The sequence below is a fragment of the Podarcis filfolensis genome, assembly GCF_964270895.1.
Source record: "Podarcis filfolensis genome assembly, chromosome: 11".
Lineage (NCBI taxonomy): Eukaryota > Metazoa > Chordata > Lepidosauria > Squamata > Lacertidae > Podarcis > Podarcis filfolensis.
In genome coordinates, this window is record NC_139613.1 from 56,827,423 (window position 1) to 56,971,601 (window position 144,179).

General features: G+C 42.7%; 1 long non-coding RNA gene across 1 annotated transcript; it reads left to right on the forward strand.

Moving 5' to 3' along the window:
- The first annotated feature begins 29,865 nt into the window (after nucleotides 1-29,865).
- On the forward strand, nucleotides 29,866-101,803 carry LOC310745108. The gene is made up of 8 exons (XR_014539941.1): nucleotides 29,866-29,917; nucleotides 30,319-30,360; nucleotides 34,814-34,894; nucleotides 35,478-35,707; nucleotides 56,382-56,482; nucleotides 69,077-69,199; nucleotides 87,479-87,568; nucleotides 101,696-101,803. It is a non-coding gene; the product is annotated as an uncharacterized lncRNA (long non-coding RNA).
- Nucleotides 101,804-144,179: the final 42,376 nt, after the last annotated feature.

A 144,179-nucleotide genomic window follows, 5' to 3' on the forward strand; every position in this document is an offset into this window, starting at 1 on the left:
CATGTCTTGTCAGTCAGCACTCTATGCCTGCTAAGCATACACAACCTTTTTGGGATTTGCTCCCTCCCAAGAGCTCTTCCCTCAAGATGTTTTGTACGTCTCCCAACTTTGGGGTCCCTCTGAGTATGCTGATAGCTCCCTCTTGTGCTTGGCTGTTGCCATTTTGCCATTCAGGAAACATGGGGCCTACATCAAAATGTTGCCTTGTAGGGATGCTGCTGTTGAGGGTTCAAACTGCTGCATTCCTTTGCCCCTGTCCCTGGTTTTCCTTCTCTCTGCCCCCCACCCCAACAATCCATTATTATTCCATGGCCAATGAACCCTGAGGGTTTTCCCAAATATATTTTGTACTGCCACAAATTCTGAGGTCCCCCTGAATCTGCTGCTACCTCCATTTTGTCTGTGGATGGTCCTGCTTTGGGTACCTAAGGACTGGCAGTCAGAGAATCGAGATTACTATTAGTATATATGATGATGGTGAAAACAGCTGCTTTATCTTTTCTACATCTCTGTATCCCTCCCTGCCCCAAGTCATATTTCCGGGGGAGGAATTTTTTTAAAGGAATCTTACAAGGAAAGGGGCTTTGACGGAGATCCTCAATTTATACTTCACAATCCTTTCTTTTAGTTACTCTGATGCAGTAGAAATAAAGCACTTAAAAGTGTTTTATTCATGCTCAGTCTACATTTCCCCCCTCTCCTCTTTGATTTCCTTGATGCTCAAGGAAAAGAAATCACTTAAAAGTCTTCTTTTGATGCTCACTCAACTCGCTCCCTTCCCCCTTGGCTCTTCTCTAAGTCTCTTTGACACTCTGTTCTTGGCTTCAATACAAACGAGAGAGATGTACACACAAATCCTATTCAGAATGAGATTATGATGCATCGATTGCATTCTGAAAGCTACATTGTACTTTCAGCTCACTTTGGCTTGCTCCAGTGCTTCAAGCAGTCGGGAGATGTGGCCCTCTAAGCAGCATGACTTTCAATGGATTTTTTCCCCCTGGGTCTTTATCAACAGTCTTTCAAGCGGACCTTTTACTCCCTCCCCCACCCCCGATGTTAATGAACAGCAAGCCTGAGAGGTGAACTTCACATACTTGTGAGACTGGGCAGAGGGGGAGTTTTGCTTCCTGCCGTCTCTCCATTGTGCTAGCAGTCTTTCTATTACCACCTCCAACCATGGAGAATTTGCTTGCTATTAACCTTCTTTTAAGTAACGGTGAAATGGAGCTTCTATTAATCTCTTTTAGCCTGTCCCCTGCTGTAGGAAGGGAACCTTGGTGGATACAGGCCTCCTGGTGATCTGGAACACAAATTGTTCAGGGTTCTAGATTGCATGGGTGCCTGCCCATGAGAAGGATCCTGCCCTCCAAGGCTTTGTACATGCGGTTGCCACAGCAAGGGCACGCTTCCTTCTCATATGCTTTGTTTAACCAAGATTAGAATGCCTGAGTCGGAGCTGTGTATATGTGTTTATCTTGAATCAATTGGGTGTGTGGAGACCTAAATGGTAACATTCTCAGAAATTTCTCTTCTGATAATTTTTAGCTCAAACACATAGCCATTAAAACCAGGGGGGGGGGACACATTAAAACACCCCACCCGCTCTAAAATGCTCTGGATAGTATTATTATTATTCACCCCAAATCCAAAATGCAGGCTGGGGTCACATTTTTTCCAAGCTCCTTCACATTTAATAACACATGTAAAAAACTATCATTCTAGGGAGATGGCATTGTTGTCACTCTTATCCTTGACAAAGTATTTATGTTTTTATACAGGAGAAGCTTTCATTTGCATTCTTAAGGTGCTGGGTCCCAGGGGTGATGCATCACATCCTCTCATAGTAGATTAGTCCTAAGATACTTCCAGAAACCTACCTCCACCGGTAAGTGGGTCATCTCTTTCTACAGTAGCTAAAACCTCTAAATGGGATTCAAGGTTAGCTTCATGAAGAGTGCAAGACCTCATCCTCTGCCTTTCAAAAAGCAGCTACTACAGGGTTTAAATTATGGCATATAAATCCATTGTTGGCTTATTTAAAGCTTTTTAAACTTGTTCTTCAGCTGTAATTTTCTAGTGGAATATTAGAATTGTGTCCCCAATGGAAGATAGCATAGCCTAAAAACAGGTTAATGGATTGTGGAACTGTTGCCCTTGAACTCCTTTCAAAGTCAAAATCCTTCCTGTGTTTAAGGGGTGAATCATCAGTTCAAGTGCACAGAAAGTCAGCAAAATTCTTGGCAGGATAAAGGGATCTGCACTTTTTCTAAGCAAAGAAATAAATATAGTTTAAAACTACACTATTGCAATGCATTCTACATTTGAAAATGGTTTGGAAGTTGTGGATGGTGAAGAATGCAGCAGCCAAGTTCTTGCTGGGGGCAGCTGCAAGAAGACATATGTAATACCTGTTTTGAACCAGCTGCGCTGGTTGTCTGAAGCAGCTGCACCCCTCATGAGCCCGGTTTAAGGTGTTCACAATAGTTTTTAAAGCCCTAAATGACTTGCATGTCTTGATCCATCCCAAGGTAGATGCATCAGAAGCCTCTATACCAGGGACGTCCAACTCCCAATAGACTGTGATCTACTCACAAGATAAGAAAACTGGCAGTGATCTGCCCATTGTCGTTGGATGGGGCAAAGTTGTTGAGCTTTTCTTTAGGAAGTCAGAGTTGCTGAGCTTCTTTTATAAATGCCACAGTTGGTTGGAAGGAGATCACAGAGGGGCCAGAGATCTATCAGGATCTACCAGGAACACCCCGTGATCTACCAGTAGATCTACCTGACAGGCTACTCATGAAGAAATAACAAGCTGAAGTTAACCGTCTTGGACTCTTGATTGTGTAAACAGGCTGTCTGTAAAGACGTAAATCTTTCTCGGCATCAGTGCTAAGAATATAGGTCCATTGACCAAGAAAAGCAGTGGACCCATCAGTATGCCATACCTCTTCCATTCCTTGAATATTTTACTTAATATATTTTGGGTGATATCAGTTATGCACACAGAAGTCTAGATGATAGCTGAAGAGAGAATCTTGGCCTACTAGCTCCTAGTCTTATATTTCTTCCAGTACAGCAGATCTACGTCTTTCAGTGAACAAAGTATCACTTTAAAAAGGGCATTTATATGCCTAAAGCCTCTCTGAGCACTTGAACACGGGGACTGCACATTATCTATTGGTGCTCATGTCTGAAAATTAGTCTCTCAATCACTTTTTCATTCATTACATGACTCAAGCTTGTTTTCTCCCCACAAAGGAGAGATGGATGAATGCAGGTAGAGTATCTATCGTCTCCCGAGGATGATAATTCTGGGACTGATATTACAGTATCAGCAAGTCAGCTTTAGTTTATTATCATGCAGAGACATCAGTCCCAAAAGCACAGGTTTTGACGAGCTGCTAAGTCTTCATTGTGACATAATTCAGTTCTGGAGCACATGACCATTCGTAGAAAGAGTAGAGATTTAAAATAGTTATCCTATTCAAGAGCCTCTCTGCTTCACCAGAAATTGAAAAAAAGAAAAGAAAGAGGTAAAGCTTTGTGCTGGGTCTTCACAAAAGCTGACAACGGCAAACACCAATGCCTACGCTTTGCCTGTGCTGAATTGTGTGCATTGGGGTGGGGCTGGTGAGTTTGTGAGTGCAGCCTGCATTGCTGATCAGTACAACCCCCCGGTTCTTGAGAGCCACCATGGGCAGCAAATCAGGCAACTGGCTACAACAGCAGCAGCAGTGGTGCTGGTGATGACAACTGTGGTCTTGCCTCCTTTCCCCAGCTAGTCCCAGTGATGTGCAGCTACCACTGCTGCCAAAAAACAACAAACGAGCTAGTTCCTCTCTGAAACAAAAGTAGGCAGGCTAAGAGAAACCTCAGCTGCTTGTAGGTGCAGCAGGCTAGATGAGATAAGGTTGAAGGCCAAATCTGGCCTACAAGCCAAGGGTTCTCCACCCATGCCTTACAGGGTGGCTTATATTGTCCTTGAATTTAAAGTGGCAATCCTACAAGATGTTTAGGGGGGTATTGAAAAAACTGTAAAAACAACTACAACCCACAGAATTTTTAATAAGAGTAAATTACTAGCTATAGGATGGTGTCTCCTGCTTTTGCTGTTGGATACATTCTTGAATTCATGTCAGATGCTATGGTTGAACATTCCAAGTCACACTTTAAATGTCAACAGGCAACTCAGATCTAGTTTACGCAGGCCTGGAAGTAATCCATCGTAACCATTTTATAACATCAACAGCACTAGCAGGAATAAGTTGCATAAAGAATGACTAATATCAGCCTGGTATTAAAATTCCCTCTCAAATGAATGATTCCTAAATAGTATGACACTGGCAAATATTCCCTTAAAAAGCAGTGTGCATTCTGGCCTTTATGTTGTTCATAGCCTTCTTAAAAAGCTAACACAAAAGTGTTACCAACCTGCTGTATCGCAGCAACAATGCATCTAGGCCAATATTCTAAAAACTGATGTTAAACCACAGCTTAGCATTACAAGAATAAGATGCATCAGCACTGAACTTGTGTGCTACCCCTTCAGTATTGCTGAAAGAATTTTAGAAGCTTTCATGTTCTGTTTTTGATTCACTACATCTTGCCAGATCGTAACTAAGATTGGTCAAAGTAAGCAAACTTCAATCCATAGTTTATGGAGCTGGTTTCTTTTTACTAACTAAACTTTAAAGTAAACTGTGATCAGGGGCGAACTTCGGTCTTTCAAATTTCAGCGGTGCCCTGTGCAAGGCCAAAATTTGGCGCTCCCACCTCTCAATTCACTATGTCATAGTTGCAGCGCCCCCCAGGCTTGACACCCAGTGTAGTGGAACCAGTCACACTGCCCTAAATCTGCCTCTACTGTGATTGAGGATTTGGACAGCATGCTACACTGTGGTTGATCTAAAATGGAAGTGGACATCATCTGTTTCTTGCATCCCTGACAGAGGATGAAAGGAAAGAGGGAGCATGCAAGTCCAGGGAGAGGCTAGGTTTGTTGTAATAATGCTAAACCATACTTCAGTGTTACGTTTTGACTACGGTACATGTGGCAACATACAGTCATTTCCTTTAAGCAGCCAACCAGGTGGAAGCTTGCAAGTAGGAGGTTAACACACAACCTGTGGCATCTAAATGCAGGTACCAATACTTATACTATCTGTCATGTCTATTATGACTCAGATCTATTGGTAGATCTATCCTTTAGCTAACAGTGACAAACTTGTGGCCCTCCAAACTATTAGAAGTCGGTTCCTATCAACCTCAGCTATCCAATATGATAGGGGCCGTAGTCCAACAAACTCTAGAGGGTCACAAGTTCCTTACCTCTGCTTTAAGCCCTTTTAAAGCCATCTCAGCAGCTGGTTATCACCACAGTTTGTGCTAGCAACTTCCATAAGTTAATGATGCATTGTGTGAAGAGTTTCTTTTTGCTCACTTGAACTGCCAGTCAATCAGACCTGCGAGGGGACCTAAAGTTCTAGAATTATTGAAGAGAAGAACATCCTCCCTCCTCTATACTCCTTGAAACTCTTTGGATTTCAAGAAGGCAGCCTGTTCAATGTCATCTTCTACCTTGTGGATGTATTGATTTAGAATGGACAAAAGCTGAAATGTCATGCTTACCATATTGTTATATCAACTAATGGAACTTCTTATATTTACTGGTAAGGGAGCTGGAATACAAAATAAACAGATAAGCAACGTTATTAAAAGGAAAGGTTACACAACCCTTGTGGACAGTCCTCCCTTTGTTTTGGTTGTTCAAAGAGAGCAAAAAGAGATATTGGCTACGGGATTAAATTGTCTAAGCTTTCGATAGTTTCTTGTTGTGTGTTTATGAGTTACAGCTCCTTGTATTTGACAGTGGATGGCGCAGCTTAGTATGATGGCTCCACCATTAAATTCTACTTTAAAGGAAGCTCCATTGTGAGAGTCTAGCACAAACTGATGACTAAGGTTGTGTACACTCCTGCAAGACAAGCATTCCATAAAAGAACAAGTCTGTCCAGAGATGAATGATGCGGCACTGACAAAAGAAAGGCATTGACCATGACAGAACCGTGATTGTGGTGATCTGCAGTGCAGATCACATAGTTAGGTGGGGGATTGGCTGTGCAACTGGTGAATCACAAACCAAAGATTTTAGGCTTCGGTTGTGCATCTAATGTGAAACTTGCCTCTGAATTTATGCAAGTGCAGTATGTGATTCCCCATACCCTTTGCAGAACAAATCTAAAGATAAGCCACATGTGCTGTATAAGTTAAATAGGGAACTCACAAGCAAGCTTTCAGAAAAATTACTACCTTTACTAAATTGTGTCATATCAATGAAAAATGGTAAATAAAAAAAAGATGCTATATAACAAGAGTTAGGGATGGGGGAATAGCTATTGTAAATCTTAAGCCACCATTGACAGTGTAGAGATTAAACCAGATACTTTAAATCTTCAACTGCTGTTGTCAACAAAGCAAACAACAGAGTACAATTCTGAACAACATAAAAAACAAAAATTAATGGCATTACATTGGGTAGAAAAGGTATTTTTTCCTGGTAATAAGTGCCATAAGTAATGTTTATGTTACACCATGGTGGAATTGCTCTTGCATAAATAGTTTCAAAATTGGAGCATGGATTCATATATTATAATTCCCAACATACACAAAGCACTCATTAATGTTTAACAGACTCTGGAGACTATGGAGTCTACTGACTGTTTAACAAAGACTTACGCAGTGAATGATCGATGCTGCAACACTATGTAGCATCCGCCGGCCCCACAGATCGCCAGCCTGGCAATGCTTTATGCATAAGGGCCCAATGCAGTACCATTGCTTGTACCTAGTTTATTGACATATTGATTCACTAGCTCGTTTTATGTGATCTGTCATGGAAAATAGAGTGATAAGCTGTCTATGTCTCCTTCTCTATCTTCACATTGACTGTGAGCTCCCTGCTTCCTGACTGCATTGTGTGAAAGTTAATGCCATCTACGAGACAAAGGACAATCTTGTCCGGCATCCTGTTTCCCACAGTGGCAAATCATAGACTTCTTGGAATCCCACAAGTGGGTCACTGATGCAATAGCCTTCTCCTCTTGGGGCTCCCCAGCAGAAGATATCCAATAGTGTCCTGTCACTGATCCTGAAGGTTCTAAATGCACCCAGGGCTCTTTTTTCAGCCGGAATTCACCGGAACCCAGTTCCGGCACCTCTCAGGTGGGTGCCACTGCCATTCTTAAAGAATGAGGGAGGTGTTCATTGTAAGTTCCGACACCTATTTTTCTAGAAAAATAGCAGTGGTAGCACCCATTGATAGACAGGAAGAGAAGTCCAAACTCTGTTCAGGGAGCAGTGCAGTGATGAATCTACCACTGCATCCAAAGCCTTGCCAACTGGCTTGGCAACAACCAGGGCTGAAGGTGCAAGGAGAGTTTTTATCTCTGTATTTTCCTCCTCCAGCTCTAGGCATGCCCCCGTCTTGGTGGTGTGGTCCCATCTTCCAGGATACGGCAGGGGCTTCTACCATAGTGAAGTTGTCTCTGCCGACAGAGGCCAACAGAGCCTGGTGGAGCTCTACCTAATCCTAATTCTAAGTCTCTCCAGAGACACAGATGAGGAGTTACAATTGCACCCCCTTTAAAGTAACCAATGCACCACCCTTTGTACCACCTTTTAAAGTAACCAATGTCCACTCCTACTATACAGCATCTTAAAAGAGACATTATCTTGCCGACAAAGGTCTGTATAATTAAAGCTATAGTTTTCTCAGTAGTGATGTATGGAAGTGAGAGCTGGACCATAAAGAAGGCTGATCACCGAAGAATTGATGCTTTTGACCAGCCAGATGGGCGGGGTATAAATAATATATTATTATTATTATTATTATTATTATTATTATTATTATTATTATTCTGGAGGAGACTCTTGAGAGTCCCATGGACTGCAAGAAGATCAAACCTCTCCATTCTGAAGGAAATCAGCCCTGAGTGCTCACTGGAAGGACAGATCGTGAAGCTGAGGCTCCAATACTTTGGCCACCTCATGAGAAGAGAAGACTCCCTGGAAAAGACCCTGATGTTGGGAAAGATGAAGGGCACAAGGAGAAGGGGGCGACAGAGGATGAGATGGTTGGACAGTGTTCTTGAAGCTACGGACATGAGTTTGACCAAACTGCGGGAAGCAGTGGAAGACAGGAGTGCCTGGCGTGCTCTGGTCCATGGGGTCACGAAGAGTTGGACACAACTAAACGACTAAAGAACAATAAGAAGTGTCCACTCCTAATCCATTTTCTGTTCTGGCGTGCTTCATTGTTGTTATTATTAAACACACACACACACACACACACACACACACACACTTAAAGCTGATGTGCAAAAGCATCAGTTCGTTTCATGTTGTTGTTGTTGATCTTTCCCAAAATCAGGTTCTTTTCCAGGGAGTCTTCTCTTCTCATGAGGTGGCCAAAGTATTGGAGTCTCAGCTTCAGGATCTGTCCTTCCAGTGAGCACTCAGAGCTGATTTCCTTAAGAATGGATAGGTTTGATCTTCTTGCAGTCCACGGGACTCTCAAGAGTCTCCTCCAGCACCATAATTCAAAAGCATCAATTCTTCGGCGAACAGCCTTCTTTATGGTCCAATTCGTTTCATATATCATCTGTATTATGCAAAGCAAACACACATAAGCATTATTGGCATACATATGTACGTATGCAAGCACCTGCAAATTCAGCTACATTTTCGGAGTGGGTGATCCCAGCTTTACAAATTGTAGAGGAGAAAGCACATAGTTCATGGGAACTCTGTAATAGCACAAAGCAGAAGAACATCTATGCTGCAGTCCTAAGCTCACTTACTTGGGAGTAAGTCCCATTTAATGAAATGTTTTGTTTTGAGTAGACATATATAGGATTGCTCTGGTAAATGAATTAAAACATGACACAGAGCACTGGTGCATACACAGTATTTGTGGTTAGGGACAGAGGGACAGGGGCAGCCTTCAAGACAGATAAATATGTTTTGGTTGGTTCCCCTGTTGAAAGGTTTGGAAAGGGATGTCCTGTCACACAAAATGTTTGCATCCTCAGATTTCCTTTTCTTACAGTAGCTTTAACTGTGCTCAGAGTAGAAATCTAACAAGCCCTGGTTATTTTCATAACTGTGCATGGTTCATTTATTAGGCCAGGACTCTTTGATGGTTCAGTGGTATAGCAAAGGGCACATAGATTTTCAAGGACAGATCTTAAATCAGAGTTATGTTGTTAAAGCTTCAAGATAAAAAAAAAAGGCTCAACAACGCACAGCCTCTAAATTTACACCTCTCTTTGACCCAAGTAATGAATCATGCAGCGTATATCAAGATTTTCTGATGAAGTGATGCACACATGGTCTGTTCGATACTCTGCCTAGCTATTTATTTTGGATGCTGTCACCTAATGCATCCTTGAAAGCCTGACAGAATAAGCCCTTTACAGAAGATACTGAATGCAAGGTGGTATTTTGCTTTCATCAGTTTCAGCAGAATTGTAAGCTTCCTTTTTACTCTAAACTGTGCTGCGTTTTTACATTAGTCTCCTTCCTTGGAGGTTTTTAAGCAGAGGTTGGATGGTCATCTGTCATGTATGATCAAGCTGAGGTTCTTGCATTGCAAGGGGTTGAACTTGAAGATTCTGGGGCTCCTTCCAATAATTCTATTATCCAAGGCCATTAAAAAACAACAGTTATGAAACAAACCCTCAGTGCTATTTCAGTTATTTCAATAATTAATAAACAGGTCCCCGCCTTCAGTGATTTTTGATTATGAAGAATTAGGCTGCATGCACTTGTTCCAGTATGAAGCCACAGATCCTGATATAAGGAAGCAGAGAGGAGGAGTTTGCAAAATCATGATGGATCAGTAGGAATATTTTCTTAGTGCTGCAGGCCCTAGTCACAAAATGGCTGCCATGGAAGGTTGGGGCATGGCATAACACCAGGGCTGGCCCAGAACATTTGAACACCTGAGGCAGACCCAAAAATGGCTCCTCACACCCTGCCAGGGAAGAAGGGGTGAAGGAGGATGCACATCAGGAATGGAGGACAGAGGGAGAAACATTGACATTGGGGGTCCGTGGCCATTGTTGCTTCTCCCCCTCCAGTCCCAAACAATCTCACACTTACCATGTGGAGTCAAGTGTTTCTGCTGTTGGAGGAACAGCTGTTCAAGGCACAGGAGTCTGGGGTCAAATTCCATGTTGCGCTATTCTATTTTTTTTTTAATAAATGTTTATTAGAATTTTACAACACATAAAAATCAAACAAAAACATATCAACACAAAAAACAAAAAATACACACTTAGTAAAAAACAAGAAAAAGAAAAAGAATCCACTTTTAAATTTCAAGGTTCTATATCCCTCTTTCCTGACCTCCTCACATCTCCCTTTTTTGTGTTCCTCTTTATTCCGTCAAATTCAGCAAATTCTAACCCTCTTTCACATCTCATTTATAATTGTGTACTCCCACTTGTTATATCTATAATTTCCCCTCTTTTTTAGATCCTTTTTTTTCCATACCTCTTTTAACCATATCCCAAATGCCGTGTTACCTTTACATCCCACATCATTTTAACATTCAAACAATTTACTATATTTCTGTAGATAATCCTTGAACTTTTTCCAGTCCTCTTCCATCAACTCTTCTCCCAGGTCTCGAATTCTGCCAGTCATTTCTGCCATCTCCATATAGTCTATCACTTGCATCTCATGTTGCGCTATTCTATACACTCCGAGCCAATTTGGGGGTGCATGGGAGAAGGGGAGAGGATTGAAGCCCTGTTGCAGAAGACAGTGATGTACACTATCACTCTTGATACTGGCTTCCAAACTCTCACTTTCAACATTCCCACTGCACTTTATGCACACACTCACACTCGCCCCTCTGCCCCCCAAGGAGTTTATTCAGTAGAGGTTCCTTCTTGCTGCTTTAGGAAGCTTTGATGGCATGAACAGGAAGTATGGAGATTCTTCAGATGTCAACAAGAAAGCAGTGAGCTGTGAATTCACTGAGCTGTTGCCACCTGCTGGACATCTGTGGACAATTGGAGTTGAGGGCACCAGGAACTTCAGGAGATGCTGTCATTGGATGGAGAACCTCACGAATGGCATCTCCATCACTTCAGTGAACTTTTTAAAGGCTCTGCATCTGGCATGGTCTCCCTTGACCAGTTCCTGAAGTTGATCTTACTGCATTGGATATTGTTGCACAAGCGCTCTTTCCGTTGCTGAGCTCCACAGGCAACACATATCTCCCCATTCCCTTTGCATAGTGGACTATTGACTGTCCACCTGCCCACCCACAGTGACAGAAGAGCAATCTGATACTCTGGGATGCAATTAGTGCCTCTGGGAACCTATCAAGTTAACTACTCTGTGGTGATGTGCTAAATTTTCATTTGAATTATGTGCATGAAATCTCTTTGGGAAGTTTTCCAAACTCAATTTTTTCTCCTCCCTTATGTTACTGCAAAAGAAAGACCAAGATCTAATCTCTGTCACAATAGACTGCAAATGGGGAAGAACCAGAGGCTTTAGAATCCAGACCTTGTTGTGCCACCACAGCAGCTGACGGAAAATGTTATATACTCAGAGGTCAGCAAGATGGTCTAATTGAAGATCTGCTGAACTCTTTACCTCATGGTTATCATTTATTTAGAGAGAACACCAGAGTAAGTGGCTAAGGAATGAAATGGGAAACAATAAAAAAGCCAGCAGCCATCGCCACAACTATTTCCCAAACCCACTTATGAAAAAATAGAGATGAATGCAGGTGGATCTTTTCTATCTCTGCCTTGGCCCTGGCAATATATGATTACTTCTCAACAATATAAGGCACATAAGTGCCTTTTCATCGTCTGAAGAAAGCATGCCCACTGGCAAATGAATCATATTATAAAAATTGATTGCATCCCAAAAGGGAAAAATGTTATTGAAGATCCAATGGCCTGGGATGATACACCATTGATCATTGTAAGAAATACTTCCAGAAACTGTTTTTAATCTTTCCGCCAGAGCATTAGCAATTATTCTTTAGCCCATGGTGAGTAATGACTCGAGTTTCCCAGTTTCTCAATCGATAAAACATTTACCCTACCGCTACAAATGTGCTCTTCGCTTAGACAAGCAGAATTTTTCTTCCAATTATTCTTTTTTTTAGTGTGACCTCATAAAATATTTTTGAACATATTTCAAGGCTTTTTAAAGAAAGGGAACAATACTTTTTCTTTCGCGCACCTTTCCTCTGCTCTGTCTTGAGAAAGGAGTCATTAAGATTTCACAGGACTCAGGACAGCTCATCTTGGAAGGCACAGGTTTTGCTAAGTAGGACCTTTTGGGACATGGTGCTCCATGCGCAGGCATTGCGCCAACCAAATCTAGGGGTTCTAAGGGCATATAGGAAGCTGCCTTAGATTCCTCATTGTACGTTAGGGATGGAGAACCTCAGGCCCTAGAATCTGAAGGCCTCATTTCCTCCTCTCTTCTGTGGACTACATGCCAGTGGTAGGCCAGAGGCAAAAGCGGGTGGAGCAAAAAATGCAAATTTTACTTTTGTGCAGGCACAACCTTTCTGTCATCTTTCCAGACAACTAACAGGTACAATTAGAGTTCAAAGACATGTTCTAGCCAAGCAGAAACACTCTAGGAGGATGTGAAGCAGGGCCAGTGATGGTTGCGGCCAGAGAAGAGGATGTGTGGCTGGGGAGCAGGTGCAATCTCAGGAGAATCCCAAGGGCAGATATGCATGGAGGGCTGCTTTTGTCCCTGTGGCCTGAGGTTCCCCACCCCAATAGACACTAAGAAATATAAGTGCAGCTTCACTTCCATGACCATGGAAACCTTAGGCTTGGTATGTGCTGTGTGTTCACATCCAATGTCATGCCTACAAAGTTATTTGGCTCCTGAGGTTCCCCACCCCTGTTGTAAACCATCCAGAGGACTTCAGTGATTGATTTGCAAGTGTAGTAAATAGTAACAGTAATAATAAACAGGAGATGCTGGGCGTTGAACCTGGAATCATTGATATGGGAAACGTACAATGAACCATTGAGCTGTCAGCCACCCTCACTTCAGTGCTTGAATTACAGGAGAGGCCAAAACCATCTCACTTTTGCTTGTGGCTTCCTTAGCTACTGCTTTTAGAAGTTTAAGGGCAGGGGCATGATTTGGTTAAACTGGAGGGATTTATTCATTAGGGAAGCTTCACACCTTTTTTGTCCCATAATCTGACTACGGCCCTGCTTTCCATTTTATTTTGGTCAATGGCAATATGTTCATTTCCAACCATTTGGGGAGTTAATTATATTTGTACAGACTTATTTTTTAAATGCTTGAATACTATACCTTTTTAAAAGAAATCTCAAATCAAAAGACAAAGAAGTGAATCAATAACTGTGCATCAGATTCAGAAATGCTGGGTTATAAAGGTTGCTGCTCAGAAATGCCCTTTGATTATTGGAAAGTTGGTATTCAGTGAATACTTCTGTTCCCTAGAGGGTATATATTATATCTTTCAAGGAAGCACACATGTCTAATATAAAATGTTTGCAACTCTCCTTCAACATTCCTCCTAGAAGGAGCAAGGTACATTATAAGATTTTTATTTCACACATAAATGCAGGAGCTTGTGGTTGTGTTTTTTTCTTTTAAAGCAATGGTATTGGTGGGCTTTTGTAGATTAGCAGGGTGGAATAAAAGCTAGAGCAGAAACTTTCATCATGAAAGCTAAAGAGAATTCAGACTCTTCAATATAAAATCCAAATGGATATTTAATATTGCTGCGCATCAAATTCAGATGGTGTCCAAACCAAATTGGGGCTATTTCAGGGGGATCCAGACATCACTGGAGTCAGATTGAGATAGCTCTTGATCAACATGGGTCAAGTGTCCAGAACCATCCAGGGTTGTCAGGCAAGAAGGAGAGGATGGCAGTGGGAAGTGAAAATGAGAAAATGGCAAAGAGGCAGAGAGACCTACCTAACCAGCTTTATCTTCCTGGGAGAAGGTAGGAGTTGGGCGGGGGATGGATGTCTCTAGATGTAAGTTGTGGGTTTGCCTACCTGAATTATCCTCCTGCCTGAAGCCCCTGGCCCTGAAACAGAAGATTTCATCCAGTGAGGTCCAGGTTGCTGCTCATTCATGAAGGACTTCCCTGCAAGGAATGCCCCCCACTGATGCTAAACCTTGGGGGAAGCCCACACAACACCCTACATTTCAGAAGCTGTTCCTCTGACTCATGGATGGCAGTAGGGCTGAAATGAATGTCCAATCTAGGCAAAGATTGCTTCAAAGGGTAGCAAGGAAGAGTGGACACTCTGTTCCACCCCAATTTCCATCCACAGTAGATTAAGGCCATATGTAGCATGACTAAACCATTGCATACAGTCTTTACCATTTCTTTACATTAGACTATACCCAGAAGCAACTTTAGGGACTGCTACTGGTTCACCCCCACTGGGTGCTTAGGTGAGAGGGGGCTGCAGGGGGGGCTGCATCAATGTGTGGGTATTTGTCGAATTTTGCCACTAAAAATTTAAAGCCCTAAGTCAGGCGCAGGCAAACTCCAGCCCTCCAGATGTTTGGGACTACAATTCCCATCATCCCTGACTACTGGTCCTGTTAGCTAGTGATGATGGGAATTATAGTTCCAAACATCTGGAGGGCTGGAGTTTGCCTATGCCTGCCCTAAGTCCACCACTGCTGCATCAGCTGAGAAGCTAGAGTGCTGTAGCAGAATGTTTCTGGTCTTGCTATTGCATAGTTTCCACAAATTCTACATGTCTACTGTGTGAATAAATTAAAAAGTGATTAAGAAGGAGCTTCTTGTGGCTTCCTGCACAGTTGGCATCTGATGGGAAGAAGACACTGAAAGAAGACAGTCAGGATTTCATCAGCCTTTTCACCACGGAGACAATCCAAAGGGAAGAGACAAATCTGGAGATCTCTTATGAGCGCATGTTGTTGTGAGCGAGCACGAAAGTGGGTGGCAAGTAGCACAGGCTTAATCATACAAATTAGTTTTCCGATGGAAGCACTCAAGGATTCTTGGGAGACTGGATGTGAGCACTTTGGATTAAATGCTTGTGGGGAAAGTGCTGTACCACATGACCCACCCACTTGCCGAGTGATGTGATTGCGTGGAGATTTACGGAGACCTAAGCAACTACATCCTGCACAATGTCATTTCACATTCACTTAAAAGAATCTCAAGCTAGTTTTGATTAGACGCATTCCCAGGAGGACAAATGTTCACACATTAGCAAAACAGGGGTGTGTCACTGTTGGTGAACACATCCCAATCTACACACACACACACACACACACCTCCCTTCTCAGAGGGACGGGGAGTTATTGCTTCCTCTCTGCTCATCAAATCATCAATCTGATTAAGAAAGAGGAGGCAATCTGCATCTGGGACCCAGCCACCACAGCTCTGTGTCTATTCCAAAATCAGTGGAATCAAAGGGACAGAAAAAATTGCTCCCTCAGACTGGGAGTTAGGACTGTGTAGCGTCATTTGTGCCTCTCCTTTTTCTATACTGATGTAAACATTTCAACAAGCTTTCGCTTCCGTGTATAGTGGCTAATGTTTTTTCTTGGTGTTTTTTCTGCAGAGCTTGGGACATGAATGAGACTCTTTTAGTAACTCTTTTGGTGCCCCATAAAGCCTTATAATTCTAAGGGTGTTTTTTCTTTCTTTTGGTCTTGCTGCAATTTATTCCTAGAGAGAGCTGCTGTACCATTTGTACTAGATTCTGCTCCAGCTGCAATGCAAAATAAGACCATTTGCCCACATGGGAATTCAAGACCTTTCCAATACTGTGGTTATGAATTCTCAGATTTCTGTGAAATGTAATTGCTCACTTTCTGTTTGGGGCTATAAAAATCAATTTAATGTGCCCCACACACTTTTAAACTGTAGCTTTCCCCAGAAAATAAACAGTAGTGATGGCAGGCATAAGAACACACACCATTTCCATATATTTTGCTTCTAAAAATGGCAAAGTACATGCATTCTCAATGGAAACAATGTATTTTATACTGGAAAAAAAAACCTATGTAAGCCCTTAGGACATTTTAGTAACCATTTCCATTTAGTGATGTATATACTATGTTTATATTTTGAAATGGTATAATAAAAACCTCATATTGGCCTACATCATCTGGGCCTATTTTGCATAAACACTTGAGGAAATGTAATGTTACAACAATTCAGGATACAAATAATAATATCCTTCCTCTTTCTCTCTCTCCTGAGTAATTCCAGCTCACACGTAGTTAAGCTTTGGCTCATTAAGTCGCCAACCTGATGTAGATGATTTAGGAAATGCACATTGTGGAAGTGGTTAGTTTCTTGCAACCAGGCATGACTTCTGCTTTCCCTTAACTCTTCCTTCATTTTCATCCCGTCCAAAAACCACATACCAAGGAAAAGGAATGGATTAAAAATAAAGAATGACAATGAGCCATCACTTATGCTTTTATTTCTAAAGGCGTTTTCTCTCTTTTGATTCTTGTTCTATGATTTCCTAACATATCCTTGAATGAACCACATAGTGCTTTGTTGAAAAAAAGACATATGTGAGAAATAGAGTGGGATTTACCATTTTTTAAAGCAGTTACCCCAAATGTTTGTGGTTACATTTTATGGTATTGTTGAACAGAGCAGTCCTGAGCACCCCGCTCCCTGGAGCTGCTGGTTGGTGCCACTACCAAGAAGACCCTCTGCCTGGTTCCCTGCAACCTTGCTTCTTGCAGTGAGGGAACCACCAGAAGGCCCTCAGAGCTGGACCTCAGTGTCCATGAACAATGGGGGTGGAGACACTCCATCGGGTATACTGGGCCAAGGCCACTTAGGGCTTTAAAGGTTAGGACCAACACTTTGAATTGTGCTTGGAAACGTACTGGGAGCCAGTGTAGGTATTTCAGACTGGTGTTATGTGGTCCCAGCGGCCACTCCCAGTCACCAGTCTAGCTGCCGCATTCTGGATTAGTTGTAGTTTCCAGGTCACCTTCAAAGGAAGCCCCATGTAGAGCGCATGGCAGGTAAGTTGAATCTGCCCTGTTGTGACCTAATTTACAAGCCTGCTGTTGGGAATACTGTGATAATGTTATGTGAAGCCCTTTGGACACTCTAAGACTGGAGTAAACTCATTCTCTCATGCTTCAAATAACAGGATGAGAACCAACAGGTGGAATTTGCAGGAAGCAGATTAAAAAACATGGTGGGTCCAGCACCAGATTTGGTGTCGTGCTGTGGTCCCCCCAGCCCCCACAGGGCCCTGACTGAGAGGGTGCATAATTACACATCTTCTGTTTTTGTAATAATGTGAAGTTTCAGTGGGCCTGTTGAAAAGATCCATTAAAAAGCAACTGTACCAAAAGGAATTATTGTGAAAATAAGAAATATTTAGGGTGGGTCACCAAATTTTGTCCTTGCTCGAGGCGCTATATTACTAAAGTGCAGGATCAAGCCAGATGGCCCATCTAGTACAAAATCCTTTTCTCACAGTGGCCAACCAGATGTCTGTGGGAAAACTGCAAGTCAGACCTGAGCATGAGAAGACTTTCCCTTCCTGTGGTTTCTAACAGCTAGTATTCATAAACATTACTGCCTCTGACCATGGAGGCAGAGTATAGCTGTCATGGCTGGCAGCAATTGATAGCCTTATCCTCCATGAATTTGTTCAATCCTTTTTTTAAAGCCATCTGAGATTCCAGATAAATACCGTATTTTTCGCACCATAGGGCGCACCAGACCATAGGGCGCACCTAGTTTTGGGAGGCGGAAAACAAGAAAAAATTATTCTGAACCCCAGAAGCCAGAACAGCAAGAGGGATCTGGCTTCTGGGATACCGTGTGGCTGTTCTGGCTTCTGCGGTAACCGCGCCAAGCCTCTTCAGGGCAGCGGGATGAAGGCTCCCCCTGCCCAAAGAGGCTGCGCAGGGCTAAAGCAGAAGCCAGGACAGACGCGTCGCTGAAGGGGCACTGTGCCTTCTCTCTCTCTGCGCAGCGCCCCTCCTTCACAGGAGAGGTGCTGCGCAGAGAGGGAGAAGGCGCAGCGCCCTTCAGCGAAGCTGGAGAAGGAACAGAAGGAGACCCTTCTGTTCCTCCTCGGGCTTCGCTGGACAGGCGCGTCGCTGCGAAGCAGGAGGAGGAACAGGAGACCCTTCTGTTCCTCCTCGGGCTTCGCTGGACAGGCGCGTTGCTCAAGGGGCGCTGCGCCTTCTCTCTCTCTCTGCGCAGCGCCTCTCCTTCACAGGAGAGGTGCTGCGCAGAGAGGGAGAAGGTGCAGTGCCCTTCAGCGAAGCTGGAGAAGGAACAGAAGGAGACCCTTCTGTTCCTCCTCCGGCTTCCAGGACAGGCGCGTCGCCGCGAAGCCAAGGAGCCTGCATTCGCTCCATAGGACGCACACACATTTCCCCTTCATTTTTGGAGGGGAAAAAGTGCATCCTATAGAGCAAAAAATACGGTATTAGGAGAAACAGTCTAGCAGCCAGCATTCTTCAACTGTGGGGCAGACTTCCTCTGTGGCATCTTCTTTGCAGGAGGTATTGAAGCAGAAGATGTTTGGTCTTTGGCCAGGGTGCTCAATGGATTCCTGGATCAAGTCAGCCTAGTTGACCTCCAAATTCTTTCCTACCCTTGATGTTTGATTCTGTTATCCTACGTATGCAGCACATTTTTCATATCTTGAGTCCACATGGGTCATATTTTGCTTGCTCTAGACACAGCCCTGGTTTCTAGCGTTCTTTGGAGAAACGTTGGAGGCTGGGAGCCAGCATGGTGTAGTGGTTAGGAGTGGTGGACTCTTAATCTGGTGAACCAGGTTCACATCCCTGCTCCTCCACATGCAGCTGCTGGGTGACCTTGGGCTAGTCACACTTCTCTGAAGTCTCTCAGCCTCACTCACCTTACAGAGTGTTTGTTGTGGGAGAGGAAGGGAAAGGAGATTGTTAGCCGCTTTGAGACTCCTTAAGGGGAGTGAAAGGCAGGATATCAAGTCCAAACTTCTTCTTCTTCTTTTTCTTCTCCTTCTTCTTCTTCTTTCACTGGAATTGAGCTGTTGATAAGTCAGGCCTGTTTTAAAGCAGCTTAACAAGAGATACCTGTCTAGTTGAGTACTTGATAGTCAATGAATTCATTTTTGTCTAGGATGTCTCCTGCAAACCTGTCACTGAGATGAACATGATTGTGTGGGAGTCTCCCCCACTCTCAATTTGTGCAAAGTGAGAAGGACACTTGCTTCTTTTGCAGACAGGATTAGCTATGTTTCAGGCTCCAACTGGATCTTCAGCTCTGAGAGTACGAGGAGGTCCAGTGAATCTGACAAAAGCCTGGAGTCCATGTTGTTAGAAAGAACACAAATGTTGGCCTTTAGATGGCAGTGTGTACCTGTTGAATCTGACTTCATACCACCAGAAGAGAAATTTCTGGAGCAGAATAATATTTTTTTAAAAAATCAAGATTATCCTATTGGGTTATCATAAGAATCTCATCATGAGATTTCCTTTACCCAGTCCCAGGGTCTTATTGCTGATATTAGGTGATTTAAACAACAGCAACAATAAATACTGTAAACTTCTGTCACCAACCAATGAAAGCATTTTAAGGTTTGCACAGAACCTACTGAAGAGCAGAGCTAAGACGAAATCTGAAAAGCTTACCCCTCCAAATGTAGGAAACAATCAGTTTTACTTACTCACTTACTTAATATACTGCCTTTCCTAACCTGGTGCCTTCCAAATTTTGTGGAACTACAACTTCCATTAACCCAGTCCACCATAGCTTATGGTCAGGGATGATGGGAGTGGGTCTAAAACATCTGGGGGGCACCAGTTTGGGGAAGGCTGCTATATAGGCAGGAAACTTTATCACTGGACCCTGCATTACTAATCCAGTCATGGATGTGAGAGCACTGCATACCAAAGTTTTTTTACAAAGATAGACCACAGGGCTGATGATGTCACATTGCATTTATCTGATAAACTTTGCCCTCACCTACATTTGTTTAATATAAAGGTAGCTTATATATTTAGCTCAACAGCACATGCATGGCTTCCATGACTGATTTGCTTCTCTGGTCCACTTGATGTATACAGATGGCATCCTCACCATCTGGAATGCCAGGAAATCCCACTCAGAATTCCTGATTTCCATCTCATATAAGGTCTAGTTCCCAGGCTCCAATCTTGTATTGCAGGGTTGGGGAACCCATGGCCAGGGGGCTAGTTGGGTCTCTCTGGTCCTCTCTCTGTCTCACTCAGGAATTCCCTCAGGCCACATCATCTCCTCGGGACACAACCCTCACCAGATATGCTCTGCCTCCTCCTTGAGTCCTTTTGCTTGGCTGGAATGTGTCCTTGAATTGTGGTTATGCCTCTTGGAATGCCGGGATGGAGAAAAATTCTCGTGTGTGTGTGTGTGTGTGTGTGTGTGTGTGTGTGTAATAAATACACAATAAAAATTCATTCCTGCTGACTGGCTTATGTCTGCTGGCAAAAGCAGACCCAAACAGTAAGACCTTACGATGCTTCTGAAAGATGCTCAAGCCCACATTTTGACAAGTCCCCGGTGGAAAGGATTTGGCTAATTCCTTCATTCCTCCTGGTGTGAGGAAGGCATTTATTGATTAGAACCTTGTTTTCCACCAATTTAAATGACATTCTTCCAGTACAAAACACTTAGTGAATGCGCCTCCACTGCCATGTCAAAGGGATCATAAACTGTTCTGTCATTAAATAAAATTGAGTTGTCTGCTGAAACAGACTCTCTGTAAAAAATGGTCAAAGAGAGGCTTTAAAATATTGTGGGAAATGGGAAGGCAAGGGGAAGGCCAAGTTTGTGTGTGTGTGTTTAAGGATTATCCCTATAAAAATGTGTGGGCTTCCCCCCCCCCATGACACTTTTATGGTATTTACACAAGAACTATTCAGGTACATGACTTTTCAAAGAAGTTTCAATTTCCTGTCAGATATTTGTGCAAATCCTTTCAAACAGCCGTGGACAGAAAGCCCGGCTACTTCTGCCATGAATGACCTTCAGTGTTTGGAACGTGGAGAGTCAACAAACATTTACTCCACCATGAAGCCATGCGGAGCATTGCAGACCCCACGACGGTTTATTAGAAACAAATCGCTTGCCTCAACAACAAGGATGAGTTCTTGAAGGCTAAGGAATTTTTTAATTATGAAATCAATCCCTCGTTGCCCTCGAAATAGAAAATGCTAAACACTAGCAGGCTAAATCAACAATGTCATTCACGTCAGGTTTAGTGTGAGGCAGACAAGGCCGTCCCCTCCTCCCCCAGGTATGTTTGTGTTGCCTTTTTTTTCCCTTTTTGAAATGTTTGTTTTACCTTTCAGGTCACTAGTTTCCATACATTCCTGATGTCTTAGAGGTGCAGAGAAGATTTTCCAAACACTGCTCTTAAAAGAGAGTGTATGTTAAATATTTGTTCAGCTGATTAAAACAATTTTACATTTATTTAAGGTTTGAAATGTAAGCAGCATGTTGGGAAATGACCCCCGACTTCCCCCCTCCTAAATAAACAGCTACTCTCAGCCCTCATTAAAAGACCCACTATTAACAGCAGGGCTGAGGAGCCTCCATGCTGGGCATCCAATTCCCATCAGCCCCAGCCAGCAAAGCCAAGGATCAGGGATGATGGGAGCTGTAGTTCAGCAACCACTGGAGGGCCAGACGCTCCCATTCCTGGTTTAACAGTTCTCGCTAAGTTTGTGTATGCAGTTTAGACAAATAATTTCTCCTAATAAAATGCATTTTTCTGTGCTCCAGAGTGCATGTGGTTGACCTGACCCATCCACACACCTTGTCTGCATCCTCAGACTTTACCAACTGAAACTCATCCAACACAACAGAACTAGGCTGTGCTCTGGAAACCCTTTGAGATGCCAATGGATGCAAGTGATTTTATCATCAAAATGCTTTGCAAACAAGTCACAGGGAGCTGCTGTCGGTTCTGCCACCTCCTGTAACAAGCCCCGTACTACCCAGAAAATCTCTGCTGGATGGCACAATGAGGAATTGTATGCCTTCTTTGCTGCCTCCACTGCCACTAGGTAGGCTCAATGATGAGCCCTTGCCTGTGTTGGGTTGCATTCAGTCAGATCTTTCCTCCACCTGTGTTCAAGCTGTCTCCCAGCCTGTTTGCTCACCCTAAGCTCTGGAGTATAACAGGGAGCCAAACAGGCTCCATAAAGTCAGAGAGGGTGCTCAGGAGCTATCGTGTCAATGGCCTGAGCTATTCAGTTGTTCCAGAGATCAGTCAGGGCTTTGACAGGAGTGCCAGTTATATCAGCCGGAAAATCCCCCAGAGCTGCCTGGAAGCCTACTGCATCCATCAGTCTCCATCTTAATATAACCCCTGCCTCTACAGAGGGGGAAAGGTGCTGAAGCCTAAATCTCAACAGGAAGTAATCTGACCAGGACAAGGGCCTGATGTCAATATTCCCCACTTCTGGTTCACCCTCTTCCTGCCCAGTTGAGAATACACGGTCCAGAGTGTGGCCTGCTACATGTGTTGGGCCGGTGACATGTTGGAACAGCCTTTCTTGGCAGCCATGAACTCTGCATGGGTGTTGAAGCCCCTTCAGGCACTTGGTACACCAGTCACAGCTGGCAAAGGCACTCTTGACCACAGCTGATCCTGAAAACTCAGGAGCAAAGCTGGTTCCAGGAGCCCCTGGATCATAGGAGTGCAGTCCTGCCCAAAACATTGTATTCTCATTGACAGATCACCATTGCTGACTAAAAATACTTTGGTCTTGTCTAAGCTTCTTTTTACTTGACCACATCAAACCAATTATGAAACCCTATTCATTCAATATTCTCAGTGCTTTTTTCTGGGGGGACGCAGGGGGACGCATACCCCTAAACTTTCCTGTTTCCCGGGGACAATCCCCAGATTTACAAATCAGTCCCCATACAAAATCCATTGAAGTTGAAAAGTGTCCCTGGATTCATTGAAAAAAATCTGGTAACCTTACCCTAAACATTTTGTGAATCTAAGTTTGGCCTCATTGAGGGGCAGTATTTCAAAATGAGTAGGAAAATGAGAGTACCCCTAAACATTTTTTAAGAAAAAAAGCACTGGGTGTAAGATTGTATTTCAGAACAGGGGCACCAAAGCAGTCCTTTCTGTGGAAAATAAGAAACCAACCCAGACCATAATCTGAGCCCAGCATAGTCGATTTTGACTGGCAGCAGTTCTCCAGGGTCTCAGGCTTTCCCATTAGCTGCTGCCTGACCCTTTTCAGATGGAGATGCCAGGGACTGAATCTGGAAGCTTTGCAAAGAAGTGACATGCTATACCACTGACCCATAGGCTTTCTCCATCTAGTGACTCCAAGGATCATTGATGACTTCGATCCATCGTTGGAAACATGCTACCTGGAACATCTTACAAGAAATGATGGCATGCAGCAACTTCTTCAGAAGCTTTCAACAATACAACAATTATGTAATGAGGAAACTTCAAAACTTCTACATAGGAAACATGACAAGCCCTGCTGGGTGCTCCTGCAAACACCCACAGAGCTCTGACAGAGTTCATTTGTTCAGTATTATGCATTAGTTAGTTAACTTAAAAACATGTTTCAAGAACAATTATTTCAAAACCTTGTGAATGGTTGCAAATGTTCTAGTCATGACATTTGCCAGAAGAAAATTAAATACAGGACTGTGTGTGTGTGTGTTTTCATGCACAAAAATTCATTCCAAGTGGGGGGAGGGGTTGGCGGTTGCATGTCTGAACAGGGAACAGGAAGGGCACCTGACATTGATCCATTTATTTATTGTCTTGAATATCTCCAGTGATGTTTTTTTTTTTTTTTGCATTTTTGCATTTTGATTTCATTTCATTGACATGGGTGCACACAAATCTTGGGTGTATTTGGCATTCTGTTGCACTCCTCTAATGTGCAAGCAGTTCATTGATGTAATTTAGGCTGCAATTTGGTACCCAGTTAACCTGGCTATAGGGCTTGCTTCTGAATGGGGCTTATTTCTAAACAGACATGCCCGGGACTGCATGGCACACTCTTCTGCAAACCTTTAAACGTTACCTTCTAATAATGCGTTTGTTGTGCTGCTCATAAGAACAACTCTGTTGCTGTTGAAAAGTAAAATTGATCATTCAGCTTGGCAAAAGTAGAAAGTGGAAGCAGGATTGGTTCCTACCTTGCCAGGGCTGTGGCAGGCTTCCACCCTGCCTTTTCCCAGCCTAGGGCCCAGGGTAAGCCAATGTTTGCTGCAATTTCCTATCATAATAGCGAGCAAATTTAGCAGTAATGGATAACTAGGGAGAAAATTAAGCCGTTTGCTGAGATACAGAAGTGAAGCCAGAAAATATTTGGCCTCATGTAAGGCTTCAAATTCATTGTCAATTCATTAGTATAATTTAGTCCTTGCATAAGCCTTTTGAGTGATAAATTCTTCTAAGACATTTGAAATGCCAGCTGCAAGAATAACATACTTTGAGTGGTGAGTAAAATTTAGAAGATGAGAGTAGAATAAATCCTTCCTTTTCATCTGGTAGCAGGAAGATTTATTGGGGCCTTTGCAAAGAAGAGTCCATCTGCTTACAGTAAATTGACAATATTAAGAAGGAAAATGAAAGACTAAGCCTGCTTTTGTGAAATGTGTATTATTTAGTATGAATATGAACCTGCTCCTCACTCCAAATCACGGTGAAGCTCACTTTTGCCTGACTTGGGCGGCTTTATTGGCCTATAGAGTAGTATGTCACAAGTCAGACCGGATGAATTCCCTTCCCTCCTAGGGCTAGTAGGTGGTGTAACAGTAATATTTGTGAACTAAGGAGACAGTGGTCACTCTCTTTGAGTGGTGGGGATAGCGGGAACGCCCCCTCCATCACACCCACATGCCTGACCATGGGTGTAACCAGGATTTATGGGGGTTGCAGGCATTATGTTAGGGAGGGGCAGAGCCGAGTTATCTATGACACAACTGATCAATTAGTTAAGTATTTTTATGGATTTACCTGATTTAGGGGGGCAGTTGTACACAACTTGGAAAGCTCTCTGGTTAAGTGGTTTATAAATAAATTGGAGGGGTGGGTGTCCTGATTTTTAGCAGAGATTGAGAGTGAAACGCAGTGTGCAGGTGATCCTGAGGGCAGTGGTAACTCTGTCAACTCTTGGCCCTGGTTGGGGAAGTAGCTCCCAGAATTGGACCAGTTTGTCTATGTCAGGCTGCAGAACACAAAGGGATTTAAAATCTTCATTTCCTTTTTTACTTAAAAAAAATGAAATGGCATATGGTTAGCTGCTTAAAATAAACATTATTGTTAGGCTCCAGACCAAGCTCTGTTCAGCTTCATGCTGTAACACTGTTAATTGCATTTCAGTCTGCTATATGGATTCCTCACAACAGGCTGCGGTGCAGTGTAGAGTTCAGAGTGTGAATGGAAGTGGACATATAATTGGAAACATGCAATTATATTCAAAATTAGTAGATACAAAACAATGACTTTCATGGTTAACAGACCATAATATTTTAATACATTTTCTTTGCAAAAGCCAAGGAAATTCAATGATCAAAAAACCCGTTGGTTTAAGATAAGAATTAAGGCTCTGGTACTGGAATAGTCTCACATCTCCCACTCCTTAAGCTGTTTTGCCAGCTACTGATGTAAGCAGCAAACATGAATGGGCCAAAGCACAGGTGGATTCCTTTAGTAATACAGAAAGGCTCAGCAGCTTCATGGGGCAATACAGGCCCAAGACAATGTAAGCTATGTTTGCTGGTCCCAGGTACTCCATCATCTCCATCTGCAGTTGGGCCTGAAAGACCAAGGAAAGTCTGGGAGCATGGAGGGTACATTGTAAGCAAGCACAGTTTGTGACATTGCGCAACATCACTGCTGATGGCAGGTAAGGGTGGAGGAGATACTCAGTTCATTTCAAGGCAAAACCTACCTAATTCATGCCCCCAAACAATACATGAACTGGAAAAAAGCCACTTTTCAAAATTCACACTTCTCTAACTTTTGCAGTACTGTTTGTCAGCCAAGTGGTGTGTACAAAAATGCAAATACTAGGGTAAAGTGTGCAGAAAAAAAACAAATATTTATGAAGATAACATACAAAAATTGCATTATAGGAGGGAAAATGTATTGCGAAAAACATGCCTATTGGGCTAAAATTGCATAAAAGTGTATATATTAGGAGATATTTGCACTAATGTGGAGAATTGAATTTAGGATTGAAAAACTGAGAAATGGGGAAACAGAAATGGAGAGATCCACCCATCCCTAATTGCAAGGCACATTTCCTAAAGCACCAGCCTTAGTCTCTACTCTTCCGCCTTTACGGAGCGTGAGCTGGCATAATATATCCTTGTGATCTCAAACCAGCAGATATTTTTTTTAAAAAAAAAATTAGATTATTATTATTTATTACATTTCCTAGTTGGCCTATGAAAAAGTTTCTCTGAGCAATCGTGTGGAGACGAGGGTGGGGAAAGTTTGACTCAAAGTGGCTTTGTGTGGCCACATTCAAAAGAAGGCTGCATCGTGAGGAAATAGCAGAGAAAAGTTGCAACGTGGTGTTAATTCCCTATCAAAAATTAATGTATTGCCTTCACACTTATGACTGAGATGCTGCATGTGTCTATGCAAACACAGCAACAGTGCCTCCCCCCCCCGCAACCCCCCAGAGTGTTGGCAACTAGCCATCAGCATCATAAAGCACTGAAGGGCTCCTTGCCTCGCTCCCAGTTACACACCTATTCCTTCTTCTGTTTCCCTCCTGCAGCATTCAGGTGAGATTTGTGCTTTGCTGGCTCTCCCACCCTGCCCCCGAGGCCTACCTTTTCTCTCTTCTTCCTGGCCCACCTCTTCTTCACAGTGCGAAACTGGCACACCACCCGGTCCCATCTCCTCCCTGACCCGCTGGCAGAACTACAAAACGTGTGCTATTTTAGGGTTTCCCCTGCCCGCCTGCCTCGGCTTGTTGCTCATACGCTTTTTTACCACCTTCACCTGGCTTGCATTCCGAAACTGGTGGAAACTAAGTATAGGCTTTCTGGATTTATTGCTTGATAAAACTCTCGGCAGCCAAGAGGCAGAGAAGATAAAGGTTCACAGTAGACAAGGGTCAAAAACATTAAAGGATCACATAAGCAAGACATTCTGTGGGCTGTTTGAACATTGTCCAAAGTTTATGTCTGTAAAAACTCAGCTGGAATTTTTTCAATATCTTTCTTTTCATGGGGTTTTGAAACACCCCTTTCTAGTGCCAGATGACAAGAAATATTTTTTTTGAGAGGGAGCGAGAGAGAGAGAGAGAGAGAGAGAGAGAGAGAGAGAGGGAAAGCTTACTATATCACAAAAGAGAGTCTTAATTGGACATTGTTGCTATCAGATATAGGAGAATGATTGGTTGCAAAAAAATATTTCTTAGAATGGAGTTATTTCCAGTGTCTGCTTGCGATTTACTATTGGTGTTCTTAGACCACATTGTCCTATAAATCTGCAATGCTGTTCATGAGGAAAGTTATTTGTGTACTTTGGATAGTTCTTCATTTCTTGCTACCTTTGCCTATTTGATTGGCGGCAAAGCAGAAAAGGGCAACCGTAGCACACCTTTTGCAGGAAGCATGGCTCAAATGCTTATTGAGTGATGAAATTCTAAGAGTCTGCAAAACAGGTGTTGGTTTTTTAAAAAGATTTTTAAAAGATCCCTATATTTAATCTCTAATGTATATTAAAATATTGTATTTTGAGTTTTCCTTTAAGAAAGTCATCTAAAGTGTGAAAAGAAAGCATTTGTGAAAGGACATGGTATTGCATCGGGTACCTAAAGTTTTCTATGGCCGAGCAATTCACAAAGGCACTGAACCCAAGGCAGAGAGGACTCAGGAGGTCAAACCTACAAGTCCAAAGCTGAGCTAACACTCCTGTACAGATTTCACTACTGGATATCTATCCATCACTGTTGATTTTCATTGGAAAGTTGCTGAAACCTTAAGCCATATTTGTTGTGGGCTGGAAAAGGGAAAGCCCTGGCCACAAAAATAGAAGATGAAGCAGGAGAAAGACACACCATGCCACTAGCTACCACTAGAGACAGCTGTGTGCCCAAGCTCATCTTCTTAAACTTATCCCATAATTTTATACCTATAAAGGTATACAGGTATCTTATTTAGATAAGAGAAATCCAGAGAGCGCTAATTGAATCTCACTTCAAAACTGCTGGTGGGAAAGTAACCTCCGCCATGCCTGAGGACAGCGGGCTTACATAAATGGCACATAGCAGGCTGTGAAGCACATATAGCTCTGTTCTCCAGCACTTCACCCCCCCTCATTTTGCCTAAGAGTAGGGCCAGACTAGACAAGCTGACCCTTCACACAATGGCTAGTTGAGCAAATAGCTTTTAAAGGGTAAATGGCAGTTTTGGGGGAGCAATTCAGATCAGGAACCTAGCATAGAAGTAACACAGCTCCCATGCGCCCCATGTCACCAATGGTCATGCATGATGGGAGAAGTTAGACAACTTCTCTGTTGGCATTATATCATGGTTGACACATATAATGTGCTAAGCATACTTTGTTCAATCTGCAGGTCACAACATTGACTCTCCTGATGTATTGTAATTCAGTAGTTTCAAGTTGCATTCCTGTAGTTGCTTCTTCCCAATGAATTTTATGAGGAAAGATTCTGTTTTGGAAATGGCTGTTAGAACACCTCTAAATACTGACAATTTTGGTACTCATGCCGAAATTCAGAAGTGTGAATTCATAAATGAAATACGCCAATGTTCTCCTTCATCTGGAAGCTTATCTTCTTGATATTTACACAATGTCTGTATGCTTGGAAATTTTTAAAACCACATTGGCATCAATCCATCTTTCTGCAACCACATCCATTTAGATAAGATCGGGTATGACCATTGTTTTAAATTCTACTTATAATGGGTGAATTTTTAGCCATTTCTAATTTCCTTCTGCAGTCAGTGTCCCCTGAAAATCTACACCAGAGGGTTAAAAGATTCCTGGGTCAGACTTAATTGCCCTGGAAAAGAATGGCTACTCTTTTGCAGGTCCTCCTTATCGATTTCCTGTATGTTATTATTTTGCTCTCTGTTGAAATCAACCCCTTCTCCCATCCGGCTATGTTCAAAAAGCAGTTATTTTCTTTATGAATCACTTGGATCATCCATATTCTGAACCACTTGTTGCATATGATGGAAACTTAACAAGATGATTTTATATGAGCGGGGCCTTCCAACTATTGCATCGCTTGAAATTTAAGGCCAAAGTGTGCGTACGGACTTAAAAGCAAGCAATACCAATGGCAATCCTGTCTAGGGTTGCCATATTGTGAAAAGCAAAAAAGAGGACACATTTGCCGACTTTTACTTTTAACTATCAATCGCCACGATGGCTCTACCCATGAAAAAGAGGACGTGTCCTGGAAAAAGAGGACATATGGCAACCCTACTAGAGTAATATAGCATCAGGTTGACTTTATCATAGAAGGAACTATTACACATCAACCCAGGCTCCAAGCGGTGTGAAATTATACAACCTGTGGAGGGGTTCAAAGCAGGTTTCCTCTCTCTCATGGCTACAATGTTGGATCAAATATTGCCGGGCCCCATGGTGTTCTGACTCTGCTTCCCTGCAGCTTGTAAACTGCTTGCAAAAACACAACTCTTTCTCTCTCGCTTGCATCAGCCCACTGCAATTCTGAAACTGCTCCCTCCCAACTCTGCATTGTCTTTTGCTAACTATCCAGAGCCCAGGGCAAAGCTCCACCCATCTGTGTCCGGCAGAGAAACTTTGCCAGACCATCACTCCGTCTTTTGAGCTCTTTTACTGGTGCGTCTCTTCAGGTAATTACTTCATCAGGAAGCAAGCCTGGCTTTTTTAAAAAAACATGGCTTATATTTTAACATGCTAAATTCAATGCCTGGCACCCCAGAATTAGAAGGGGGGTCCAGGCACCCCACAATCTTTTAACAGAACTATAGGTAGGAGCAGAAGGCGATTCACTTAAGTTTCTATCTCTTCCTGGTGTGTGTAAGTTTGCAACAGTCAATAGCTTTCCCCAGATACAACCATATGCCGTAAATGGCTCAACAACGCCGGTTGTTTTTGCAGGCTGGCCTCTGCTTGTTACGCTGGCATACAAGATAATGTATTTGTTCAGTAGGTCCAGTCATCGTGCTAAATAAAATCGTTCACTTTGGTTAGCAAATATTGACTCAAGCTGTTACGCTTTTATGTATTTCAGAGACTCACAATGTTTGAGAGCTCAGCAAGCAAACAAGAACAGGTACAGGAAGTTATTGTGATGTTTTGGACCAATGTTTGCTTTTCTGCTGCTGATGTATGTTCTCCATTGTGTGGGGCTTGTTACTAATGACCTTGTTATATACTACGCTGCAGTTGATAAGGCCAAAGGCTTCAGCAGAATACATTTTACATTCCCACTTGAAGAGTTTATGTTTATTGTGTTTTGAAGGGCGCTGTGCCCACAGGCTTCTCCTTCCCTATGACATACCTTCTTGAAATAAAATCCTTCAAAGGATGGACTCCCTTCTTGGATGAGAAGTAAAGGGGCAATTTTCTGTCTCAGCACAAGGAGCGGGTACCCATCTATCATTGTATGAGAAGATCATCAAATGGTGAATGGCAAGAACAGTGAATTACTACTATTTCTGATAATTTTTAGTTCCTTTCGAAGGTTGGGATGATGTATTCCACACTGGGGGGAAAAGATTCAGTGTGGAAAGAAGGTATTCTGGGTGAAAAATGAGAGGGGGGACTTGGCCTGTGCCAGGCATTTGGGCATGGTTGATCTGGATCGGGTTTCCTTATGCCAGAAAGCATAGTAAGCACATTCAGTCAAACATGTATAGTCCTTTAGACTTCCTCACTCAACACTGGAAGGTCAGGAGCACAGGTAGCCTCCATCACTCCAAACATACAAATTAAGAATGCCTGGAGAGGGTTGTATTTTTAAGGGAGCATGCACAGAAAATGGTTACCTGTCTTTAGAAACCAGAATTCCCATAGTATTATTGATTATTATTTACTGAATTCATATTCTGCCCTTTCTCCCAAAGAAGCCCAGGGTGGTAACATTCATGCTTCCCTTGTGTATCTGTGAAACTATGCACTCAAAATCCAATAATAATAATAATAATAATAATAATAATAATAATAATAATAATAATAATAATTTATTTATACCCCACCCATCTGGCTGAGTTTCCCCAGCCACTCTGGGCGGCTTCCAATCAAGTGTTAAAAACAATACAGCAATACAAACAATAATGTTTATTAGACCATTCCTGAATAATCACATGCACTTTTGTCTTATGACTAGAGGAGTTATAAAGCTAAGTTGTTCAGTTTGCTATCATGAGCATTGCAGAGCATAATTGCTGAGAGTCGTGGTATTTGTCCTCCTGTTCAAATCTATTCCGTAATACAGGGGACTTGCTTCAGAGCCTTACATATTTCCTTTCCTTTTGAGGCTCTTCAAAATAGTCGGAAGCATGCTGCGCTGTAGGGCTGTAACAGGAAGCTGCTTATTTAGAAAAGGCATAATAGGGAACGTTTGTTGAAACAAAATGAAATAATTCTGTGACTCTCTAAAAACAACAGCAGTCAGCATGCCAGGAAGAGCATGGGTTGGAGGAACTGCTCTTGGAGAACAGCCACAAATATATATATATTTATTTGAAGGTCATAGATAACCCATATTCATATATGTTAGACCTATCTGTGGGGAATGAGCTTGTACTCAAGAGTTTTATGAATGCTGGGGAAATGTTGTGCATGTGTTTTGCAGTCAGTCATATTTCGGATATGGAAGGAACGCCACTTCTGCAGCGGATGGGCTTTTCTGGGAACTGGGAAGGTGGGCTGTTTTGGATGAGGTAGCACTTCCCCAACAGAACAGGTACATAGTAATTGACTCACAGTTTACACTAGAGCCCCAGGTGGCTTTGGTGTCAACAATTGCCTATTTCTAGCTACAGCTCTTCTTAGGCTTGCTTTCGATTTTTGTAATGTGCACTGTGTGGGACTACCCTCGATAACGGTCTAGAAGCTGCAGCTAGCATAAAACGGGGCTACCAGCAGCAAAATGGGATTGTGTAGTACTTACCTTGAATATTCTTGACAGGCTTTCTGGGCACTACCAGACTTAATTCAAGATGTTTCTTAGCAATGGCTTAAAAAGGTAAAGGACCCCTGACAGTTAAGTCCAGTCGTAGATGACTCTGGGGTTGCTGCGCTCATCTTGCTTTACAGGTCAAGAGAGCCGGTGTTTGTCCGCAGACAGTTTTTCCAGGTCGTGGCCAGCATGACTAAGCCACTTCTGGCGCAACGGAACACTGAAACCAGAGCAGCGCATGGAAACGGCGTTTACCTTCCTGCCGGAGTGGTACCTATTTATCTACTTGCACTTTTTTGGCATGTTTTCAAACTGCTAGGTTGGCAAGAACTGCGACTGAGCAACGGGAGCTCACCCTGTCATGGGGATTCGAACTGCCAACCTTCCGATCAGCAAGCCCAAGAGGCTCAGTGGTTTAGACCACAGCACTACCTGCGTCCCTGCTAGCAATGGCTTATAAAGCCCTAAATAGCCCAGGGCCCAGATATTTTCAGGATTTCCTCCTGTAATACCAGTGGGTTCCTTAAAATTGGTGGGAGGCAGGCTGTCCTCATGGTCCCCACTAGGAATTGGATGAGGGGGCACACAAAATCATTGCTCCTTGGAGGTGTGTGTGTCTCTTGCATTCTTTGGTTTCAACAAAGAAATCATTTTTCTTTACCCAGGCTCTTGTGACTTGGCAAATAGGAGGTATACTCCTCAACACCAATGTCTCTACTTCTGTCTTAATGATTTACTGCCAAGTTTTTTTAAGCACACATATGCCTTTAGCTTCTGTGTACTGTATATTGTTCTTATGTTTCTTGTCCATATTCCCTAGGATCTTTCAGGTGGGGTATAGTTTATTTATATATTAATAAATATAATCAGAGTGCCCAAGCGATGGTGAAAGAAGGGTTACAGATTAGGATGGCAAACTCACCACTGAATTAGGGTGGGTTTGGTTGGGTTAGGGACACGGGTGGTGCTGTGGTCTAAACCACAGAGCCTAGAGCTTGCCAATCAGAAGGTCGGAGGTTTGAATCCCTGTGACGGGTGAGCTCCCGTTGCTCTGTCCCAGCTCCTGCCCACCTAGCAGTGCGAAAGCATGTCAAAGTTCAAGTAGATAAATAGGTATCGCTCCGGTGGGAACGTAAACGGCGTTTCCGTGCGCTGCTCTGGTTCGCCAGAAGCGGCTTAGTCCTGCTGGCCACGTGACCCGGAAGCTGTCTGCGGACAAACACCAGCTCCCTTGGCCTATAGAGCAACTTGAGCACCACAACCCCAGAGTTGTTCGCGACTGGACTTAACAGTCATGGGTCCTTTACCTTTATGAAAACATATGGCTTTCTCCAAAGAATCTTGGGAACTGCAGTTTGTTAAGGGTGCTGAGAATTATAGCTCTGTGTGGGCTAAACTACAGTTCCCTGGAGTCTCTGGGACAAGCCATGTGCTTTAAATGTATTGTGTGGACGTGACCCGTAAGTGACTGCTTTTCTTCTCCAAATTATGGTATTTTGTTTTCCTTTCCGTCCTTCCATAAAGCTTGCACTCTTTAAAATTCAGGATATCCTCCACAGACTTCATACAATGATTCATAGGTATTGCTTTAAGAATCAATGTACTATCAAAGACACTTTTTGTTTTGTGCCATTGTTTGCTATACATGAGCATATTAGCTTCCCGGCCAGCAATAACAGCCAGAATGTGCTACATTTTATGAACTCGGCACTGTTCCTGCTGGATCATTTAGCTGCTTGAGAATACTAAATCCTTGACTTTCCCCTGGCTTTCATCTCTTTTGGAGAATAACTACATTCTTCTGCAGCCCAGAAAGCTTCTGGCATTGAGGCAGTGTTTTCAAATTATGTTCTAGACAACTTTTAGAAGCTTATTAAGGGTTCCTTAAAGAGAAGATCAACAGCTGAGAACAAGCCTCCTTGAATGTCTGTCACTGATCTTTCCTTCCAAATCTTGGATGAGTTCTAGATCCCACTTTCAGCTAACACAAGACAGCAGTGAGCTCCAACAGGCAGATGTGTCAGGGTGGAAAGTTTTCCCTCTGGGCAGAAAACTTGGAAAACCACTTCATTAAGGAGGAACGAAGAATCGAATAGAGGCCAATATATACACACTTTTAGAAGAACGAACTATGCTGTTGATGAAATAAATGCAAAGTTTTGTTATGCAATCCTCCAAAAAGATTTCCTGGGAAAAAATTAATAGAAAATGGCAGCCCACAATACTTCAATGAAAAACCAAATAAACATAACAATCCCTACAGTTTTCAGCACTTCCATTATAAGTCACTAAGACTTTCCCAGTTTTCTTTGTTGTTTCTTTCCTATTGCGTCTTGGAGCCAAAACATTTTTGGCTTTCAGGCTGAAGTCCAGGACTGTGCCAGTCAGCAGGATATGAGGCAGATAAGATTTGTTGAAATGCTTTTGAACTAGTCAGATTCTCTGGATGGGAAATGGAAGCGAAATTATTTACATTTGGCACGAGAAGAATAAGCTCCGTTTTTAAATTCAAAGGAAATCAGATGGGTCAGATGGTGTTGCATGCCTGTTAAAATCCACCAAGAGCCTGATAAGAACCACTTTGCTGTAATTTGTTTGACAGCCACTCTGCAACTTACAAAGATGTGAGGCCCTTGGCCTGGAGGAGGAGTATATCAACAGGGTAACACTGCACAATAGAGCTGTAAGTACTTTTCGGAGTGTACTGAAATAAATTATTGATGAAGAAATATGTCCCATCCTTTTACAAAGTGCAGGATGGAGTGGGCATTCATATTATATGTTGGGTTCTAAGTTATGATCCCTAATAGCCAACTTGGTCACCCTGTACCTTCCAGCAGGATGGCAAAAAAGAGCTATGCAATAATTTTTATTATTGATTATTATATATACACACCACTTAATGCCTAGAGGATGACTAAGTGGTTTACAATATATATATATTTTAAAACTCTCAATTGCACAACATTATTAAAATGCATACTAATTAAAAATGCTCTGTAATTACGATATGATATACAACAACCCCATTTAAACTTTAAATTACAAGTGTTCATAATTGAACTATAACACAACAGAATCACATTAAAAGAGAAGAGCAATTAAAACAGGAGGCTCAGGTCAAGGTGATCTCTGCGTCAAGGGGTCTCTTGTTAGTCTTCTGCTTGTTGTACCGAAGGGTTGCAAAAATACGATTGTATCCAGCAGTTGCAGAAGTGAGAGTCAGCTTGCCCAGCCAATCTTCCCCCACTCTTCTCGCTCTGCAGGACACACCCTCAGAAGCCTTTCCAGAGGGTCATGTTGGTCCTCCATCCTGAACAATGCAGTGCAAGGAAGGAATCCCCTGAAATAAGACAGAAGGATCTTCTGGAAGGGTAGCTACCCTCAAGAGAGACTTTTGTGGAGGATACAGAGGGAAGTAAGAGGGTGAACAGGAAGGGAAAGGTTGGTTTTGCAAGCTGCCTTCTGCTTGCACAGTCACTGGATGCAATCCCAGGTATGCAAAAAGTTTTTTTAAAAAAAATAAGAAAAGGCCAGATAAGGGCTGAGAAGGGTCATTGCACTCCAGGAGGTAAAGATTGTTGGAGGCAGCTGGGCAGGAGTTTTGGCTTGATCAACCTCTTTAACAACTAGAGGTGGAGGAGGGTTTTGTTTGGTCCATATTTTTTAAGAGAACTGACCTTAATTTTCCCTCCTTCAATACATGCATTGAAAAATGTGTATTTTGGGATAAAGTACATTAAGAAAATACAAATATGTACAATATATATATATGCTGTACAATATATATACAGTGATAAAATATGAAACTAAGTGTGAATGAAGCATCTGTTTGAATACAAATTTTCATATGGATACAAACACACAGCGAGAGATTAATGGAGAAACAGGATGGAACAGTTTTATAATATGGTTGGGAAAGAGGATGCTCTGCCCTTCCATACAGTCATCTTGTTGTATCCTGGCAGTGTAATTAGGGTTAATGGAAGTATGGAACCCTTGATCATCTCCCCTCCAGTTCAAGATGATATAAGCCTTTAAGGTCTCTGACACTCTGAAGTAAGGAAATCTTTTGGGAAGGAATTTACTTTTAATTGGAATAGGTGGAACAATGCTTCATCTGGTGCTAGTTTAATCACCCCTCTCTGGCCTTTTGAAAGCTGCAGTGGGCCAAAACTCTGGCAGCTTCAAATAACTGAAAATCCAGTATGAAATGATGGTCATTTGAAGTGCCTCTCTACCATGAGGAATACATCCTCTGACCTGTATTCCCACCTCCATCTCCCACCATACGAATGTACTGTCTAGGTTTAGGACTCATGTTATAAGTGCTACTATTCAGAGTTAGGTGTGCAGGAACCAACTATCTGGCCTCAAAACTCAACCATCTCATGTAACTACATTATGTAGGAAAGATTTATCAAAAGCGTGTCTCTTGCTGCGAATCCCCATGGGCTCCCAATTTGCAAATATATATTTAAGATAAAAGCCAGCTCCTGACATTACCTCCCACTCAACTTTCCATCACACTCTTGCATAAGATGCAGATCCTAGGATTAGGCCATGTAGCAAGAGCAGGCTTGACTATTAATCCCTGGGGATGACAGGGATAAGTTTTTGTACCCTGCCTCTGTGTTCCTTTAATATGCGTTTGACTGCTATTCATTCTTGTTCAACCATAAGGTGGGGCTTGAGGGGATAAAATATTCTATGATAAGGTGAATACAGGTAGTCAGAGAATATGTATGAATATGTATGAACATCATGATGCCAAGAAGCCAATACTACAAAGCCAATCTAGAGGGAGGACAATGCTTTGTGACCTAATTCTGATGGATAAACACCATTAGCAGTATAGCAATTTGACTACATTATGAGGTCACAGAAGCCATTCAGAGTGAGAGCAGAAAGCATCGCCCTCATTCTGGGTTGCCTCCTTTTCTGAAAAATCATCAAAAGGAGAACATATGTGCTTATGCAGTGGATCTCCTGCTTCAGCTGTCTACCTTCTTGACACAGAGTGATCCATTCTCCATCAACCATTCAATGCATATGCATTCTGCGCATACACTGACTACATGTTTCTGTTTGTCATAATGGTGGACGTTTTGCTACTACTCAACGTTTGGCTCACTTCCCTAACAATGAATACTATTAAATGTATTAAACTGTGGTGCTGTTATCTTACTAGGAGAAAATCTCCTAATTACTTTCCGTGCATCAATAGAGAAATGCCAAGGCAATACACAAAGGCCTGAATTCCATGATAACCATGCAATAGTTTATCTATACCAGTGTTTCCCAACCTTGGGCCTCCAGCTGTTTTCGGACTACAATTCCCATCATCCCTGACCACTGGTCTTGCTAGCTAAAGTTGATGGGAGTTGTAGTCCAAAAACAGCTGGAGGCCCAAGGTTGGGAAACACTGATCTATACCATCCAACATTTCTCCAATGAAAATAGGGACATCCCATTCCATGATGATAATTTTACTATTTATGCCCCACACATCTTACTAGGTTGCCCCAGCCACTATGGGCAGCTTCCAACATTTATAAAAACATAACAAAACATTAAACACTTTTTAAAAATCTCTATACAGGATTGCCTTCAGATGGCTCGGGGGTCTGATAACTCCATACACTCCAACATTTCTTCCATGAAAATAGGGACCTCCTAAGGAAAAGTGGGACATTCCAGGATCAGATCAGAAACCAGGAAAGGTTCTCTAAATCAGGGACGTTCCTGGAAAATAGGGACAGTTGGAGGGTCTGGTTTATCTCTCAAAGATTCTGAGCCCTGCTTGGATATATGAATAATAAGACTGGAAGCAAAACTCTGTTGACCTCTGCTAATAGATGTATGTTGATTGGTTCACATGAATGAATAAAAGTGGAAAGGAAATCTCCTAGGTCATATCTCCACTTAGGGCCAAAGTTGCTATCTTTCCATTGCAAAGAGCTCCTTTTTTGGTATTTTTCTGTTGTTATTATTTTAATTCAGCGTTATGTGCAACATAGGTAACCACAGAAAGTTATTTCAGTGACAAACCTGTATGAAGCAGAGTACAGTACCGATGAGCCAGGGAGGAGTGATTTGCGTCAAAAGTACAGTAGGGGATGAAAGGGTTAAACTCTCCCTTTGCACCTGCTGCAGTCCTGATAATTATCAGAACCCTCCCTGCTCCCTGCATCTCTTATTTGTGTTAAAAAGAAATACCGCATGTTAATGCAAAGACACATTTAACATCACATCTAGGTTGGCCTTTGGCCATGAAACTCACTGGGTGGCTTTTGGAAAATTCTATCTCGTAGCGTCAGCCTGCCTTCTGTAATACGGGAGAAATAACAGGAGCTTATCTTGCAGGGTTGATGACTGAATGAGAAAATTTATGAGGAGCTCAGCCATGGGACCCATGTCAAGCAAGTGTTATAGTAAATTATTTTTTTGAAAAATGTTGTGCTAAGGGCTTTCCATGTTCAGTCAAGCTCAGAAATGCCTGGAAATTGCAGCTGTTAATTGTCATGTCCTCAACAGACATGTTATTTAGGCAATACAAATATGGTATCCTATCCTGTCCTGTGGTTACTTCCAACTTTGCTGCTATCTCAGAGCTGGATGGTTGTCATTGGCAGAGTGGTGGAAATAGACACATACATGGAGGCTATTGTCAGCTTCAAAAATAAATCTGGATTACAGAGGTTTTCTGAAATAAGTTGCATTCCCACTACTATGTTTTTAACATTCCTATACCACCCACGAATTCAAAATTCACCCCCCTGCAGTTTGCTATATTCTCATTATAATTTAATTGACCCAGATACAGTGGTACCTCGGGTTACATACGCTTCAGGTTACATACACTTCAGGTTACAGACTCCGCTAACCCAGAAATAGTGCTTCAGGTTAAGAACTTTGCTCCAGGATGAGAACAGAAATCGTGCTGCAGCGGCGCGGCAGCAGCTGGAGGCCTCATTAGCTAAAGTGGTGCTTCAGGTTAAGAACAGTTTCAGGTTAAGAACGGACCTCCGGAACAAATTAAGTACTTTACCCGAGGTACCACTGTATTTGTTAACAGGATTCAACACTCAAAAAAATCTGTACAAACCACCATACTGGTCCTTATTCTGAATAGATGGCATGCTCCCTGGAGATACATGAGATTCCAGGAAATGAACCTTTTCAATGCTAACATCCCCACTCATCTTAGTAGAAAGAGAACCATTGCCATTCTCCCATTTTCTACAAGTCAAGCAAGTGGCAGCAAGGGTATTGTATTTCAAGGACCAGTTTATGCCCTCCAGCAACATGATGCAATTCAAATTATGCCATCCAGCAATATGATTTAATTAATTTAGTTTATTAAATTTATTCAACACTTCCCTCAAGCAAAGGAAGTCCTGAAGCAACTTACAAAAATAGAATTAAAATACTATTGGCGCATTTCTAACCGCATCTGCTTGGAAATAAGTCTTATGGGTTCCATTAGGGTTTACTCCCAGGTAAGTGAGGCTAGGATTGTGGCCTAAAATACAATCTAAGGCAGTGTAACCAGAAAAACAATGAAAATATACTAAAAGTACTCATACACAATAGCTTTAAACCAAGATGTCCACCTCTGCCCTCAAACACCAAAAAGTACAGTGGTGCCCCGCAAGACGAATGCCTCGCAAAACGAAAAACGCGCAAGACGAAAGGGTTTTTCGGTTTTTGCATTGCTTCGCTAGACGATTTTCCCTATGGGCTTGCTTCGCAAGACGAAAACGTCTTGCGAGTTCGTTCGCTTTTTTCTTAAAGCCGCTTGAAGAGGCGCAGTTGCGACGGACCGTGCTTCGCAAGACGAAAAACATCGCAAGACGATGTAGCCACTGATTGTCAGATCATTATTAATGCCCATATACCTGGAGAAATAAATACAGCTTTGCCTGATGCTAAAAAGATGGTGGTGGCAGCTGGCAAGCTTTCTTGAAGAACATTTCCACAAAAGCCCTGCTGTCTTGTTGCCATCATCCAAACATCTCTCAGAGAGTAGAAGAAGAAGAGGAGGAGGAGGAGGAGGAGGGGTTTGGACTTGATATCCCATCTTTCACTACCCTAAGGAGTCTCAAAGCGGCTAAGAATCTCCTTTCCCTTCCTCCCCACAACAAACACTCTGTGAGGTGAGCGAGGTTGAGAGACTTAAGAGAAGTGTGACTAGCTCAAGTCACCCAGCAGCTCCATGTGGAGGAACGGGGAAGCGAACCCAGTTCACCAGATTACGAGTCCACCATTCTTAACCACTACACCACGTTATCAGGGTGTGGGGAAATTCATGTGGGAAAAGGTGGTCCTTGTAGAAATGGGAGATTTGAGCTATTCAGGCTCAAAACCAGCCCTTTGAGCTCAGCTCAATTCAGTATCCGGTTATTCAGTGTCAGTGATATTATCAAACTTTCTAAATCAGGATTGGCTAATGTGTGAGGCTCCAGATGTTCCTCAGTTCCAACTGCCATCATTCCTGATCACTGACCATGCTGGCTGATGGGAATTGTAGTCCAGTGACATGGTGAGGGCCACACATCAGCCACCCATTCTTGGGATCACTACGAATGAGGAAAGCCAGGTTCTAATCCCTGCTGTGTGACTTTGGCCCATTCTCTGTCATTCTAGCCTATCTCACTCATAGGACTGGTATGAGGGTAAAATAGAAGGTGGAACGTGTCAAGTGTACCACATGCATATGTGTTTTGGGGGTTAATAACAAACGTTTAGCATACTTCTAATCCTAGTTTATTACACTCAGGGAAAAAGTCTTCTTTCCAGGGTATTGAAAATATGTTTCCCCATCTCAGGTTAATTTGAATGCTACTGTAATTTTAGAGTAGAGAATCTTATGAAACTGGATTCTTTTTATCTGTGTTTCCCATCTGGCTTGCTGCTACAAGCATTTAATCTAGTGTTTGCTGCCAATGTTTCCCAGAAAGGCTTATAATTGCTTGGAATTTGTATGAACAGTTCCAGTCTGGTGCACAATTAGGGATGCGCTATAAAATTTTCATTGCTTGATTTAGTTGAAATGATAAGATGGATGGGGAATGATAATAGCCACAATTGTAGCATCTAAAATGATGACTAGAAATTAGTAAAACAGGGGATAGTTAATAGCTAATGATCTCTCTCCTCCCATCTTGTATCATAAACAAAACCCTATAATTTATTATTTGTTTAAAAAAACAATATTGTGACTCTCTCTTATCTGTGAAAGCTCATGTTTCTATATGTTGAATGTTGGTACTGGTACTCAATAGGGGAAGGATCTTGGATCCACAGATGGAAAGCCGCTGTCTCATAAATATCTTGGGAAGTTGGGGAATCCATAAAAGTTTTGAGGCAGCAACATATAGGGTGGACAGAGTCCAGGCATGTGATAGCTGTTTTTTCTTTTCTCTTCTTTTTTACCAGAACCCTGGGATTCACCAAGTGGACCTGGTGCAAAACACGTGCACAGAACTAAAGAATTCCAGTAACTACCATTGGATCTAGTCTACAGCTGTCCTGCGCAGCAAATGCCGCAATATACTAATATACACTGCAACTGTCAGTCTCCTGGCATGTGGTCTTGCTGCAACTATGTTTAGGGTCCCCACCTGCCTCTCTTCTTCCATCTTGCCAGCGCTCCTAGTCCTGATGTCAATGAATACAGACCCACACCCCAGCTTCAATTCAATTGACGACTCTAATCTGTTAGAGCATTTAAGGAATGGTCCTTCTAGCTTAACCTAGACATAGTGCACTCCCATTGCTCAATAAATGGCCAGACTTTTATTGTACCACAACTTTGGGGCAGAGCATGTACTTTGCACATGGGTGTCCTCAGTTTCAATGCCAGACATCTTCACTTAAAACGGTGCCATGCAACAGATCACTCTCAGTTAAAGCTGATTGCTCTGCCCAAATCAGACTTTTTTACAATACGAAAATGTGATGGGAACATGGATGTGTGTGGTGACAATTGCTTGACATGGCAATGTACGGTATAACCTCACTGAAAACAAATCGGAATGCTCAAACCATAAATAATAACAACTAGTCATGGATCTATATTTTATCATTTGCCCACCTAAAATAGTCCCTTTCTTGATATTAAAAGTATATCCATAGTTTGTCTACTGGTCCATACCCCTTTCCCTCATTTGCATACACTCATGTGCCATGTAATGTGTAAGTTGAGAATCTGCTCTATGCAGCTGTAGTGGCATCTACACTTATAAAGCCTCCAACGTGGATCTGTCTAGTGTAGTGTCAGCAAACTTTTGCAGCAGGGGACCGGTCCACTGTCCCTCAGACCTTGTGGGAGGCCGGACTATATTTTGGGAGGGGGGATGATGCAAGAGCACCACAAGCCCCAGTGGCTGCTTACCTGTGTCTTGCGAGCGGTAGGGGCTGGCGGCGGCGGTGGAGGGATGATGAGCAGCGCGTGAAAGGGCTCTGGAGAGGGGCTGCTTAAAATGGCGGCCGCTTGAGCACTGCTGCTGCTGGCACCAACAAAGCCCAGCCCCCTTCATCCTCTAGGCAGGGCGGGGAGAAGCCAGGAGGAGGGAGGGAGGAGGCACCGCCACCATGTGAGGGAGAGGGAATGAACGCACGTGCTGGCGATCCACGCAGTGATTCCTGGACCACCCGCAGGCCGGATCCAGAAGGCAGTTGGGCCTGATCCATCCCATGGACCTTAATTTGCCTACCCATGGTCTAGTAGATGGTGGAAAGTGCTGCAGCTGCGGTGTGTGAGTTCTTGGCTCCCTTGTTAGAGGCATGTAGACAACTTGCGAAAAAAATAAGTAACCAAAGGTAATGTGCAAATTGGTTCTAGATTACCTTCCCAAGTGAACAAACCTGATGACTGCAAAGTAAACCCTTGCCAGGATCTTACCTAGGAGCCAAGCTTCACTATTTACCCTGGCATTTGATGCTTGAGATGTATATTTATGGGACCGGCCTTATTTTTGCGATTGTGAACTGTTGAATATTGTGTTTTAATTGTTGTCACTTGTCCTAGGACTGGGACTGCCTCATTTCCTGTAACTATGTGGGTGAGGCAATGAGTGTCTATATGCACATTCATGGTCAGCTCATTTATCAGAGCAGGATAGCATAAAGACAAGGAACTACCTTATATGTGCCTCATTAAGATGTACAACCTTACTGATTGAGTGCATGGGTGGGTTGGTAAATTTGAGCTCTTGCTGGCTGAGCTGGCCAGAAGCTCTGTTTCAAAGATGCGTAACCTGTTGGTATCCAGGTGTTGGACTACAACTCTCTGTCCCTGACCATACTGTCTGGGGTTTATGGAAGTTGAAGTCTAACAACATTGGGGGGGGGGGGGAGACACACAGGAACAGGTTGAACATTCCTGCTCTACATGCTCATCAGCTTTTCTGCACAAACCCTATACATGTACAAACTATATGCATGTAGATTCCATGAAGAAGACACAGCAAACTTCTTTGTATTAAGTTGCTCAGTGCTATCTACAACGAAGCTCAGAGAGGTGATTTTCCAGTCCAATATCAAGATGCCAGGGATTGAGTTTGGGACATTCTGCATGGATAGCATGTGCTCTACCAATGAGCCTGTTAAGTACTTAGGCACCTATTCCACCATTAAGCTATGGACCTTCCCAAATGTTTGAGGATGGGGTGATGGGTAGACCAAGAATGGGAAGCAAAAGTGGAAAGTTGTGACATTGTGGAGAGAAATGCAGTTATCCCAGCACCTGACGCTGAGGTTAAGCATGCCACAAATAATCAACATTATGTTGATAACACTGGGCATTTCGAAAGGACAGGTGTTGAGTATAGCAGTAATATTTCCATACTGTGCACTCTGGTACAGTGACCTGCATTGTCTGTGTTATATATAAGTATTTGAAGCACATGGGACTTCATTAAAGGATATAGGGCACAAGGAACTATTATGCTGAGCAACGTTCCAGGTTCTGCCAGTATTTGAAGGGAGGTTTGCCTGTTTTCAAATGCTTGCATACTTTAAAGAAATAAATGACCTCCAAGCTCTTCAGAAAACAGTTGAAGGGTGTCAGTAGGTAACAAGCAGAAAAGAATGTTTTTATGTTGTGGCATTATGGGTCAGGGTCATCTTAGGTTGCGTCAACTGGAGCGTCACTTCCAAAACTCAGTACATAATGGGACTCAACATTGAAAAGAGCTCATCAGGGGCACAGTTTTCACTTCTGGGAACTGCAGTAACATTTTTTTTTTTAAGAAGATCCAAAAGAGGAGGCGTAGGATGATACAGGAACTAGAAGATACTGTAAAGCGAATAAGAAGAATTATGCATGCTACCCATTGGGAAATAAGGGTGGGGGCAGAGCACTGGTTTAGCATATGGTCAAAACAACTTTAGTGAACACACAATGGGCAGCCAATGAGATTTGAGTGGCAAGCCCTACCCCTATATATTTCATATGGAGGGTTCCTTATGCAATTTCCCCTGCTCACACAATCGGGAGCCCTACAAAAAGTGTTTTGACCACATGAAAAGGACTTTAGAGTTGATCTAACATTCGGAATGGAGCCTTTCACGTAGATTAGATAGTAGGTGAAATTTCTAAACCAGGAAAACTATTTTGCAATAAGGTACAGCTGCCAATTGATGGTGCATATTTATTTTTCTTTGAAATGCTCAAGAAAGTTTGGAAATGCATCGCTATGTTTTTTATTACATAGGTTGGGGCTAAATGATCCACTGTGTCTTTTCCAGGTGTTATGATGCTAGATTAGTCTGAATCCATGACTGAGTATTGGTTCTGTCCATTATTGCTTCTGAATACTGACTGTCAAAGTCACTTGATTTAAAGGCTTTAAATGTTTCATTTTTCTTCTATTTTTTTTCAAGGGGAGAAGCTCTCTCTCTCTCTTTGTGTGTATGTGTGTGTGTGTTTGTAATTTTAAACGCTACATACCCTTTTGCAATGTTCTGATACAACCGAAAGCAGCAAAACCCTTGGAAGAGTCTTCTAGTACAAGAGAGTCTTAATTTGTGTGATGTGCTGTTGGGTATTCTTTCCACGGATTCTCAATTATGCCATTTTCTCTTAAGTGCTGGGGAAGAAAAAGGAGGGAATACTGCTTTTGTCCAAATGAATCTCCCCTACCCCCACCCTGCTACATTTAAGGGTACTATAGTTTGTTTTTACTCAATTGCAAAAGGGAAAAATGAGGGGATTTTTAAAAAGCAAGGCCCATTTGTAATCCTGGTTTGGAAGCTGCCTCAGCTTTGTAATTTTCATCACAAGTAGCAATCACAGCCGTGGTTTTGATTAAATGATTACCCATAGGCCTCCTCTGGAATGAAATGACAGCTAAGCTTTACAAAGACACGGCAAGCCTGGTAACTTTCTGGGTGTGAGGATATTCCAAAACAGCTTTAAGCACCATCACTAGGCCTTTACCGTGACACTGAGCATTATATATATTTGCTTTCTCTGAAGAGAACCTGATTTTTTCCCTCTTCCTCTCAGGAAACTTGGTTGAATGAAGAAGAAAAAGCCTGATGAAGGTCAATCGTCTCTAGGGCTTGTGGAGTGTATACCTGTCTGTTTCTAAACTGTGCCATGTGTCAGCAAGTGCTGCCTTTAGAAATAGCTTGAGGATGTTGAAGGTTTTCCTGCCTTTCTCTGTGGCAATTGAAAACACTTGTCCCTCTGTTTGACAATGTATCAGGACTGCACGAATCACATGGAAATGTTATTTGAAATAAGAGGCTAACATCACAGTATATGAAAATGGAGTTCTCCAGGATTGAGACATCTGCGCAGAGGCTACTTTCAGCGGACTTATGTTGTTGTTCTTACAGTATGTGATCCACACTTGCCTTCAAGTGCTTACCATGGTATGCCAGAATACAGAGAGATGTCTGTACTCCTGGAATCACTGTGCGTGTGGACAATATTTTTGCCAATACAGTCGTACCTTGGTTCTCGAACAGAATGCGTTCTGGGAGTCTGTTCGACTCCCGGAACCGTTCGAAAACTAAGGCACGGCTTCTGATTGGCTACAGGAGCCCATCGGACATTCGGCTTCCGAAAATCGTCCAAAAAACGGAACACTCACTTCCGGGGTTCGATTGTTTGGGAGCCAAGGTACGACTGGGAGCCAAGGCGTTTGAGATCCAAGGTACAACTGTACATGACAGGCTGAAACATTTGGTCTATGGTTCTGCAGTGGATTGGGCAGCCAAGAAAATGTTACACAGTTCATCCAAACTTGTTTGTGGAATGCATCCATTTTGTAAAAAGGATGATATAACAATAGTTTCCCCAAAACTCCTGCAACACACAGCCCCAATGGCTTCCAGGAGCTGATCTTATTTAAGTCGCTTTTATTTGTATAACTAAAGTCAATAGAGGGGGGAAATCCTCACTTTTCTGAGAATTAGGCGTACACTCTTTTTGTAAATGCACTGATTTTCTGCATATGGATTACTTTGTCTGAGGGATGAATGTGATGTTAAATGCCTCTTTAACTTGCAGGTTTTTTTTTTTTAGAAATGCAAATTGCATCAGCTTGGGCGTGTGCAATAATTATCACAATTAGTGCAGGCATGGGGGGGCACTTAACTCAGTTCTCACCTGCTGAGGATATTCTAAGGAATATATATTTGTGTGTGTGTGTGTGTGTGTGTGTGTGTGTGTGTGTTGGTATTTGCTTTGGATGGAATGTTCCACACTGTGAGCATTTGGGATTTCCCCCCAATGAAAATACTTGTTTTGGAGGAGGGGCTTTAGTGGAGGAAAGAGTTAAGTTCTCCCTCTATGCCTATTCTGCTCTATTTAATTATCTGCCTCCCTCCCTAAATGATGATTTTTTGAAGAAGAAACACCCCCCCCCAATCATTTAAAAGGAAAGGTGTATTTAATGTCATGTATATGTTGTAAGTAGAATAACAGAATTGTGGAGTTGGAAGGGAACACGAAGGCAGACCCTCCAAGTGTCCCTATTTTCCAGGGACACTTGATATACGTGATATCTATTCCTGGATATACAGAAGCCATCCCGGTTTCTGATTTGATTCTGGCATGTCCTGCTTTTCCTTAGGATGCCCCTATTTCCATTGGATAAATGTTGGGGGATATGTGAGATCAACTAGTCCAATGCTCTGTAATGTAGGAATCTTTTTGTCCAATGTGGAGCTCGAACCTTTGTCCCTGAGATTAAGATGCACACAATCCTGCAGTTTAGTAATGTATGCATATGTATGTTTACTAAGTAAATGAAAAGAAGACCTGGGTTAATCTTATTGCAGTGATGGGGGAACTCTAGCCTACAGACCTAAGTAGGCACACTAGGCTTTGGAGAGTGTCAACCAAGCTATTTTGGACGATCCATACTCACCTTTCCTATGCCTTATGACAGGCATAGACAAACGCGGCCCTCCAGATGTTTTGGAACTACAACTCCCATCATCCTGGACCACTGGTCCTGTTAGCTAGGGATGATGGGAGTTGTAGTCCCAAAACATATGGAGGACCAAGTTTGCCTATGCCTGCCTTATGACATATATGAAATTAGGCATGGTGCAGGAAAGTTCAGATTGCGACAGATGAAAAGGAAGTACTCTAAGTGCACTCCTGATTCTTCCTTTGTACTCAAAATTTGGTTCCTGGCAGCTGGAAAAGGTTCCAAATTCAAAAAGTGCCAAAGTCTGCAGAGGAAGACAAAAAAGAGAGATAAGAATAGCCTGCTGGATCAGACCAAGGTCATGTTGAGTCCAGCATCGTGCTCTGAGAACAGTCGACCAGTTGCCTGTGGGAAAGGTGCAAGGACACGAGCATAAAAGCACTCTCCTCTCCTGTGCTTTCCAGAAACTGATATTCAGAAGCAGGACGCGAGTGGCGCTGTGGTCTAAGCCACTGAGCCTCTTGGGCTTGCTGATTGGAAGGTTGGCAGTTCGAATCCCCATGATGGGGTGAGCTCCCGTTGTTCTGTCCCATCTCCTGTCAATTTAGCAGTTTGAAAGCACACCAGTGCAAGTAGATAAATAGGTACTGATGTGGCGGGAAGGTAAACGGCATTTCCGTGCACTCTGGTTTCTGTCACAGTGTTCCATTGCACCAGAAGTGGCTTAGTCATGCTGGCTACTTGCCCCGGAATGACCGCTCCCCACATCAAATGGGGGGGCGCCTTTTGCGTGGTCGTGCGCAGCCCCTCGGATCCCAGTGTGGCTCCCGGTAGTACAGGCTGGCTTCGCCCTCCCTAGGCTGGATACCTGGAGGTCTCCACCTACCTCAGCCAGTTGCCCAATCCTGCCAGGGGAGGCGTTGCCAGGAGATTGGCCAGGTAGGGGGAGGGACCAGCCTGCCAACACAACAAAAGGTGAATCTTACCTGTGAAGCATCAATGGACAAACGCCGGCTCCCTCAGCCTGAAAGCGAGATGAGCACAACATTGACTGGACTTAACCGTCCAGGGGTCCTTTACCTTTACTTTTTTTTTTACCTTTTATTCAGAGGAATTATTGCTTCCAAGTGTGGAGGCAGAGAATTGCCTTCTCCTCCAAATAATTATTTCTTTGCAGATTATTCCTTTGCAGTTCAAGCTATAACTGCAAGGGAAGAATTGTCCTTCGCAGTTGGGGTTTGTATTCAATCCATGGCTGCAAAGGAAGAACCGGAAGCGTAAGAGTGCACTCCACTGCAGCCATAGGTTGAAAAGCAATTCCTTCAAAAACCATTCATACTGGACCTTCCACTGCTGGAGGTCCTGGAATGCTGGAATGCTATTGCATTCAGGTCTTGCTTGCAGGCTTCCCATAGTTTGGACTGTGAGAACATTATGCTGGATTAGATTGGCTTGATCTTGCATTCTGATGACCAGCCCATCAGAGAAAGCTGCTTTACAGCTTTTAAAATCATCCTCACATCACTAAAGGTGACTTGATGGCAGGGCCGTCTTAAGTATATCCGGCGTCATGGTGCAAAGATCCCTCCGGCACCCCCCTCCCTATTTCCCAGAGTTGCCAACCTTTTTATAGCGCTGCTGGCAGCTTTGGGGGCTGGAGGAGGTGGGCAGCGGCTCGAGGGTGGCTCCTCTGGCGGGGAAGAGGTGGAGGCTCCGGGCGCAGCGCTGCTTCAGCGAGGTGGGCAAGGGCGGTGAGCTGATGCCAGGAGGCGCCACGCCACGCCCAGCCTCCACCTCTTCCCTAGTGCCCTCCAGAACTTGGTGCCTCGGCGCCTCACACCACTTGCCTCTATGGGCAAGACGCCCCTGCTTGATGGAGGGCATAATTGGCAGCAACAAGATAAAGCAACACTATTGATGTTTTGGTTCTCTCACTCATCTCTGCAATCATGGTTAAAATGCCCCAAGGCAGCATAGACTGTGGTGTGTGTGTGTGTGTGTGTGTGTGAGAGAGAGAGAGAGAGAAACAGTAATTCTCAACCTTAGTGCTAATGCCAAAGTTTAGTTGAACATATATATATATATATATTCTGAAAACTTCAGTCATGTTATATGTGGTAACTGCTAGTCAGCTTGTTTTTGATAATGTCCCTTAACTGACTCTGTATCTGCTTGGCTGAGGGCCTAGTGTGTGGCCTTCAGTCTGCATCTGACTCTGAGCATCAGTTTAGGTAACATTTTCAATGATTTCCAGAATCTGTTTATTATGTAACATTATACAATAATGATGATTTAGTGAAAAAAGACAAGGCACACCATGTCTGTGGTAAGAGAGGCTGAGCCAAAAGATGCCTTGCTTTCTAAATAGTAGTTGGAATATAAAGCTCTGGAAATATCTCCTAAGGCACTATGCTTTTTGGATTAATTTCCTTAGTCAACATTAACCACTCCTAGGTCACAAGACTGGCACATGCTGTCTATAATGCATGTTTTTAAAAGATCACACACACAAAAAACCCACAAACCCCAAAGTTTGGCTCCCGGATAACCAACCATTAGTGCCAGGAAATAGCCTGGATGAATCAAGGGGGGCTGAAATGCCAAAAATATTCCTAGCGAACTTGCCAGGACTGGTGTATTTGGCATTTACTTAAGCCAACCACAGTAGCCGGTTGATCCTGTTTAAGTCCAATTACTTTGGCTTCTCTGCTCAACCTGGTGGTTCATGGGGGAAATGAGGAATGATGTTCACAGTGGTTTTGTGGGATGTGGCTGAAACGATGCAAAGTCCTAGCAGCATCCGTTTCATTGCTTGGCCAACAACATCTACCTGAGTGCTCATGGGCCTCTGTATTTCCAGTCATCTTTGGTCTTGATTTTTTACTTGGTATCTGCTCTTGCTTTTGTGCGACTGCTCTGACTGCTCTTCAGTTCTGACTCCTGGCTTGTTTTCCAGTCCTGATTCTGGTATTATCCTGACAGCCCTTCCATTCAATTCTTGGATTTTTCTCCTGTCCTGAGCCTGGAAGGCTCAGTTGCTTGGTGTCACAATCTGGGTTACAGGCAGTCGGAGTCCTGGCTTGGTACGCCGGGACTGGGGTAGAGGTTGGGAAGCAGGAATCAGCAGTCCAGGGGTCAGGAAGCCAAGAGTCCACAAGTCAGGAAACCAGGAGTCAGGAAGCCAAGAGTCTGAGGGTCAGGATATCAGGAGTCAGGAAGCTGAAGCACAGCTAGGTGGGTAGTGTGTTGCTGTGGCAAAGAGCCAGAGGGAAATGCTGGTCTTATATAGCCCTCCCGGCCCTTGCCACCAGGTGCTATGAGTCTTCTGTCAAGCCTCACCTGTGTGGCCATGCCTTGTCCTTCCAGGCCAAACTCAGGAAGGCCCCAGTCCTGCAAGGCCCTACCAGTCACAGGGCCTGGCTCCTGCACACACTCCTGACACTTGGAGTGCAGCTGATAATGACAAGGCTGCAGGTTTGGTCCCTATATGGGGCAGCTGCATATTCATGCATTGAAAGGGACTGGATTAGGTGATCCACAGGGTCCCTTCCAACTCTGTGATTCTATGATCAGAATGATTGGACAACCTGGACTTCTGGTTCTTGGCTTCTGGCTCACTCCAGACAGTGAGTGAAACTATGGGCGTTGTTTAAAAAAGCTAACATTGGTTAAAACCATGGAGAATATTGCAATGCTACAGCAATGACGTCTGAAATCAAAATGTATTGTCTTTAACGTTGGGCTTGTTAGCTGCCCTTTAGGCCCCGAAGGCAGAATATAAATATTTTAAATAAATAAACTATGCAGAATTTGTTCTAGGTTTAAAAATGGAAGATTTCACATTTCTGAGACATCGTTCAAAATGTGAATTTATGTAAATTGGGTACAAATCTCCATTGAACAGACAGCAAGATGGGCATAAAGAACGAGAAAACATGGTAAAGCTATTGAAGAGTGCATCCAGTCTGATTAAAACAAAAGTGGAGAACGATTAATGAAACAATAGCAGACATGAACCTCATTGCATACCAAATTCCTAATAACTAACTAATTACCAATACTTTGCTCCATTTTTTAACCATGTATGCCCAAAAAAACAGCTTATGACATAGTTCGAAACCCATAAACTGTCATGAAACAACCAGCAAAAAATCCCCCAAACCCACCACAACCAATCATCATCAGAAAAAAAATCTCCTGCTTGATCCCAAAGGCCCTCTGAAATAAACCCAAAAGGCTAGTAAAGAGAAAAAGTGCAAGATGAGCTTTGTTGGGAAAGGGAGTTCCATAACCTCATTGTAGCTACTGAAAGAGTTGACCTGTCCTTCCCACCCACCTGCTCACCTCTGATGATCAGGGAATATGGAGAAGGAAACTGCAGATGATCTGAGCTAGGCTTACATGAAAGGAGGCAGTCCCACTATTTGTATGGCTTTAAAGATCAAAAGCATCACTTTAACTTTGAGCTGTGCCCAGAAACCAACTGGAAGTCACTGAAGTTGTTTCAAAATTGGAATTAATATATCCTGCCTGTTAGCAACTTGGCAGCCGTATCTTGGACCAGCTGCACTTTCTGGGCCCTTTTGAAAAGCAGCTCCTTGTAGAATCTGTTACAGGTAGTTGAGAGACAACCATGTTTTGTATGTGTTGCTTGTGCACAAATAACATCACAATCCACCAAAAGACTTCATCACAATCAACCATTTCCTTATTGCTCAAAGAACTAATGACTATGGCAGCGAAGAGGCTACTGGGTAACATGTTTTAGCAACGCAGAGGAAATGAAATCACGCCACTGTCATACAGCACAGGATACAATAATCGCTGGGCTTGTTCCAGCAAAAGAGAGAAAAAAACACACCATTGTATATCTTTGTTATGTATCAAATTGACCAACCCAAAATCAAATTACAAACTACAAATGGAGGAAATGAACTTGTAATTGTGGCATGCATCTTCTCATGAAAAAGAATCTCCGCATGTAGTCATGGCTTTTGTTTCAGAGGCTAATTCAAATGAGAAGCATCAGATAGCCAGCCCTCGGGGTGTTCTGTTTTGTTTGACTGATTTTTAAAGGCTGTCATAGAATTACACTGTCATAACTTTCCCTCTAGACAAGCAGGTTGTTCTTTATGCCACTATTTCAGTCCAAGGGAGAACAAATAATACCTTTTTTATTGCAGTATTTTTAGACACTGGATACATCTGGAAAAATATCCAAGCAGATAATTAGATTGCATTAGCAATGTGTCTGTTGTGGTTTCCCTGATCCCAAAGAAGGCAGCCCTTTATGAAGTACTTGGCCACAACCCTGCAGAATCCGCTGTGTAAATTGGCCCACACTAAAGCATGTGGAAAACATTTTTTGGCTGAAACCTGAAACCATTCATGTGGCTTTGACATGGGGAAGCTCAGTCTGCCAACATCAATAGAACTTTGTACTACAAACCAAAATGGTCATTTAGACATGTGTACTTTCATGCTAGCAAATGCACTGAGGTCAAATATTTTTGAATCTTGGGAATTTTTCCTCTTTATACAGCTTCATGTTTCATGCAGGAAATGAGGCTGAGTACAACAAACACAAATCATTGAGACTGACAGAGCATATTGGGTTCAAAACCCAAGCTTTGACTCTAATTGCTCTCCAAAGGCCTCTGGCTCAAGGTAGCTGTTGATTTAGTTCAGCTGTTTCAAATCAACACTGTAAGGTCTTGCTAAGACAAACTGGTTAGGCCGCATTACATGTGTACCATTGCATCCCCTGGGTATACAAATAATACAGTTAGCCTTTTAAAAGATTGCATTTGTCTTGCAGTAATTACAATGAGATAATTTTTCCTTTGTTTTTGTTTTCGTTTCAACAGAAACACATGACCTTTCGTTTGGGGAAGGGGTGGTGATAATTCTAGCAGAAAATACCGTAAACTCATGGTTCCACACAGGACTGAGAAACAAGCTTTTGCCTCATTTTAAAGACAAAACATTGTTTATATACCTGCTTGTGTGTATGTGTGCCTGCTTCTGAAATCCAAGAGATCATTGGATTGGACTGCATGAGAGGGTGGGCGATAACCCAAAATATCCATAGAATTAATGAGAGCAATGGTTGGGTAGGCATGCCTCTGCCTTCCTGTCACAAGTAGACTTTTCAGGGTCTCACTTTTCATTGCTGAACGTCTTAAAGTGCTGGAGTGGACAAGGGAGAAAGTGGATGATGGGAATGGGGAGGGGGAAATATTCCAAGGATAGGACTTAGGAGAAACCAACCTTTTTACCTTGCTTCTTGATCGTGTAGAGTCCATTTCAAGCTTGGAGAGGGCCACCATACTTTTGGCTATAGGTTGCCAAGCTGGGGACGGATGGTTTTCTAAACCCTTCCTGATAATTTACGTAACTTTATGGTGCCATCTATCAGTGCTTTACAATTGTATTCTACTGAAGCTGGGGCACTGCGTGCAGAATCTAAAAAGAAATCTAGCAGTGAAATGTGGACTAGGAACGGGCGAATCAGTCAATTGTTGTTTATCTGAGTTTCTCATTTTTCCATTCTTCAGTTGTCCACATTTCTTCATTGGTTTGATAATATTTTTAGGAAACAATCTTCATGAAAAATTGCCAGCGTTTTAGTGTAAATTCCTCCTAATATGCACACGTTTGTATGCAATTTCCCCTAAAACACGTTTTTGTAAAGCAATTTCCCTAATATAATGCATTTTTATGATTTGTATGCAATTCTACATTTTAATGCACATTTTACCCCAATAGATGCAGTTTTTTCTTCACATTACATGACTGGGGAACTCCACTGCAAAATTTGGAGGTGTGTGATTTTCAAAGGATGACTGTATGTGCAACTTAGGTAGAGTCAATACAAACTGAATTGAATTTCTCACCCATCCCTAATAAGGACACCTTTCTCTCTCTCTCTTTCTCTCTCACACCCCTTGAGAATGTTTTCTTGTCTTATTAATGGAACTGTGGGAAATGTTTGTTTAGCTTAGCTATGATTGCCTTCCAATGAATTTGATGGGTATTACTCACAGAAACACAATAATTTGTCTGCTACTCCTCGCTGTTACTTAGAGCTTTTTAACAGGGAAAATTACCTTGTAATTGAACAAATCTGTTTATTATTAAGTTCTACTATTGTTCTTAGCATTTTCAGACATCAAAGTGATCTTTGCAATATAGCAGTATGCCTCCATCAAGGATTTCTTTGCTGGAAATATAGTTGCCACTGAAACACTGAGGAGGAAAAAACAGGCTTGTGGTTTAGATATGTGTGTATTGTTATGTGTGTGTGAGTGCCAGACATATTCTAACCAATGGACCCAACAAGTGTTAAAATATCTGAGCAAGTGTTAAAATAGAAACCAGACTAGCATCCTCATGAGGTGGTTGCCTGGGGGGATGGACCATTAAGGGAAAACAAAGGAAAGGTGATGGGCCATTATGAGAACAGAAGAAAGGGGGCTCTGTGCCTGATGGCAAATGGGTGGGTCCTCTCCACCTCTTAGATTGTTAGTAGGACAAAGAGGAGTTTTAGGAAAGAGTTGTGTTATATGACCGAGAAAGTGGATGGAAAAGACACAGGGTGAAAAAAGCCAGAGAGGAAGAGAATGATGTTTGCTTTCAGTTTCAATCTAAGGCTGTGGCTATGGGACAAACAAGACCCTTTTGGGGTGCAGGGGCAGATTTTGGTCAAAATTTGGTGCCCCCTGCCTCTCACCTTCCATTATGTTCAATTCACTATGTTAGACCTGCACCCCCCCTGCGGCACCCCCTAAGCTCAGCACCCAATACGGCAAAATGGGTCCCGCTGTCCTAATTCTGCCTCTGCGGGGTGTTAATGCTGTGAACCCCTGCATTGTAGGCTCAGGTGGTATATATGTGTAAATAAACCATATATTATAGAGACACCACAATCTCCTCTGTGCCTCATTCCCAAAAGGAAGCACGAGCCCTGGGTAAGAGCCTGGAACGCCTGCAATCTCACACCACCTGGAGATTGGGGTGCTGTGCAACAGTATTATACAAAAGGGGCAGTTTTAAATGCTTTCATTAGAAAAGCCTTAAGCTTACTTTCATCCATTTATAGAAAAGAAAACAATGGTGGGGGCCAGAGCTCTGCTGACTGACCATCTCTGCTTTAATAATCCTTTTTAATAACATACTGCCTATAATATTCCAGGCCTTGTTTTTCTCACAGAGCACTAGCTGTTCTCTCAGGGCACACATTTTGGAAAAGAATAAGGTTCCTCTTCCAAATCCTTTCCTTTCCTCCTGTACTCTTCTTTTTTCATCTCAGGCACTGGAATCCCACAGAGGTTGCATCTGTGGAACACCTGTTCTGTGTGTGCAGTAGTCAAGATTGCCAGACTGAGTCATGGGTTTGCTTATAATAAATCAGCCCTATCATGCAAACCATTCAAGTGTCTCTTCACTTCACTTTCATCCACTGCCTTTCCATTTTTAAATTAAACCCCCCCAAAAACATTTGGTATTCCTTATTTCCATCAGATATCCATCAAGGTATCTAAAGTATCCATTAAAAAAGACCAACAACAATTTGCATGAAAGCACAGCCGTCACAGAACACAGCCAGCCAATGAATAACTCAATTATGAACATCTTCTTTAACCGTCATGTTGTTGTTGTTTGTTGAATTGCAGGTAGGGAAGTGGGCAAGTAGCCACTCTAGGGAGGGCATTCCACATATCTGCTGCCGCATTAAAATAATATTTTGTGTTCTCACCCACTTACTTCAAATAGGAAGAGGACAGTTCACAGGACTTCAGATGTTGAATGAGACATGCCTGCAGTCAGCTTCTATGGAAGAAAACACTTCATTGGACAGTCCTAGATAACACAAGGTAAGGATAGAGAACGTATGGACTTCTAGATGTAGTTGGTCTCCAACTTTCAAAAGCACCAGTAAGCATGGCCAGTGGTCAGCAATTATGGGAGTTGTAGTCCAGCAGAATCCAAAGGCCCTCAGGTCTACAACCTCCTCAAATGTAGGTTTAAACCAAGACTTTGAGTTGGGTCAGGAAACAAATTGAAAATCAATGAAACTTGAATAACAATGGAGTAATATGATCTGACAAAAGTCGGGGGTTTTATTATAATGCTACTGTAGCCAGTGTTAGTCATAGTTAATTAATGAACCTAAGTTAGTCATGGCCACCATTTTTAATGAATCTACTCTGAGTAGGACTAGCATTGGATACAACTCTCTGATTGCTGTGTTTTGAACTTACTAGGCTTTCAAAAATCCGGCCCAATGTAGAGCAGAACCCTGTATCAACATTACTTCTGCCTTTTTCTGGATTCAACAGCAGCTTGCTTGCCCACATGTCTGGGGCTATTGTTGGTGTCCTCTATTTCTTGAAGTAAATTCAGTGGTTACCCTAAGTGAAATTATCCCTGCTCCCATATGTCAATGAGTGTAGGTTATGTTTTTGTTTTGGCATGATATTACTGCTTATTGCTTTCCTACTGAAAATTTAGCTTTAATAAATGTAGAGTACTGGTTTGATCTGTATGTGTGGAATAATCTTCCTTGTAATATTGGATGGCCTATTCAGTGTTTCACTTTTCAGAAATTATTTAGAACTCATCTTTTCTCCCTTCCATTCCCCTCTTCATGTAGAAGAAGAGAAGAAGAGTTTGGATTTGATATCCCACCTTTCACTCCCTTTTAAGGAGTCTCAAAGCAGCTAAGAATTTCCTTTCCCTTCCTCCCCCACCACAAACACTCTGTGAGGTGAGTGGGGCTGAGAGACTTCAGAGAAGTGTGACTGGCCCAAGGTCACCCAGCAGCTGCATGTGGAGGAGCGGAGATGCGAACCCGGTTCCCCAGACTACGGATCTACCGCTCTTAACCACTACACCACACTGGCTTGTGTACTATTTGGCTTTGATGCAGAGATTATTACTTATTGCCAAATTAATTATTGTATTGTTTAACTTTTTTCTCCTTTCCCTCTCTCTTGAATTGTACAAAGATTCCCCTCACTTAAAAATAAAGCAGGTGGGAACCTGTGAAAAGTTCCTTGTGTGTATTTTCTCTAAAGCAGGAATGAGGAACCAGGGGCCCTCCAAATGTTCTTAGACTTCATCATCCCTGACCATTGGCCTTGTTGACTGGGGCTGGTGGGAACTGGAGTCCAACAACGTCTGGTGGGCCACAGGTTCCTCATCCCTGTAGTACAGCAAGTTGCACATATTATTTATAAAGCCACTAATACATTATGATGATGAACTGAGAACATTTCATTTAATCTTCAGATGTTTCCACAGAGGAAAAATGATCCCCCCTCCATCTTCATTGAATGAGGGAGAAGAATGAATGAATGATTGTTCTGCAATCATTGTATTTGCAAATTATCTCCCATATTCACATTCTGGGCACATTGTAAAACTAGATTTTTCAAAAGAACAATAAAGAGAACATAAGCTCCCTGCAGCATAGGATAGAGGTATATATGTCTGTGTGATTCAGTGACTCACAATACAGATAGGTAAAGGTAAAGGTACCCCTGCCCGTACGGGCCAGTCTTGCCAGACTCTAGGGTTGTGCGCTCATCTCACTCTATAGGCTGGGAGCCAGCGCTGTCCGCAGACACTTCCAGGTCACGTGGCCAGCGTGATAAGCTGCATCTGGTGAGCCAGCGCAGCACACGGAACGCCGTTTACCTTCCCGCTGGTAAGCGGTCCCTATTTATCTACTTGCACCCGGAGGTGCTTTCGAACTGCTAGGTTGGCAGGCGCTGGGACCGAACGATGGGAGTGCACCCCGCCGCGGGGATTCGAACCGCCGACCATGCGATCGGCAAGTCCTAGGCGCTGAGGTTTTACCCACAGCGCCACCCGCGTCCCAACACACACAATACAGATATTGTACCACAAAATGAATAAGATTACACCAAAGTATATGCAGCAAAAGGGCCTTGGTTTCTTGATAATCTTATAGTAGCTATATTGTGCTAAACATCCTCAGTGAAGACTTTTAAATGATGTGGCCTCAATCTGAATATATAAGTTACAATGACCACATCCATTATAAAGTACTGTTCTGAAGAGCTTCTCTGAGGTTGTTATGATATTCTGTGTTTTCACTCTTCATAAACGTCACACAGGCAAACATAACCCTCCATACTGATGGAAAGGTTTTGAAAACACCTTAGCAAGACATCGGATCTAGAGGAGAGCTTTCGTGCATAATCAAAACTTATTCCCAGACGTAGACAACTAAGGTGAACGATAAGAAAAGCAAAATTACTGCCATTGCCGGAGGAAAAACAAAACAACGTATTTCACCAAAAGTTGATACATGGGCTACCCAACGAATAAGGGGCTTGATCCAGAGTTCCGTGTGTGGAAATCTGCTTACAGAATGAGGTACTTTCTTGGCTCCCCTTTCCCCTCATGCCTCCACGGGGTTGGCGTACATAACATGCATCTTCTGGAACAGTGTTCTAGGTGGTGTGTGGGGGGGAATCAGGAGGAAAGGGGAATAAACAAAAATTGCTTGAAAACTTCATTAGATTCAGCAGGTAGCTGAACAGGATTCCTGCCCAAGTCATTTAATATTAATACTTTAAGACGGGGTGGGGAACCTTAGACCCGGTGTCCAAATGCAGCTCTCCATGGCCTCTCCAGGACCCTCGGGACTTTTCCAGGCAAATGCCTCCTCGTTGGTTCTGCTCCATGCCTGGCTGGAGTGTGTCCTTGAATTGAGGCGGTTCCTCCTGCTTTCCTGGATGGAGGATAGAAAGAGGCACCTCTTACTTTTGTTGGGCTGTACAAAGGATAAGAGTTGTATCTGTTGCCCCACTGGCTTTTTTTTTAACCTCTGGCCCTGCCTACTACCAGCATGCTGTCTCCAGAAGGTTGCCCATGAATAAATGTGGTGCTCAGAATGACAGAGGTTCGCCACTTCTGATCAGGGGTGGAGGAAGCCTGTCCGGCACCCGGTGCGGAGCTCGCACGCGGGGTGCCCGTACAGACGGTGCATGCGCAGCAGCCCATATGGATGCTGCACTGGCACCCACAGCCACTCCACAGCTGCGGGGGAGGCAGCAGGCCATCTTGTCACCCTCTCCAGGGTGGCACCCTGTGTGCACCTCCCCCGGGCCCCCCTTCGTATGCCCCTGCTTCTGATCACTTTTAAGACAACTGTCCATTTTGATTCTGCTCTGCATTTCCCAATAGGGCTTAAAGAGAACCCACATGCTATGAGGAGCCCTAACTGATAAAGTGTCAAGGTGAGTTAAGCAGATGTGTGAGAAGAGGGTAAGTAACACCCATTTGTTTAATTATTTCATTAAAAACTGCTCAGACTAATAAGGGTGACTGTGTGCTAGTAGCCAATTCCGGTAAGAATTCAGGAGCTAAATTTGAGGGGTAGGAAGTCTGTAGAAACCTCATTTTCAGCATGTCAAGGTGAGAGAAGCAGATGCGTGAGTTCAGCAGTTTACCCTTGGTAACATTAGTACATTGCCACATCTGATTTATCTACACAAGGCCATGACATCATTATGTTTTCTAGGTGATCCCTGATTGGCTGGGATCATGAAATCCCTTTCAAGTTATTTTTTTTAAAAAAAACAATGGCTCCAAAGCAGCAGCAGTCGACGAGGGAATCAATGGCTGAAAACAAGCATGAAAAATGTCTGAAAGAGTGGGCAACCACCTTGGTTTGAAGGGCTGGATCCCAAGGTGGGCAACCCTTCATGGGCTTACCTGTCAATCACCTAGCAACATATGCTGTTTCCTGCTTGGCAGGGGGTTGGACTCGATGGCCCTTGTGGTCTCTTCCAACTCTATGATTCTATGATTCTATGATATGATAGCAGGCGTTACACGTTCAAACCATAGCTGCTGAGGAAGCATTGGGAGCAGACTTAGATAGTGCCTCCAGTTCTTCCTTTGCATCTGTGGCTTGAGTTTTGTGCTTTTTGAATCTGGTCCCCTTTCTCGTCACTGTGCAGTGTGACCAAAAAGGCGCAAAATTCAAAAAAACCCACTGAATTTGAGCTGCAAAGGAAGAATCAGCCTTGCTCTCTGCGTGTGTTTCTGATTTATCCTTTGCAGCTGTGGCTTGTGTTTTCTCATGTCACATGGTGTTAGATGCAGAAAAGGTGAACATGGGTCGCCCAGAATAGCCCAAATTGAGAACCTATACCATTTGGGGGTATTTCAAAGCTAATGTTCTCCCAGGTCAGTGGCAATAAGATGCTCCTGTTGATGGATGTTTGTTAGGAGCTGCCTTTGAGCTCTTTCAGGAATTTTCCTCTCACTGCGAAGTTAATCAAGCCAGTTTAAAAATTTATGGTCCTGGATTGCTTAAATTTTGATGAAGCATTGTATGTATTGACCTACAGCTGTTCTTTCCTGGCATGCCATAAGGAAAACAGTCTGAAAAACTCTAGTTGGACGGGGAGTTTTCATAATGAAATCAGAAACAGCAGGGTCTTTTGAAAGCAGAATAACATGTAGCTCCAGTGTTTGGACTGCACTTCCTAAAACAATATAGGCCCAAAGATGCAATCAAGCCATATCATTCTGCTGCCAGAATTCAGGGTCAAAACAGTTGGGAGTTGCTGCTTAAAAAATGACCCACATGGCAGCTCACACTGTGTGGGGAGTTGTTTGTTTGCAGGATCTGGCCACGCCGTGAGCCAAGTGTGCTACCATGTTACTGCAGCTGTGGGGAAGCGGAAAGGGGGGGGGGCAGGCCTGGTGCAGCTCATCTTTGTGTGTGGCCAGAGCATACAGAGGACTGCCTTCCATCATGGGTGAGTTGAGTGATAAGGGATTTTAAAGCAGCAATCATATCCTAAGTGGTTACCTTTTCTGATTGCTAGCAAATTTGCGTACCGTTGTGCGACTAAACCTGGCAAGACAACTCAAAAATCTCACAAAACCCAGAATTTCAACGGGGGGCCAGGGAAAGAGAATGGTAAAAACAACAGAAGGTTGCTAGTAAGTAAGTGATGTGATGGCACAGATCTTCTGTTCTCTCCTGCCTTCAAACAGGCTAAGTGATTACCATAATTGCTCTGGTATGTCTCATTGTTTAATGGCTTCATCCTGCCCCCGAGATGGCTTGGCGATGGCTTTTGCCTGAGAGCCATGAACGTGTAATTTCTTTTGTCTTCCTGGCTTTGCTCCTGTGAATAGGGGCTGCTTGACTGAGCTGTAGTAAATAGCTGCCCTGTTAGCAGGCTTTCAATAAGGGATTGCTTTCTTTAGAATTCCATCAACCTTGTTCCTCATTTGTGTAGTAACAAGGCAGGCATGTCCTGACCCATCAATCAAGCTTTGAAAGGGCCATTCATAACAATTCCGATTGGACACACAGAAGCCAGTCCGCAAGAACACTTACTATTGTAGCAGGCTTTGGGGGCCTAACCAGTTCCTTTTGCAGCCAATGGCAACATTTCCATTGATTTATTTTTAGTGGGATCAGGAAGCAAAATACTTGGCAATAGTGGCTCAGCCAGATAAGTTGTTAACATCAAGATGAAACTTGCCACCGATATTAAATATTTTAAGTTTTTTTTTTCCTTTTAAGAGAAGGAAAACCCTAGAGTGCAACTCAATTTAGAGAGGGTAGAAAGTGGCATGTAATTTTTGTCATTTATTGTTTTACATGCCTGAGACCCTTTTGATATTTTTTTTAAGAAAAAAGGGGCTTTTTGCACCTTCTGAGATTTTCCGGGTAGCAATTCTATATCCTCTTTGCTCATTGTTTGCTGACTTTGATTAGTAAAGACAGATAACTGTACTAAGCGTAGGGATTTATTTAAAGATGAGTAATTGAGGGAATACCCCTATCTATATATCAGAAAAGGACAGCTAGGTAATGAGAAGGAACAGGCTTTCCCCCAGTAATTGTGTAAATAATTTTTATGATTTTTAAGCATTGATTTGATTATTTTAAGTGTCTAAGCTAAATAAGCCTGCTGGATGTTGATATCAATGCCTAACACTGGATTTTTTGTGGAAATTTGAGAGATGGATGGTGCTGACCTTTGGAATTGGGAGGCTCAAAAACAACAATTGAGGGGTTTGGAAAGATCCAGGAGAAAGAATGCTGGGATCTATAGTTTTTCCTAAGTGGAGGTGTGAATTTCTGAGGATGGTTGCTGAGAATACTTTAAATGAAAACATGCTGTATCCAGCCTTCCCTGCCATTGAGCTCCATCTCCTTGTAAATTTCATTTGGGAGAGAGGAGGAGGGTCAAAGCGGTAGTGAAGGCTGAAGACAGTACAGGCAGTGCTTGGTGCTTGCTCTTTTGGAGAATTTGGAGAATTCTTTCTTAAACATTCACTTGGGCCACCTTCACACCATACATTACAAACTCTAGGATACCTCTTTACCCACACACGGCTACCCTCAAATAATTCTGGGAGCTGTAGTTTATCAAATCTTCCTTCCCAAAGAACTCTGGGAACTGTAGCTCTGTGAAATGAATAAAACTCTCAGCGCACTTATCAAGCTACAGCTCCTCAAATTCCATGGGGGGAACTATGACAGCTCAAAGTGGTATCTCAAGTGCTTTGAATGCATGGTGTGAATGTGACCTTGGTCTACTCCAAATTGTGACCAATGGGCTTTGAAAGATGCTTGCAGTTGTCAACCAGACACACTGTAACTAAAACGTGCTGTACCAGAAAACAATGGACATGCCCTCCAACCCACATTCCAGTGTCCCTAGTCTATTAAGATTTTTCTAAGCTCTGGCATAGAATTATTAGACAAGAGACACTTCAGAGAAGCAAAGCAATTTTACAGTGCGCCTGAATACTTCTGAACAGCAGGTGCTGTCACAGTCCTGTAGACCGCAGTGTCCAACCATCAGCCTTTCTTTAAAAATGGCATAAATTTCAACCTTCTAATAGATTCTAAGGACAATAGTGGTGGGTGAATAATCACATTCTATTGTACATGTTGGGCTTTTGCTTAAACCAAAAAGGCTTAATATTATAGTATTATGAAGATAGCTGCATAGAATTGTTCTACAAAGCAGCCTTTCCACCAACTGTTATATTGTTATGAAAGCAGAATACCGAAAATGATACTTTCAGCCTCCCCCCCTTTTTTTTAAAAAAAAAAAGGATAGAGAAAAAGATTGCTTAGGTTAAGTAGAATTCTCTGATTGGACAGAAGCCCTTCCCGGCTCAAGAAGCTTCAGAATGTTTGAAAACTGAAGTGGGCTTGATAGAAATTGGCTCCCTATCATAGGAGCCAACTCCTAGGATGGAGGCCTCTTCGCCCCCCCCCCAAAAAAATATTTGAGGGGGCCACCCCCCAAAGTTGATGGGCTTGCCATTCAAATGGTGTGCACATACCATGTCTTGTGATTGTTTTGCAAATTGTTTACCTCCCCCCAATATATTTTTTCATGCTGGCACCCTTGTACCCTATTCTTGTATGAAAAGCCTTGAGTCAGGCAAAGAAGATGCTCTGGAATGGCTCCCCCTCATCAAAGGTATATTAGGGGAGCTTAATGAGATAAGTGAAGCAGCCATGGTTTTGGCAATCTGGATTGTCCATCTTGTCTTTACTACTTAGCTTGAAATGTTGTGAGACCCCCTGCCTGAGGGTCAAACCAGAGGTTAAGTTTAAACCAACTGGCACTGGCTCCCAATCGGCTACCAGCCTAAGTGCAAGGTGCTGATATACAAAGTCCTCTACAAATGGGTGCCTGGATACCTAGAGATTGTTGAACCTCTTTTTATAACCAGTCACTGTGCTTTGAAGAAGAGCCCCTCCTGCAGATACTATTCCATCAGAGGTTCATACGATGAAGGAATCAATTTCCTTGGCTGCTGAGAACTATTGTGTTGCTGATCATGGAGTTTCTGCACATCATCTTTGCTTTTCCAGATTAATAGCTGTTTCATATTTAATATCAGTGTTTAAAAAGCAGCTCTGTACAGACGCCGTATATTTATTTTTGAAACCAGAACATTTTGTTTGTTAAAGGCAGCCTTCAGAGAGGCTGTGAAACTGTCATAATATCTGAAAGAGGGCTGCGGGAGGGGGGGGCAGCGGGAGGTGGGGAAGAGAGAACACAACACATGGTAGATATGCACTGCAGTTAAATTTATGAACTGTTTTGGCACTAGGCGGCAATAGGCTCACAGCAAATCCTGGCTTGTTGTAATTTCCTCTAGAGAGTCAGTTGTACGGCGGCCAAAGCCCTTTAGGGTTGGGTGGACAGGAATCTCATGCTAATGCTTTAATTCTAATGTGCAGTAAATCACAGTTAGCCCCAGCACAGAGTCTAGCGAGTTGTCACCACCCAACAGCTGAACCAGCAAAGATGAGAATGCTATAGGTCAGAAGTTTCATCACCTGAAAGGTCATAAAGTATATTGCAGGTGGGAACTTAACACCCTAGATCATGTGGCTACATGGTAGAGGAGTAGGTCTGTGGCCTTGTCACAGACATAAACTAAACCCCTGTTTGTACTGAAAAGCTATCCCATCACACCCTGTACAATTAAACTGGCTGGAAATGTCATGTTTTATTACCCCACCTGTTGGATTCAACTACTGCGTTCGTGGTGATGACATTTGCAGTTTAAGCTTGGAAGCCTGCAAAGGGATTAGACAGGGAGAGAGCAGGGAACTGGGACTCTCTACAACTGTGTTTAATATATTTTCCAGCCTGCCCAGGAAGCCGGCAGCATAAGTGGCCAAATGCACCAGGAACTGGCTTTGGGATCCAGTGACACTCAGGAGACTTGTACATTGAGCATTGCTGCCACTGCTGGCTGATTCAGAGTCATTGGAACAGATTGAAACAATAACTGTTCTTCAAGGCTAATAAAGGATGTGGTTGCTCTATGACCACTGTTGGGTGGGAGTGGCAAGAGACAGAAGCTTTTCCCACTCCCTACATTTACACATGCAGTTTCACTTAGATTTTCCACAGGGTGCTGTGAGTAATCTAATGCAGCTTGATTTATAGGCTGTACTTTCAGACTTGCCAATGAGTAAATAGCTCGGCTGATGTCAAGTTGCCCTGAGCTGCAGCCTGAAATGGGGAGAGCTGGGTTGATGCTATTTGCATAGATCTCCTCTGGTACATAATGATCTTCTTTTCATATAGCAAAGGCCAATCCTGTGGCCTGCGCACTGCGGGAGGCTCTCCAGGCCTTTGGAGCTTAGTGTCATCAGTATGTGGATAACACTCAACTCTTATTACTCCTTTCCATCACCAACTGCTGATGTTCTGAATCAATGTCTGGCATTGAAAATGGACTGGAGGAGGATGAAAAAATGGAAACTTAACCAGACAAGACAGATGGGCCTCGTTGTCAGTTGGGAGGCAGTTCAGGGTGCTGGGATTTAGCCTGCTTGGGGTGGGGTTGCACTCCCCTTGAAAATCAGGTTCCTGGGCAATCTTTCAAGATCCACAAGGTGGGCATGGCCTGAGGCAAAAGCAACAAATGTAAAGTTTATCTTTGTGTAGTAGGCTCATTTCTATAAACACACACTCACCCTCTCTGTCTTCCATCTAAGGAAACCAGAGGCATAATCAGAGTTCAAGTCAAGCATTCTAGTCAAGCAAAAACACTTGGGGGGCAGTGAGGAGTGTAGCCTGGGGAGCAGTGGAATAGCTGCGTTGCCAGCTCCCGGGGCAAGACAAGGATTGTGCCCCCTAACCTTATTGCAGGTGTTGTATGGGAGACAACAGACAGACTTCATTCCCTGAGCCCCTGCAGTGCCTATTCCTCATGGAGGTCACCACGTTCGCCCTCTCAGCTCAGTCAGATCCTATCAGGAGCAGTGGCTGGCACTCTTTGGTAGGCTTGGCAGCATCCCAGCAGTGCCAGAGTCACAGCAGCAGCAGGTCTAGTAAGAGGGCAGTGGAGAGCAGGTCGAGGTGCCAAGTGCAGCTGCCTCTCATTGGCTGTGCACCTCAAGGATGAGTGCTGGTGGATCCTGCATGATTGGGTGGCTCCATACCTCACCTAAGGACACATGCCAGAAGGGAGGCCCCAGGGAACGACTGACATGGGTCGGGAAAATCCACGCTCTGGTTGGCTAGAGTTACACACATGGGCGGGCATCTGTTCACCAGCTGCAAGGAGAAGCAGGTGCCACCGCAGCCCCAGAGGCTTGGCCCAGGCGCAGCTTGCCTCTCCATGGCTCCAGAAGGTGGCAGCCACGTGGTCTCAGGTTGTGCCCCTCAGAATTCTGAGCCTGTGGCCACTGCTCCCCTCACCCCGCCCATGCTACACTACTGCTGGGGAGAGTTCTGAGGGCCAGATAGAGAAACCTGGAGGGCCACATTGAGCCCTGGGGTGGAGGTTCTCCAACCCTGACTTAATTAGATATCACCCAGACATAAGTTATTCATATCCTATTTATCAGTGATCTATGATTCGCAAGGGTAGCTTCCAAAGACTGTATACTATTTCAGTAAATTAAACAGTTTTTAAAAGGAGATATCACGGGCACAGATGGGGTAGAAAATGAGTCCTGTATATACACCTATGATAAAAGGAACAGATTTCCAAAGAGCTTTAGGGTGTACCATTTGTGCAGAAATCATATCTTGGCTGTTGCTCCCTCTCTCCTCTCCCTCCCCCTTCTCCTCTGTCTTGCATGGGTAATATATGCTTAATAATAATCAAAACCTGATGGTATGGATTAAAGAATCAGGATGCTACAGAGTGAAGTTTTTTAAAATTGAAGAAATTAGATTTGTATGATTTTTAACTATTCTTTAATCTGCTTCTGGGCAACAAAAGTGATTTGGGTCAGCTGTTATTGCATTAAACTTTAATTTTCTTCCACGAGCACAGGATTATATAAAGGAGTATTGGATTGCACTCAGCATGGATTAGCTGAGCGGTGTCTCCTCTGCCAAGGACCAAATGGATTTCCTTCCTTTTGTGATTTATATTTTTATTACTCTTTCCCCCCTCCTTCTAATTCCCATTACCCTTCTGTTTGCCAGCATGGAGATACCCTCAAGAGCAGCAGCAAATGCAGGCAGAATTATTGGCTTATTGAATGTATTTATGTTCCAAGGTTCCTCAGTAGCCACTGTCAGAGGAACAAAGTAGCCCCCAGCCATAGAAGCTCTCTGTCTGTTCAATCAGGAAAACCAAAACTTCTCAAGGCAAACAGATCTATTCTTTCCTTCCCATTTTTTTTAAACCCGCGATTAAACTTTTGTTAAATAAGATATAGGCAATGTTTTTTTAAATGAACTGCTTGATCCTGTGCCCCCTCCCTGCAAGTCAATTGCACCGGAGCCTTACAAAAAGCACCAGAGCCTTTACAGCTTTGGGGAGCAACATTTTTTAAGAAAAGAAAGAAAAGAAAACAGACTAGCTTTAGATTTTACAAGAGTTATAAGTAGTTGCAGTGGACACTAAAGTAAGGCAGAAAAGTAAATAGAAACACAAAAATAAAGGTGTTTTGGGCAATAGTGATGACTTTTCAGATGTAACAATATGAGCACAATCTAGGACCCTCATAGCACAGCCCTGTGTACATCCAGTTAGAAGTAAGCACCACTGAGTTTAGTTGGACATACTCGAAGGTAAGCAGGTGTGGGATTCAACAGACCCTGAATCAGGGGTGACACGTCCCTTTCCACCACAGGAGATGAAACAGGAAATGCCTCTCTGCCCTGCTGCTGCGACCACTCCCGCCACCACCACACCCTGCCAGTGCCACCACCATCTCCCCTGTCTCATCAGCCGCTGGGAAAGATGGTGTCAATTTCAGGCAAGATCTCACCCCAAATGGACACAATTTACTGAAATCGGCACTGATGATGACACTGCTTCTTCGCCACTGACAGAGATGGGGGGCTGTGGGGTCTCATCTTGGGAACTTCTGCCACCTGAGGCAGTGGCCTCACTCTGCCTAATGGCTGGGCCAGCTCTGCTCTGAACAGATTAAATAAAATCTGAAAAGACATGCATAGGTATGACAAGTATAAGGCTGTTGAAGTCAGTGGAACTTACTTCCTAGTAAATGTATATAGGGTTGCAACCCAAAAGAGCAATTCTAAACATCAGCTGGGAGCTGAGCAGTGGAGCACCACAACTCTACAGTCACTTAGGGACTCGTTGTTAAAACCGTGTTTATGGAAGACAATCTTACTCAGCTACGAGCGAGCGCCAGAAGAAGAAGAAGAAGAAGAAGAAGAAGAAGAAGAAGAAGAAGAAGAAGAAGAAGAAGAAGCAGCAGCAGCAGCAGCAGCCACCGGGACAGAAGATGGGGTGGTTTGACCATCATTTTTGTGGCTCTGCTTCGAGGCTGGCACATCTGATAGACTCAGAGCCCCCCTCTGCTGCCACCATAGGTCTTGTATCCACCATGCTTTCTGTTGTTTCAGTGGTGGCCTTCATGCATTCACACCATTATTTAGCCAAATATACCTCGCTAGGTGATTGGTCTTTATTTACTATGTTTACTGTAGGCTTTCTAATGAACCCTTACCTAACCTGAGCCTCTGGAGATCAAATCATGTAAGAGGAAGGTAAAGAGACAAGGCACCAACCCAGAATTATGAGAAAGGAAACCTCAAAGATATACTGAAGAGGTATGGTGTTGAGCCTATTATTTTGAGTCTTCACAGCCGTGATGGAACAAATAAGTCTTCAATACTGCCTCAAAGACTTATAAATTGAGAATTTTTTTATTAATCAGTGTGCCTGAAGAAGAGTCGCTGCCATGAAATGCTTTAGACTCTATAAAGTGTATATTCAGTGCACCATGGAGGTTCCCTCACTCAATATTACAATAATACAAAATTCATAAAGGGAAGAGTGTGTGTGTGTGTGTGTGTGTGTGTGTGTGCGTGCATGCATGCATGCATTATGGTTGCATGTGATCTGAAAGAAACTTAGGCCTAATTTAACAGTAATAAATGGCATTATTTCTGGTTCATCTTTTTAAAATAAAAAATAATGAGTTCAATTATTTTGACCCATCTGTTTTTAAAAGAGGCCTAGTGTTTTCTTATATACAATATTTTTTTCGCAGTACATTGGGAAAATATGACATTAAATCAATTATGTGCAATCTGATCAAGCCTTTCTTATACTGGAACTACTGTCAGAGAAGCCATCCTGTCAAAAACAAAATCAGAGAAGATATTTTCTGCTGCTTCCATCAGACAGGGGAAGAGATTCCCTATGGTTGCTCTATGACATGCAGTTTGTGACAGTTCTAGTACTTTGATGTACAATCATGGGCTTTCGCCTAGAGAAAGACAAACTTCAGCACACATGGCATATAAAATCAAAGTCCATGGCTATCTTTCCAGAGAGCTCTCTGAACCCATGGGCTCCACTGTGCATACTGCACTAGGAGTTTTCCTTCTCTTCCTGTATGTTATCTTCAGATGGCATGGAGTCTCTTCCTGGTACAAATCTACTTTTACTAGTTTTGAAACTCAGCAATTATAATGCACTATACTTAAACACTTCGTAAGTTAAGGCACAGTAGAATGACAGAGCTGGCCCTGATGTTGTGCAGCTTCCTTCCACACGCTGAACATGAACATCTGGAAGGAAAAGTCTTGGTGAGTCCACCTTTATGCACACAGGGTTCTAGCTCCTGTGGAAGCATATGCACATTGAGGCCTGGGTGCATAAGCTTTTCTCCTGCAGAAGACCACACTCATTTTTTGGCCACAGGAAGGATCCATGTGACCTCAGGATCAAGGCCAAAGGTCTTGCTATATCATTTATAGATGACTTAATTATGGGTCCAGGTTTAACACATAGCAGAGCAGCTCCCTCATTGTGATCTACTAAAAGTCAATCCACTTCCCTGTAAACCTATGGATTGCCATCACAGGATTAACATGTGAAAGGGGCTTATGAGAAGTGAACACTGTAGTACAAACCCTTAAATCACTGCTTCCGTGAAGCAGCTGATGTTTGCAGCTTGCTTTTGTGGTGTAGAGTTTGGAAAGATAATATTTATTGTAACCTCAGGTCTTAGAAAACTGATTTTTTTTGTGTCTGCGAACATAAAATTTTGAATAGCCTCCAGTGTGCCTCTAAAGTAGCACAAAGGACCAGCATCTGCAGAAAATCCATCTATAAAACAGGGGAGGTGGGAGGAAATGAGGGGCTTGAAAGGCAGCTTTGCTCCTCACTCTCTGTAAATATTTTTTTTCCACTCTGAGGATTCTTCGTACTATACCTACTGCTGCTTCAACCAGACCGGATTCATTTCCTAGGAAACATACTTGACTAAGTATTTTAAGTATTTGGTGAAGTAATTTTAGTTTTTTGAAGCTCTACATAATGTAAAATGAGGCTTCTAGCTTTTTAAATTTGACTGTGACCTGTGCATTACTCTCACAATCCAAGAACCTTTGCTAATCTCCACCTATTTTTTAAAAAAGAAATGAGTATTCATAGTCATGTAAAGTCACTTAGTTAATGCCTTCGTTGGTCACTTTACTTGTGTATTTTATTGTCCTTAGTATTTTTTATTTCTTTGCGTGTACTAGGGGCCAACTGCATTTGTTCAGATGGTCCAGTTAAATGGATTTTTTTAAAAAAATCCATTGAGAAAATCTGTAGGTCTCAATGTTGGCCTAAAATAGAAAATGTTGGGATGTCTCACAGACATGTGAAAAGGGCATCTGTAATGTTTGCCAGGAAGTTTCTAACTTTGGCAGTACGAGCATTAGACATACTGTATTTTTTGCCCTATAAGACACACTTTTTCCCCTCCAAAAATGAAGGGGAAATGTGTGTGCGTCCTATGGGGCGAATGCAGGCTTTCGCTGAAGCCTGGAGAGCGAGGGGGGGGGTCGGTGCGCACTGACCCCTCTCGCTCTCCAGGCTTCAGGAAGCTATCCGCTAGCCGTGGGAGACCCAGCTCTCCCAGGGCTAGCGGAGACCTTGCCAGCACCCAGAAGCTTGGGGCGCGCTGAGCTCCGCACGCCCCAAGCTTCGGGCTTAGCGCAGCGCACCTGGGGGGGAAAATAATTTTCCCCCTTTATTTCCCCCCCTAAAAACTAGGTGCGTCCTATGGGCCGGTGCATCCTATGGGGCGAAAAATACGGTAACTCTTCTTATTAAGGACCATTGAGCAACCTTAAGTAAGTTTGAGATGAAATAGAGACAGCTGGTGGTGCAAAGGTGCTATCTAGGTTAGTGAGGTTGAATATCATAAAAATATCGTTATTCTGAGATAGAACAAGGTATATTAAATACTCTTTAAATGTGCCACAGCAATCATAATGATGATATATATTCAGATCACCATTGGAATATATGTAATCATTACAAAATACATAAACTACGGTAAATGAAAAGGTTGGTACTTGGTACTTCTAATGATGATAAAGCTCCTATGCAAAATAGTCCAGGAGCAACCAAAGCACTCAACAAAATCTTAAAAGCTGTAACTATTTAGTCAAACACATATTAAATAAAAAAATTTTTTTCCTTCCAGTAGCACCTTAAAGACCAACTAAGTTAGTTCTTGGTATGAGCTTTTGTGTGCATGCACACTTCTTCAGATACACTGAAACAGAAGTTGCCAGATCCTTCTATATAGTGAGAAGGTGGGGAGGGGTATTACTCAGAAGGGTGGTGGGAATGGGTGATTGGCAGATAGCTGTGATGAGCCTGTTGACGACTCTTAACGACTGCAATAGGTCTTACAGGAAAAAGCAAGGGGTGAGAAGGTGAAAAATGGCTTTGTCATGTATAATGAGATAAGAATCCAATGTCTTTGTTCAGACCAGGTCTCTCCATGGTTTTAAGTTTGGTAATGAGTTGCAATTCAGCAGCTTCTCTTTCCAGTCTATTTCTGAAATTCCTTTGTAGTAATACAGCTACTTTGAGATCTTGTATAGAATGTCCTGGGAGATTGAAGTGTTCTCCTACTGGTTTCTCTATCTTGTGATTCTTGATGTCCGATTTATGTCCGTTTATTCTTTGGCGTAAGGTTTGGCCTGTTTGTCCAATATAGAGAGCTGAAGGACACTGTTGGCATTTGATGGCATATACAATGTTAGACGATGAGCAATTAAATAGTCCTGAGATGGTATGTGTGATGTTGTTGGGGCCAGTAATGGTGTTGTCCGGGTGTATGTGGCAGCAAAGTTGGCATCTGGGTTTATTGCAGGCTCTGGTGCCAGTGTCCGTGTTACGTCTGGTTGTAGTATTATTGTGGGTTAGGAGTTGTTTAAGATTGGGTGGCTGTCTGTAGGCAATGAAAGGTCTTCCTCCCAGAGCTTGAGAAAGAGAACTGTCATTGTCCAGGAGAGGTTGTAGATCTCTGATGATGCGTTGTACTGTTTTAACTTGGGAGCTGTATATGATGACTAGAGGTGTTCTGTTATTTTCTTTTTTGGGTCTGTCTTGCAGCAAGTTCTCTCTGGGCAGACCAACACGGCTACCTATCTGTAACTGGAACTATGGAAGGCACATATTAAATATTTTCAGATCAAGTTATTGAATGTAACACCCCTTTAAAAGAACAAAGGAGCTTCCCTCAACATCATGGGAATTGAGGCCAAACTCTTAAAACTTGCATTGAAATTTTGGTCACAGTTATATACCAAACTGTGGTATATACCCCATAAATCTACTTTAAATCATTTCTGTTGCTGAAATACCTAATTTAGTCACCCATGGTTTATCATTTTTTACCTCCAGTTAATTGGTGCTGGAGCAAACAAAGATTCGCCCAGACCCTGACCTAATTTAACACAGACATTTGTTGACTCTGAGGACAAAGAATAACTTAGACTGAGTGGTTCTGAATTTCTGCCATATGCTGTAACATATGTAGAGGCAGCTTGTCTTCTTCTCCCTCAGATTTGTCAGGGTGTGGAGTCTTCACATTCATAAAGCTACACTATTATCCAGACCCATTTCTCACAAAGATGATGGTGTTTGTTTTCTGCAATTTTAGCAAGCTATAGATAGAAAGTGGGTGTAGGATTTTTGCTTCTCGTCTTCATTGTGTTCCTGCATCTTTCCATTATGGCTTATCCATGGCTGGTAAATGGTCTCAGTGAGAGCTATAACATTGTTTACATCCTGCCCTCCAACAGGTTCACAGGGAAGGCCAGACCAAAATATGTTCCTGTCAGGGAACTGACATCGGAGCGAGAGGCGGAGGCAAGGCTCCAGAGCGATGCTGGAGAGGGGCCCAGCAGGGAGAGAGGCAGCCCATCTGCTGGGGAAGGAAATCAGCGTAACACCAGGGGTGAAGGGGGGCAGATGGGGGAATCGGCGAGGGGGCTCCAGGACTCCTTGCAGGAGACCAGCGGGGAGAGCACGGGTCCTCCGCTACCCACACCCACCCTGCGCAGAAGACTTCCGCGCAGGGAGAGTAGGCGGAGACTTGGCGTCAAAGAACTTCTTTGCTGGAAGAAGTTCAAGAAACGCCCACTGACGGATTCTGCCAGCGACTGAAACAGCCACGAAGTGAAGGGCTGTCCAGACAGAAAGGGTTTAACCAGGTAACCTAGCCAGGAGTGGCGGCAACTTACGCATGAGCAACCCCTAGAACCATTACAGTTCCTACCCAAGGCAAATAAAAAGACTGAGCTCCTGTTGAACCTTATTTCAACATTAGCAATGGGGCAGTGTCCTCCAGCTCACCTGAGTGCAGCTGCCTAGCAGGACAGGGCAGGTGATGTAACTCACACAGTCCTGTCTTCCAACACTTTGCCACTACTCTCCATCCCTTAGCAACTGCTGCCTGAAGTGCCCTCCGTCGTCTAACAGTGAGGCTGTCTCTGATCTGAGGTGGCTTCTTGAGGAATCATTTTGTGCCCAGCAGTGGACTAAGTGTCCTGGAACAAAACCGTGTGGGCTTTTTACCCCTCCACTCACCATAATCTTCCATGTATCCTACTTTGTCCTTACTGCTTACACTTACTTTCTGTCTCCCTCTTCTTACACTCAAAACAGGCTGGTGAGGAAGAGAAAGGAGAATGTTAGCCGCTTTGAGACTCCTGAAGGGGAGTGAAAGGCGGGATATCTTCTTCTTCTTCTTCTGGTGAGCAAATAGTTATTTCCAGAGCCCAAACTCTATCTCATAAGCGGCCCCATGGCTTCGTTTCCAAATCCCAAAGTGATTCAGTCTGGGTCATGTTTAAAGAGTCATACGCAAGCCGGTTGAAAATGTACTTGGTTTGACATGCTGTGCTTGTGTGCGAGAGAAACAGCATGGGGGAAGGGAGAGAGGGAGAGACTGGGGGTTTGTGAAGAATATTTGAATTTATATTTAAAATACTTTTATCGTTTGGCAGCGTCTACGGGCTATTATAGCCCAAATCTTTCCCAGTGGTTTGCGTTTCTAAGGCAATGTGGTTGCAGAGGGTGTAACTGAGGTTGGGATTTGTCATGATATGCTTAAATGGGAAGGCCACATGTTGACATAAATTCAGTTCAGTGTAAGCTGACTGTACATATGTTATGGCATATGGCAGAATTTCAGCCCCGGTCCCTCTCTCTCCTGCCTCCTCCTCAGAGCCACTAAAAAGCAGTCTCACGAGACAACCCTCTGCTAAATTAGGTCAGAGACTAGCATGCCATGTGGCAACTCTGTTGATGGATAATAAGGGTGGGTTATGACTTGAGAACCAGTATGGCTTTTCTTCCTCAAGGAGACTATTTAGTGTGGATTTGTTTTTCCACAGTGTAGATCAGTGCTTTTCTTCTATTTAAAAAGGTGTCGGTGCTCAGCATGAAGTTGTCACAGGATGTGCCACACTTTTAAATCAGTGCTTTTGTTCTAGAAAAAAGATGCTGGTACTGTACACCCTGGAGTACACCCAGAAAAAAAGCACTGGTTTAGATGTATGTTAATTCATTGTCCACAATTTTGTTCGCCACTTCCTGTCTGGCCTCTATGCATCGTGATGATAAGATGAGATGAGAAGGTATACACAACCCTGTGGCGAGTGCAGCTCTTTGCTTGTGAAAGGATGATTCTACCACAATTCTTGTAAATGGATTAGGAGTGGACACTTCTTGTTGTTTAGTTGTTTAGTTGTTTCCGACTCCTCATGACTCCAAGGACCAGAGCACGCCAGGCACTCCTGTCTTCCACTTCCTCCCGCAGTTTGTTCAAACTCATGTTCGTAGCCTCGAGAACACTATCCAACCATCTCGTCCTCTGTCGTCCCCTTTTCCTTGTGCCCTCCATCTTTCCCAACATCAGGGTCTTTCCCAGGGAGTCTTCTTCTCATGAGGTGGCCAAAGTATTGGAGCCTCAGCTCCAACCTTCCAGTGAGCACTCAGGGCTGATTTCCTTCAGAATGGAGAGGTTTGATCTTCTTGCAGTCCATGGGACTCTCAAGAGTCTCCTCCAGCACCAGAATTCAAAAGCATCCATTTTTCTGTGATCAGCCTTCTTTGTGGTCCAGCTCTCACTTCCATACTTCACTACTGGGAAAACCATAGCTTAAACTATACGGACCTTTGTTGGCAAGGTGATGTCTCTGCTTTTTAGGATGCTGTCTAGGTTTGTCATTGCTTTTCTCCCAAGAAGCAGGCGTCTTTTAATTTCGTGACTGCTGTCACCATCTGCAGTGATCATGGAGCCCAAGAAAGTAAAATTTCTCACTGCCTCCATTTCTTCCCCTTCTATTTGCCAGGAGGTGATGGGCCCAGTGGCCATGATCTTAGTTTTTTTGATGTTGAGCTTCAGACCATATTTTGCTCTCTCCTCTTTCACCCTTGTTAAGAGGTTCTTTAATTCCTCCTCCCTTTCTGCCATCAAGGTTGTGTCATCTGCATATCTGAGGTTGTTGATATTTCTTCCGGCAATCTTAATTCTGGTTTGGGATTCATCCAGTCCAGCCTTTCGCATGATGAATTCTGCATATAAGTTAAATAAGCAAGCCAGATTAAACTGCCCTGATTTAAATTTTAAACCAGATTTGAACTAGATAGTGCTTCAAAGAGAGGACTGCCCTCTGTAAAGTAGGACCACTGGCCACAATCATATGCATGAAACTTTGAAAAGGCTTCCCAGCATAAGAACTTAAAGTTGTTTCTGGTAGGTTGGGATAGTTGGAGTCAATGCAGAGTGTACCCATTTGAACTGAGATACGCATTTGAAATGTTTGTGGAACATGGCAAAAAGAAAGAGCTGAAAGCTGGTCCTGCAAATGAAATTCATAGCTGACTTCCAAAAATTCCCTAGCATGTTCAAGGACAACTCTAACCCAGAAGCCTGTCACCCCGAATGTCACACTGAATGTCATCCTCTTTAAAATGGCTTTAGTTAAAAAATAATAATATAAAATTAGCTACACATGTAGATATTTATCCCAATGTGGTAAGTAAAAACGAAGGCATATTCTAAAGTCAGAAGAGGAGCAAAAATAATGATATACTCCATGTGGAACTTCATCTAACTTGACGTAATGGTGAATTGGTGCCAAAATCAGGCTGAGAGTCTGAATTCTCAGGTCTGGAAAGGGGTCTGGCTGAAATGGAGTGCCACAGTTGGGGCTGCAGACTATTTCCTTGTGAATGTTTTGCCTTTTTTTTTTTTGGCAGGGTATACCCAGTTCTTTCAGCTCATTTTACATGGTGGCAGCAAAGTCTGATGGCTTGCACTGTGCTGTTGACAGGTTAACAAGAGATTCTCCTCATAAATGTAACCCCAGCAAATATGTTCCCAGTAGCAGGATAGGCAGTGATTTAAACCCTGCTTTCGACAGAAGCCCTCTCCAGTCATTCTCCTCTCACAATTACAATCCTGCTCATTGTGCATAAAGATTACCAAAGTCCGCCCCATCCAATGCATGGACCACCATGGCAGGTAGACATATAATAGCAGGATCAGGGCTACAAGGTGTGACCCTGCTCTTCCTCTCCCTCTCCCTCTAGAGAGAAACAAACAAAGTGGGCTTGGGTCAACTCTGAATAGGCAATTTCCCCACAACAACAAGCCTATTGCATTTCCAAGAATGGTTCACCACCCTTGGCCCATCTGATCTTGTAAAGGTAAAGGTAAAGGTACCCCTGACCATTAGGTCTAGTTGCAGACGACTCTGGGGTTGTGCGCTCATCTCACTCTATAGGCAGAGGGAGCCAGCGTTTGTCCACAGACAGCTTCCAGGTCATGTGGCCAGCATGACAAAGCCGCTTTTGGCGAACCAGAGCAGTGCACGAAAACACTGTTTACCTTCCCGCTGGAGCGGTACCTATTTATCTACTTGCACTTTGACGTGCTTTCGAACTGCTAGGTTGGCAGGAGCAGGGACCGAGGAACGGGAGCTCACCCCGTTGCGGGGATTCGAACCGCCGACCTTCTGATCTGCAAGTCATAGTTTAACCCACAGTGCCACCCGCCATATTCCTGTGTTAATGGAACTAGTTAACTAGGTAAAGGTAAAGGGACCCCTGACCGTTAGGTCCAGTCGCTGACGACTCTGAGGTTGCGGCGCTCATCTTGCTTCCGATTGGCAAGCCCTAGGCTCTGTGGTTTAGACCACAGCGCCACCCACGTCCCTATCTGATCTTTTACTCTAGTACAAATGACGGCAACTCCATGTTACTCTTTCCCCCTTTTTTCTCTCTAGTATGGAGATGCCTCTAGTCTTCTTTGATGTCTCCCTGTCAACTCCATCTTTACCATGTTCTTTTGTGGACAGTTGTGACTTTCAAGCAAGCTTTCTTATATTATCCTCCTTATTCTTGTGCTTTTATTTTGGATTTTTCACACATCCTTCACATTGCCTATACAGTCTCCAGTCAAAGACGTCTAAATCCTAAATACGCCTTTGCACTTCATGGCTATTCCCTTATCGCATGCATTTTCTGCTGCCTCAAGGCAGATCTGTTTCTTTGGTGGTGGTTGTGTGTGTGTGTGGGGGGGGTTGTTACTGAAATCTCTCCCCTCACCCCCCACCCCAAGCTGATGGAAGATGTGTAAATGTGTCTAAAGAGGAGAACAGCATAACTTTTTTTAAGCAGAGCTTTGGGAGAGACTGAGTCTCTGGGGCTCCCCCCTCCCATTAAAAATGAAGATGAAAAGAGCAATATCTGCACAATACAAGCAAAGCAACTTTAGTGCATTATTGTATCCTCCTCTCAGCTTACATCAGAAAAAAGGAAGCACCTTTGCAGTTGTGCATCAATCTCTTGCTTTTTGCTAGATAGCAGAATCCCCCAGTCATCCATGGGCTGGATTTACATTATTCCATTAAGTATTGATTGTAATGCTTGAAAGCTTTATTGTTGCTATTTATCAGGGCTTTTTGCACTGAACTCTGTAGAAGATAATACTCCCTAGTTGCCTGATGTACACTTACAGCTCAGTCAGGCAAAAATGTGCTAAAGGAGGTAGAGAATGTTTGTGTGCGCGCACACACACGCACACAATCAGATTATTCATAAAGGACATCTCTGTTAACTTCCCCAACTTGCTCAATGCATTCTGTCAATGCACATTTCCCCATTATTATCAGCAGAGTGATGTGAATGAAAGATCTATACCAATTATCTTGCCTGTGCTTGGCTTGTGTTTATATATGGAAAGAGAGCGAGAGCTCCATTCAGGTATTAATTCATGCACAAATGGCCCAGTGATCTTCCTGCCTCAGCAGGTCTGTCTTGCTCTCCTTCCTTATCAGATGAAGATTATTGTTTTGTTCTGGTTGGCTGTTTAGGGTTGTGTCTGCTAATGCTGCCTCCATCCATTCTGCATTCAAGGATGAAGTCTACATGTATACACCTAAACATGCACAAGCTCCAGTATGGATGATCCTATACCCTGCAAAAGGACTTCAGGTTGTGTGTATAGGAACCAATGTATATGTGTGTTGATGTATGTACTAAGATTTTGAGCATCAAATTTAGAAGAATTCCAAATCAAAAACTCAAATGGAACCCTTCAGAGACATTTTGGACTTGTCCAAACTGAAGCAGATTATTTCTGAAGCTCACTGAATTGAACTTGGGATTCTGAAGTAATTTCAGGTGATTATGAGATTTGAACATTAACAAAAAAAAATCTTCATACAGTATTTCAGCAAAAAGTAAACATTTATTTCTAAGCTCGCCATGTACGGAAAATGGCAGATGGGTAGAGGGTAAAGGCTCTTTTGTGACTGACGTCCATAGCATCTAATAAGAGGAAATGATTTTACTTGGGCTCTCCAGCCACAGTGATTTGGGGAAGTAATAGATCACTTTGTCTTTTCTGTGCTCCTTACTTGTTCAGTTAGTTGTGCTTGCTTGGAAAACGCTGGACACTTGAGTCCTTCTGTCTCTGGATCACACACAACTACTTCTGTCAAATCAGTTTACACTTAGTTTCTGTGACTTTTGGTGCCAGTTCAGCAGAACATAAACCTGAAATTGTCACACACAAACCCTAGTCCAGTTATCAAAGCTGCTTGTCCGGAGGCACAACAACTCTGCCAAAAAAAAGCTGTCTGGAGTTTCACTGTTTGAAATATGGCAACCTTAAAAGAAGGCCCTCAGATTAAGATCAGTGTTGGGTCGGTTCATATGGAAAGAGGTGGTCATTGAGGTGTTGAACCATTTCCCTGACACCAAAACAGATGGATTTTCCTTCCCGTTGGGACCAAGCTGGAGAAACACACACACACAAAAGGAAAGGCTGCCCTCACTGCCGTTCTACTCTACAAATTCAAGCACCGCAGGGTTGTGGATCTGGCAGTTCCTCTGCCTTTCATCCTCCAACACCCCTCTGGATTGCTCTCTTATACATGTTTATATTACAATTTGCCTGACATGCCTGCCAGTGTATTACCATATACTAGACGCGGGTGGCGCTGTGGCCTAAACCACTGAGCCTCTTGGGCTTGCTGATTGGAAGGTCGGCGGTTCAAACCTCGCAACGGGATGAGCTCCTGTTGCTCTGTCCCAGCTCCTGCCAACCTAGCAGTTCGAAGCACACAGTGCAAGTAGATAAACAGGTGGCGGGAAGGTAAACGGTGTTTCCGTGCACTCTGGTACTCGTCATGGTCCTCCGTTTAGTCACACTGGCCACATGACCCAAAAAGCTGTCTATGGACAAACGCTGGCTCCCTTGGCGTGAAAGTGAGATGAGTGCTGCAACCCCATAGTCGCCTTTGACTGGACTTACCTGTCCAGAGGTCCTTTACCTTTACCTTTACTAGGCCACAGTACAATAATCTATGATAAAATCTCTCTTAGGATATATACTCACAAGCAGTGGTTTTACAATTTGCAACTGAATTCTAGAGGAGTTCTCACCTCAGCTACTATAGAAGGAATTCAGTTACAATCTCTTTTCTCTATACTTGACACACGAGGTGATGATGTCCATTTGCCCAGGGATTTACTAGAATGCAGAAAGCACAGAGCATTCTTATCTTGTTGCAGGCTGACTCCACAAATGAAATAAGTTCACTGTTGCCCAGGAAATGCTCTGACTGTAATTGGTAGATAACTGATTTTGAAAATCTTTTTTTAAAAGGCAAATGTAATGTCAGAGCTGTGTATTCTGCGATAAAAAGATAAAAAATAAGAACTCCACACAAAGATAGCCAAAATTCTGTGCCAAGAAAAAGACAAATTAATTATCCTACCAAATTAGACGAATTGATTTATTTTTTTGATAATTGCTTATGTTGCATAATTTAGCAGATGATATGAAATATCTCATCCTCAGGTGATCCTGGGAAAAATTCTACAATAGCAGTCAATGCAGAAAAACAATGCATTGATCACCAGGAGCCAGTATGACTTTATCAAGAAAAAACAACAACCCATGCCAAACCAACCTATTCTGCTTTTGTGATAGAATTGTATGGTAGATCATGGGAATGCTGTGAGCATAGTGTATCTTTATTTCAGAAAAGTGTTTGATCAGGTCTTCCGTGATATCTTTGTTGACAAGATTGCAGAATGGGACTTGATCTATACTTCTGTTAGGTATATTCACCGATGACTGAGTATCCACACACAACCATACATGAATGGCTTGGCATCAAAATGGAGGACTGAGTATGGTGCCATGACTTTACCTGCCCCAGAACTGACGTAACTTGGCCAACGTGGCCTGGTGGACCAAATGGGGAGGCCTGGCAGATCTAATGAGGCATGTGAGCTGGAGGTTCTGCTCCCATTCCCTTGTAGAAAATAGCTATTTATATACCAACTCTGTGGGTTGTGTGCACATGGAAATAATTTCAAGAGCACAATGGAACTTCCCCTTCATCTCCTCCGCCCACACCTCCCAAATCTGTTCTGGAGGCCCTCTGCAGCAAATCTAGGTGTGGTACAGGGAGCATATGAGGGAAGGAGATGGCGCTGGAGTTATTTTGTAATTACAAAAGTTGTTCTATGTGTAAAATGATTTAGTTGAATCATAGAGTCATAGAGTGGGAAGGGACCCTAGTCTAACCTCTTGCAATACAGGAATCTCAGATAATAATAATAATAATAATAATAAATATTTATACCCCGCCCATGTGGCTGGGTTTCCCCAGCCACTCTGGGTGGCTCCCAACCGAATATTAAAAACACAATACAGCATTAAACATTAAAAACTTCCCTAAACAGGGCTGCCTTCAGAGGTCTTTTAAAAGTAAGATAGTTGCTTATTGCTTTGACATCTGATGGGAGGGTGTTCCACAGGGCAGACGCCATTACTGAGAAGGCCCTCTGCCTGGTTCCCTGTAACCTCACCTCTGTAGTTTTAATTTGAACTTGCCTAATGCTAACTTCCTGAACCAAAACATTAGAAATTTACATTTCTCCAAATTTTGTAATGTGTATTTTTAAAAATAAGTAAATTAGAGGAAAGTGCATACCAGGACGCCTACGTCAGTGAAAAGAATGTACAAAATATTGATTTTTAAAATATGTTTATTAGGATAAATTTTCACATGGAGTTTAAAAAAATGCAGACTGATGCACAAATGGAACTAATTGAAAACAAGACTGAAAATATTGATAGATCCTGAAATTGACAGGTTGATTAATTTCTATTCTTTGCTGCCAAAAAGGATAAGAGACCAGTGTTGTTGCTTTTATAGAAGGTGTAATGGGTGGATTCTGCACTCAAATATCTACTTGCATACATGGCAAACTTGTAGAAATGCAAAACTGTCTTCATAGCGCCTCTTTTTCTAGACGGAGCTGACAAATGTGTGATGGGAGAACGTCAGGGTTTGCTGAGTTTAACTCTGGCTCAACATTCACTGTGTTCCATTTGGTGGATAAATAAAAGGACATTCTGCATGAGTAGGAAATCGAACTTAAAATAAAAGCAAAAAGACCATTAAAAGCTCCATAAACTGGCACCCAGCCTGGACTTATATGAAAATGATCCGCAATAAATAACTTATGAGATACTGCCCAATATTTTTTTAAAAAAAGTTTATTATCTACAGAATGACATTAGAAAAAAATTAAGCTTCGTACCTTAAAAGCTGCCTGATGTGCCCCAAATAGTCCAGATTCCCTCATTTTGGTAAATCATTGCCCCCTTATCCCAATCTCTCCCCCCTCTTATTTCTTATTTAGTTTCTTTTGTGTGTGCGTGGGCAAAGTCATTACATCAAAGAAAGATCCCTGTTTTGATTACACAGTTTCTCAGTTCAAATTTACCAGGATTGTATTTGTAGATTCCTCCTACGTTAGCTGTTCTTCTATGTGCCTGATCATCAACTTAGGTTAGCTGGGGGCTCTGGATGGTTGTAGGAACCCAAATGGGTGTAGTGGATGGTTGTAGGATTCCATACTTGAAGTAATTGAGGCTGTGAGCAGAGTAGGCTCCAAGCTTAGGGGTTCCTACCCACCACTGTTTTTACCTTCAGTTCATTTTAGCCCTGAGCTGCATGGATCAGGGCCACACTAGGCATTCAGTTAAATACATAGCAGGCAGCTATGCATCTTGTTTTCTTGAACTAGCTACAGAGTTGGAGAAGCCCATTTATCACTGCGAAGGCAGCACATAGGGAAGGGTTAAGTCCCCAACTGAGACTGTTAAGCAATGTTTTGTAGTTTGTTAACTATTGTTAAAGATGGTCAACTGTAGCAAATAGTGAACTGATGGATCAGTTATTGTTGAATTATTTACAGATAGGTAGCCGTGTTGGTCTGCCATAGTCAAAACAAAAAAATTTTTTTCCTTCCAGTAGCACCTTAAAGACCAACTAAGTTAGTTCTTGGTATGAGCTTTCGTGTGCATGCACACTTTAATTTCTATTTTCAGTGTATCTGAAGTGTATCTGAATTTCAGTGTATCTGAAGTATACACTGTAATGTACAGTGTATACACTGTAATTTCAGTGTATCTGAAGAAGTGTGCATGCACACGAAAGCTCATACCAAGAACTAACTTAGTTGGTCTTTAAGGTGCTACTGGAAGGAAATTTTTTTTTTGTGTTGAATTATTGTTATTGTTGAATCTTAAATAAATTTACAGTGGTACCTTGGGTTACATACGCTTCTGGTTACAGACTCTGCTAACCCAGAAATAGTACCTCAAGTTAAGAACTTTGCTTCAGGATGAGAACAGAAATTGTGCTCCAGCAGCGCGGCAGCAGCAGGAGGCCCCATTAGCTAAAGTGGTGCTTCAGGTTAAGAACAGTTTCATGTTAACGAATTTCTGGAACGAATTAAGTACTTAACCCGAGGTACCACTGTACTAATAAAGCTAAAAGAGAGAGAGAGAGACTCTTAAGTCACCAATTGCCTCCAACCTAGACAAAGATGAGCCTTAGGCCAAAGGTCAGCAAACTTACTCAGGAGGGGGCCGGTCCACTGTCCTTCAGACCTTGTGGGGAGCCGGACTACATTTTGAAGGAAAAAAATGAATGAATTCCTATGCCCCACAAATAACCCAGAGACGCATTTTAAATAAAAGGACACATATTCTACTCATGTAAAAACACACTGATTCCCGGACCGTCCGTGGGCCGGGTTGAGAAGGTGATTGGGCCGGATCCGGCCCCCAGGCCTTAGTTTGCCTACCCATGCCTTAGGCTAAAAAGTGTCTAAAGGCACCAATGGAAGTCTTCATTTTTCTGAGACTCCTAGCCTCATTGGCATGTGTGCATGCGATCTCCCCGACCTGCTGTAGCTACCTGTTGCATATTTATAAGCGTATTTAGTTAGGCCCTTAGAGGAGCTTGCAAGACAAGGGAAGCAAGGGAAAAACATATTTAAATCCCAGGACAAGAAGACACTGGCTTTTAGCAGTTTAAAACCAGTCAGGAGGGAAAATAAAGCCCAATGCAGAAATAAAGCACAGTGTAGTTGTTAGGTTTAATGTAAGTTGAATAATTAAAGTGCAAAACAACTGGCCATTATGCAGATTCACCAGGCTTTATGGAGAATGTGCACATAATCTGTCCACGGAGAGGAAATTGTACATATTTCCCAGTCAATATACGCAATCTTCAAGAAGCTTTGGGGAATTTGCATTTATCAACATTGCATGTTCTTTGGTCATTATGCATAGTGTCAACATGGGGGGGATGTGCATATCTTAACTGTATTTTGTACATTCTCTGGCCAATATGCAGACCTCTCCAATTAGCTTTGGGGAATTTTCATTGCAGTACTGAATTTTGTATACCATCTAGCCATTATACAGTCTTCAGCAGGCCTTGGGGAATGTGCATATCTTGACTTCAGTTTGTACACTTTCCAGGCAATATGTACGTCCTCCAGGAGGTGTGTATAGTGTCCAAAAACATGCCCTTGTTTTCTTTCTCTAGTTCAGAAGTGTGCAATCTGGGCATCCTGAGTTGCTTTTGGCCAATTGCCCAATCTTACATGGTCCACAACAATTAACTCTTTTTCTGAAGTCCTGCTGGGGATTATACATAATAGCTGGAGAAGGTACAAATTATTAAAAAATGAGGGCAAAACAGACCGATATAAAATAAAGCACACATACTGTGTACACCTGGTATTACTCAGATCACCCTTACTTTGAAGGGAAACAATTATAATACAGGCCAAGACCATAAGGAGAGAATGGTTTTCAGCTGTTTCCTTTTATCTCCAGAAATATTGTACTTTTTCCCAATTAAAAAAACCCCCAAGTTCCCTTTGAGATGGTATTGGATATGAAAGCAGAATGTAATTTGAGAATCATGATGGAAACCATCCTGTACAATGAAGAGATATCTCAGTTATTACTTCTTCATGCAACATGCAATTTTGACCGAGTTCCTTTCAGGAAACTATATCACAGGTTCTTTTAAAAAACAAAACGAAACCTTAAATACAATTTTGGAAACGATGTCGGCAATATTCATATACTGAAGTAAAGATGTTTTGCATTACATATTAGGATGCACTAACATGGTGCTGGAGGAGACTCTTGAGAGTCCCATGGACTGCAAGAAGATCAAACCTCTCAATTCTGAAGGAAATCAGCCCTGAGTGCTCACTGGAAGGACAGATCCTGAAGCTGAGGCTCCAGTACTTTGGCCACCTCATGAGAAGAGAAGACTCCCTGGAAAAGACCCTGATGTTGGGAAAGATGGAGGGCGCAAGGAGAAGGGGACGACAGAGGACGAGATGGTGGGACAGTGTTCTCGAAGCTACCAGCATGAGTTTGACCAAACTGCGGGAGGCAGTGGAGGACAGAGGTGCCTGGCGTTCTCTGGTCCAGGGGGTCACGAGGAGTCGGACACGACTGAACGACTAAACAACAACAACAACATCCACATACCTTTCCACTACAGTGCTATCTTGGTTTACGAACTTAATCCGTTCTGGAAGTCTGTTCTTAAACCAAAACCATTCTTAAACAGAGGCGCGCTTTCCCTAATGAGGCCTCCCACAGCCAGTGCCTTCCCACCATTCAGATTCTGTTCTTAGACCGAGGTAAAGTTCAGAAACCAGGACACCACTTCTGGTTTTGTGGAGTTTGTAAACTGAATAAACAGTCATACCTTGGGTTAGAGACTTGTGCGATTTTGGGTTTCATACCGTGCCGAACCCTGAAGTACCGGAACTGGTTACTTCCAGGTTTTGGCGCTTGTGCATGCGCAGAATCACCAAATTGTGACCCACGCGTGCACAGACGCGGCGGGTTGCGAATGTGCTTCCTGCACAGATCACGTTCACAACCCGAGCGTCCACTGTAGTTCTTAAACAGGGCTGTTCTTAAACCAAGGTACCACTGTATAAGAATGGTGGTGTTTTGTTTCCAAGTGTCAGTCACGGATAATCCTGAGAAACGAACCTTATGGGGTTCTGAAATATAATTGTCAGTGCTGGGATATGACTAAAGAAGGGACAATTATTTATCTATCTGGGAACATTTCCAAGCTTATTATTAAAATAATCTCAGAGCAGTGCACAGCAAACACATAAAAGATACAATAAAATCATCAATATAAACTGTATAACAATAAAGCAGCACCTGGAAATACATGTGTGCATGTACACACAGTGCATTTGTAATCCTGAGGGAAAAGGTATGTCTTCAAAAGATGTCTGAAACACATAATACATAGTGTTATCTATAAGATGGGGGGGGGAGGGAGTTTTTCCAAAGTACAGGCACAATGGCAGAAAATGCCTGCTTCTGTGTTTCTGTCAGGTGGCAATCTGTGGATTTCAGTGTCATGAATAAAGTCTCCCTTGATGATCTTAGTGATCTAATGAGTCTACAAAGGGGAAAGCAGGTAGAGGATTTAGGTGCATATTTTTAGCTGCCCATTGTGAAATGGCTTAATTTCTAGTGCCCAAATGACTGATTTTAGTAGCTTACACCAACAGCCCAAGGAAAATCTATTAGACTGGGATGTGTCACTCATGAATGTTGTTCATGCAAGATAGCAAACAGACAGGTGTCAGTTTTACATCATATACACTCTCTAGCTAATGTGCATTTTGCATTTGAATTACAGGTGCAGGAAGAGAATGAAGTGCTGCTTCTGAAAATGGCCTGGAAGATTGAAAAGTCATTTGGTGAAGCTGGCAGATGATGAATGAAGCTAGTAAGTAATAAACCTGTTAGGGAGCTTCCAGACCAACTGCTTAATGAACATTAATGCTGAAACATTTGCATAAAACTTGTACAGTTGTTCTACAATGTCACCTGTTTACTGAGCTTTCATCCTGATCTGCTAGTGTGGAAGTTGTTTGACTCTGCCAGTATTTGGTTGTTATCCTGCTCTTTCCAGTGCTATTTCCCATCACTTTGCATATTGGAAGTTTTGTCATTCAAAAATTGGCAGGATAACTAGGTTAGAAAGTGTGGGTTAACCAACTTGCCATGCACCCTGAAAACATCTCTTAGAAGCGATAGATTTGGAAGCGATTGCAAGTCTAAACAAGAGAATAGGTTATTTGAATGATTAGTCCTTTGAATAAGTTATTGGAGTGATGTAATCAAATAGATGATAACATCTCCCCTTCAAAACCTATTCTCAATTATCTTACTTCCTCTTCATAACCCACTCTTTCTCCTCTATTTGCTTTCCTCTATTTTCACCTCGTTTTCCAATTTCTATGTTGTCCTTTATCCTAGTTATGCTATTTCTATTGTTAATACAGTGGTACCTTGGGTTACATACAATTCAGGTTACATACACTTCAGGTTACATACGCTTCAGGTTACAGACTCCGCTAACCCAGAAATAGTGCTTCAGGTTAAGAACTTTGCTTCAGGATGAGAACAGAAATCGTGCTCTGGCAGCGCAGCAGCAGCAGGAGGCCCCATTAGCTAAAGTGGTGCTTCAGGTTAAGAGCAGTTTCAGGTTAAGAACAGACCTCCGGAACGAATTAAGTTCTTAACCAGAGGTACCACTGTAATAGTTTTTTCCCACTACAACCTCTTTTCACTAACTTTCCATTTTTCATATGTGCATTTTTGGCATGTTCTTATATTAACATAATTTCTATTGGATTGATCAAGATAATTATGTATGTAAACATGTCTAATGGAATGTGTCGTTCTCCTCTCTGTTTGTTTCCAGTTTTTCATTATAAAGGCACCACCTCCCCCCCCCAGCAATGATGAGACAATGCCATGATATCCAAACCACATGACAATATGAAAGCATCTAAGCTTTTTTAAAAAAAGAAAAAAATGCAGTATAAGAATCAAAGGTAGTGTGTGACTCAACAGCCTGTCTGGAAGAACCTTTGGTTTTTAAGATTCCACAAGACAGACTAAAACAGCTTCTGCTCTGAAAATAGTAGATGTTTGGTACAATACAGCAAGACTTGTGCCAAACTTGTAGCCATCCCACACAAATGTTAAAACGCATCCATGCTTTACAACAAGCCTATCTCATCACACCACAACACAAATGCATTCCATCACTACTCAGTAAGTCTAAAAAGTCAGCAGTACAGGCTGTTGCCTCAACAAATCAAGACATAGCAAATGATCGCAATAAGGGGGGGAGTTGTAAGTGACTTACAAATAGGAGTTTAAAGTGATGTACAGTGATACCTTGGGTTAAGAGCTTAATTCATTCTGGAGGTCCGTTCTTAACCTGAAATTGTTCTTAACCTGAAGCACCACTTTAGCTAATGGGGCCTCCTGCTGCCACCACGCCACTGCCACGCAATTTCTGTTCTCATCCTGAAGCAAAGTTCTTAACCCGAAGTACTATTTCTGGGTTAGCAGAGTCTGTAACCTGAAGCGTTTGTAACCTGAAGCATCTGTAACCTGAAGCATCTGTAACCCAAGGTACCACTGTACAAATAAAAAATGCACATAAAATCAACAGTGTGCCCAGTGGTCTCTTAGTACTTTTTCCTGTATAAGTGGAGAATAAGTGGGAATACAATGTTGTACTTGAGTGTGCATGTGGGACATTGGAACATACACTATGTGCCCAAATTCCTTTTGGGTCCTTGCAAACAGAAGCTGGCCAAACTGCCAACTCCTGGGTGGTGGGAGGGTTTCATCTACACAGTGATATAAGAGTCTCTCTCTCTCTCTCTCTCTCTCTCTCCCCCCTCACACACCACCCATCATAATTACAAGTTGTACACCTGGAAAAGAGCCACATTCTCCTCCAGATCATCCCTCTATTTTAATACTTTTTATTTCAACAGTTATTTAATGTTCTCCATTATATTTTTGGCAACAATGCCAAATATTGGGAAGATAGTTCATGTTCTAATGTCAGTGAGTCATATGCAGGTAATTAATTCAGATTCCAAACATTTTGATGTGGATTTGTACACTTAATTGCATGATTATGTAACCAAACCACCACCACGACTGGGAAGGAGAGCTTGATTGCGTGTCTCTCGGCTCTGATCAGTATCAGATTTATGGCTGTGTTTGGCCTGGCACACCCTTTAAAAAAATTCTTTTATGATATTAATTTGGATTAATAGATAAGTTATGAAAATGTAGCATGTGAAAGTAAGTGGCTAAATAATTAATGCACAAATCTAACACAGAGATGATAATAATTCTTACAAATATGTATTTGATCCTATTCCACTATCTAGCCCAGAGGCTCAGTGTGCTAACAAGTTATTATTATAATAATTATTATTTTCAAAGAGTATGCAATATAGTCAATGTTAAATAATTTCACATCTGCTTAACCACCATCACCAAATGCCTGCCCAAAATATTCTATGAGGTTTTTGCAAGTTTCCAAAGGAAGAGGGTTGTATAACAGTGAAGTTGCAGATGTCTTTCTTCAAGTAATATTTTTAATTTATATACAACTGATAGTATTTAAGAAGGCATTTCCCATTGATCTTTATGAGGGATCTATACCAGGAGGATCCACCAGTCTATTGTCTCCCCATCCCTCATTTTAATAGACAATAGTCTGGCTGAGGCATGAAAATGGAGTGCTGTGCAATATCATTATGCAGCATGGACGGGGGGGAGATAATTTAAACAAGAAGGCAACTGTAAATTGGCTCCCGAAATGGTGAGGATTGGAGTAGAGCAGACAGATGTTTGGAGAGTTATGGTCTCTTTTCATTTACTCATAAGAAATAACTTTGCATGGCTCTCCGGTTCCTTGAATATATAACCAAATCCTGCTGTACTTTCCCCTTTATGGTCTGGTAGAACAGAAGAGGAAGACGTAGAAAAGGCTCGGTGGGACTCATGCATCCTGTTCACATTGTGGAGCAAAGCTGTGCAGTAGCGCTTTCTGTGTATATAGAAAAGACAATAAGGAACATACGAGGATTTGGAGAAGAAGTGGTAGTTAATGAGACAGCTGTGAAGGAGCACAGGGAGATGCTGGTTATCCAGAGCACTGATCCATATCACATTTTGAAGGCCAGAACAACCTCCCACTTAGCAGAAGACGATGAGGAGCTCAAGACTAATGTCTGCAAATAAATTGATGAGGAAAAATCTGGGAGGTTGTGCAGGCCAACTTAGAAGGGTTATTGCGTGTATTCAGGGGAGGGGAGAGGAAAGGGACGCTGGAGGGGAGATCTGAATAAACGGAAGGGAGCATTTCAGAGCAAAGGCAACCCAGGAACATTTGTGCTGAGCTGCCAGGATTATGTTGAAAGTATTATTTGTGGCTGCCTGGAAGATTTTCCCTGCAAATCAAGAATCTTTTCAGGAAGCTTCATTCAGTTAGATAGCTATGATTCAACAACAGGTTTTCAGAAATCCAGCCACATTTTAAAAATATTATATTTAAGCTTTGAAGTGGGAAAAGCTGAAGAAGAGCTATGGTAGTTGTGAGATTAATTCAGAGAGCCTGATGCATCTGCAAAAGAGCTGTCTGTTAGGCAGGATTTCTGAGATGAGATCCGCTGGAAGTTTGGATGCAACTCACTGCCTGGTCTTTGACTGCAATCAGGGGCGTAGGAAGGGGGGCGGGGGGAGGGCGGACCACCCCAGGTGCCCTCACTGAGGGGGGTGACATTCGGCGCGGCATGCGCCCGCAACTCCCAAGCCTACTACCCCGAGCCAGCGGGGTAAGGGGGGAGCTGCACCACTTTGCCGGTGGCATTCCCCCATCACCCTTCATTTTGACAGCTTGGGGGAGGCTTGGGAGCCACGGGTGGGTGGCGTGCCAAATGTCCGCCATGGGTGGCTCGCTCCCTCCCCATGGGCAGCTGTCTCTGCCCTGGCTGCAGGCACGCATGTCGCTCCGGGCAGCCGAGGGACTATTCCGCACCTGGGAGGGCACCCTCCACATCATGCCCCCCTCGGGAGCGCGTCCGCTCTGGGCAGTGCGGGCATATGCTCTGCTGCTGGCTGCAATAAAGATTGATAGATAGATTGAATGAATGAATGAATGAATGAATGAATGCAACTCAGCTTGCAAAAACAAAAATAAAAATCCTCTCTCTGAGTCAGGGACTGTCAGATTCCCAGACTACCCCTCTATCTTTAACGTATTGTACTGACCTTTCTATCTCCTGATTTAGACTTGAAACTTTGTAAAAGACACTTTGTAGTACAGTGGTACTTCGGGTTAAGTACTTAATTCGTTCCAAAGGTCCGTACTAAACCTGAAACTGTTCTTAACCTGAAGCACCACTTTAGCTAATGGGGCCTCCCGCTGTCACTGCACCGCCACTGCACGATTTCTGTTCTCAACCTGAAGCAAAGTTCTTAACCTGAAGCACTATTTCTGGGTTAGCGGAGTATGTAACCTGAAGCATATGTAACCTGAAGCGTATGTAACCTGAGGTACCACTGTATGTAACCTGAGGTACAGTGGTACCTCAGGTTACATACGCTTCAGGTTACAGACTCCACTTACCCAGAAATATTACCTTGGGCTAAGAACTTTGCTTCAGGATGAGAACAGAAATCGTGCTCCAGCGGCGTGGCGGCAGCGGAAGGCCCCATTAGCTAAAGTGGTGCTTCAGGTTAAGAAAAGTTTCAGGTTAAGAACAGACCTCCGGAACGAATTAAGTACTTAACCTGAGGTACCACTGTAATGGGGAAGGAGGTTTTCCACCACTTTCAGACCACGTACAAAGTCTGTCTTGGGGGAAGTTAAAAATGGGTAGTTTGCCACATTGTTCTTTGGATTCCTGCAGATTGAGCTTCTGGATCAATCTCTGAGGCAACCCAATTTCTACGCAGCGTCGGGGGCAAAGCTAGACTAATATGACCCGTGGATTTCACTAGGGATAGTCCACCAAACCAAGTACAGTGGTACCTCGGGTTACAGACGCTTCAGGTTACAGACTCTGCTAACCCATAAATAGTGCTTCAGGTTAAGAACTTTGCTTCAGGATGAGAAGAGAAATTGTGCAGTGGCAGCAGCGGGAGGCCCCATTAGCTAAAGTGGTGCTTCAGGTTAAGAACAGTTTCAGGTTAAGAACGGACCTCCGGAACGAATTAAGTACTTAACCTGAGGTACCACTGTATATGGAAGCCGTGCTCAGTATCACCCACCAGGCGAGGCCCAAGACGTTTTGGCACCTGAATAAAACCCACCAGGGAAGAAGGGTGAGTGGAGATCTACATGAGGAGCAATGGGGGGGGGATAAAGATCTAATCACCCTTTCTTGATGGTTGAAGTGGGAATCAAAGGTTGTCAGAGGGGTGAGAATGGTCAGCAAAGCAAGCTCTACAGGACCAGGAGCTAAGCATCCTTCAGGAAATGCTATATTAATTCTGTATTCTATAGATTTTACAGAGGAGAGTGGTTTGCTTGGCTAGTAGAACTTTACTTTGGTGATTTTTCAGAAGACCAAGGTGAGACTTCTCATGTGAAAATAGTTATTGTCTGTGCAAGGTGTGCTGATTATAGTGTGGTAAGGTGCGAAAGTATTATATGTCAATCTGCTTCCCTGACACCTGTCCTATCTACACGCCATTAAAATATAGGAAGGTACGATGATCTCTATCCCAACCTTCTGTTATCTTATTAAAGCAAGAGAAGGATTAGATCTGACTTGCACAGTGTAGCAAGTAATATTGCGTACTAACCTCTGCTTGCTCTGCGGCAGGAGATTAATAGAACCGTCGCACAAAGGTTTCAGCCTGTTCAGAAAGGGCTGGCCACAGAGGCTATCATTGCTATGCGCTGAACAATTCATGTTTACTTAGATGACCTTTGACTACAAATTCAACTGAAAATAAGAGAAATAAATGTTTCTTCCACTGAAAATTATGACTTTACAAGGAGGCTTCACTATTATGAGCATTAATTCTAGGGCGACACTTTCGCTGAAAATATGAGCAAGCCAGACAACAGGCTACAAAAAGTTGCATTTTTAGTAGAATAGGGAGAAAATGAATATGTATACAGTCATACCTTGGGTTAAAGACGCTTTGGGTTAAATCTTTTTAGGTTGTGTCCCACGGTGACCCAGAAGTACTGGTAAGGGTTACTTCCAGGTTTTGCCGCTTGCGCATCCGCAGACACTCAAAATGACGTTGGGCGCATGCGCAGAAGCAGCGAATCGCGCCCCACTCAGACGCGCAGACGTGGGTTGCGTTCTGCTCAGGTTGCAAACGGGGCTCCGGAACAGATCCCGTTCACAACCGGAGGTACCACTGTATCTGTGACCAGTTGTAACTCTGTTGATTGGCTGCCAAGTTTCTGAAAATGTCTGCACCCAGCTTAAGAAACACAAAAACCAGATTTTCCCGCTGGACTTCGGTCTATTGTGTTTTTTCTAGCCATAAGATATATAGAAGCATAAGGAACTGTCTTATACAATTGGTCTGTCTGACTCAGAAGGCTTCATGCTGATGGGTAGCAGGTCTGCAGGTTCAAACAGAAGACTTCCCTAGCCTTACCTGGAGGTGCAGGCGATTGAATCTAGAGCTTTCTGCTCGCAAAACAAGTGCTTTACTACTGAACTTTGATTCTTCCCTGAAACCCTTCCTAATTCTTGGCTTTAAAAGAGGATTAGAAAAAATCATGGATGGAAAAGGCTGTCATGATAGCTGTGTTCTGTCTCTACCATCAGAGGCACTTTTCCTTGAATAGATTCCCTTTGAATCCTCACAGATGTATGCCACTTTTTCATGACTTGATTATCTGGAATCATGTAACCAACCATAGAACTTGAAGCTCACTCATGTCTGGGGGCCTCTTCAAACATCTTCGCTGCTCCTACTTGCTGAGCGAGTTCATTCCATTGCTCTACAACACCATCTCTTCTCTAGGCTAATAAGGCTGTTCATATTTTGCATATAACTCTTGAGCGCAGATGTGTGAAAAATGAAAGCAGCAAAACAAGGTTAAGTGATTCAATCTGTTGTGCTTCAGTTCGTTGAAAGTTTTTAAGGCTACAAGGAAAACGAAAATGAAGAAGTGCCGTTTACATTTGGACTGTTTAAGGAGTACAAATTCCCTCAACTCCTTCAGAAGCAATCAGATGCACATTTGGGTGCAAATCCCACTGACCTAAGCAGACTTATTTCTGAGAATACTATCTGAATACATTATCTTCCAGACATACAATTTTTATTTAACTTATATGAAGCTTTTAACCTTTTTTAAAAAATCTCCATTGCTGTGCTTGAATTAAACAACAACAACAAACACTATCTGGAGCTTTTCAGTGCTCCATGAGAAGGTTTCGGACAGCCTCACTTCTTAGTGGGCCCATGAACCTAGAGAAACATGGATATATAGCCAAGCACAGAGCTATAAGACACTGATATGTAAAGAAACAGTCACAGAAGGTTTTGTGAGGCCCTGATACAACTTGGGGGAAGGGGGTTAGTGACGTGCTTTGAGATGGGAGGGAGGGACCTTCAATTCCCCTTGATATTAGGCTCCACACAGAGCTGATAAACACAGGGAGCACCCCCAAATGAAGCAAGAAAACCTGATTTTATCACTCATTCCTTGCTTCTTTTCTCTCCACTCCCCCCCCCCCAGCTTAATTGGTGTACTGTATTAGAATTGCTTGGACAGTGACATATATATGACAATTGATTAGAACTTGCTGTATTTAAAAAGGAGGGTGAGCCTTGGCTGTCACAATTAAGCAGAAGGAGTTATGGAGGAGCAAACATTTAGATACATATTTTGCATTTATTGCCATGCGGCTTATCTGCACAGCTTTCCTCTGTAATGACATTGTTATGATGCAATAAATGTGGGGAATAGCTTAATAGCAGATGTTAAATGACATAATTTATTCAGAAGCTTCAATAATTACTGCAGTATTTGTATCCCAAGTATTTCATTGTATGTTCAATATGACTCACGCAACAGTAATGAAGTGTAATACTGAAATCAAAGGTCAGCTGTAGAAATGTTCACCAACTATGTTTTTAAAAGAGGAAAGTTGTGCAGCCAGATTAAGTATATGTTTACTTGGAAGTCCTATCAGTTTCAATACTACGTACTCACAACACACTGTGATAAATCTTCCAGTGGAGGAAAGTCCATATCTATGGATCAGCCACAACAATGCCACTCTGTGTGCTCTCACATCATAGGCCTGAAACATGACCCAAAGCTGTAAAGGGAGAGCACCTTTCCCTAAGCAGATGCTATGGACTGCAGCCCACATCATCCCTGGCTTTTGGTCATGCTGACTAGGACTGGAAATTTAGTCCTAAATGTCTGGAGGGCATCAGGTTGTTAGGATCGCCCTACACTTGTATAGAACCCTGGTAGAGACACATGCCCGACTGGCAAGTTTTCTCCCTCCTGGTCTGTCATTCAGGAGCTTCAAAAGCTTTCTTCAGCCCGAACAGCACAGTGACTGATACCAAAAAGCATCAGCACACTTGAAATCCTACAGAGTATTTGCAGTTTGTGTAACAGAACTCAGTAGCACAGCATTTTGGCTAATCTACTTTATTTACATATAATACACTCAGAGCATTCTGACTTAGCTCCTTCCTCTTTCTCATCAGACAGCAAAGAGAGAAAGAACAAAGGGCAATAGTCCCACCTCATGGAACACAGTAACACAAAACATCCTGACTCCATCAAATTCCCACTCTGTGGAATGAGAACATACACCGTCATGTGATAGACAACAATCTCATGACTGCAATCAGGGAGCAAGAATCCTAACAGGAGAAGGCTAGTATAGAGGCAATATTTTTATTCAATCAAGTGCACCTCCTTTCCTTTCTTTTTCTAAGAGAGTAAAGTTCATATATTCACGAGATGCCAAGAGTTAAATTAGTCATAGAAAAACACAGGGAAGGTCCTGCAGGTGTGTTTGTGTGGCCTTCATATCATACATATGATTGAGTATTGCAATTTGGCTTATTGGAGAAGCAAGCAATTGAGCAGTTGATAATATGCGTTAAATACTCTAGAGTCTAACAATCACTGATATTATTTAGGAGAACTAATGGTAACTAACAAAGTAAATAGATTCCTTTTTAACGCTTCCATTGAGAAACTGGGATGTCTGCAATTAAATCATGTTCAGTATGTTCATGTAAGTGAAATGAAATAAAATGATGATTGATGAAATGCCATTTCTTAATGAAAATCATGGATGCCTAAAAGAACAGGATCCATTATGGGGACCCAGTTTTAGCTCATATTGCCGTTGGCTCACATCTTTTCTTTATTTCTTGAGGCAGGAATGAAATGTTGCATGTTAGATTAATTTACTTATGAGAGATTAGTGCTTTAATTTGTTTTAATTAACTAAAATTTAAGCTGAAAAATTGGTGAAAGGAGTTCTTAATTGGCGGGGCAGCAATTTAAAGGCACATTTCCCCTTTTTGAGGTTAGCTTCATTATCACACCTCAAAAGGGCACCTATACTGACCTGCTAGTAGTCTCAAACATGCAATTATGCATACACAGAGAAAGACATATAGTACAATCCTACAAATGTTTACTCACAAGGAAACCTCATTGAGTTCAACAGGATTTATTACCAGGTAGGTTTCTGTAGGACTGAAGCTTTAAACAATTGGTTAAAAGGCAGATGGTTACTCAAGAAGAAAACCTTTAATTGGTTGACAACCTTATTAACTATTATAGTCTTAGTATGTGTCATACAGCTAAATTGATCTCACCATCTCAGGATACACTTGTAAACATCCATTAGCAGGTTTAGCATAATCTCAGGAGCAGTTTGAAAGTTACTTAGAATTCACTGTAATTAATGAGGTGCCATTTCCAAGTAACCTTACATTACTCATGGCACAATGGCGACTACAGCTGTCCCTTGGCCGTGTGGAGGTTTACCTTTTCAGGAACAGTCAATTTCTGAACGAAAGAGAGGCAGCTGTGTCTGTTTGAGTGATGCATGAATTGAGGAGAAGGAAATTAACTAGCAAGCATGTTTCATATTCTGAAGCCTCTCCCTCCTGGTGCTAATTCATCATTCTCCCCTGCATCCTTGTTTTTTATGTCGTAGGCCATTCCCCCCCCCCATTCCCCTCCCCACAACTGCAGTGAAATATACTATCAGGTCTGTGCAGTTGCTCTACAACTGAAACAGACCTAAGGCATTTTGTTTAATAGAAACACCAGCTTGAAATGCAGCAGCTGTTTAAGAGATTTAATTGTCCAGTGTCTTTTCTTCTTAAAAGCTGCCTTGCATGCCAGATGGGGAAAGGGTGGGCGCAAAGGATATCCTACTTGCACATGGAGGGGGTAGAATTACAGCCCCTTCCCTTTTGAATGTGACGGGAAAGTCCCCAGTTGCTATTGCAAGTAGGGAAGGAGGGAATACTAAGTAAGCTGAAGACGCACTTTCAGGGTACTGAGTATTATCCAGCACACTTGGAATCTTGGGAAAATTTAACATCATTTCATTCAACGGTGAATCTGAACTGCTGTCTATCTGCTTTCAGAAGCTGCCCTCCAAAGACCTATCATCTGTAGTATCCTCAGATGAGGTTCCTCAGATGAGTTGGTAAAGACACTCTGCTTCCCTTTGAGTTTTTAAAAGCATAGGTCACTGAGATTGTGACAGTGTCAATTAACATTAAATCAGGGGCAACCCAATGTGGTGCCTTCAGATAACTTTTGGAGTGTATATTTATCCGTGTTCCATTTCCATGAAACTCAGAGAGAAGGCGTCTATCATATACCTCAGGGGTCAGCAAACTTTTTCAGCAGAGAGCCAGTCCACCGTCCCTCAGACCATGTGGTGGGCCAGACTATAGTTTTATTTGTGGGGGGGGGGGAATGAACAAATTCCTATGCCCCACAAATAACCCAGAGATGAATTTTAAATAAAAGCACACATTCTGCTCATGTAAAAACACCAGGCAGGCCCCACAAATAACCCAGAGATGCATTTTAAATAAAAGGGCACATTCTACTCATGTAAAAACACACTGATTCCCAAACCAACTGTGGGCCGGATTTAGAAGGCGATTGCGCTGGATCCATCCCCCAGGCCTTAGTTTGCCTACCCATGATATAGCTCATCATCCCACATGCCTAGTCCTTTTCAACATCTGAGTCACATAACAAGTGTTGGATGTCTGATGGGAATTATCGTTTTTTCGCTCTATAAGACACACTTTTCCCCTCCTAAAAAGTAAGTGTGTCTTATGGAGCGAATGCAGGCTGCACAGCTATCGCTGAAGCCAGAACAGCAAGAGGGATTGCTGTGCAGCAATCCCTCTTGCTGTTCTGGCTTCTGGGATTCAGAATAATTTTTTTTCTTGTTTTCCTCCTCAAAAAACTAGGTGCGTCTTATGGTCGGGTGCATCTTATAGAGCGAAAAATACGGTAATTCCTTCTCCATTTGGTGGCAGTGAATCTTGCTGGGCTTTCTATTTCTGCATGATTTCTATGCATATTTTCTTGATGCTCCAAATACCTTCCCATGAAGGTCTAAAAAAGAGAGAGAGAGAGAGAGAGAGAGAGAGAGAGAGAGAGAGAGAGAGAGAGAGAGCCTGAACACCTAGGGACACTGGAGGCCTGGTTTATGTACGTGCCCCTGATCCACACCCTCTTTGAGCTTACGCATATGCAGGCAAACATCTGAGCTGGGCTCCTGCATGCATGGGTCTCAGTTGTGGATGGTTCCTACCCATTTGGATGCTTCTAACCACAGCTCCCCCCCCTAGAAACTACTTATTCTATACCATGGCACTGGAGAGGTGAAATGTGCTCCTACACATCTGATACTGAATCTACAGTTCATGCAATAGGAGCTGACCCATGTTTGCTTCTGCAGTCTTATGGTATGAGAGCACAATACAAAATGTATTATCAGATTGGAGCCATGTGAAGGAGAATTTAATATTTGTAATGTTTATATAGAGATTTATCTCAGACCCACTTCTCTCATATACATTATTTCCCAGTCTAATCTAATATTTGCCTGAAATCTTCTTTGTGTTCAATACTTTTTAGAACAGTAATAAATAATCCAATTCAATTTAGAAAATAATAATGTTTTCCTCCAAATTCTAATAATCCTGTGATACAATCTGTCCCTATTTATAGTAACATGCAGTAATTTCCGTCCCTTTCATTTTCTTTTCCTGTCCCCACCCCCACCTCATTTTTCAATTAATTTTTTTATTGGAGGTTCTTTTGTTCACATGGTTTTGAATGGGATGCTAGGAGCTATTTAATTCATAGTTTTCATTGTATCTTCTTCAAGTCCCCCCCCCCATTTAATGCAGAAGATATTGCTTGAGACAAAATTATGTGCAACGACTAATGGATATTATTGCTGACCAGTTCAGAACTTGAAGTCAAACGTTTAAAGTTAAATGTAATGAAATGTCCTTGCTCTTCCAATTTCTGCAGCAGGAAAATTTCATACCATCAGATGGACACAATGCTCCAATGTGCAATTTGTTACTGCTGGGAGTATTGGAATATTATGGTTACAACTAAAAGATCATTCAGAAAACTTTTCTAACATGTTCCTTTTCACTTTCAGCTAGTGCTGTGCCAAAATCTGTCTTCCAATTTCTCGAAAGTTTTGGTACTGTTTTTTTCCTCCTTTTCAAAAATTAATGAAAAGGTTTTTTTAAAAAAAGTTTGCTTCCTCCACAGAAAAGACTTCAGTTTTTCTGATTCATTGGAAGGGCACTTTATAATTTCAGTGGGTGAAGTATTGAGTTTACCATGCCTTTGCGAGATGGCTGAGGGTGGTGTGCATAGCTGTCAACTTACAGATTTGAAAATAAGGGACCAGCAGCCTCGAAAATAAGGGACCAGCAGCCAAAATAAGGGATTTTCAGAGCACAGGTATGTTCAACTTCTAAGCCCCTTCTGAGCCAAAGGCAGAAAGCCCAGCCAGCAGCCAAACAAAGCCTCAAGCAGTGGTTCCCACAGCGCAGCAACCCGGCAAAGGGGATGCAGCAAGGAAAACCACCGTCACCTCTCCGCTGGGAAGCGCTGAGCAAAGGCGAGTCCCCAGGCAACGCGGCCGATTTGATCGGCACAAGGCATGCAAGCTCCACCCCCCAGTCGTTCTTAGACTCCTTATTGGGTGAGCAGCGCAGCCAAGCAACACAGTTGGAGCCTCCGTCCTCCCTGGCCGGCAGGGAGGGAGGGAGAGGAGCTGCTTCCTTTGAAACCCGGGAAATTTAAGGGACATCCTCAATAAGGGACAGCAGCAGGACACGGCAATGGGATAAGGGACTGTCCCACCAAATAAGGGACAGTTGACAGCTATGGTGGTGCTTTTCTTTCCATTAAATTTAAGGAGTTAAATCATGGTGTCCTTCCCTGGGCTTTAATTGAAGCTTGGGAAAACTGCAGATTGAGGCTACTTATTGCTTGCGATTGGCAGGCTCACTGGCTTTGTTTTTAAAGGAAGCCTTCCCTTTTACCGTTTATTAATTTTTTAAAAAATTAAACAATTTCTTTAAAAGTTTTTTTAAAGTTATTTTTTAAAAGTAAAAGAAGAAGTTCACTTAAAAAATAACTGCCAGTTGTTAGGTGCTCGACAGGCAACTTCTGCGCCTTCCTACATTTATAGGACAGGACAGCCAAGTGCATCACTGAGTTGTCAGGAAGAGCAGGCAACTGGGAAAGCGACAGAAGGCAGACCACCACACGCCACTCAAGAGATTTTAATTAATTTCCCCCCTTTTGATTCCCCCCCCACCTTATTACTTGATGGAGAATGGTAAAAAGGTAGATGCATTTCTGATAAATCACTGCTTTTAATCTCTCCATTCAAGAGGCCCATGAATCAGCTTATGCTTTCTGCTTTATCTCCTTTACTTAAACCCTCATACCCATGCCTTAAAGAGAGGTGCTAACACAGGCCTTTTGTTTTAGTGAAAATAGCATTGTTGGCATCCGTCTGTCTTGAGAGGCAATGGAGTGCACCTCCAGGGGTGAAGTCAAACCATTACATTAGCAGCACTGAAGTGATCTCTCCGGGGTGCAAGCCTGGGCAGCTTGTATGGAAGTCATGGGCTGCCCAGACGATAGGACCCTCCTCTCGGCCTTCCTGATGTGGTCCAAAGGAAAGCTGAGGAATATGTTTGGCACTGGCTTGGCTGCAGGAGTTGTGAGTCGAGGACCCTAACCTGCGTAGTGGAGAAATAATGGACACAGACACAAGTATTTTAGGTTGATGGGCTGAAAAAGGCCACAACTTTTATTGGTTACAGCATGTGAGCGGTATTGGCTTAGGCATTGGATCAAACAACCTATATCCGACCCCCTGCGGGCATTTGAAGGTTAACAACCAGTGGGAGGAGCTTGTTGATGCAAATACAACTGGAAGCTTCCCCTGATGTCACCAGGGGTCGTGCCATGGCCCTAGCCACCACCAGGGCATCGGACAGGATCCACGACTGCCGGATTCCTTTAACGGGATACCCAAAATGGGGTGGGGTAGGTGATGGCCATACCCGGCTCCCCAACACACAACACATATTCCAATGCCTAACCGCCAAAACCAGAAAAGTTGTGACGAAGGTAGGCGAAAAACCAAGAGGCTGGTGCCAATTTAGCTAAATGGACAAAAACTCCTACCAGACCCCCTGGGCAACCAGGGTGACCAACCAAGGTCCTTAGCAAGGTCAAGAGCACAAATGTAGCCTAGAGGGTGGGCGAGCGGGTGATCCAGCGTCTTCCAGGAAGCAGAATGAGGCGCGGAGGCTGCCGCGGCCGCTTGAATGTGGCTAAACCCCGCCCCCAGGCCAACCCTATTGGCTGGCCTGCTGCAGGCAGGGCAGCAGCCAGGGAGATGATGCAGGGGGCCGAACACGCCCCCCTGCCAATGCGGGAATGGTTCCCGCTCACAACACCTCCCCTCTGGGAAGAGGAGAGGTTTTGCCAGAAGGGGGTCAAGACACCATCCAACTATCTTAGGGACTCCACTCCGGATTTGTGTAGGGTTTATTCAGGGACTGGGCAGAGGAGGAGGAGCAGGATGGGAGACCGCCTCCCCATCCTGACTCTTCCAGGGAGGAGGAAGAGGAAGACAGCATAGACTTACAACAGTGGTTTGTGGGAGGTCACAGTTCAGAGGCAGATGAGGAGAATATTGGGAAATAATGGGAGGGGAGGGGGAGGAGGAGGAGGAGGAAGCAGGGCTACAGCTGATGGACATGGTGTCATTGGAAAGCTCTCCAGACCCTCCATCTCCCAGAACCCAGCGAGCCTTGAAAGTAGGGGAGCAAAGAGCTCAAAGACAGAGGACACCGTAGAAGTGACGAAGTGGGAGAGACGAGGGGTGGAGATTCACTCGGGACAATGCCATTATCCAAGAGGCTATAGCCTCTATCTGTAAATATTTAATAAAAAAGGATGATAAGAAACCTTCTCTTGTCTTTATACTTTCCTGGGCAGCCAGCCAGGAGCTGCTGGCAGCATCCTGACAGGTTTACTCCTTAGCCTTTTCTTTTCCCAAGGCAGCAGAGGTTTAGGTTCAGAGTTTTCCTTCTCCTAGATAGGCTACCTTCCCAGGTTGTCAAGCCCCATCTGCCTCTCACTTCCCTCTACAGCATGTGCAGAAACCACCTTTTTGACTGTTGGACCCACTATTGGTCTCGTCCATTCAATCCACCAGAGCCTGTCTTTGCATGCGGTGGAAATCACTAACTCACTGAGGGTTTCTTAGACCCATTGACTACCCTCACCAGGTATAGCCAGCCAGTCGAAACCATTCTTGGGGTGTGGCTGTTGTCGCGTGCTAACAGCTTCTAGGACCCGCAGGTGAGAGCTAAGTGCAGGTTGGGGACCAAAGGTGGCAAAACTACCCCAGAAGAAGAATGACATGTCTCCCACCAGAGGTACTACCTCTCCCCTAACACCCCCCCCCCAATAGCATTGTATTAGGGAAGATTGCATTCCAAAACTGTGTGTATTTTAGTGCAAATTTCTCCTCATACACATATACAAAAATATGTATATGAGGAGAAATTTGCACTAAAATGTTATTATGAAGACTGGGATCAAACACTTTGTTGTGCATCTCATTTAAGCAGACTGGCAGATGCATTGACTGAGTGGGGATTCAATCATGTTGCCTAGACAGCATGATATTGGTTCCTACTGGAAACAGGGTGGCACAATTTATGCTGGATGAAACCCTGGCCACCCTCCCACTGATGGGACCCCAGACGCCTTGGACCACCTTCCCAAAGCCAGGCAAGCAGCCCTTTCCCTTGTGGGGGAGGGCAGTTCTGGGGCTTCCTGGCTTTACACATTTTTGCAGATATGTATGGACCCCCGGAACTAAACCCCTGTGGAAGATGTGCGTTACCTGTACTAGAAACAGACTCACATATCTCTAGGGTCAGTCCCAAGTGTTCCAAAATAAGCTGAAAAAATAGAGGCACTCCTATTTTATACGGGACCACTGGAAGGAGACCATATGTTGCCAGTCCATGGTAGGTGGGCAGTTTCACCAAGCTCCAGCAGCTATTCTCACCCATTCATTCCTAGTCTGTGTTGGGGGGCAGGGTAAACTAATCAGAGACCCAAATTCTGTAAAATGTGGAGAGACTGATGCATTAAAAAGAGAAGAGAAGAGAAGAGAAGAGAAGAGAAGAGAAGAAAGTGAATGACATGCAAATTCTCCTGCTCCAGTCACAGGATGATATACAACCACACAACTAGCATGTAGACTACTTGTGATCAATAGCGTTGTCTACTCTAGGTGACTTAGTCACCTATCATCCACATAACTGACATTGTTCAGATGTCAAATGTAAGATATTTTAGCCAGATATCATAGACCAGCAATAGGGAATATATGGCCCCCATGCCTCCCTATTCAGCCTCTGAGGCCATTTCAGTCAAGACATCCACCTGCTTTGTACCTGACATTATATACTGTATATGACATACAGTATATGGGGCAGATAAAGATGTGAGATATAAAGATCCAGCCCACCAGCTGAATCCAGTTCACCACCCCTGTCACAGACCATACTGTATATCTGTGTTTTCACCAAAGCTATGTGACAGGAACCAACAACTCATGTTGCAAGGCTCTTTTCTTTCAGAAGGATGAAGGAACAATTTAATTACTGACAGGAAGAACTGTGAGAAATTTGTCGTGCCTATTTCTCAATTACAATCTCTCGTATGAATTTCTCAAGGTAATCTTTCAGCAGCTGTTGCTTCATTGCTCACTTCCTTAGAAAGCATCCCTTTCTTGAAATATTAGTAATGTTATCATGCTGTGAATCTAGTGTCATGTCAAGGCTGCAATTGTTGAAATATCACTGAACGACAGTTACATCAAAATAATTATTAAAACCAAGACTGTAATAACAGCTGTGCAGGTGGCAAAACCCACCAACTTGTTACCAATATAAAATGACATCTGCTGTTGGTACTCAGTACCGAACACTTGCGTAGTTTTAGAAAATCATGTTTAAGGTCCAATCTTCTCATAATTATAATTACACTGCGATTCTTTGCTCTCAGACAAGGGTACTTCTTCAATGAGCACTGATTCTGCCTTGAGCTTGTTTTACCTAAGATGGTGCTCCTTCCTACTAGTCCGGAAAAGTTGAAAGAATCATAATACTTGATCCTACAATGCAGGTATAAAGTCAAAGGAAGTGATGGGAGGCTGCAAACAGAATTAGCAAGCTGTAAAGATAAATTGTGAAAAGGAATCAACAAATCTATACATTTTGGGCTGGATCTAGACACATCAAAAAAGCAATTCAGTTAAATGTGCTGTAAACTTCATACAGGGAAATCCTATTGGTGAAAGATGGGACTCTGCAGCGGCATCTGGTGCCACAGTGTTAGAACGCATATAAAGCGCTTTATCTTTACAAATGTAGCTGAGTGGCTAGTTTCTCTCATTGTCATTTTCCCCATCTTTAATTCAGTTTGCAACATTTCAAGTCCTCCTGAAAATGGCAGCATTTTAATCTGCGTTTTTCTTACTATTGTGTTGTTGTTGTTACAATCTCAACAGGAAGTGATCTGACCAGGACATGGGACTGATGTCAATGTCCCCACTTTCAGACTAATCTCTTCTTGCCCAGCTGAGAAAACAAAGTCCAGAGTGTACACTGATCACATGATGGGACAGCCCCACGGCCATCGTGGCAACCGCTAAGTCCTCTGCCCCCCACGGCACCATCACTAACGTTGCTACTATCAAAGGCAAAGAGGAAGGAAATATAAGCCTCAGAGCACCTTGTAAGCACCCACCACCCACTGATTGATACCAGGCTGAGAAATCTGCTGAGGTCTACTCATATAAAAGAAAGCTAATATGGAAAGAAAAGTCATCATAGTCTGTCATTCTTAGATCAAGATGTCTCTTGATTGATGGTGTCTGTTGCCTTTTGTGCTGCCTTAAACACAGAAGAGATTATATAGTCCAGTGTTCATATGTCTTATGCAGCTTAAAGGCAATGTCATATGCAGGAAGACTGGGGATAGGTCATGTGTAAGGCTTTCTTTCTAACAGATAAAGGCCTCTGGGTATACATTTGACATCCTCATGAATACCACATGAATTTATAATGATCAGCACTTTTCACATAGAATACCATGCTAATTCATAATGATTGATGGGGTACTTAAAAAAGAGAGGTAACCTTTTCCTAAGGTGGGTAGGTGACTTGACATCCACTTTATTAGAAATGTCCCATGTACTATACTTATGCAGATGAAAAGGGGAGAAAAATCAGTGGGACCATGTTATTATGCTTAAAAATCTCATCGTAACAAGGTTCTGTGCCATGCAAAACACAGTTTCACCATAATTCAGGAGTATTTTACAACATTCAGTTCCAACCTTTGAAAGGCAGAGTGCACTTGAAAAATGCCGAGCTGGGAATGGAAGCCACCTGTGATTAAAAATGAGCCATAATTGAACTTAAAGTAGGAGAAGAAGTGCTTCTTATCTTGCCAGGAATGATTGCTTAATTCTCTCCGACAAATCAGTGGTGGACTCTGCTATGCAATTCAAATAATGTCCTGGTTATGTACTTGAGATGCAAAATCTAAAACCCTTTGGGCTCTGAAAATGATACTTTTCCAGAAAGGTTGTAGATGCGTCATTTGGATTGAATTGGATGGATGAACACTTTCACTACTAGAGACTGCAAACCAGTATTCTGTTCTTATGCTGCTGCATATGCTGTGGCAGTTATCACCACCAGTACAAAGAGAAGAAGTTATATTTTTGCATGTTAAGAATTTATTTGCAACATCATTAGCTCTCACAGACAGTAACTTCAAGGCAATAACTTAGGGTACAGTCTATGGCATTGGGAGGATCTCCCAGGGATAGATTTGAACTATAAGATCAAATTCTGACATCAAAGAGGGAGATTCAGTGAAAAATTCTCCTTTTTCACTGCCAGTTCCTCTAATGCCCTGGCTGAAACAGTGTCATTACCCTGCTCTTAGTAGGGCCAAAGGGAGGTATCCAGGAAAGTGGCCTAGATCCAAAGACTCCAAAGTCATTTTGGTCACTTGATGTGTCTGAAACCATAAGGAAATTTAGGCACACTTCTGAGCAAGACTTTAAGCAACTAAACAATATCTCTGCAGCCCCAATCATTCATCAGTGTCAGATTCATTTATTTAAACATGTTGGGATGTTGCACAGTCTTATATCAGGACATATAAGGAAACACTACAAAAGCCTCTGCACATTCTGAGAAGATGTCTGTTTACCTTGTCAACTGGCTATGTTGCATGCTAATTTATTCTGAAGCATTGGCCCCAAATTGTCAAAAACAGAGCTGTAACCCCCCCCCATCAATTGCACAAGTGATGCAGCCAGTCAGTTTACTGCTGAGGGTGATTTGTGCCTCATGTTCCCACACAGGGAGGGATGAGTATTGAGATACTGCTGCTCCCACCTGCGAAAGCAGCACAGGATTTCCTGCGGTTGATATGGGGAGACTCCCACCTGCCATTGCTTCTGAAAGCGTGGTTTGCCGCTACCATCTGCAGAAAGAAGTTTGGAAGAGCATCCCATACTGTAGCTGGAGCGTTATGTGCTAGCACAAAAGAGTGAGATTTGCACCTGGAGTCACCTGCCTGCCCCAGCTATTGAGATCTCTCTTGCGGTGTTGGGTTTCAGTGCCCTGGCACTTACCCGAATGAGCGAATGCTCTTGACAACAATGCAGTGTCCCTCAAAGTTCCATAGCAGTGCAACATGATTAAGCTCCTGCTGCCCGTCTGACCCCTCCAAAGGTAACTGGATAGCTTGCTGTTGGGGCAGAGGGAATGGCATTCTTGACTGCCAAACAAATTGGCTATGATGAGCATGTAAACCTGTGCATTTATCCAGTTTCCATTCCTCTTCTTTGTTTACCTTGCTGCAAAATAAATAGCTGCTATAGAATTGCTTACCTCTGGCGAACGTCCGCTTGCCACTGCTTAGAGAGGAGAGTTTCTAAATTTCAGAGAGCAAACACTTCCCCTCCTTAATTTAAATTTAGAACGATGTTTGAAGTGCTCTGCAAAAGGTTTGCTTGAGCAGTCCCAAAGAGTCAAAGTGAATCTGTCCTCAGGGGAGGAGTTCATTCTTTGTGGTGCCATCATTGCAGGACTTTGGGGCATGGACTCCCTCAGGGAATGAGCAGCAGGGCTGGCTTACATAAAGAGATAACCAGCACATAAACAGATACCTATATATAACTGTCCATAAACAGATATATGAGGATTGCGATATTTCAAACAGTGAAAATGCGGACAGAAAAGTTTTTGAGCTTTGTAGTTGTTGAGTTGTTGATGGGGTTTTTTGGGGGAGGCAACATTGTTGAGCTTTTTTGGCACATCGCCCCCCAAAACCGAAGTTTTTGAGTTATTTTTAAGGAAAATTGCCAGAAATGACACTTCTGACATGGGTTGCCATATGCCCAGATTTTGGTGATTTCCATTCCCAGACACTGCTTCTGATTGCAGTGTTCTGGATATGTCCAGGAAATTCCGGATGCATGGCAACCCTAAGATATATTGATATGTTTATAAAAGTTATACAGCAGAAATATAGCACGGCATGGGACTTGACTCATTTATATGAATTATATGTAAAATATATGTATTTCTTTTCATGTATAAGGTTGTATAATTTTGCAAATAGATAGTTGGGCTTTTTTTAAAGGACCTGATAATGCCTGAGTGGCTCAGATATAAGCGAACACTTGATACAAGAGACGGCCAATTTTTATTATTATTATTATTATTATTATTATTATTATTATTATTATTTATTTATTTATTTATTTATTTATTTATTTATTTAAGAAGATTTATATACTGCTTGAACCAACCCCTCCGAGCTGCTTACATAAAATGGCATAAAATACTCATTAGAAATAGCAATAAAAACATATTAAATCAGTAAGCATAAGGAAATTACCCAAATGTAGATAAAAACAGATTTAAAAACAAATGTACATAATACAAGTACATGTCTGGGTAGGCTTGTCTATAGATTTCCCCCCCCCCCAGCAGGCATAAAACCAGTGAAGGTATCTGGTTAAAACTGGCAGAATTTGCTTGCAGAGCGAAGGTAAAAGGTAAAGGACCCCTGGACGGTTAAGTCCAGTTAAAGGTGACTATGGGGTACAGCACTCATCTCACTTTCAGGCCAAGGGAACTGGCCTTTGTTCACAGACAGCTTTCTGGGTCATGTGGCTGGCATGACTAAACCGCTACTGCTGCACAGAGGACCTTGATGAGTGGCAGAGTGCACGGAAATGCCGTTTACCTTCCCGCCGCAGCGGTACCTGTTTATCTCCTTGCGCTGGTGTGCTTTCGAACTGCTAGGTTGGCAGGAGCTGGGACCGAACAACAGGAGCTCACCTCGTCGCGGGGATTCGAACCGCCAACCTTCCGATTGGCAAGCCCAAGAGGCTCAATGGTTTAGACCACAACACCACCTGTGTCCCTCTCTTGCAAAGCATGTGCTCCGTGAGTGGGCTATGATCCTTTTCCTGCGTTTTGTGGCACACAGTTTTGGCGTAAAGATGCAGTTTTAGCAGCTTTAAAGATAAGCATCATTATGATCCATTCCATTCTTATTTCTTTTTTAGTCTGCACTATGGGAGGATGTTCTCTCTGGGAACTTGTAGGTATAAAATTCTACAGTTCTACATATTATCACAGTCCAACACAAAGCCACTGTGTAAAACATATTGGGTGCACAACCCCTTAGCTGTCCAAATTCAGAAATCCATGAGAAATGCAGGTTACATGAGCTAATGATGAGATATTTCTCGCTGTTCTGTCCCGTGCCTTAAGCACCCTTCCTTGTTCTTTATTCTTTCTGACTTCCACAAACTATTTGTTTGCTCACCTCCCCATTCATCTTGTTAAATCGAAATGGAAATCACTATTAAACGGGGAAGTGGGGGGGGGGGAGGAAAGTATAGAAACGCTTAACAAATAAGCCGTTAACAATCCATACTAGATTACATTAATACAGTCTCAAAACTAAATAAAGGGGAGGGGGTGGGTGGGAATCCATAACAATTCATGAAGTAAGTAGTAGTAAATCTCGCTGACAGAAGATAAACTTCCTTGGCGCTAAGGCAATGAAAGTAGTGTTGATCTATATAGCTGCAGATGTGGCTCCGGGGGGCAATCTGTCCAGCTGCTCAATATCAATTCTGCCACATGGGCACTGCATCAGGGAAGATAAATAATAAACCTCTTACTCAAGGAGATAGCTACACTTGGCGGCAGCTCGTTTTTCCTTTTACACCCAAAGCTGGCTGGTTCTCATTGTTAGGGAGAGTCAAGCACTGCTGAGGATATGTGTCAAGCAAAGGGAAGAACAAAAGATTTCCTTCTTCACTCTCTCAAGGTTGGGGCCAGCAGGTTTTTAAATGGAATGTAAGCAGGTATGGACATATCAGACCACTTGCAGGCTGCACCATGTCCAGATGTGTGCATTAAATCCTGTCACTGCTTTCACTTCCATTTGTTTTGTTTTTTTTGTTAATGCACATGAAAATTCACAATGAAATATGTATTTCCGAGCGCGCTCCCACCCTCAAAATATGCATTTTTGAGCTTAGGAGTGTTTTGCAACATTCATAGGAGTGCCAAATCCCATAGACGGGCTACATTCTGAGTTGCAGGGGGAGGGGGAGATGATGTCATCTCATCTCAGACTTCACAAAGAGCGAAATCCCCCAGGCATCCCTAAATACAAGACACCAAAGCGCAACACCGAAAACACAGTTCTTTATTTATTTAAACGGTACCTGTTCAAGGCTCAAAATTATTATTGTAAATGTCAAAGATAATCACAAACGGAGAGCAGAAAAGATCTGCCTGACTCACTTTGGAGGCTCATAGCAAAAAGCTCTTGAAACTGCTAGAGCGGATATGCAGGTTGTGAATTTGGTTAGCAGAAAGAGTTAGTGTTTGTGCTGCCTTATGAAAGACTCTGGCCTTTCCAATGCAGGGTATATACTACACTGGGATGGATCCCATTTCCTCTCAAGCTTTTTGAGAAAAGCCCTCTGTGGTTCTCGGTTTGGCCTCTGCACAGCAGCAAATACCAAGCCTGAGCTGTATCTGACGGGCAAGTTAATGGCTGTCTTCTGTCTTGGCAGGCTGGAGAGTAGAGAGACCAAAACGTGAACTTCAACTCCCATCCAAGACAGAGACAATAAAAACATGGAATTTGGGGAGGGGTGAAGTAACTATTGTTTAATACAGTGGTACTTCAGGTTACAAACGCTTTGGGTTACAAACACTTTGGGTTACAAACTCCACTAACCTGGAAACAGTTGCTCCGGGTTGCGAACTTTGCCCCAGGATGAGAACAGAAATCACACAGTGGTGGCATGGCAGCAGCAGCAGGAGGCCCCATTAGCTAAAGTGGTACATCAGGTTAAGAACGGTTTCAAGTTAAGAATGGACCTCCGGAACGAATTAAGTTCATAACCCAAGGTACCACTGTACTGGATTAGATATATATATATCTCAGACGGAGCAGGCATGCAGTTCACCTGGTCAGAGTATCTCCACTCTGGTGAGATGTACGGTATTCCTATTTACATTATGGTACTTATTTCTAAATTTGCTTACTTTATCTTTTTATCTGTCATCTACACCTAGGCATGCATCTGCACACAGAGATTAGCATATGCAAATTTCATGCAAAGCCATACCCTCTTTTGTCCACTTTTTTGTCCATGTGCAAGTGGCCACTCTAAAGACCGGTGTTTTAGCAAGCAGATCTACTTAGCTGGATTAGTGAGGAGAGAAACCATTTCCTCCTCTCTCTTCTCCCTTTTCTTATTTGAGGATGGAATGTTGCAGCAACTAGGTAGGTCCAAAACACAGAACTTGCTATAACCCCCCCCAAAAAAACCCCAGATCTACAGTTTCTTTAAATAAAAAAAGTGTATTAATAATATACATAAAAATACAAGGGCTGATCAAATCCCCTTGCTAGCAGCCATAAGGACCCTGTCTGCAAGAATGTTTTGCAGTGGTAACCAGTGAGATAATGAGACCCAGTCCATGGAAATTGGTTCATTAATATTTCAGTGAGTCAGCTTCGCTGCAACTCAGGAAATACCCCTGGATATTCAATAAGTAATTCAGTCCATTACAAGGCTTAACCAATTTTGATGTAGAAAATGGGGATTCCTGATGTGAATTAATTACATGTGAAAGACCATTGCATGTTTGTTTGTTTTCTCTCTGTATCTCTTAAGTGGGAAAGAAAATCAACAATGCGTCCTTCAAATTATTTCTGAATTTGTGATATCTCGTCCCCCTGCCCAGGGCCATGTCACCCCACAATACCATCCCATAGGGTCTCATAAGTCATGAAAGAAATATTTCTATTTTATTTCTGGAGTGACACAAATAGACCATATTACTTTACAGATTGCCATTTCTGTCACTCTGGCTCTCCAGTTAGTGCATTTTCGGAGTCAGACTTTAGCGATGCCTTGCCTATTTATTTGTTTTTTTAACTGGAGGATTGATTGGTGTTTTTTTTTAGCTTCTTTTAGTTCTCATTGCTTAAGTTCCTTGGCTGCTTGTTTTGTATTTATAGCCAGACATAGCAGGACGGCAGGCGTGTATATTAATTATACAGAAGTACAATGACATTTGTCTGAATTCTAGTGTCAATTCTTTAACATGCTCTAGATTCCCGAGGCCGAACTCATTTAGTCACACATGATATTGGGCCTGTAAATTCTTTCAGAAGCATTACTAGGTCTTTCTGCCACTGGGATCTCAGCGTCTCTGATAATTATGATGTTTGCCCCTCCCATATGCTATCAATGTGCTGCCACAATCTATGCCTTCAACCCACAGCCTTCAACTTGGTCAGCCTGCCAGGCCATTTGCAGACCCTTCAAGAGTCCCTATTTTCCAGGCACGTCCCTGAGTAAGAGAAACTGTCCTGGTTTCGGATTTGATCCTGGAATGTCCCACTTTTCCAATTTTCATTGGAGAAATGTTGGAGAGTATGGAGTTATCAGACCCCTGGGTCGTCTGAAGGCAATTCTGTATAGAGATTTTTTGAAAGTGTTTAATGTTTTATTATGTTTTTACACATGTTGGAAGCTGGAAGCTGCCCAGAGTGGGGACGCGGGTGGCACAGTGGTCTAAATCACTGAGCCTCTTGGGCTTGCCGATCGGAAGGTTGGTGGTTTGAATCCCTGCAATGGGGTGAGCGCCCGTTGCTCGGTCCCAGCTCCTGCCAACCTAGCAGTTCGAAAGCACACCAAAAAACTGCGAGTAGATAAATAGGTACTGCTCCGGCGGGAAGGTAAACAGCGTTTCCGTGTGCTGCTCTGGTTTCGGTGTTCTGTTGCACCAGAAGCGGCTTAGTCATGCTGGCCACATGACCCGGAAAAACTGCTGGCTCCTTTGGCCTGTAAAGTGAGATGAGTGCCACAACCCCAGAGTCATCCGCGACTGCACTTAACTGTCAGGAGTCTTTTACCTTTAGGACTTCCCTATCTTCCTTTGGGGAAGGTGGGATAAAAATTGACTAAATTATAAATATATAAATAAAATATTTGCTCCTCATGCTTGTCCTTAGAAGTTATTAGGAGGAACTAAGGAACTCTGGGTCCCATAGTTCTTGAGAGAGCAAGTCACACAGGGCATCCCACATCTCAATGATGTGTTCCCCTACCCCTAGATAATTTTCTTTCAAATTAAAACCACACATGCGTTTCCATCCGAATAGGCCTTCAAATTCCTGTCCAACAGAAATCCACCAAACCATTTTCATAGATACAGATGTCAGTTTGAATTCTCTGCTACTATGAAAAATATTAAAAACACTGCAGGAGTGGTGTGATAATTTAAGGTACATGTAGCCACCTGCTCAATAGCGCATCGTGGGTTGGAAACACACCGGGGAACGGAGCTCAGCATGCAAATAGCTTACACATTCATAAGGAAAACTCAATCAGAAGCAACCAATACAAATTACATCCTCTGCTAAGCAACTGTTCTTTGGATAACTTCTTATTTAAAAAATAAAATAAAAGTTCTATAAATAGTATCATTTCCATTTCATATCCCTGTTTTTTAGCCCTTGTCTGTCTAACCTATATTGATGTCTTTTTAATTAAAGCATGGTTGATACGCCTACACTGAAGCAGCACATACTGAGACTGCATGCTAGGAATACCAGATAAAGTAATTATGCTATTTGTCAGTGTCATGATTAATGTGTGACAGCTGTTATGACAGCTGTGCCACTGTTTTGTCACAACACTGTGTTCATCCATAACAAAATTAGCTGTCTCACTCCAAGGTACATGCTTGCCGCTGTTCTCCTTCAGAAGTCAACAGCAAAGAAAACCAAGGAAGGAATATTACATGAACTTTCTGACATTTTTTTTAAAGAGACATCATTATATACATATGATTTTCTTTAAATGATGATATAATCTGCCTGGATTGGAAATGAACCTGACTCACCTTTAGCAAACAAGCTGTCACACAGAGCCCTTCTACCGCTAATCTACCTAACAAGGTCTCTGTATGAGAAGGGATCACTACATAATTTGAACTTACCTTGTCAGAGAAGGCTTCAGATGTTACCCAAATTAGCATTGGCTGTAAATTCCCCTGTCTGTATGAGTGGCAAACAGAAAATGCAATAGATAACAGGAGCACTGGAGCACGACAGCCTTTCCTGTACTTGCCCATCAAGCTGAATTCACTAAATAACCTCCCTACTATCCATGGGATTTGAGATTATTAACACAACTAATTTAGAGCAGAAGCTTAAGTCATTAAGACGAATGCAGCATTTGCAGTTAACCAGGATATAACAAACCCTCAAGCAAAACAGAAAGTAATGGCATATCCCAATATAAATAAAAGTCCAGCTGGCTTCAATACAAGGTTATATGGCTTTTTCAAAAAGTATCCACCAAATCCACAGAGGTCAGTCTGTAACTGGTAAGGCACTGGTTAAGGATGGGTGAATGTGTCCATTTTGGTTTCTCTCAGTTTGTCATTTTTTTTTAGTTCAGTTCTCCGCATTTCCATATCAGTTTGTGGATTTCTAAAAGTCTTCTTCAAAATTCATCAGCATTTTTGTGTGAATTTTTGCATCCAATTTTGCCTGATATACATTTTTGCTAAGTAATTTTCCCTGATGCATTTCTGAATGTTGTTTGCACTAATGCATACATTTGAATGCATACTTTAGTATATTCATTTTTGTGCACATTTCATAGACTGGAGCACTGCAGTGCGAAAAAGTGCAAATTTCAAAGGGCTACTGTTTGCTTATTGTCTCAGAAAGTGGGGTTTGCCTTAAAATGTGATCTGAATTGAATTCCTCCCCAATATCTGATCATCAGCTATCAATTATAATTCACGAAACATGGGGCTTCCATATTCTGAATACCACGTGGGATCAACAACATAAGACAATTGTCACCTTTCCCGAACCAGAGCAATGCACAAAGCAGACCCTCAGTTAGATCCACCAAAGCAATTCTTAGCTAGGCATTTTTATTATTCAGTTTGAAGTTCCTACATTCAAAGTTTGTGATGAGAGAACCTCCTTCAGCTCAATTCAGAGCTTGCTCAGTATTTGCAAGCTTTCTCGAGAACTATTTGGGGAAAGGTCCTTTGCTTTCTGTGAGTCCTTGACGATGCTGTGTACCATCTTTACATTGGACCTTGAGTATAGCAGGATGGCTTTACCTCCTTGACCACCACCTGACAGCTACTAACGTGACTGAACAAGAGAGAGGATTTTTAGATCAGGACAGTGGACAGCAACCCAACAGAACAGTAGCAAGAAACTATCAGTTATGAGTTCTGCTCTTCCCCAGTTACAGACTGAAGGCTGGATGTGCCTTTCCTGGGAAGGAGATGGGTAGACAGCTAGCTGGCTGTCCTGTTTACCATGGCTGTACAGCCAGCAGTGATGCATGCTTATGGGTAGACCTCCACTTTGATTTTAGCTGCAGCATCATTGAGGTAATGTGAGCTTAGCAGGTCATAGCAGAGGACAATTTTTGGAGTTGTTGCTTCTTGATTGGCCTTGGGACATGAGCCTTCTTCTTGGCTACACTATGAGTAGCCAATATGGTGCCCTCCAGAGGTTGTTGGACTACAAGTTCTATCTTCCCAGATTCTTGGCCATGCTGACAGGGGCTGATGAGAGTTGTAATCCAGTGACATCACGGGTCACCACATTTGCCACCCTGGCCAACACTGTCCAGGGATGGGGGGGTGTCACACAAATTGGGCTTGTCAGGTTGTTATAACTATTTAGTCCATGAGTTGCTAACACAGGAGCCAACTCCTAGGGGCTGAGGGTTCTTTGCCCCCCCATAATATATTTGAGGGGGGTCAACTCCCACAAAGTTGATGAGCATTTCAATAATAATAATAATAATAATAATAAAAATAAAAATAAAAATAAAAATTTATAGCTGCCCATCTGGCTGGGTTTCCCCAGCCACTCTGGGTGGCTTACAGCAAAATATAAAAACATAATTAAAAATGCTGTGTGTGCACCATGTCATGTGATCGATTATGCAGGGTGGGGCTTATTTTATTCAAGTTGGCACCCCTGGTGGCTAACATTCTTCCCTAATGAGATCAGCAAGGAGCCTTAGGAAAGGAGGCCATATTGTAGCCAATGGAGCAAATTTGTAAACCTTGGCTATTTTATAAACTGAGCACCATTCAGTTTGTTTAGAACCTTGGTTGATTATTGCCTGCATGTACACATCATATGTTTATATCTGTTTTCTCAAAATAAAAGAGAGAGAGAAAAGAACGTTTGCACTCAAAACCAGACTTAGGCCACCTTCATATCTGAATTGAGTGTATAATTTCCATTTCCATAATTCAGTTCAAAAAAAGGACATGATTCGTTTGGTACCCCTTCTTACTCAAAAACATAGGAAAAGAATACAAATAACCTGAATTACATTTTATATCCTGCTCCAGTTCAAGAGGGTAACTCAATTACTGTAATCACACAACACTTAATGTCATAAAACAGACTTAGCAAACATTGCTTTTCCAACTCAGTTATTTAAAACTCTGCCAAACTAGAATATTTGGAGTAAACATTCAAAATGCATCTTGATCTTTAATTGATGGGAACTGCTATAGCACAGAGATTGCATGAGGGTGCTTGTTGTTGTTCCTCCTTCAGTTCCAGCAAAGATGCCAAGACCATTCAGACCAGTCTTCCTGAAACTGGGCTACAGTTTCTGAGGCTGCCTGTGTCAAGTGATGTGCTGTGTGGCCCAACCCTTTGTATATCTACTTAAAAGGAAGTCCGACCCATTAGAACTTACTCCCAAGTAAGTGTATATTCTTATAGCAGCCCATAAGAGCCAGATGAAAACTCTTCCATACAAATCTCATCTCAGCCATGAATTCCTTCATCTTGACTCTCCATTTACAAAAATACTGGCCCACCTTACAAGCTTAAAAGGTAAAGGGACCCCTGACCATTAGGTCCAGTCGTGACCTACTCTGGGGTTGCATTCTCATCTCCCTCTATAGGCCGAGGGAGCCGGCGTTTGTCCGCAGACAGCTTCCGGATCATGTGGCCAGCATGACTAAGCCGCTTCTGGCGAACCAGAGCAGCACACAGAAATGCCGTTTACCTTCCCGCCAGAGTGCTACCTATTTATCTACTTGCACTTTGACGTGCTTTCGAACTGCTAGGTTGGCAGGAGCAGCGACCGAGCAACGGGAGTTCACCCTGTCGCTGGGATTTGAACCGTCGACCTTCTGATCGGCAAGTCCTAGGCTCAGTGGTTTCACCCACAGCGCCACCCGCGTGCCCTTACGAGCTTACTGTATATATTAATAAGAGGAGAGACATGAAGCACTATATCAGTCATACATACTAATTCTTTGCATTCTCCTAAAGGCAACCTTACCAGATTGAGAGTCCAGTGATTCTCAAAGCTCCTTCCCAGCCTTTTAAAATTTCAATGGGTCTCAGTCAGTCACTTACTTATGGTGGGAAAAGCACGCAATAACTCATTACCCAGAGTGCTTTACTCATGTGATTGAAGTGTTTGTTTTCAGGAGTGAAGTTTTATTAAGCTGGGTGTAATCAGGAGTGGCTTTCTCAGTGGGTTGGAGCCAGACTTATAGTATTGCTGCTGCTTATCAAAAGGCGGAGGGTCGAGGTGGCAGTGAGATTGGGGCTGTGTGGCACACCAGCTGAGCAAAACTGGTGCTCCTGTCAGAACTGCCACACAGCCCCAACTTCACCACCACCCTGCTCCTGTCAGTAGTCAACAAGGACACCACTGCCAGGAGGCTATTCCTGTGGCTTTGGCCCACTGGGCAAACCATTGCTGGGTGCAGTGTTTTTCAGATCAGATTGAGCTTTCATCCTGCTTCTGCACTTGGAAGTATGGTGCTTGTCATCCTTTGTGTGGGCCGCTTGAATGAAGCTGGTGGACCACAGTTTGAGAACCATTGCTCTTGTCTATAACTATTGGTTCAGGTAATTCAGTTTATTGTGATATGATGAAATGAAATGATGAAATACTTTATTGTCACTTGTACAACTTGTATACAGTGAGATTACACAAGCACCCCCCCACTCAGCTCTCTTAGTCTTAATTCCCCTCGTTTACTGACGCACACCCACCAAACTCGAAAGTCAGTTGCCCTGTTCTTTTCATTCAGCAGCCTAATAGCCCACAGATAGAAGCTGTTCTTTACCCTGTTGGTGCAACTAATCATGCTTCTATATCTTCTGCCTGAGAGCAGGAGATCAAGAAAGTGCCGGCCAGGGTGTGAATCATCCCTGAGAATTTTCCTCACTCTCCTGAGGCAACGTTCTTCCACTATTTCATCCAGCGGATTCATGGGACAGCCCATAATATCTTGTGCTGTATTCACCACCCTCTGTAGGCACTTCCTACCAGTTGATGTCAAACCAATGTACCACACTGTGATGCAGTATGAAAGGACACTTTCTATTGTTGACCGGTAGAAGGAGATCATCAGATGTTGATTGACATCCTTCTTCCACAATACTCTGAGGAGATGGAGTCTCTGTTGGGCTTTCTTAACCATAGCACTAACCTTACTTATCCATACAATTTCAGAGTCATTTTAGTCTGTTGGCCATTTTAAGGAAGAATCTCAGTCCATTGTGTTAACAAATTCTTGTATAATGGTTAACATAGATAGAGGATGCTGCCAAGTCTTCTCCTATGACACTGTAATGCAACAGTATTTCTCTAAGGTTTTGTGAAAGAGAAAGTTCTCAAGGTAAGATTGTGGATGTCATCTCCCTTTGTATGTTTAAAATAAATGCTAGTCTTGTGGAGAGCCTGGAACCATGGGCATAGTTGGGGGGCAGGGGGGCAACTGCTCCCCCTAAATCAAGTAAATCAATTAAAAAACTTAACTAATTAAGGTTCTCTTCCCCCCCAAAAAACCCCCCATGAAGCCTGCTCCTCCAACAAAAATTATGGCTCCTCCCATTCCTGGAACTGTGAGTTACAGGAATTGTGAGATGAAAAATAGAAATTTTCGCTCAGCACTTGAATTTCTAACAAATAGCTGTTAAAAGCAAAGAACCCCCATGTTAAAAGAGGCAGCAAATCTACTGCTGCTAATGATTTTCGATGTCATAATGAAGCCTAGGAGCTTCTAAGCCAAAACAACCCCCATCTCTGACAGTCTTTGTCCAGTTTCAAGGAAACGCATGTGAGTGACAAGGCTCATGACTGCAAGTCCTCAGAAGAGGGCATTGTTCCTGCAGGCAACATTAAAGACACTGAAAGTGACTTATAAATAGGTGGTCTGGGATTGTTTATGAGAAGGAACATTAAATGATTCTGGGATTAGCATCTGCTCCCAAGTTTGTTTATTTTAAACACAGTCCAGCTTTGCATGATAATTTTCCAGTGGACTAGAATTCCAGGGGGGATTGTTTCATTTGTTTATGTTAGATGTTTATCTTCTCCTTCACGTACTGTATCTTCCCTCACATTAGGAAATTCCAACCCCCCCTTGACTTCAGCTGTCTCAGTTTTCCTAACTTAGATATTTATCTGCTACATAGCTTTATCTTCACATACAGTGCAAATGTGTATTACATTGACTCTTGGTTCTTGGTTTCTCTGGTTTCAGTTCTCACTCTCCTTCCTTGTTTTCAACTGAAGGGCTATCAAGTTATGGGTCCAGGGTCAGATGAGGAACCTAGAAAGAACATCTGAATACTTTTAACCACTATCTGCCATATCCAGCAGCCTTCAAGTTATTATCTTATTGTAGAGGAACAATTATGAAAAAGGGTACCCATAAAGCCCCACTCAGCCTTGCTTTCTGGGCAAGGCCCCCTCAGTGTGCTGGGTCTGGGATTGGCAGGGATCCTCTCTATAGAAGGAAGGTTGGCTAGCCATGGGGCAGCTCCAAGTTTAATGCAGGTTTGGCTGTACATGATTTTCATATATACACATTACACTTGGAACCCAACCTCCACATAAGATGCAGACCAACTGTAATCAAGCTGCTTTGTTCTCTGAATGGGCAACAGGCTAAGATTGGGAAATGATGTAACAGGATTGGTTGGGGGGTTCATTAGAACAATGCTATTGTTAAATGCTGTTGCTGGATTGGTCAATGGCATTTATTAGGACCACTCTATCTCTATACTAACTGCTGTGTCTTGAAGGACTCCTGAATGTTAACAAGACAAGGGGAAGAAGATTTAATGGGGGAGTGTTTAGCACAATGCCCCACCTGTGGGGGAAGGAATTGCCTGAAGAAAAAATATGTTTTCCTCTGCTGGAGCTACTGTAGGTACTGTATATACAGTTATTGCACGAGAGTGCAGATTGGGAACTGACTGGTCAGCAGATACTGAGAATGAACTCCTGGGAGACTCAGCCAACGACCAGGGTGGGGTACAGAGATTACTGGTTTTGTGGGGGGGAGTGTAGCCCTGTTTTTCAAGGAAGAAAAACTGCCCTTGTGTTTTACATATTTTAGTATCATCAACATCAACAATATCCTGCTATGGCTGTATGCTAATGCAATAAAGGTTTGTTGATGATGATGATACATATTTTAGTAGGCAGATCTAGTAGTAGGCAACCTGATTTTGACATCATAATTAATGCTGCATTTCCCTAACAACAAAGATAGCTTTTCCTTTTGCTTAGACACTCTTCAGGTTTGTTCTTTCTTCATTTTGTGCTGAAACCTTGTTTATGTCTTTATACAGCAGCTGAAAAGAAAAGGTAACAATTCGGGGGGCCGACTTCCGGGTTAGCGCGAACGGCTAATGGCAGATTCCCTCCGAGCTCCGGAGGGAATCGGCTCTTCAGGAGTGGGGTCTTGCCGCTGCGGCGACGCGGGGACCCTTAGAAATCACAGGCGTGGAAGCCTGTGAACCTGGTGACGTGACGGGCACCATTTGCGCCCCCCGACCTGTGAAGAAGCCTTTTTAAAGGCTTTGGAACGGGGGACGGGGTGAGTGGCGCGGTGCTGAGAGTCGACTGCTTCTCCTGGGGAGTGAAGCCGCGAGCCATGGTCGGAGGGCGCTGACTTTTTCCTGTGAACAATCGGACCCTAAAAGTAACAACCCGTGAGTAGTACGGAAATTGGACCTTTTAAGGAAATTTTCTTTGGAATTTGGCACGATCGGGGAAGGTGCAAACAGGAAGTCCTCCTCCCCGCCTTGTAAAAGATCTAAAAGCAAGGACTAGTTAACTAAGGTCGAGAGAATTGTCTTTTCGATAAAAGATATTAATTTCACGATTTGGCGACACAAGTATAAGTAATTGTGCTGGAGGATAAGAGTTAATTTTGAGAGTCGAAGTGCCACCCCCCCCCAGACCCGGGAGCGATTTGCGAGAGAGCCTGCTGAGGAGATATAGAGAAGTTTGACAGCTGTCAAAATTAGCTGTCAAAAAGGAAAAAGGGAACTTTGTTTCTGCTGTCTCTGCTGGATACAGTTGCTGCAACTTGGTTATATTTTGTGGAAAATAAGTAAGAACTGATACAAATTAACCTGACTTTTGGATTTTAACTGGAAAGAATACTAAGTTACCAAATCCCTCTAGAGGGGGATTTGGGACACTACAGGAATGGCTGGAAGAGGGAAAATTCAGGCTGGGCTGGACAGAGTATTTGTTCTCCTGGGAAAGTTACAAGGCCAAATTGAGGTTTTGTCTACAAATGTAACAACCTTGAGCTTAAAAGTAAATAACATTACGGAATTCGATAAGGACTTGACTCAGGAAGCCCATGCAGCTGGACAAAAAGAGAACTTTGAGAATTCTGAAAGTGTGGAGAAAGAGATATATGTTGTTTCTGAGGAGAAGGAAGGAGGAGCTGTAATTTTGCAAACGACAAAGGAGAGCCAGAGGCCTGATATCATGTTCATAAAGGGAAACAAGAAATCAAACCAAAGGCCTGACAGGATGACTACAAAGGAAAATAAGTATTGGATGATGAAATTCTGGATTAAATTGGTGACGGAAGAATGGAGAGATCTCTTTGTGTGGAGACCTGAAGACCTATGGATTACAAATCTGATTAAAGTGGAAGCTGGAGCTTTTGGGATAATTGGACTTTTGGACCTTGCTTTTAAGTATGGAGGTCTGGCTGGAAGAAATTTGGACTTTATTGGGACAGAGCTCCTCTGAGATTTGGAGTTTAATATTAAGGACTATCAAAAAAACCGGCAGAGAGGAACTGAGAGAGAATTCAGAGCCTCGGACGTGAGATCTCCAGGCTGATAGAAGATTAAGACTGGATATTTGTTGGGGATCGAAACCGGGAAAGGGGGTGGTGGGGTTTGAGAATCCAAAGGGTGTATAATTATGATCTGTCTTATTTTTTGTTTTTGTTTGGTTATTAATATGAAAATTGGGAAATTCGTGGAATGGAATTAGGGTCGACTTTAGGAAAAGGTTTGTGTATTGAGGTACAAATATTGGTGTTTATAAGTTAAAATAAGCTAAAAAAAATGAATGAATTAAATATAAAAAGGTTAAAAATTGGGGATAGGAACTTGTTGAACAAACAACTTGAATTGGAATACAAGAAGGGGAGGGGTGGGGAAGTCTGGGAAATATGGTAATGAAAGTATGGAATTGTAAATTTTATGTGTTTTTAGATCTTTCCTTTCTTTTTTTGCATTTTTTGTTCTTTTTGATTTTTTTTTGTATTGAATTTGAAAAATCTTAATAAATATTTCATTAAAAAAAAACAATTCGGGGGGCCACTAGGTGGCGCATCGGAAGATAGCTGACAATAACATCTCTCCGACCCACACGAGGTAATTTGGAGGCTATGATGGGGGTAATTAGCCTCCTTAACCCCCCCCCCCCAGGATTGTGGGGGGGGATGGCCCTTGCCTGCTGTGCCCTATACCACCCCCGAATTTGTGGGGTTGGGGGCACTAGGCACAAAGCCCTCCTGTGGGATTCCGGCACTCCTGGACGCCGTCCCTGATTCGCGCCGCTAGTTGCAAGCATCTTCAAAAGAAACAATTTGGACGAGATAAATTGCACATGCTTCAAGGAAAAAGGGGAGTAAAGACTGCTGACAGAAGAGATCTCTGATAACAAGACAAGAATAAAATATGAGAAGATACGTCAAGATACGGTACGACAAATGACTGAGGGGGAAAAAAACCTGCCTTCCTTTTTCTTATGTGATTTAACAAGAATCCCCTCCCCTAATGAGTCAGAAACTAAGGACTTAAGCTGTGGATTTAAGGCTGTGTGGAGATAAACTTTCGAACCAAAGCAATGTTTCAAGATGAAGCCGGAAAGCTAAGAGTTTTGGAATGACGCAGTTAAAAATGCCGTCGCCATTTTGGGAGGCATTGTTGGAGCTCTTGGGTCTGGGAGGAGAAAGAGAGAAATAGAGTTGTTTACATATCGTAGATCAACTTCTCAGTGGGACTTAAGAGCGACAAATGCCAAATTTATGATGGAAAGAGCGATGCTATCTACGAAGGAGATATATGGAAACCATCTGGACTTAGTGGAGGAACGGGAAATCCACACAGGATTATTATTTTGCTTATCGGCTTAAGGAGACTAACAGAAGAGATCGTAAAGGAAAAATAGAAATTATATGAACAAGATATGATGTGGAAACACCAAGATAAGACTGGATAGAATCATGAACTTTGTCTGGACTGATTGGGACTGATTTGGACATTAACACAGTAATAAGAAGATGATTTGAATCCCCCTTTGGATCTTGAAGTATGGGTTCCCCCAACAAAATTTAAAAATTTGGCTTTGTAATTTGGAATTATGTGATGTGATTTAATTTGATGGGATTGGCCAGTTAATAAAAATTATTTTAAAAAAGAAAAAGAAAAGAAAAGGTAACAATTCGCCAGAGCTCAGCAAAGGTAGAATTGCCTTTGCATAATAGATTTCTCAGTCGTTGGCACTGTGATATTTTCCCCGTCTGCCTTGAATGACTGTTACATTAGACACAGGCCCTTCATACACTTGTGTATATGATTCATTTTTATGATTTGCTTTTTGAATAGCCCCATAGAATTCAGTGAAACTATTCATATCTTTTAAAGTGTGTGGGTGAAAGAAGCAAAATCAAGGCCTTTGTTCACTCGATGCAAATTTTAAATAAAAGGACTCACCAGTCCCTCATCAATAGAGAGAAAATCAAAGGTGGGGAGTGGAAAATTGGCAGTATTATGGAGCTGCCTAGCTTATAGTACTGGGGGAGAGGGATGAATATGCTTTCAAAGTCATCAGTAAAAGCTAGATATGTAAACAATACTTGTGTGAAATCATGGTAAAATTATCTTTGTATTCATAAACAGCTTTCTGCATCTTCTTAGACACCTTCATCAGATACACTTTGAATAGCTACTATGCCTAAAGTAGGGCTGGGGAAGGCTGAATATTATCCACAGAGACCATTTGTAAAATATATTTGTCTAAAGCTGCTGGAAGTAGAACCATGAACCCATAGCAGTATGCGCAACTGGCTCATATGGGGAGCCTTTGGGGCAAGAGAAAAATAATGCAGTTCACGTTGTAATGTGAATCTGATCATTTATATTTCATGAACCACTATCATGCCTTCCAACGTGTCCAGGCCAAAAACCAGGCCACACATCTTCTGGGCTGCTCTCCAAGGTGATTCACGTGACCCAATGTGATATTGTGGCCTCAAAAGAGGTGCTTTGGGTGGTGCTGTGCTCTCACATATTTGTGGGCACGGCCTGAGATCACAGCCCTCTAAAAAGCCCCTTTTTAGCATAAGATCACAGTGCCCCAAATGGCTGCTGTGCTCTTGCACACAAAAAATGGGATGTTTTGGTTGAGGGGTATGCACTATGCAAACCAAAACACAGCTGTCCTTCAAAATTTCCACTTCTCCAAATTTTAGGATTCAATTTTCCAGCATAAAAAAAAGTGTGTTCCAAAAAGTGAACATCAGGGGAAAGTTCAAAGCTTCACTAAAAGCTTTTCTTTAAAAATTATGTTGCTCTATTCCAGCACAAAGATGAGAACCACAAATAAAGGAGCTCTTCAGAACACCACAGGCAGTTCTGTGATGGCCTCATGTTAAAAGGACTATTGACAACATGCAAAGGCCTATTTAAAGGGCTGGGCCTGTAAATCCTATCAGGGGACACAGCCACTAGAAAGGAGGACTGGTGCAAAGCTGCAATATTTATTTATTTTTAAATGTGCAAATAGCAATACACACCATTCCGTCATCTTTTATTTATAACAAGTTGAAAAAAGATACACATGTCATTTAAGGGATTGTGAAGGAACATGCATTCCATTTACATGCATCCCTTTTCGTCTTCCAATTGGCAGTCCACTCCGGAGGGGTTCCTGTGTCTGTAAATTTGACCCACTTGGGACAAAAGAGGAAAGTTAAGGTCTTTTTTAGATTCCCAATTATAGAGACAAGGGCACTATTTTATACAAAGTGGCTAGGAACCAGAAACATAGATTGCGGTGGACAGAGTAAAGAGCAACTGTGAAACAGATCAGAATTATTATTATTTTTTAAAAACACACAGGCAAATCTTAAAGTCTGTACACACCCCTAAGAGAAACAAAGAAAAACCATAATTTATATATTCATCCATTGCTTTAAGGATAGCTTTAAGCAAATATTAGTTTTTAGTGGTTTAACTCCAGATTCATGCTCATTAGCTGCTTATAGCGTAACTCTGTCACTCCATGGGTATGTATGTTAGCAATATAGATGGACTGATGTTTGTCAATCATGTTTCTAACAAGATATATTTATTGGAGAGTGTAGTTTATTTCAAACAAGGATAGCCATCTTCTATAGTCTTGTGAACTACCCTATTCTTTATATCTAGTACTGTATCATCTAGTAGTTAGATCTTCCAAAAGGATAGCCCAAAGGATAAGTATCTGTATAGAATACATTTTTATCTAAACAGTGTATGGTGCACTCAAAAGAATATCTGGAGGATGGATGCTTTTATCTGACCTGTTTCTGTTAAGGAGGACAAATAATATTCCATGCTGAAATTGATCTATTTTTGCAGTGTTGTGTGTGTTGTATGCACCAGAGAGGATCTGGGAGAACCCCACCTGCTGTGTGACCAATCCCTTGCTGTTTGTTTGTGAGCGTGTGGCTGTTGGGTCAGTCAGGAGGGCTTTCTTTCTCTAGGGCAAGACATAATGTTCCATTCCAGGTTGGAATGCCATCTTCCCTCTGGGTCAGGATGCAATAACCCTTTGCAGGCTCTAGTGTGTGTGTGTTTTGTGCATAATGGCTGCTAGTCATGGTTTGATGTCTCTACACAGCCCATGGAAGAGTGTAGACTGCTGTACAATACTTGCTTCCAAGTTTGACTTGAATACCTGAGGTTTGTGTTACCAGTATTAAATACAATTCTTTGCAATGAATTTTAAATGAAGTGGAAGCTCTCGCCAGAGGTTTGTTAAAAGCAGGCTAACAGTTGTTCTCTCCTTGCGCTTCTCCCTCTCCCCCTCCTTTTTTGGGTTAGAAGAGGTTTAAATTATATATTAACCAAAAAGGTAAACAGAATAAAATGGGCAATAAAATATTAATGGAAGATGTAGTGGAATTGTCTTCTGCTGCACTTAAAATGGCCTGAATGATTGAGCTGTGAATTGCTCTCCCTTAGGTATTGAAATATTCATCAGTATTTAATAAATGTTCGCCTGCGTAGCTACTCATGTTTACACTACAGCACTTGCTGGAGAGTGCTTACGAAAGAAAACATTATAACGGAAGGTGAACTTTGCAGTGCAATGAGTCACCTTAAATTATACAGCACGCAGAGCAGAGGAGACAAGAGAAATCTCTGAACTGACAAATGAGAAGCCAGCATCACTTAAGAGCATCTTTTGTTAAAGGAACTGCCCATGGATGGTAGAAGCGCTCTACGGCTCCAAAACTCTTTGGAAGCTTTTTAAAGATTTACCTTGTTTGCATTTTTTTTAAACACCTTTCCTCCTTATGCCTAAGTCATGTTCTATAATGACTTGGGATTCAAATGCAATTACTGGAAGGGCCCTATCACTTTTTTTACTAGAAAGGAAGGGGGAATGTGATGGAATAAAAGTAGTGCAACAAATTAATTAAAGAGCCAGGTAACAAGCAACATGGACTTGATTTGCATTATGCACATTTTTGAATGAATGTACAGGGAAAGCTAAAATTTGATAATAGTTTCCTGGCAAGGATCCTGAAAGAAACGCCTTTTTCCATATCAGCCTGCCTGTGTCTTAAGACCTTCTCCAAGCGCCTTCCTGAGTGGTGGCAGTTTATGTTTGTACAAAGAAGAGGCCCTTTTTGTGGTGGCACCCCAACTATGCAAAGTCCACCCAAAGAGGTAGAATTGGTGGATAAATTACAATCCTTTTGATTTCAGGTGTGCCTAGGCATTTTAAATAGTTATGCTATCTCAGTCTGTTTTTGGTTTTGACAGCAGGGATGGGAACCTATGGCTCGCCAGATGTTGCTGGGTGACAATCCCATCATCCCTGATCATTGGCCATGCTGGCTGGAGCTGATGTGAGTTGGTGTTCATATCCATGGATGTGTCACACGAATAGTTCAAGGTGGGAGATCTGAAGGTGGTTTAACCACCCATTCAATGCCCTGATGAGTATTGGATGCTGCTGCTGAAATGGAGAGTCTCTTCAAATCCAATTTGAGAATGCAGTTGAAGGTTAGTTGCACATCTGTAAAACTTAACACGTTCAACGAGGAGAAAGAATCCAGTTGGAAGATCTGTATCTACCCTTCATGATGACAATATGCCCTTGCTTTACGAGGACAATCTTCTATTTGGAGATTGGTTGGTCCTCCATTTGAAGAAATAATCTCTTTGAAGGGCTGACTGCTCCAAGTCCGCTGTAAAGATAAAGAACCATAAGAAGGGAGATCAGAGAGGGCCTTGAAGATACCCATCATATGTGAACACCTGGAAGGCACACCAAGCAAGCACACAGGTCATTTGGTCACAGTCTTCAACACTATGGTAAGATGTGTTGTACTGTTACTTAAATTATAGGCATTCTTTCCAAATTGCATATGCTCAGATAAATTTCTGAATTGTTGTCCATCAATTTAGGATCCTAGGGTAGTTTACAACATTTACAAATCTCTTATTATTTTGTCAGGGTTATGGGTTACGCAAGGTCTTATTTTTCCAGTCTATTCATTGCATACTGCATTGAAAGGAAAAGAAAGGAAAACTACTATGCCAATAAGCTACTAGATTATTGTAAAGGTTAAAAAAGAAGAAGAAAGAAATGAGAAGCTCAAGCAGTTGCCAAAGGATAACGCATCGAGACAGCTGAATTGTCCAGTGCAGTTTAGCAAATGACTTGAACAACAGTGACTTTTAATATCTGTATCTAATATCTAATCTATCTGTTATATATATTGATATAGAATCTCTGTGACGGGGTGAGCTCCCGTTGCTCTGTTCCAGCTCCTGCCAACCTAGCAGTTCGAAAGCATGCCAGTGCAAGTAGATAAATAGGTACCGCTGTGGTGGGAAGGTAAACAGCGTTTCTGTGCTCTCTTGTTTCTATCATGGTGTTCCGTTGTGCCAGAAGCGGTTTAGTCATGCTGACCACATGACCCAGAAAGCTGTCTATGGACAAACGCTGGCTCCCTTGGCCTGAAAGCGAGATGAGTGCCACAACCCCATAGTTGCCTTTGACTGAACTTAACTGTTCATGGGTCCTTTACCTTTACCTTAAAAGACAGATATCATCTCAGAAAACAATTTTATTCTGTGAATATAAGAATTGTAAGAAAGCTATCAGTGTACAAAATAAAACGGGGTTTTCCCCCAAAAACAAGTACGAGGGCGGACACAAAAAGCTAAAGGTGGGTAATATCTAGTTATGTCTGTCCTTTGTATAATGGAAATCAGCAAGCACAGCAATAGTTTTAGTTCTTTATTCCTCTCCCAACAGCCTCTTCCCCACATCAACCAAAACTTGCTGTAAGGAATCCCCCTAACCCTTCAGCTTCACTTTTTGGCAGGGAAAAAAAGTGTGACTAGAAGTTGTACAAGCCTGTTGTACAAGCATTTTCTATTTGTGCAACACTGGATCTCATTCAATACATCGCACAAAATGATTACGATGACACATGAATCCTTTTAAATGCTAGACAATAATATCCAGGTGTGTTCAGAATAATTGCATCCATTACACAATGGGCTAGCTTTATAATATAACCTCTACAAAAAGGTTAGCACAACTACTCAAGCTGACTGAGAAGTTCACACTCCATTATGTAAAATGCAAGTTTAAACTGGCAGGGCAAATTGAAACTCCCATGTATAGCCAAGAAGCTGCCTAATTTGGGTTTTAGACAGTTGGTCTAACACGCGCATGTGCACACACACACACCTCTAACAGAAATGGAAATGAAGTGATACATTCAGGCCATTGGTATTTGGATACCTTGATCTTATCAGTGTATTTATTTACACTGAACTCTGCTTATCTATTCTCCCTTTCAGCAGCTAATTGTTCCTGGGGGCTGAGATGGGAGTGCAGGAAAAATTAGTCAGGAAGGGAGAGATAAGATAAGCAAAGATAAACAACGGCCTGATCAAGGGACCAGGGGCTCCTGCTTCTCTGTTTGTTTGCCCACAATCCCCTCCAGCTTTCCATCTCTCGGAGTTTAGGAATTGCCAACAGACTACACATGGCTACCTCTGTGTTGAAAGTATAATGAAGCCAGGCTCCATCAGAGATGGAGAACTTGTGGCTGCTCAGATGTTCTTGGATTCCATCTCCCATGATTCCTTATTGTTGACCTGGGAGGCTGAGGCTGATGGGATTTATCCAAAAACATCTGTAGGGCCAGAGATCCCTCATTCCTGCTCTAAGTTTTATTCGCCAGAAACATATGCAACTGAGGAATCAGCTTCTCCAGCCAGACAACCGAGGAATTAAGAGACTAGATCATGTCACATCATATTGTCATGAGTTCACATGTGATGTAGTACAGAGATTTTCCTCAGGGGGTAAAAGGCAGTGACACATCTAAAAATTCCCAACAAAGAATATTTGTGCCTAGGATGTTTAAAGAAGGCTTCATGTGTGTGGGAAAAAGAGAGCTATCCAACAGGAAGGATGCTAAATTAAATATTTGTTTGACATAATGGCTTATGCTAATTGCTAATGGATGTTCAGAGCAGAGTTTGGAGAAAACTCAATACTGTTCTGTTTGGGAAAATGAATTGAGCCTATAAGCACAAATGCACTGACTGTGTCCTACTGAGTCACATAAAGTAGCAATAAAGAAATTATGGAGCTTCTTTAATACAATGATCCTATGTACACTTTTCTGGGAGCGAGTCCCATTGAAATCCACGGGAATAACATCTAAGAAGCCATTAAGGTACAGGTTACTTAAAAACAAACACATCTAAGTTATGACAGTAGTATGTGGACTGGTTCATATATAATGCTAATACATGCTTTATTAAACTGTGGATTATTAAACCAGGGTTTAGACTTATGCATGAACCCTGTTTAGCAGCTTAACTGTCATGGTATTGCCGGAGAATGAAGGGGAGGAGCAGAGACAGGCAGAGGAAGGGGGGCAGGAAGTGGCGATGGAGGAAAGAAGGGAAAGCCAGGAGGACGAATGGCTCACAGATGTTGAACCAGGGCCTCAACACCGTACAGGAAGTTCTGGCACAGACAGTGAAACAATGCCTATTCCGCCTGCCAAAGAAAGGAGAGTGTTAAAGAGGAGGGGACAGAGACATCGCGTGAAACTTCCACACCTTTTCTGTTGGAGAAGGGGCGGGCATAAGGCACTCCAAGAATCTGAGCCGGAGGATTCGGATGCATGATTGTAACGTGCTGCTTGTACATATGTAAAATAAAGACTATATATGTATCTCTTAGTGAGCAGAGGCATTTCTTGCGAAGAACATTCACAAGCCATCACATTAACTATGGTTTGTTTCCTGCCAACAAACCATTATCTGCAACGATGGTTTATTGTTGGCTTATAAACCTTGCTTTGTTTTTACTATGGCTTGGTGTCATGTGTGAACCAATCACTTTTTGTTAACCATGGTTTGCTTGGCCATCCCACCTCAGACCACTCACCAAGCCACAAAGGCAGGAGGCAAGAGGAGCAAACCAAATTTTAAAGAAACAAGGCATGATTTGATCATTTCTAGGATAACTCATGGTTAACTCATGATTTGTTAAATAAACCATGACTTAGCATTATGGGCAAACAAGACCTATGTCTGCTGTTAGATATGCTCATACTGGCTGGAAATTATTTCCTTAAACAAACCAATATAGTGGTACCTCGCTTTTCAAATGTAATCCACTCTGGAAGACTGTTCAAGTACTGAAAGAATTGAAAACTCAAAACATAAGCCTTAATACCGAAAACTCAATATGGAAAACTCAGTACGGAAGCCATGTGGCATGTTCATCTTCTGAGGTTTGTTTGAAAGCCAAAGCATTTACTTCTGGGTTTACAGCATTCGAAAACTGAAACGTTTGTCAATGGAGACATTTGAAAACCAAGGTACCACTGTATTTATATTTTGTGTGTGCAGTGTCAGTTTGCAAACTACCCTTACAGTGATATGAAACTATTTGATGTTACTAATTTAAACACGGTATTTCTAAATGAAGGCATTTATGTTGGAGGTTGACTAGAGTGCATGTAAGAGTTCAAAATATTTTCTAAGGAGCAAAAATACTTTCGATGTGTACAGTTAGAACTGGGATCACACAGAGGGCCCAGCTACATGTGTTGTGAAATGTGTTGCTTTAAATTGAATGAATGGTTTTACAGTCACAAACAGCTGTCATGGAGAGTGGGGAGCTGTTCAGGGCTGGATCTGCTGGAGGTGGGAAAGGAGGGTCAAACCCTTTCCTCTAGCGCTTATCGTAATTCTCAGTGGAAATCCCATTTTCCAGAGTTCTTATTTGCATCAGGAAGGAAGCTCCCATGGGCACCAATGGGAGAGTCTCTCCTAATGCAAATGGTAGCTTTGAGTGATTTTTTGCCAGGACTGTGGGGTGGGATAAACTCCTCCTCACTGCACTGCATCGTCCCAGTTCTCATCATCCCAATGGCTTCTACTTGCCTTTGTGAAATATTCACACAAATTAAAGCATTGTCACTAAAAAGGCCCCCAGTTTAGCCCACAGATGATTTTGTATCCATAATCCACTGGCCAACTACTTCAATTCCACGTATGCTTTCTTCATACCTTTTTTACCCACACCCACTGTACACACCCACCCACCCACCCATGCATATAGATATACGGCCCACACTGAATGAATGAACTTCAGGCTATGCAATCTCTCTTGGATTTTCTTCCATAGAGAAAGCAATGGCACTTTCCCCCTCCATCTGGCAGTTTCATTCTCTTGATTCTGTTTCTTTGGTGATCCTGCTGTCAGGGGGAAGCTTTCCTTTATCTCTCAGCTTTGTTTCTTATCCTCATTGAACACTTACCTTCTCCCTTTTGGCTATCCCTTTTAATTCCTTTCTTCCGCTGGTGTGCATTATTAACGTTGGAACTGAATTATTTACAGCGACTCTGTAAAATGTCATTAACGACTTGAGACAGAGAGCAGTACGTCTTGTGCGGACTCAGTGAAATGGGGGGAGATCGGGGGGGAGACATCTGGAGAACACTGCTTGGGAAAAGCTGAAGAAGCTCAGTGGGCATAGGGGAAGAAACCCTTTGCCCTGACTCCCCCCCCCAACTTCCCCCAAACCTTTTCTCACTTCTCTCTGCACATTGCCCCTGCCTAGAGCTCATTTCCCTGCTCCCTTCCAGACAGATCCTATTCTATCAATGCCAACTTTAAGAGACAGGTCATACCTCCACGGTAGGGCACAAGACATCATGGAGGAGAGGACTACTCATGGCTACTAGCCATGTCTGCTATGCTGTACCTCTATGGTTGGAGGCTGTAGTGCTTCTAAATAAATAAATAAAAGCCTCTGGCTTTTTGCATGGCAAAAAAGATACATATTGACCATCATCAAGAAGCATGCATAGATAGAGCCAAGTGCATCTCAGAAGGGAGTTATTTTCACAACCTGGGGCCCACCACAGAGAAGGCCCTCTTCCATGCAACAACCCCACAAACTTCACATTTCAGGAGTATTGCCAGCAGGGCTTTCCTTGCAAATCTTAACACCCAGGGCAGGTCTGTGTGGGAGGAGATGCAACTTCAATTATTTATTTAAAGTCCTGTGCACTTCACTGCTCCCCGCCCCATCCATTGCTAGTTTGATAGGGAAAGAATGTTCTAGTTGTGAGAACAGCAAGTAATCATGGTGCTCAGTGCCTGCTTTCTGCATTAATAAAAATAAAATGAAAAAGGCAATCTGATTAAATTATGTGAACCTTTTCTTATGCCAGTGGAGCTTAACTAAGCAAACAGGAGCAGTGCGGCAAATCAGTGTTGGTTTATTAAAGATCAGAATTCAATATCTCAATGGTTGAAGAGCTTATGCCCCAACGTACTCCATTGTTTAACTTTTCTGTGCTGAGGAAGTGAATGCCGTGGCACTGAGAGAAGTTTTGTCAGGACAGTAACACTTAACTGAAGTGGTGATGAACGACAAAGGAAGAGGTTGTACTGTCATCTGCATTGTTGTGAATGTGGCCACAGTTCTGCACATACATGCTACAAGAAATGTTAGGTGTGGAAGTAGCTCCCCTTCATTTGATGACTACTCCACATGATGGCCACATGCAGCCTTCAGGCTCAGAAGCCAAAAGGCTGCAATTGCCAGTTGCTTTGGAGCAACAGCTTCCTGGCTTCCCATATAGCAGGATACTGTAGGAAATCGCATGCTGGAGTTGAAGGACCACTAGTCTGATCTAACATGGTTTTCTTATAACCAACCCACCTACATGAAATCATAGAGATGGAAGGTATATTGAGGGTCATCTAGTCCAACTGCCTGCAATTCAAGTCCCATCAGCCTAAGTTAGTATGGCTGATGGTCAAAGATGATGGAAGTTGGAAAAATCAATATTTTTTTTTGAAAATCAATATTTTTTTTTGAAGAAAAAAAACACTTCAGCGGAAGACATCATGAGGGCTTTTCAAATCAGGAAGTGCAGACAGCTGAGTAAACTGCACAGACACATCACCCACATCTACCTCACAACAATAAGGTAAGTTGAAACCAGCACCCACCAAAATTACAAATAAATTGTTACAGAAAGTGGCAGAAAAATTGAAGTTTCTTTAGCAAGGGCAGAAGAGTTTTGGGAAATTGGAAGACAGGTTTCAGCACAGCCCTAGAAGACATGGAAAGAACACAGCAGCTCTGTAGTTGCCCACAAGAAGCAGGGAGGTCCTGATGAGGAGAGAAGGTTTTGGATTAAGTCATCTATAAAGCCTTCAAATAAATGGGAAGGATAAGATCAGGGTTGCTGGCTATTGGCTTAGAAGCGGGAAGAGAACTAGGGCAAGGGAGTATGGTAGATACCTCTTTAAAGTAATTGTCACATTTTAAATCAAATATGAATAAGCAGGAATCCTGTGACAAACCCAAAGGTCATCTTCAGAGGCTCTCCTCCAGGTGCCCCACCAGATTTGTTGACGCAGGTGGCTATTAAAGAGCAGCCTTTTAAAGTATGGGTGTCCCAGTTGTGGAACACCCTCCTGAGAAGCTCACACAGCACCTAGTTATTTATTTATTAAAACCTATATATTGCTTGATCATAATAAAACTTCTAAGTGGTTTACCTTGTGGTGTTTTCAATGCCTGGCCCCTTCCAACTCTACAGTTCTGTGATTTCCCCCAGCTTTTCAATTTTAAAAACATGTCTGAGTGTGCTTTAGACCTTGGGCACTGCTGGTTGCAGCCTGGTTTATTTGGATGTTGTTTAAGCTGGTTTTAAATTGGATGTTATATATTTTATATTTTATGGTTCACTGTTGCTGTTTTCTAAAAAAAAAGTTTTGCACCTCCCAGGGAGCGTACTGTAATTGGGTGGCAAAAAAATGTTGTAAGAAAATGAAAGAAAAGCTAACAATTCTATTGCTGTGTAAGTGTAGAAGTCGCTTGCCCAGTGAGGCAGCTAGTCTGCTGACAGGGGCATTGCTGCCGCGTACCAGGAGGACGAAGGGTGAGGTAGTGGCGAGGTCAGGGCTGTGCAGGGAGAACAGCAGTGCCCCTTCCAGTGGGTGAGCTGCTCCTTCGTAAGTGTTTATGGGCAGAGTCTATGCCATCATAGCTAAAACTGATCCACCCTACGAGACTGGTCCCTTCTTGCCATGTTAGAAAAATTTAGAACAGGGAAAAGCCAACCGGTTGCTGAATATAGACTGTCTACTCTACAGTGATGATGACAGAGCGCCTGTCTATAAATTATCCTTGCTTAAATGCCAAAGCATTAACACCACCCAGAAGTCAGTCAGTCTTTATTTTCAGCTTTTGCCATCATAATATGAGTAGATTAGATTCACACCCAGAAAAACCTGGCAAGCAAACCGGGTCGGTGAAATGAGGTCACGGACATGCTTTATAGCTATTTTTGATTGTACATGAATACTGATATGGATCTTTCCTTGCTAGCACCTGTTCTCATTCAAAAGCCTACATATTCATGTTCCCAGCAGGAGCTGAGCTTAACACTAGTGCTAAGTAAACAGCCTATTACTAGTAAAAAGTGCTGCTGCTGGTGATGACCTTTCATGATGGCATCAGTGCGCATTTAGCCAGTATCCCCATATCTAGCCTGGCAGGCATTGTGCAGAAGATGTTGACAAAAGGGCTGCAACAGTAGCTATGTCACAATAATATTAATACAGCATAGGAGCCTGTAATTTATTCCCCTGAAATGGTTGTGTAATAAACGCCAACATAGTAAATCACTCATTTCAAGGGTCAAGGTGACCGCAAGTATGCAGTCTTATATTGCAACCCAAGAGAAACTATTCTCATTCCACAGAAATGCCTGAAGCCATTAAACCAATCTCCCTCTGGTATCCAAACCTCTTTGTGGAAAAAGATAGATCTTCCTGTTCAACTTTCCCAAAAAATAAAAATAAATGGCTGATTAGTCTTTATTTGCAGCAATTGCCATCATAACAGAAATAAGCTCAGTGGTAAATGTTGATGTGCAGGAGCTCATCTTAGCAGCTTCCAATAGTTATTCTCAAAGAGGGCCCCCAAATGCAAGCAGCTGTGTTGACTATACTTACAGAAATCACACAATTACATAAAAAGTAATAATTACAAATCTTAACACACCTCTCCAGTTCTGAGAGCTGGACTGGAAACTTTTAGATAATCAAAAATGAATCTCTTACATTACAGCAAAAAAAGTTTTATATGTCTTGGAATATGTTTTATTTGGTAAAAAATAACCATAATTTAATATACAGCAGCTCACAAAACCCACTGTATAAAATTAAGTCCTGAGTATGCAAAATACATATCTTGCTTTCTGGTAGTATTGAATTAAAGGCAACAGTCAATGATGCTTCGGCTCTTGTTCTGCTTTCTCAGTGGAAAATTTCTTGGGCTCTTCAGTTGTCCATTCTTGTAAGCAAATTTTGTTCTGGAAAATAAATGGGAGATGAAAAGTAATTTTCTCCTCAGGGAGGTGTAACTGCAGGAAATGAGGTGATAATAAAAGGGCAATTATCATTTGTTATAAATGGGCCATCCATTTGAATTACTTATTTATTTAAAGTATTTTATATCGTGCCTTTCTGACTGCACACGAGTCCCTCACAAACTGTTCAAGTCAACAACCAACACACAACAAATAAGTAAAACACAACTAAAAGAAATCTGTTTATCTAAGACATGCAAAGCAGCAATTTTTAAAACATCAAGATTTGCCCTCACATATCACCCAAACCAAAAAGGTTCTCAGGGCAGAAGTGTTTTTAGCCTTACTTGGAACTCCATCTGTGAGGCAGCCAAAGGGCCAGCTGCTTGGGAGGCACTGCAGAGTCCAGTTGCTCCTGCCAGCTACATAACAGGACCTCTCCAGATGACCTTAGATCAAAAGCAGACTCATGTGGTAGGAATAGGAGGCAGTTCTTTAGACATCCTGATCCTAAGCTATTCAGAACAACCAGCACTTTGAATTGAGCCCAGAAACACGTTAAAAGCCAGTGCAAACAATGCAATCCTAGGGTCTCAGCTTGATGTAATTAAGGGATGGGTAACCATGGCCAGATTTGCTTTCTTCAGGCACTTGGCACACCAGTCACAGCTGGCAAAGGCACTCTTGACCACAGCTGATCCTGAAAACTCAGGAGCAAAGCTGGTTCCAGGAGCCCCTGGATCGTAGCAGTGCACTCCTGCCCAAAACTTTGTATTCTCATTGACAGATCACCACTGCTGACTAAAAATACTTTGGTTTTGTCTAAGCTTCCTTTTACTTGACCACATCAAACCAATTATGAAACCCTATTCATTCAATATCCTCAGTGCTTTTTTCTGGGGGGTCACTGGGATACATATACCCCTAAACATTTTGTGAAACTAAGTTTGGCCTCATTGAGGGGCAGTGTTTTAATATGAGTAGGAAAATTGAGAGTATCCCTAAACATTTTTTTTAGGAAAAAAGCAATGAATATTCTTATGTAGGCCATTGAAATAGGACCATGCTTTTACCTAGTCCCCAGTTTCGTGTCTCCTTCTTCCAGCTTCTCTGTTATATGTGTTTGTTTGTTTTTGCAGGCACGCCCACACTTTCAATTTATGAGCAGCTGCTCATGTGTAGGGGCACCATATGACCACGACACTTACGCCACTGAGTGGTTGCAGCTGAGTGTCTTGATTGCATGGAGCCCCTGCACACATGCAGCCATTGGAGGAGTGCAGCCCCTACTCCAGATTAAGTACACCAATGCCTCCCATGCTAGTACTGTATATTCAGTGCTTTAGTGATTCAAATCATCAGCTGAGAATATCCCCAGCCTCCTTGGACTGGGATGAAATAGAGAAATACAGCTCTCTGTCATCCACATGGTAGTGACAATACATTCCAAATTTCCAAGTGACCTCTTTCACTATGGATGTTTAAGTAGCATGGGAGAGACAATAGCTCAGCTGGATTCAACCAAAGGCCTATTTAGTTCACCATTCTGTTCCCACAGTGGCCAGCCAGATATCCATGGGAACATAGTGATGTCCTGGGCTAGAGGCCTCCTCCTCAGATGAATGAAGAAATCCCCCCGCCCAAGTTGTCTTATGAACAGGTTAGTTGGTTTTAACATGCATAGAGATTGTATATCTAGCTCCTCTTAGAAGGTCAGTGATATATTTGGCTAACTGGCTAGAGAAAAGCCATTCAGTAAGTCTATAAACCCTAGACCAATATGAATGTAATCTAATTCTAATAAGACACCTAGAAAACGGTAAGTCACAGTTTTTAATACCGTAAATCACAGTATTTAATCTGCAAAACCTATGGTTTAACAGTAGAACTGAGGAAGAACTAAGTCTAGTGTTATTAGGCATAATGTTGCACTTGTGAATGTCATGCATACATTGAGATATACATGGGGCAAATGTCCATATCTCAGAAGTGTTGTTGGACCAAATAGCAATCTTATTTGCCTCAGCTGAGTTACTTCTTAACAAGTAAATAGTAAACAAGTTCATTGTTGGCAAGTTCTGCCACCACAGCTGGTCTGGCAGTGGAGGTGGAAATGGGGCATGTCAGTGGTTCATTGTGGGAGGCTGTGGATCTGTGAGATGCTAAATGCCTCAGTCCCTCATAACCTTCCCCAAATAGGCCTGGAGCTACTCCAGCCCTGTAGCTGTTGTAGTCAATGGGAGGGGCAGGGAAGTTTTATGAAAAGCTGCTCCTCCCATGTTATGTTCCGGCCGCAGCAATTTGGCACAGGGCACTGGATGTGGAGGTTGCTCTGTGAAACTCCCTATGATGTTTCCTTGTATTTCTGAATCAAATTCCTTTTCTGCAGAGCTAATAAGTCCACGATGACATTGGCTTTCTTTCTTCTTGATTCCTCCCCACCTCCTGTTTCACAGACAGCAGCATTTCCTTTTGCGTGGCTGTTGGAAGTGACATTGAGGACTCCTGTGAGTCTGACATGATAAACACAGCCTAGTTTACCCTGGAAATGACTGATGAGACGAGGTCAGAGTATTCACCCACTGTAACATATCCATCAGGCCAGCGGCTGCTTTTGCCTCTTGTCTAAGCAACGGAAAGCATAATAATCAGGCACTGCTGTAACTTGTTCAACTGTTCAGTTGTCAGTTACAGTTATTACTATAATTTAAAATAGGTATTTAAAATAATTGCACTGAAGGACTTGCAACTAGCACCTGGCAACACCACAAGTATATGCTTGCCGGTGGATTTCATTTTTGTTAGTCTATCATCATTAAATTACAATATAACATGTGAGTGTGTGTGTATGTGTGTATAGTCTTCTCTAGTTGTTTTTTAAAATACATTTTCTCTAACAGATATCTTCTCACCACTTCCCTCCTTTTCTGCTAGAGAAAAGCACTAAAAAATAACAAACTGGATAACACCAAAGCAATTTAAAAATACACAGAGGCAGCTACTATATGCAATTTGGCAACACTTAGTCAAAATTTATTCCTTATGGCTAATAAAATCAGTAATTCGCATCAGTAGTTTGTTAGGGAGTGAGGCCTAAGAAGGCGCCATCTTTGCTGCTTTTAGTGACCGGGTTCCATCTGAAGCCTTGGAGTCATCACTGTGATCACCTTGGTGCCAGTGTGCCTCCTTTGGTGCCCTCAAAAGGTCTCCTCAAAATCCTCAGTGCACAAAAGACTGTTCTTCCTCCTCAGTTCCTGTTTACACTGACTTGCCCTCTCCTACATTGAACCCAGTGCCGGATTTACTTATAAGCTACACAAGCTATAACTTATGGCCCCACTGTCTTAGGGCCCCCCCAAAAAATTAAGGAAAAAAACCTGGATGTACATTTCCAAAATATAAGATAAAAATTAAAAAAAAAACCAACATACAGCAACAGTGTTTTGTGTTGTGTAGGCTCCTATGATGTAAGTAATGGGCCCCACCTCCCTAAAATATCACTGGTTTGCTCATTTCTATATACAGTGGATCCTCCAGATATTAATTAAATTCGTTCCGGAGGGCCATCTGCACCCTGAAAAGTCCGTATGCAGAGGCACCACTTCTGCGCATATGCACACGGCGAAGCCCAGAAGTATACACTTCCGGGTTTGCTGCGTTCGTAACCCAAAAGTTACATATCCGGAGTGGTACATAATACATTCTGCATGGACTGGTTGCATGGCAACATGTGCAAATGGCTTGAGATACTTATTAGGTCCATAAATTACCATATAGCATATATTCAACACAAAAAACAGTGACAATTTGTTGTTGACAAAGGACAGCTGGACATATAAAGGGCCGCACTACCTTCAGGGCCTCATCAAACCTAACTGAGGGCCTCATCAAACCTAAATCCAGCCCTAACTGAACCCTCAGGTATGTCCACATTTCATTGGCTGCCAGGACCAGATACCCTCCATCCATTTCATTCTGAACAGAGGAGAGCTGCTAAAGGGTTGGTGCATTTCATACCCTGCAACACTTTGAAGCCAAAATATGGAATGCCATCTTCCTGGAAACCACCTTCCAATTTTTTATCGTGAGAGCACGGAGGCCATTTGGGCTGCCATGATCTCATACAATTTCACATCATGGTTCCCCATCCCCCATGGTTTTTTTTTAGGCACAGTGCCCCAAAATGCATGTTTTGGGGGCTCTGTGCAAGATTGCGGTCCTTAAAAAAGTGCTTTTCGGGGGGAAATCATGCCATGAAATAGCACAAGATCACAGCAACCAAAATGGCCACTGTTCTCTCACAATAAAAATGGGATGTCCTAGTTTTTCCAGGACACTTGCAAGCTATGGCATTTTGCTTCCACTGATATAGTCCTGGGGACATGCTTGCACCTTTTTGTGGTTCTATCTCTTTTTCTGCTCTTTTGGGAATGGCAACTATTTGATTTATGGCTTGCCCCCCACAGCAGCCATTTTGTGAGTGGGACCTATGGCACATTCACTAAATTCCAAATCTGGGCACTGGCTTCCAAATATTGGTGCATTTTGGAGGAGAGTTTTTTGGGGAAATAATTTTTATTTTTTAAAAACTGAACTGCAGAGAATAACTAAAATGAGACAACTGGGCAGAGGGCAGGGAAATTATTTACACTCTGAAGCACTTGCTACACCCACCCAGCCACCCACCACTTTTTTCCTGAGTGCTCAAAACATTCCCTATACTGTCTCAGTAATCTTACTTAGGTGATCATATAATAGTCCTGCAGTAAAGCAACCGGGGGAAGAAGAGGAAAAGGAGCGAATACATAAATAATGGCCAGCCAGCAAGTTTGTGGCTAAAGTGTGATTTAATTGGGGACACTCTGGTTTCTAGCACACACTCTCAACCACACCTCTATACCAGCCCATTGAAGGCAATGGAAACTGGTGGAACCCAACCTCAAAATATAATCTGTGAGTAAATCCTATTGAAAGCAACGAAGCCCACTTAGACTGAGGCCTTGACATTTCTGCAAACACGTACAGAGTGTTAACCCTTTTAAAAGAAACATGGAAATGAATCCCATGGAAAAAGGGGGAGAGGGAAACAGAACCGCATATTACATGAATATATTTATAGCACTCGACTGCGAGGCCTTTAAGAGGCCTGCGATGTTCTTGTCATTACAGATGCAATCAGAAGCAAAGTGAAGGATTGTTGAGGATGATTAAGGGTGTTTTATTTTAGATTGATAACTGTAAAGATGGGGCTAAGGAGTGGGAGGGAGAGCAGGGAATCATTGTGTGTGCTTGCTTGACATCACTGACTTAACGTTTGCATTTTCGACCCTCTCCTGCCTAATAACATCATGTAGTAAAATAAAGGGTCCGTTCTGGAGGTAATTGTTATGTGGGGGAATATAAACAAGCCCCATTCTGCTGTATATTTACCATGGTGCATATTTACGAGTGGGGCTTAATTAAAAGTCGGGAACACTGGAGCTATTTTTTAACTAGATGCCTATTATCTGGTGTCAAATGCTTGGTTTTAATCACGCATTTTATATCATCGTGACCCAGATCACTGCCTGTGACATACGAGATAGCGTGTTGCCTTTCCAGAGAAGACGTAGCTGAGCTTGATGGATGTTTTCTCATTCCTAACCTCATTACTACTGGCTTCCCATCCATCTAATAAAATGCTATGATAGAGAGTGGGAAGGTGCTATAAATCATAATATTCCAGCCGCTTCCAGCAGATTCATTAGAAACGCTGACTATATATCTCGCAAACAGAAAGTCAACACACAAAGTAGGTTGCTGTGGCTGCTTGCTTGTGCCAGAGTCATCTTCTCTGACTCTGCCTCCAATTGAGTTTGGATTTGTTTTTTAATGGTAAAGATGCTATTTAATGAAGTTCTGGGTGATGGGATACTTTGACCTGATTAACCCAGTAAATTGCCAGGAAACTGTTGGTTTTAAGCTGTGTTACAGCCTGTTATTATCTTAGTTTAGCATAGAAACAATATCATTGTTACCTGAAACCTCCCTACCACCACCCGCTCCCTCGTGGGACATTTCCTATTCCCCCTCTTTATCAAGAAAGCAAGCAAGCAAGCAAGCAAGCAAGCAAGCAAGAAAGAAAGAAAGAAAGAAAGAAAGAAAGAAACTTGTTTCCCATTGAACGTTGTCAGGGTAGTAGCAGGGCTTATGGGTAAAGGGAAGCTTTCAGTTGTGCTCCCTTTGTTCTGTGAAGTCAAAAGCAAAGAGCCTATCAAAGGGTAAAGTATTCCAGACCTGTGTCTGAAGCTGGAGGACCAAGCCAGCTGTGATGCCTGAAGCACAGCCTCTAAATCAGCTCCGGGGTCAAGTCGTGTTTCCTCTCTTGGGTTTGCTTTGGAGGAGCGAGGGAGTGTTCACATGCTATAAAAAGGTAACAAGAGCTGTGATCTTTAGAAAAGGTAGAGGTCAAAAGGGGAAGATGGAACATAAAGAAGAGAGAAAAACGAGAAGCAAGAGCTCTCTCTCTCTCTCTCTCTCTCTCTCTCCACCCCGCTCCACACTGCAAAATGCAATGGCCTATGGGTGATACCATCCCAGGTGTTTTTAGAAGACTCCATGCTTCTGCTCGCGTTGCACAAAGCTGCTGGAGGAACAGTTGCTGACTGGGAAACTTAATCAGCCCTGAGAAATTGAAAAGTCAACAGCTTTAGAAAGAATATTCCCCTAAATAGAGGAAGCCCTTGGCCCCTTACTCTGGCATCCAGAGAACCTGGATGGTCCAGTCTTCCAT